At 34.8% G+C, this 108,281-nt stretch overlaps 4 protein-coding genes, 1 long non-coding RNA gene and 3 pseudogenes across 8 annotated transcripts; 5 read left to right on the forward strand and 3 right to left on the reverse strand.

Annotated features, from left to right (window-relative positions):
• Positions 1-413, forward strand: part of LOC143618972 (L-type lectin-domain containing receptor kinase VIII.1 pseudogene) — a 2,762-nt pseudogene extending 2,349 nt beyond the window's left edge.
• Positions 414-42,192: 41,779 nt separating this feature from the next.
• Positions 42,193-45,775, reverse strand: LOC143618901 (cell number regulator 8-like). The gene is made up of 3 exons (XM_077090953.1): positions 45,446-45,775; positions 43,217-43,419; positions 42,193-42,597 (listed from the first exon to the last, which is right to left on the reverse strand). Exons 1-3 carry the CDS (start codon positions 45,723-45,725, stop codon positions 42,364-42,366), a joined length of 717 nt encoding a protein of 238 aa, XP_076947068.1. The 5' UTR covers positions 45,726-45,775; the 3' UTR covers positions 42,193-42,363.
• Positions 45,776-49,790: 4,015 nt separating this feature from the next.
• LOC143618902 (uncharacterized) lies at positions 49,791-50,986 on the reverse strand. The gene is made up of 3 exons (XR_013151104.1): positions 50,743-50,986; positions 50,036-50,169; positions 49,791-49,950 (listed from the first exon to the last, which is right to left on the reverse strand). It is a non-coding gene; the product is annotated as an uncharacterized LOC143618902 (long non-coding RNA).
• A 2,309-nt stretch (positions 50,987-53,295) lies between these two features.
• Positions 53,296-55,266, forward strand: LOC143618838 (lipid phosphate phosphatase gamma pseudogene; annotated as a pseudogene). The gene is made up of 2 exons (XR_013151081.1): positions 53,296-53,994; positions 55,075-55,266. The product of XR_013151081.1 is annotated as a lipid phosphate phosphatase gamma pseudogene (transcript).
• Positions 55,267-70,825: 15,559 nt separating this feature from the next.
• Positions 70,826-76,156, forward strand: LOC143618839 (importin subunit alpha-9-like). The gene is made up of 10 exons (XM_077090919.1): positions 70,826-71,113; positions 71,189-71,336; positions 71,699-71,801; positions 72,424-72,608; positions 72,876-72,955; positions 73,581-73,731; positions 73,820-73,901; positions 73,985-74,043; positions 74,823-75,128; positions 75,968-76,156. Exons 4-10 carry the CDS (start codon positions 72,543-72,545, stop codon positions 76,154-76,156), a joined length of 933 nt encoding a protein of 310 aa, XP_076947034.1. The 5' UTR covers positions 70,826-71,113; positions 71,189-71,336; positions 71,699-71,801; positions 72,424-72,542.
• A 2,363-nt stretch (positions 76,157-78,519) lies between these two features.
• LOC143618840 (uncharacterized) lies at positions 78,520-81,784 on the reverse strand. The gene is made up of 4 exons (XM_077090920.1): positions 81,731-81,784; positions 80,648-81,659; positions 79,569-79,803; positions 78,520-79,504 (listed from the first exon to the last, which is right to left on the reverse strand). The coding sequence occupies exons 1-4, from the start codon at positions 81,782-81,784 to the stop codon at positions 78,520-78,522; spliced, it is 2,286 nt and encodes a 761-aa protein (XP_076947035.1).
• An 877-nt stretch (positions 81,785-82,661) lies between these two features.
• LOC143618903 (protein IQ-DOMAIN 2-like) lies at positions 82,662-86,396 on the forward strand. Of its 2 annotated transcripts, none has more exons than XM_077090954.1 (6): positions 82,662-82,754; positions 83,855-83,952; positions 84,040-84,303; positions 84,397-84,612; positions 85,537-85,656; positions 85,727-86,396. In XM_077090954.1, exons 2-6 carry the CDS (start codon positions 83,878-83,880, stop codon positions 86,225-86,227), a joined length of 1,176 nt encoding a protein of 391 aa, XP_076947069.1. In that variant the 5' UTR covers positions 82,662-82,754; positions 83,855-83,877; the 3' UTR covers positions 86,228-86,396. The 2 variants fall into 2 exon arrangements, with proteins under 2 accessions (XP_076947069.1, XP_076947070.1); XM_077090955.1 differs by having other exon boundaries at positions 84,052-84,303.
• Positions 86,397-93,538: 7,142 nt separating this feature from the next.
• On the forward strand, positions 93,539-103,653 carry LOC143618842 (3-oxoacyl-[acyl-carrier-protein] synthase I, chloroplastic-like; annotated as a pseudogene). Its single transcript, XR_013151082.1, has 8 exons — positions 93,539-93,660; positions 99,974-100,313; positions 100,898-101,319; positions 102,899-102,913; positions 102,986-103,087; positions 103,179-103,245; positions 103,333-103,512; positions 103,548-103,653. The product of XR_013151082.1 is annotated as a 3-oxoacyl-[acyl-carrier-protein] synthase I, chloroplastic-like (transcript).
• The last annotated feature ends 4,628 nt before the right edge of the window (positions 103,654-108,281 follow it).

Raw genomic sequence — 108,281 nt, forward strand, 5'->3', positions numbered from 1 at the left:
GTGTCATTTCATGGGGGGAGATGCTTTGTGAAGCAACTCTCAAAAAGGTCAAAAGAGCAGTAACAACATGGGAGTTTGAGTAGATGTTTGGTCAAGTATACATGATTTTTAATTTTTTATTAATCATTAGTCCTTTATGTTTTGTCTTTCTTCATGTACAACTTTCTTTATGTGGGTTGGGACCGGTCCCAAGGTGGTTGGGTTGGCCGAGTGGTCGTGTTTGTGGGTCCGGCTCGAGTCATGGTGTGGTTAGGTTAGTTGGAATGTGGCCCATAAGAGAAAGATGTGAAGAAAGAAAATGTATGAAAGAGCTAAGTTGATTGATTGCAACACAAGTTTGCCTTTAGCTACACTAATTTAGTTGATACTACAAAGTTTCTTTTTGAAATATGTAACTTGTAGATAAAGTATAAAGAAAACTTTTCTTGTTGTCCACTCAAGAAAATAAAATAATGAAATCTTACATTTTTAAGACGAAAGTTCAAGAAGAATATGATTTAATTAAGAAATCCCATGCATCGTTTGATCTTGTTCTCATATCAATGAGCATCAACAATCTGTAAACGATTCCCAATTTAAATGGTTGAGGTAACACGTCCAAAATTTCATTTTAAAATAGAAGATTTTAAGTTTAAATCCTACTTGTGATAAAATAAGGGTTTCAGGTTAAGCTATTGGGTTTTCTCATATATGTAGGGTTTTCTCATGAGAGTGGATTCTATTACTCATGAAATGAAGATGATCAGATAAACCAGTAGTTGATTAATGATCTAAGTAACCGTTAAAAAAATACATCAATAATATAAGCTTCCTAGAACATAAAAACCTATAAAGATCTTGAAAATAAAATAAACAAATAAAAGTAATATTTTGATTGGCTAGATTGTTAAGGTAGCATTAAAACTATCATTTCTTAAAATCATGGCACTATCCTCTTTTATTAGCATAAACATCAATTAATGCTATTAATATAGATAGGAACTAGTTTGAGGCATGTGTATTACACGAATAATTGGTAAAAAAATTTAAACTTTAATCATTCACTGAAATACATTTAACAAATTGATCATATATTGTTAATACAATTATAATTAACATTAAAATTATGAAAACTAAGATTACACAAATATGTTACAAATAAGTAAAAACTTACTTTTACACTACATTTGTGATTATATTAGTAGGTATACATTGTTTATCAAATATCAAAATCTTTAGTCCATGTCTGTTTGTAACTCTTAATAAGGTAACATATAGGTCTGCTTATAGCTCTTGATATAGCCACGTATAGCTGTCCGTGTGACAAAAAAAGTTCTCCAAATACATACCAACTCTTGATAAGTGATAATATATCTATGAAACTATTAAAAAATATTCATACACATACAATATCGTAGCTTTTAATCAATTAATATGATATCATTTGAGAACATCTGCTCATGTTTATAAAAAAAATGATTATCCCAAAAATCATATTACCTACACATTGAGGTTATAATTATCCTTAGAATATTTAGAATTTGAAATTGATTGGTCATGATAAATTTGTTATCATTAATATTTTGTGTATGACAAATTTTTAATTGACTTTATATTTTACAACTAAAAACATAAAAACCGAAAATTAAACTACAGCAAAATGATTTGTTTCATTTCATATGAATATAATTGCCAGAAAAATGACAAATACATACTAACCTTATAACCATGTTCAAATCGTGATTATTCTTTGTCAGAAGACTTCTAGAAGATTTAAAGTTGCATAAAGTGAAGGTAGTGATTCTTATATATAATAATTGGAAGTAGGACTGTCACTTTTACCCATAACCTGAAACCCAATCCAAGAAAACTTGTACACGAACCCAAACTAACCCGACTCGAGAAACTTGAATCCAAGAAAATAATAACCCGAACCTGAACCGAGGTAATTCGGGTTGGTTCTTGGGTCAGAATTCTAGGTTTCGGGTCAACAAAAATGAACTTTTAGTTTTTAAATCATATATATTTTAGGTATTAAAGGCTAAGCCTTAGTCGCTGGCGTGATGAGGATTTAGTCCAAGTCGATTGTTCTCATTCCACATATAATGAATCAATGTTTATTTTTTATTATTTTGAATATAAACCATAATAAACACTTTAATTATGTACTAACCAACATGTAACACTAACATAACCTCAATTCATTGTATTTGTATAAAAATAAAATTAATAAGTTAATATAATATAGGAATTTTGTAAATAACTAATGAAAACGATGTTCTAGGATTCAATATCCTAAATGAGTTTTGAAAAACGAAAATAATGGAATGAGATTGAAACAAATTTTTTGGTTTAAAATATCAAATGCTTTTAATTAAGTAATTTATCTTATAAGACATATTAAATTAAATATATTTGAATGTATAGAAAAAGTATAAATCAAGTCAAAAAACATATGTTTATGAAGTATTTTGGTTTGAGTTATGAAAGAAAATATTGAAAACTACATATGGATCTTCTTATTGTTAAAACCCTTTATACTACAAAAAAAATCATATAAATAGATGGCAGATAGTTAATAGAGTAAATATTTATGCATATAAATTAGGAAAATTGGATTTTAATAATCCCAACTTAATACAGTTAGCCGATAATAATCCCAACTTTGAAAATAGCTGTCACTGGTCCCAACTTTCACACTATTTATTTTCATTGAACCTCCGTTAAAAATAACTTAACGACGTTAAGTTTTTTCCAAATTTCAAATTGATTTTTTATGGCTATTGATCGGAATGAGAATGTGAATCGATTGATGTAAAACTTAACTTGAAATGGCGCTTCAAACAGCTTGATTTTTGTTAATTAAAAGTTTAAACACCGGAATTGAAGCATCATTTAGTCGTTTGGACCACCGTTTGGAGGTAAGTTTTACATTAATCGTCTCGTATCTCATTCCGATCAAAAGCCCTAAAATATCAATTTGAAATTTCGAAAAAACTTAACGTCGTTAAGTTTTTTTTAAAGGTGGTCCAATGAAAACAAATAGGGTGAAAGTTGGGACCAGTGACAGCTATTTTCAAAGTTGGGATTATTATCGGCCAAATGCATTAAGTTGGGATTATTAAAATCCAATTTTCCTATAAATTATAATTATACTATTCAACTTCAATGATTTAATGCTAAACATCAAGATATATATATATATATATATATATATATATATATATATATATATATATATATATTCTCAATGTTTGTAATATTTATACAAAATATTTGTAGAAAATTAAGAAAATACACATTTCATGAGTTCAAATGCATATGAGAAAATTTAAAACCAATCTTATATAAAAAAATTATGCACTGCTGTTTGAATCTCCGCTTAAAAACAATTTGTAGTTTATCATACAAATCCAAATTCTTCGACGATAATGCAACTTTATTTTTTTAATTTGCAATTACTTGTGACTTTCAAATTTTATTCTATAGGTATGCATTTCAATGTTGATATTTTCTTATGTCACCATTAATGTTAATAAATGAATCATTTAGTATTTACATTTAATAAACATAAACTTGGATTCATATATTGAAATAACTTAAAAATAAGGACCATATATGAAAATTTGTTGAGAAAAGATGAGAATGGCTATAAGCTTGACAAGTGGCAATAATTGCAGTTTTTTATTAGAATAGATAGATAGATGGACGACCTAGAATAAACTAAACACTTTCATATACAAATAAATTCAGATTTGTGATTATAAAAAAGTTGAGTTTTATTATATAACAAAAATAGCGTAGACTCGTGTACATCTTTGGATGAGAGGGTCACTCCTTTTCAATGTCCTTCGGCTGCCCTCGACTACCATGAGTTACGTTTATTGGTGGCCCCACTCATTTTAAGTACCTTAAACTAGGTTTAGCATAAACCAGGTAAGACTTGTTACACCCGGACCCATGACATCCGTTTATAGTTTTATAGGGTCAGCTTCATGGTATAGCATATGGAGTTAATCAGGTCTCGAGTCGTGTCTGTGTCCAACAACAGGTTTGAAGGAAGACCGTGAGCTTGTTTGTGTTTCATTTCAGTTATTGTTTGACTTTGTTATTTTCTTTACGACTTGATTTGTTTAATAAGTTTGAATTGGTTTGTTTAAGTCAAGTTTTATAAGAAATTATCATTTGTGACATGCTCTTGTATACGTATGATGAAAAGAAACTTTTATTTGCACAAATATCTTTTGGTTGATAATTTCTATAAATTGTTAGTTATGCTTGTGTTATTATTTTCTATAAATTGCAATGCAAGCCTAGTAATTTTCCCATTTAAAAACCATCTCATATCAAACAAATAGGTGCAATACTAACAATCGGTTCTAAGACTCAATAAACCCGCCTAGAACCCAAACCGATTATTAACATTATTTACCGGGTCAGGATCGGGTCTTGCAAGTAAGACCCGTTTGATTACCCTTACTGCAAATAATTTTTTAATTAAAAATTAATTATATTTTTAAATTACACATTTTCAAAAAACAAATAAAACTAAACTTTTATTAATATTAAAACATTATATAATTCAAATAAAAGCGTCAAAATATAAAAACATAAAAAAAAACATACATACATATAAAGTTAATGATATCAATCTCGTTCTCAGTCGGTTAAATTTTGTGAAATCAAATTCTAGGAAACCCAGTTAATTTATGAAGTCGAGATATATGCTCAAAAAGTGATGCCTGACAATGTTTTTTAATATATTAATTAATTTATACTTATATTTTAAACCGAGCATGTCCCATTGGTGACTTTTATAAGACAGTTCAACCCTCATGGCACATGACCAACCGACCCCATAGATGATAGATCTTTTAAGTTTGAAATTTGTATAATAAGACAGCTATTTAATTATTATCAATTAAACTAAAACTATTTATTTACATAAAACTAGTAGTTTTTAAAAACCACCAAACTCTTCGAACTAAAGAACCTTGCCAAACTTGTTGGCCAACCTTTTCAAGAAACTTGTGGGCTAATACAAAATTTTCCAAACTCATTCAAAACTTAGAACGATTCACCTATGAACGAAAATGAAATATTCATCGATAAACGAACCGAATTAACACGAACGATTCACTTACTATATTTGTATGTGATCACACTTAAACGAGCCTCCTTGTGTTTATATTTTATATAAATATAACGGTTTATGTATTTGTTAAAATATAAATGAACGTAAATAACAAACATAAATGAATATATATGAAAGAATATAAATGGATGCTCGCGAACATAAACTAACGAACAAAACGCGTGTTCATGTTCAACAAAATGAAAAAAAAAGTATTGTGTTCATGTTCTTCGTTTATTAAATAAACGAACTTTCCACCAAACTTTTTGTGTGCAATTCACGAATGTTTGATTCATTTACAGGTCTATTCTTCAACCTGAAGGATGTATCTAGTAGTATTACAAGACTGACCATAAAAACAAAAACCCATCTTTCATGTAGATATCTATTGTTTATTGAAACATCGGTTGATTTTACCAGTTGCAACAATTTCATCAGAATCTTACAAAAAAGCCATAAAATCACAAAACAATTTCAAAGGTTTTTAATGATATAAGTAAATTTAAAATAATTTTCATAAAAAAAAAATTAAAGTTATAACACTATGTGAGTAGGTTCATATGATAATATAGTTATATGACTTTATGTGTACTTTTTGCATAATATATCGTAACAATATAGTGTAGGTGAAATGTCTGACAAATTATTTTTATATGACCGACACTTTACACTAATCTTAATTGAAACAAAAGTAATCTAATCTAGGAATTAAAAATATACCACATACTACTCGAAAATTGTTAACAGTATATTTAAGGAAACAAATGCAGTTGGTTCGAAGAATGACACAAATACTTAACGTAAGTCCAACAATATATATTCCTTTTGTCTCCGATGCCAAGAAGACAAAAACAAATATTTAAAACCAAAGAAACAAATAAACCGCAATTCTGTTGTTGATATTATGATTATAATATGCACTCGTCTCATATTAAACTTGATCTAAATCTAGCAGTGAATATTTGTGTTGGGATTAAACTATTGCTTAGTACGAGTTTGATTTTGCTAATAAAAACGATACATGTTTAGCGTATATGTATGGGTTATAATGAAACAATATTTTCATTTAGAGAAACGTATTCCTCTATCGCTTTATACATAAAAATGAGTCCCATGAAATAACCAGCGTAAATCAACATTGGTTTGAGTAGGGTTATCAAATCATGAGTGAGCTTGATCAAGTACGAGTTTAAACTCATCTAATATAGGAGCATCAGAATTTAAATAATTTTTATTTTGATTATCTTTTTGTTAAATTTGTTTTGAGTTATTGGTTTGTTTGGTTTTATCTTTTTGTTGGTTAGTGTTTATATCTTAGTTACTTATCGTTGCCTCTAAGTTAGTTGAAATGTCTTATGAACACTTTCCATTTTGGAATGAAAGTGGAAGATTTTTATTTTTATTATTTGTTGACACACAAGTATTTATTCTATTCTCTTTATCGTCTCTAATGATCTAATTATCACGAGTATACCCGATTAGCATGGTTTGGTATTAGAGCTTATGATTACCAAATAGTCGCTCGTTCACTCGTTGAGAAGATTGATGAACCACATATCGAGACTTTAAGTTAGCTGTCAAGATCTCGGACTCGGTGACAGCTCAACAGATAAAGGTCTATAATCAATACACATATAATCGTATTTGTTTTGTTTTGATACAAAATAGAAGTTTCATTTCAAGCATAACATGAAAAATAATTATAAACATTCTCATCCTACACCCTATCTCTAAACCAAAAATCACATTAAAACTCATTACATTTTTCTCTCAATTTCAATTATATAATACTTTTTATACTTTTATCATTATCTTTTATCTTTCTCTCACTCACAAGTCACAACTACTTTTAAAAAATATGAAAACATTATACGGGTGAACAGTAGCTTTTTAAATGTATAAAAAGTCACTACGTAATTTAAAATATAAAAATTATTCACTCACAACACCTTAAGTCACTCTAAATTATAAAAACACCTCTCATATAAAATATAGGGTTGGATGAGAATGCTCTAACACCACATCACTAGAACTCGATAAACTTAATATATTACAAACTAACACATTTGCTTCTTATATTCGTTTAATACTACATTATTTGTCTTTCATTATTTTATTATAACTATTTATTAATAACCACACTCGTTAATATTGTATTTTTGTTTATGTGAATAGAGAATCAAACCTCAAATGAGCAACAACAATGTGGTTGATAATTTATTATGGTAGCTAGCACTTAAAAAACACCAATGTAAATCTAAGCACATGACTGAAGTGACTGAACTACACGCCGATGAACACATGAAGTGACCCACTATTTATATTACCTTCGCAACTTGCAACCTACAAACATCCTTCTTTTGTTTTGCCGACACTATCACGGATATATATGTAGGCAGTTTCCTTTGTTGACAAATATATGTATTTATGGTGAATTCTCTTTTCGTTTACCGACACAAAGCTAAACCACATGCTATCAGATGGAGACTTGTTGTCACATAACATCATGCGAATTTATTAAAACCAATTCAAGCCAAACGTACAAAAGAAACGCTAAACATAATTATAAATGTACGTTTACGAAATTGAAATTGGACCCTCTCTCTTAATCTAAGAATATGACTGTCAGAAATGGTTATCTCATCTTATTAATCTCAAATCATAAATGTTTTACCCAATAACTAATTCTCATACGTTAGGGTTATTAGAGAATATTATAGAATATATTATTAGAGTTTTAGTATTATAGTGTTACTATAATTAGGAGATTGTATTTGATTATGTTTTCTTGTATTTATCTACTTGTAATCCTATATATAGTTAATAAATAATACATTATACCCCATTATTTTACAAGGGTTTACTATTATCGCCAATGGGAGAGATTGTAGAGATGTAATGAGTAAATGAGCGGCTATAACACATCATTTGGTATATATATTAACAAACGCCGTCAAGTAAAAATGACCATCCAACCCTTCCGGTTCCAAACAATATCAGACATCTTTAAGTAGCCCAAACGAATAGAGCTAGCTTCCTTTTATCTCTTGCTCGGCTAGTTTGTTGTTCAAGAGTTCAAGTCCATCATCTATTAGACCAATTCCAAGCCTTCTTGTCAATTATCCAACCCTCATTAACAAAACAATAACAAAGAATTAGAACTAAAAAGCATATAATGTTGTGATCATATGAATTGAAGTTAGATATATTTCAATAGGGATGTTTGTTCGTTATTTCACCCAATTACAATGTACATTTTGTATTGACTTGTTTCTGTTTTACTTTACTTAAATCAAAATGTTTAAGTTATATGTTACAATGGATGTGTTAAAACAAGTTGCAACGATGTGTCTAATACATAATTTGTTGTTATTTTTAGTGTAATCAAGCAGCTAGATGTAGAGTACACGCTCGTTTATTCTTATTATAACTTCAGTATCAAGGAACCTTTACGTTAGCAAGGGGTTCTAGTGAGTCCAAGTGTCACATCCCCCGACCCCTATATCCCGGGAGGGAAGCCGCGAACATTGAGTGGTGGTATCGGTGTTTATTAAATTATTTTGCAGCGGAAAGTTTCATCAGAACCGTAGTTAGGAAAAATTATCAGAGTTATAAAAACACCACGATTGTTATTATGATAAACCGGGAATATAATCCCTTTTAATACAAACATAAGTTTTATAGGGTTAACCCCAAATTTACAAAACACGTTTCTTTATTCTGGTGATAAGCCACTTATTTAAGCTGGAAGCCCACATGCATCATTCCTTTGTCTCTAACAAGTCACCTGAAACATGTTTAAAATATTTGATCAGCAAGAACACTGGTGGGTACATTCATTTATAAATGACACATTTTACATTTACAACATTAAGATGTTTTTACATCTGCCTGCTCACAAATTACCGAAAGGTACTTGTCACTTGACCATATCTATGACCGTGGTCATATTACTTATTGGCTAACACTTGTCCAATAAGTAACGTGTAATATCCCAGTAGGCAAGCCTTGTATACAAAACCCCACAATACCAGTAGTAACCATTCCGTAAGTCTACAGAGACTTAATCACTGTAATGTATTTAAAATACTTTTAAAAATATATTTGAAACATTTAGACAATCTGCCATGAGTTTTTATAGGTTTTGAAATCATCATGACAGTGTCGGAAAAACCGTTGTCTCACGCAAATGTGAGTGGTACAAAAACTCGAATATCTCACCTTGCAAGTATACAATTAAAGAAAACGCCTCTTGGTATTAAGCACCTAGGATAAACACAATGTAGTATATCTAGATTAGTATACAACCAATAATCATAACGATAATCACGAGAGTATAAACTTTACATGATGACACAATGTCTTACCATAACAGGCAGAGCTTTTGGATTCGTGTATGTTTCTTTCGATCGGATCGGATAGGATATGGTGGAAGCTTCTCTTTTTCTTTCCTCCACCAATGTGGGATGGAATTTTCTCCTTTCATTTCCTTACTTTTTCCATTTATTTATTTTGTGGTTTGTTATAATCTCCCCTCCTTATTTTGAATCTCGTCCTCGAGATTTGGTTGGAATAAGTGTGGGTACTTCCGTTTCATTTCGGATTCCAATTCCCAAGTATATTCTGGTCCACGTTTTGAATCTCACTTCACTTTGACCAGAACTATTCTTTTATGCTTTAGATTCTTGATCTTTCTATCTTCAATTTGCAAAGGTTTCTCAACGAATTTCAACTTTTCATTTACCTTTATATCTTGAAGGGGTACTTCTAGTGTTTTATCAGCTAAACATTTCCTTAAGTTACTTACATGAAATACATCATGTATACCTGACATTTCTTCTGGTAATTCTAGCTGATAAGCTACTGGTCCAATTCGTTTGAGAATTTGAAATGGTCCAAGAAATCTTGGACTTAACTTTCCTCTCTTACCGAATCGGATTACTCCTTTCCCTGGAGATACTTTTAGTAGTACTTTGTCTCCAACTTGAAATTCCAATGGTTTGCGTCGATGATCCGCATAACTTTTCTGACGATCTCGTGTGGTCTTTAATCTTTCCTTAACTTGATTTATCTTATAAGTACTTTCTTGTATGATTTCAGGACCTGATAATTGTTTTTCTCCTATTTCTTCCCAACACACTGGAGTTCTGCACCTTCGTCCATAAAAGGCTTCAAATGGGGCAGCATTAATACTTGTATGATAACTGTTATTATAGTAGAATTCTATTAGTGGTAAATTGTCATCCCAATTTCCACCAAAATCTATTACACATGCTCTTAGCATGTCTTCCAGTGTTTGTATGGTCCTTTCACTTTGACCATCAGTCTGTGGATGGTATGCTGTGCTCAAGTTAAATTTTGTTCCCATAGCTACTTGGAAACTTTTCCAAAAATGAGAAGTAAAACGGCTATCCCGATTCGATACAATGGATAATGGAACTCCATGTAATGAGACAACTTTTTCCACATACAACTTAGCTAATTGTTCCATTTTGGAAGTTTCCTTCATTGGTATGAAATGAGCTGATTTTGTTAATCTATCCACAATCACCCAGATTGTGTCATTACCTCTTCTTGTGGTAGGTAATTTGGTAACAAAATACATTGTTATTAATTCTTATTTCCATTATGGCATTTCTGATTGTTGGAGTATTCCTGATGGCTTTTGATATTCTGCTTTAACTTGTGAACAAGTTAAACATTTTGAAACATAACTGGTTATGTCCTTTTTCATTCCTATCCACCAATAGATTTTTTTCAAATCTTGATACATTTTATCTCTTCCAGGATGCATTGTGTATTTGGAGTTATGGGATTCTTCGAGAATCTTTTATCGTAATCCTCCTATGATTGGTATCCAGATCCTGTTCTCCATTCGGAGAATTTCATCATTTCCTTTAACAAGTAGATCAATGGTACCATTTCTTTTCTCATCAGCAATATTATTTTCTTCTATTGCTTGTTTCTGAGCATTCTTTACTTCATCAATTAAATTGATTTGAAGTTCTAACCTTAAGGCTCGCACTCATTTAGGTTTCTCATGCCCTTTTCTGCTTAATGCATCAGCTACTATATTTATCTTACCTTCACGGTATAGGATTTCACAATCATAGTCGCTAAGAATTTCCATCCAACGTCTTTGCCTCATGTTAAGCTCCTTTTGCCTAAAGATATATTTTAAACTTTTATGATATGTGAATACAGTAAACTTACTATCATATAGATAGTGTCTCCAGATCTTTAGGGCAAAAATTATTGCTCCCAATTCTAAGTCATGTGTTGTATAATTCTCTTCATGCTTCTTTAATTGTCTAGATGCGTAAGAAATTACTTTTTCACGTTGCATTAGTACGCATCCCAATCCTGATTTAGAAGCATCACAACAAACTGTGAAATCTTCAGTTCCTTCTGGTAGCGCAAGTATTGGGGCATTTGTTAACTTTTGCTTCAAAGTTATAAAAGCTTCTTCTTGCTTAGGTCCACATTCAAACTTGACATTCTTACACGTTAACTTGGTTAACGGAACTGCTATTCGGGAGAAATTTTGAATGAAGCATCTATAATATCCTGCTAATCCTAAGAAACTTTGAATTTCTGTAGGAGTTTTAGGAATTTTCCAATTAATAATAACTTCTATTTTGGAAGGGTCCACATGAATACCTTCATGGTTAATCAAGTGTCCTAGAAACTGTACTTCTTGTAACCAAAATTCACACTTTGAGAATTTAGCGTAAAGCTTCTCTTTTCTCAATAGTGTCAAAAGTGCATGAAGATGTTTAACATGTTCTTCACTGGTTTTGGAATAAATGAGTATATCGTCTATTAAAACGATTACAAATTTATCCAAATATGGTTTACATATTCGGTTCATCATGTCCATGAATGCAGCTAGTGCATTGGTTAAACCAAATGGCCTGACTGTAAACTCATAATGACCATATCTTGTCCTAAAAGCTGTTTTAGGAACATTTTCTTCTTGCACTTTTAATTGATGGTATTCTGAGCATAAATCGATTTTAGAAAAATATCGAGCTCCTTGGAGTTGATCGAATAAATCATCAATTCTCGGTAAAAGATACCGATTCTTAATTGTGACTTTATTCAATTCTCTATAATCGATACACATACGCATCAACCCATCTTTCTTTTTGACAAACAGTACCGGTGCTCCCCAGGGTGATGAACTAGGTCGTATAAAACCTTATTTTTAGTAATTCATCTAATTGCTTCTTTAATTCTAACATCTCTGTTGACGCTAATCGATATGGTGCTTTAGAAACTAGCGCTATTCCTGGTATTATATGGATTCTAAATTCAACTTCACGATTAGGCGATTGTCCAGGTAAATCTTCTGGAAAAACATCAGGATATTCCGATACTACCGGAATTTCTTTTAACTCTTTTCCTTTGGCGCTAATGATTACAAAAATCATATATGTTACGCCTTGTTTCCTTAGATAGCTTGCCGCTTTCGTTAATGATATGAACTTTCTAGGCTTTAGCATCTTATCTCCTTAAATTGTAATAATTTCTCCTGTTTGCGAGCGAATTTCAATAAAATTTGTATTACATAGGATTTGAGCATGATTGACTGCTAACCAGTCCATTCCTAATATGACATCGAATCCAGCCACATTCATTGGGAGTAAATTTGCTTTAAACAGGTGGCCTAGTAAGTTTATGTTTTCTTCTTGGAGTACTTCATGAATATGAATGGAATTTCCATCTGTCATCTCTACTGTGCAGACTTGATGGAGTTTGGTTAATGGTTGATTTAGGGCTTGGCAAAAATTTGTGTTTATAAAACTTTGGTTTGCTCCGGAATAAAACAATACTTTAGCGTAAACGTTATTAACAAGTAACGTACCCGCAATGACGTCTGGGATCATTGTTGCCTCTTGTGCAGTAAGCTAGAAAGCTCGTGCATTCTTCTTAGGCCCATTTGTATTCTTTGCTTTGTTGTCAGGTACCTTTATCAGTTTTGGACATTCTGGACAGATGTGGCCAGGTTCTCCGCAGTTGTCGAAAACACGACTTTCCTTTCTTCTACATTCTTCATCCGTATGTCCAGCCATTTTGCAATAATTGCAATACTTAGTTTTCTTAAAAGCGCATCTCCCTGAGTGCCTCTTTCTGCAAGTTCTACAGAAAGGATGAGCATAGGATTGCCATGTTCCTTTCTTCTGAAACTGTTGGGTAATCTTCTGGGCTAGATCTTTCTTTTTGTTTTCTTCCTGAGTTCGGACTAATCCGTCTGTCATGGTATTAGCTAGCTCAACTGTTTCTTCAATAGTCTGAGATCTAGCTGACTTAACCAGATCGCGAATTTCACTTACTAATCCCCAAATATAACGAGAAATTAGTACTGATTCCGGCGAAGCCAAAGCCGGTACCATTCTCGCATATTTGAAGAATTTTGTCGTATACTCACGACACTTCACACCTTCCATCTTGTGGTTTAAGAACATAGTAGCAATATTTTCTCTTTCATGAGGAGGACAAAATTTCCTTTCTACTATTTCTTTAAACTCTTCCCAGATCATAGTATAAACTATGTGACTTTCTTTTGACTGAAGGACTGTGTTCCACCATTCCATTGCTTCATTAATGAAGTGGTTAGAAGCATATAATATTTTATCTTCTTCAGCACATTTACTGATTCTTATAATGGCTTCTGTCTTTTCTAACCAACATAGTGCTGAAATAGGTCCTTCTTTTCCAGAGAATTCGGTTGGTTTACAGGCCAAGAAATCTTTATAAGTACAACCGTGAACTTTTGACTTTTTGGGTATTGGTTTGCTATTTCCTCCATTTACACTATTACTAGCTTCAGTGTTGACTTTCGTTTATTACTCCCTGTCTTATGCCTAATTATAGACACGGGTTGCTTAATGGCATCAACAATTAAAGGAATTGCTTCAGTGATTTTCTGAGCTATCATATTTTCAATTGCATTCATATTCAGACGATTTTCTTAATTATGAATTTCATGATTATGCTCGTTTTCGTGATTGTGCTCATTTTCGCGATTGCGCTCATTTTCGTGATTATGCTCATTTTCGTGATTGTGCTCATTCGACATCTGAATTACATATGAGAAAGGAATTATTAATATCGTAATCAAATAATAAGGTAAGCAAAATATTAGTAACACATAAATGTAACACCCTTGGCAAACACAATATCGTCCCACTCTTAGGCAAATCCCACATCGGCCGTGGACAAGAGAGATCCTTGGTTCATAAGTAAATGTCCTGCCTCTTCAATCACCAACGCGTTTTGGGCTTAGTTGGTTGTGGAGCACATGAAAACTCCACGGTTAAGCACGCTTAGGTGGAAGTAGTACTAGGATGGGTGACCAGAATATGTCAAAATTGTCGATCTTTGCGATATTTACTCTTTATATATATATATATATGCATCACTATATTTTACATCTACACACTTTATATATATATGCGTTACTACATTTTTTTACACAAAAACAATTACGATAATGAACATATAAATATTATATATATATATATAGCTTTATATATAAGGCTCTCGGTCATAGTACTTCCAGAGTAGGGTCTCCCTAACATCCCTCAGTCTATTGGCGGTATCCACCAATTCTTCCCCATAGTGACGGAGCTCTGTCGTCATCTCCGGTGTCATGGTGGGGTAGTTTGTGGTTTCAGCCTGGAACGGTGGAAGCTTCTCCTTTTCTTTCCTCCACCAATGTGAGATGGAATTTTCTCTTTTCATTTCCTTACTTTTTCCTTTTATTTATTTTGTGGTTTGTTATACTAGTGTAACGTTGTTGTAGAGTCAAGGGAATAACCTCTTGTGGGGTCACAGGGGCTACACCCAAAAGGTGCATAGAGCTAATCTTCAAAATTATTAGATTTAATGAAGTAGTAAGTTGCTACTACTTGGTATTGAAGGTCAATAATGACTTGTATTCGATAGCAACTTTGAATCTTGATAGGATTTCTTAATTTGGTAGAATATTAAAATTTTGTTAGCTACTAAGTTTGATTTATAAGATATCGAGTTTTCACATATAGAACTTCCAGCATTTTGTTAGAAACTTTTGGTCTTATTCAATTATTGATTTCGTGTATACGAGAAATACTTTAATATAAAAGTGATATTCCATGATTCATAAAGCTATCTAGGATACTTGAAAATACAAATCCTTACAAATTGTGCCTCCATGTTGTTAAGTTTTGAAGCATGGATGTGCTCCAAAACTTTTCAAGAGTTCGTCTAAAATTACTGTAGCCTTAAAATACACGTGTCACAATATTCGCAATATTCTCATGGTTAGATACTTTTTCTAACATCATTGAAATGTAAAAACATATATGCAAAAGCAATGATAGATAATTAACATTGAAAAATAAAGATATATCTTGAACTTTCTCGTGATCTATTAATCCATAAACTATATATAATAACGTTCTATTCTATAATGTTCGTGAAGGTGATATTGTCGTTGACTCGTTGCTAAGTGCTGGGATGCCGAATATATATATTTTATAGTTTTTAAAATCATTTGGGGCCGAAGTCATATCTTAAAGTTTTCTTTTTCTTAAGTGGGCCGGCGCCAACAAGCAAGTAAGCAACTGCAGTTTGTACTTTGTGATGATAATTCCATGCAACAAAAAGAAACGTATTAGGACGGAGTCTTTATGAGCACGTTTTGTGTCATGTGACGTTTTGTGTCATGTGACGTAACATTGTTATAGGAGGTTTTTGTAAAAAAAACATGCAGTAGATGGAGCCACTTCCAATCATTACCGTATTATTTTTTTTGAGAAAATTCCCAAAATAACCCTTTTAGGAGAGAGAAAGTGCAAAATAGTCCTAAATTTCAACATATTCTCAAAATAGTCCATCTAATTTGGACTGAGCAGACGGGATCTGAAAAAATCCTCCGGCCAATAAAATTTAGACAAGTGTCAAAATCCGACGAGATTTTTAAAAATATTGGGGGACCAGCCCATATTTCCTATTAAAAGTTCTTGAAATTAAACAGTCTTGCCAGACGGTCTTTTAATGTTTCCTAACGTGTCCCCACAACTTCCAAAAACATGGGAAATGTGTCTTTAAATTTAGTCTTTCAAGACGCATTTAGGGTGAATTTGTACCAAGAAGACGAGTTTGTAGTTTATTTCTTAGGTGTTTAAATTTAGTCTAGACCTTCAAAATTTATTTATATTCCGTCTATACCGACAATATAGTATGAGATTCCGTCTTTTCCGACATGATCATCCAAATAATATACATGAGTTATCTTCATCATCTTCCACTTCATACCACCCTAAACCATCCTCTCATACCACTCTAAACCTTATCTTCCATGGATTTTGATAATGTTGTTGTTTGTTATGGTGGTAATTGGCAAACCGTTAACGGAAGCTATGATTATGTTCCAATAAACTGTAAACGGGGAGGTGTTAGTCTTGGTTCAAACATCCAACGAACCCGGGACACATATCCATAACCTCAACTTGATCACCCCTCTTAAACTTCATGATTTGAAGAGTTAGAATTTTATGAAAATATTGAATGAATGAGGATTGATGAAGATAGATATAATGTAAATATGGACGGACAAGTATGAATATACTAAATATCCGTCTTCTTCGTACAAATTTCAAAGATTCGTGTCTTAAAAGAAAAAATTTTTATGCACATTTTTCCATGTTTCAAAATATATAGGGTCGAGATAAGAAACTTAAAAATCCCGTCTGGAAATACAACTTTTTAATATAAAGATTTTGTAAAGAAATGGACAGGTACCACAATATTTTCAAAAATATAATCCCCTTAGTTCAAATTTTTCAAGTAAGTGTCTTGAAAGACAAAGTTGAATGGCACATTTTTCCATGAGTTTAAAATATATAGGGCCGAGATAAGAAACTTAAAAATCCCGTCTGACAAGACAACTTTTTAATATAAAGATTTATGAAGAAATGGACGGGTACCACAATATTTTCAAAAATATGATCCCGTAGTTCAATTTTTTCAAGTAAGTGTCTTGAAAGACAAAGTTAAATGACACATTTTTCTATGAGTTTAAAATATATAAGGTCGAGATAAGAAACTTATATAACCCGTATGGCAAGACAACTTTTTAATATAAAGATTTTGTGAAGAATATGAACGGGTACCACAATATTTTTAAAAATATGATCCGCTTCGTTCAAATTTTTCACGTAAGTGTCTTGAAAGACAAAGTTTAATGACACATTTTTCCATTAGTTTAAAATATATAGGGTCGAGATAAGAAACTTATATAACCCGTCTGGCCAGAACGCTTTGGAATATAAATTTTAGTTCAAAAATATGGATGGATCCCTTAATATTTATAAATTTATGATCTTATTGGTACAAATTCACCCTAAATGCGTCTTGAAAGACTAAATTAAATGCACATTTCCCATGTTATAGGAAGTTCTGGGGACACGTTAGGAAACATTAAAAGACCGTCTGGCAAGACTGTATAATTTCAAGAACTTTTAATAGGAAATATGGACTGCTCCCCCAATTTTTTTAAAAATCTCGTCGGATTTTGACACTTGCCTAAATATTATTGGCCGGAGGATTTTTTTCAGATCTCGTCTGCTCAGTCCAAATTAGATGAGCTATTTTGGGAATATGTTGAAATTTAAAGCTATTTTGTACTTTCTCTCTCTAAAAAAGGGCTATTTTGGGAATTTTTCCCTTTTTTTTCTATTTTTCTAATTTCTATTGTTTATATATATTTTTCATCATTTTTAAACCTAAAATGTGGTGATACACCAAAAATACAATTATCCAAGCTTTGCATACAAGAAATATTAAAACTTAAAATTGTAAAAAACTAGATTTTTCTACCCCACGCGTTGCGGCGGGATTAAACCGTGAAAAGAAACAATAGCATTCGGGCACGCGTGCGTTGCGGCAGCCCCGTAATAATATTAAAATAAAATTTTCAACCGGAGGGTCAACACAATGTCATAGCCGCAATACTCGTAATGCAACAAAAAACTTAACGCGAAAAAAGCTACAATGAAAATAGACGCATATCAAAATGTCAACCTGAGGTTTAGATCGATATCATGGCTGCAACATACGTTTCATGCCAAAAATCAAAGCGTCGTCATAGCCATAAACTGATCTCAAGAGGTGAAATAGCAATAGGCTTGGGTCCGCCACATGGATTAATAAAAGGCATTTAGTGTTTTTGTGATAGTATGCAATTATTTGTGGTGTATTATTTGATGAACAAAAGCTGTACAATAATGGTAGAAATTGAAATACTTGCTGCTGGAATAAGCTATCCAAAAGCTGCAAGGAGATGAGTAATCGATTTGCATGATGATATGTGCAATCGCATGAACGTAAACGCTATTACGACACTTAAACTCAGAAGCGTTAGTCTCCAAAGATGTTAAAACCCCTCTATATGTATTATATGTATTGATGGTTGACGGTCGTCAAGCAGCAGCAACCATCACCGTCAACGTAAACAAATAATGTCTGCCGGAAAAAGGGGGAGGGTTACAACGTATGAGTGAGTGGCAACACGGTCGCTACCATAAATCGCGACCGTAATCGGAAAAACCCACCACCCCATCGTTGCCTAAGGTTCAAAAATAAGTGTCCTTGAAAGACCGAAACGAAACCTCGCAACACAGCATTGGGTCGAAGGAGAAGCTCGTCAGGCAGGGAAATGGGACTATGAAAGTCAAAGACTCAACGTACAACTTACCATGCAGTGTACAGCCAGTTATGCAACACAATTGTATATATATATAATAGGTAAAGTTTTAAATAAAAGTTACAAATCTAAAGCAAATGTTGTTAGTTGTTACTCTTCCCCTCCTAGATGCCCCTTCTCTATGGATACAACCCTCGATTAAACATGTGTAAGATTTTATTATGAAAATGGTTAAGGGAATGGTGCTAAAACCTTTGAAATTGGTGAAGGGATGGTGAGCAATGAAGTCAAAACCACCCATGGCATCGGGTGGGCTAAAACGACCCATTACATTTGAACATTTGGTCTTATGTGGGGCATGCTTATATATATATTTGAACATTTTAATAATTTGTCTAGTGTTGTTTTAACACCATCTGATTTCCTATTATTTGCAATATTTGTCACGATCCTTAATTGAATTAGTGATCGAGATCAATGACCTAGATCATTTTGTGAGTTTGTAAGAACTAAACTCTCTGTCTCTCACATATATTTGTGTGTAATGCAGAAGTATAGAATCGTTTTTTAGAAAAGAAAAAACAATAAAAATATCTTTCACTTATTTAATTTAAAAATACAATAAATGGGTTATAATATAATGTCTATTCATCGATTTAACATTCAAAAAAATACATAAACAAATCAAACTTATACATGTGTAGGCTATATTTCTTACACATACCAATACATGTGTTTTGATAAGGCAAATTCTAAAGACACACCATCTACACCTATTAACTAGGTATATTTGCACACCATTCAGTATACGTTTCGTATGCTCAGGATACGTTGCGTATGCTGTAATACTTTTTCAGATATCATACGATTCGTATGTAATGTTATACGGTTCATATAGCTTTTGTATAAACAATACGAATAATATGAAAAGCATACGATTCATATGAACAATTTTTAAGTAAAATTAATAAACGCTTCGTATGTAATGTTATACGGTTTATATGGCTTTTGTATAAACAATACGAATAATATGAAAAAGCATACGATTCATATGAACAACTTTTAAGTAAAATTAATAAACGCTTCGTATAAAAAGGATACATTTCGTATAGCTTAAATACGAATCATCTAAAATGTATAACGTTCGTATTTGAATGTGTAACAAAATAAGTTTTACTTGTAACCATCTAAAACAAAGGCGTAAGCTTTGTCTCCAACAATAGTGATTGCATGTGAGCTTCTTGCACCAGGACATCCTTTTTGGTTCAACTGCAAATAATAATATTTGCAGTTAGTAAATATGGTTTATTTGGTAAAATCAGAAATCATGAACCAGTGATCAATTATTGACATAACTAACATCTAAAGATGAATAAACCGGACAATAATTATGGTTTAAATGAATTTGATAATGATTTAGCTTAAATTCAAGAACAGTGGAACACTAATTCAATTATCCCTTTAAATAATTACTTTCATGTCAATGAATTTTGCAGCCTGCTTCTACTGGAGAACAAAGTGTAACCTAACTTGGGCTGTAAATGAACCGAATGTTTGACGAACTGTTTGGCTGTCCATTCGATGATGTCTGCTCGTTTAATATATGACGAACATGAGCAAGGATTTCATTCCATTAACTAAATGAATGAACACGAACATAGGCCATGTTCATTCAATTGTGAAGACTTTGGGTCGGTTTTGGGTTTGACCTAAAAAAGATGAAACCATGAACATTTCTAAATACTAAACTCACATAGTTGTATAACAAATACATAAAAATAAAAACATTAGCATTCATCAAACCCCAACATAGTTTGAAAAAGAAATTACTACTACATCCATCCAAATTACTAGAATCCACACATACAACAAAAAAAGATAACGTTTACGTGCATCATCATACTAGGCATAATAAAGATAAACCATAATAGCTAAATTGTGCATTTATCATACTAGGCATCATCATAAACCATGATCCTCGTCACTACTATCACCAAAATCATCATCATCATCGTCAACTCTATCATTATCAACACCAACACCACTAGCATCATCATCACCTACATCATCACTACCGTCATCACTAGCATCATCACCAACTTCATGAAAGCCCGACTCCTCCTGCGGCCGCGACTCCTTTGGCGGTGGCACATCATCAATGGGACCGTTCCTGTCTCTAACCAACCACTCTATCATCCTCTCCATCCTTATCATACGCTACTCCATATTAATTAATCGCATATCCTGATTCACCGTCCCGGCATTGCCATGCGACTGCCCCTCATCGACACGTGGCTCCTGAACAAGTACATAAACGTTGGGATGGCAATGTAAGTAGGGATGGCAGTGAAACTCGAACCCGATGGGAAAACCCGAAAAATAACTTTTGAACAATATTATATCACACACATATTTAAATGTAAAACAGATAAATAACCTTTTTATTTAAATGTAAGAAAGTTTTGAACAACAATTTGAACAATATTATAAATTAGCTTTATAAAATTTAAAGTAAACCTTAAATAGTAACTTGGTTTGGTTTTATTTGGTTTGCATCTAAATTTTAACAATTTATGTTTGATCATATACCTGTCCATGTCCCTGCATATGCCCCTGCACAAGCGACTTCTCCTGACCGGCATTTGACCCATGAACCTGTACATAAAAAAAGGTTTATTTTCAACCATTAGTATTAAAATATAATTAAATACTGCCTCACGATATACCTGACCGCTCCCCAACCCCTGATTTTCAGCCGCCAACGTGTCTGACAGTTGCCTTCCCTTTGTATACACCACCACGATCACATCTAAGAAACACCTTGTTCTTGTCGCCAGCAACATTTGTCTTAGACCTTTGGGTAACTATCACGTAACCATTGTTAAGTCCGATGTTGTACGCCCATTGCTTCAACTCATCGAAACACATAAACACCTAAAATAAGATTCATTTTTGTTAATAACAAGATAACGTAATACAAACATGAATAGAAAACCTATACCTGTTCGGTTGTGAAAAAACGACCAGATTCCACAAAAAAGGTGGCGAAAGATTCATCGGATTCCTCAAAACTTTCTTCAAAATTATGCATTTCATCAACGAAATTTATCAATGTGGTTGGAAAAAGAAATTTAGGTTGGTAATATTTTTAACAACATTTGGAAGGGATGAAAGGGAAGAAAGAAGCGAGTAAAATATACACACACTTCATTGTTAGATGGATATCGTTCAAAGAAGTAAGTGGGTAAAAAACCCTATGAGATCACACAATTTATATGGTTGAAAGATTCCTTTTATTCCTAATATTCGTCTTACAGTCTTACAATATGGTTAAAGAATCAATGAGGCCTAAATATATGTGAGAGATTGATGGATTAAATACGTTTCACGCTTCCTGCAAAAGTAATTGTACAATTTTAAAGATTCTTCGTCATACGTTTCGTATTATTTCCTATACAGTTCGTATAGATTACTTCTCATGAGTTTTCAAACACCTGCATGCATACGATTTGTATTCTTTCATATACGGTGTTTTGGATAAAAATCAGCTAATGATAATGTATCCAAATCTGTAAATGTGAGGTATAGTGCTATGATATTAACAACGATTGTATGAACGAAATAATGAAGAACACCGTGATTTGTTACGAGGAAAAGCCCTTGATCTTGGTTGGATCCCCGGCATAAAAATCCCGGGTGATGACAAATCGTCTATCACCACTTTATTAATCAAAAATCGGGTTACAATGGTGGAGATTATGATCAGTGATACAATATTTTCTAAGTGTGTGTGTATTGCTGGCCTAGCTTGTTCTCTGGATGATTATGAACGTGTACTATGTATAGGGTGTATGCCTTAACTGATCATAACTCAATGGAGTTATAAATAATAATGACAATTAACTATTTTTCCTAAAAATCCGTCTTTATCTTGAATGTAAACGTAACAGCCACTTTGACCACGTGCTCCATCACTTTTACTGCGAAATAGGGGGTAGACCAAGTCTCTTAGCCGTTACATCTGTCAAATATATTGTTATACACATGAAGCAATCGTTAGTACATAATAATTACTGAGGATCCTTGATCCCGACGGGATCTGACTAAGGATCACTGATCCAAGAACTTATGCCAGGATAACTTATCCACAGTGTCAAATTTCTATGCACTAACATATGGTTCATATGTTTATGTTAGATTTACATGTTTCGTATGAAATCTTATACGTCTCGTCTTCCATATAATACGAACTGTATACAAAAGCATATGACTCGTATAGTTTCTGAAGCATATGACTCGTATGGTTTTCCATATGACTCGTATGGCTTCCTTGATTTGACTAACTTAAGTTATTATTCTATACGTTGCGTATGCCAGCATACGTTGCGTATGAGGCCTATGATTAGATGGGGGAATGGTGTGTAAATAAGCTAAGTGGTGTATCTCTAGCAAACCCCTTTGATAAAAGGTTTATAACATGGTGTTGTGTCACAGTGTGTCATACTGTTATAAGGTGAGGACCACGACATTGGTTAGAAACAAATGGCAGAACTGTAGGTGGTGGTACAACCGTACAAAGATGCATGAGCTATGAGCAAGGGAAGGAAAGACATGTTGAGAACCAAATGCCACTTCACACTTGACTTTGGCCCTTGGGCTGTTCCATTGAACCTGTGTGTTTATCTCTTAACATTTTTTTTCCTAAAAGACTAACATTAAGTTAACATCATATATATGCAACTTGTAATGCTTAGGCTATCCGTTGTTGATCACAAAAGCCAGCGTTATGGCTAATGAGGCAGCTCCTTAACGCCGGCTACACGTGTTAACGAGCTCTCTAACGGATGGAAGGTGGGCCCACCCACTAACAACCAATCATAACTTCTTTTTTTTCGCTAGTTAAAGCTAGTTAATCCCAAGTTAACGGGTAAGCTAGTCAAAACCTCTCTGCATATGTGACACTTTAACTAGTCATTGTTAGTTAAACGACAACACATGGTCTTAATACACATCTATAGCAATTTGTACAAATCATTGAAGTGTTATTGGATGATATTTTTAGGGTTTTTTTTAATCTTTTTATTTGAGCATCGTTTAATACTAAGCTAGAGCATATTTGATATTATACAACCAAGATCCAGGAAAATATGATAAAGCAATGGTCATTACAAAAGATTGTACTACTTGTAAGTTGTAATTATGCACACTCATTTCTATATTAACTTGTTTTAATCTTTTAATATAATATAAAAATGCTATGATAGAATTATGGAAATGAATTTGACCCTCAAAGCAATAACAATGCACTCTTTGATATGTCAATGTCATACCCACCTCGATTTCAATATCTATGCATTAAAGCAAAAAACTATGTGCTTGAATAATCTCGAAGTCATCATACAGTAAAAAGGTAAAATAGTGTTTTACACGGCGCTCATTCTTTTCTCGAAAAAGAGGAAGAATTAAGAAAAGAAGGTATGCAAAATTTGTAAATAGTAACTCAAGATGGCATGCACAAGTGTAAATAGTACATACAGTGGCGGATCCAGAAAATTTAGCCAGTGGGTGCAAATAAAAGTTCAACCTGGAACTCGTTAATTCAAACTAAAACAACTCAAACCAAAATGGGTCGGGTTAAACCGAAACGGGTTGATTAAAAAATTTACATTAAACAAACTACGTATAGAAATGTAATCAATAAATTTCATTAATGATAAACAAAATAAATATTACAATTGACCTCTACGTGATTTCATATTTTAAAAACGGTTAATTACAGCTTCATTCGTAACAATTAAAAGTTTTTTTTCAACACTACAAATTACACAAGCATTCAAAAAATCTTCACCAATTCGATTACGTAAATTTGTCTTTATGATCTTCATTACCGAAAAACATCTCTCAACCGTTGCGGTTTCAATAGACAAAACTAATGTTAACTTTAATAATCGATAAACCAAATGAAAAGATATATGTTTCCTTGTTTTCACCACAACTCTAGCAAGATCCACAATACCTTTTAGATTAAAAAATCTTTCATCTTTTCGCACACCATAAATGTACAAACCAAGTTAAGAAGCAAGAACAATTTTTTCCCCATTATCAAAATCATATGGATAAAACTCACACAATCTCATTAATTTTGATGCATCAAACTTGAAAAATGAATCATATGGATTGAAAGCCAACATGTTTTGAAGTAAATCCGTGTTAATCTCATTAAAGAGATCACCAAATTCTTAAATTTTCATATCGACAACACTGCTGAAACAATCAGAACTATAATAATATAATAATGTTGATTGGTGATTATGTACATTTGTCTTTTGGGTTGATAACCAGTGTCATCAACAACATGTGAAGCCGTCATCACCCTTATCTGTTCGCGTCCCACTAACTCTAAGTTTTCAATTAAAGTGGTTGAGCAATTAACTAATATGGGTTAATTGTTATTGTTCATAACAAAATTAAATTTGGTCTTAAAAATTTTGGCTTAAAATTTAAAAAGTTAAGTTTGGGGCCCTAAAAAAATTATGAATGGGTCACGAAATTTTTTTTGGATGGGTCATTTGGGTATTTGGACCTAATATATTACAAAATTATAAAGGAAATTATGGACTTGAGTGGGTGCAAACGCTCCCCCTGGCCGAACACTAGATCCGCCCTTGAGTAGGTGCAAAAAATAAGTTCAACATAGAACACGTCAATTCAAACTAAAACAAGTCCCCAAAATGGTCAGGTCAAACCGAAACGGGTTGAGTTAAAAATTTACATTAAACAAACTACGTATAGAAATGTAACCATAAATTTCATTAAAAATAAACAAAATACATATTACAGTTGACCTCTACGTGATTTCATCTTTTGAAAACGGTCAATTACAGTTTCATTCGTAACAATTAAAAGTGTTTCTTTTTCAACACTACAAATTACACAAGCATTCAAAAAAATCTTCACCAATTCGATTACGTAAATTTGTCTTTATGATCTTCATTGCCGAAAAACATCTCTCAGTCGTTACGGTCACAATAGGCAAAACTAATGTTAGCTTTAATAATCGATAAACAAAATGAAAGAGATATGTTTCCTTGTTTTCGCCATAACTTTAGCAAGATCCGCAATACCTTTCACATTAGCAAATCTTTCATCTTTTCGCACACTATCAATGTACAAACCAAGTTGAGATGCAAGAACAATTTTGTCTCCATTATCAAAATCATATGGATAAAACTCAAACAATCTCATTAACTTTAATGCATCAAACTTGGAAAATGAATCATACGGATGGAAAGCCAACATGTTTTGAAGTAAACCCGTGTTAATCTCATTATAGCGATAACCAAATTCTTGAATTTCCAATTACAACACTGTTGAAACAATCAAAATTATAATAATGTTGATTGATGATTGTGTACATTTGTCTTTTGGGTCTATAACCAGTGTCATCGACAACATATGAAGCCGCCATCACCTTAATCTGTTCGCCCCCCACGAATTCCAAATTTTCAATTAAAGTGGTTGAGCAATTAACTAATAAGGGCTTAATTATTATTATTCATAACAAAATTAAATTTGAGCTTAAAAATTTTGGCTTAAAATTTAAAAAGTATAAGTTTGGGGCACTAAAAGAGTTAAGAATGAGTCACTAAATTTTTTTTTGATGAGTCACTTGGGTTTTTGGACCTAATATATTACATATTTTTAAAGAAAACTATGGACTTGAGTGAGTGCAAACGCTACCCCTGACCGAACACTAGATCCGCCCCTGAATACATAGTAAACTTGTGTTTTACACGACTCATTCTTTATTGAGAAAGAGGGATAGTGAGTCGCCTAAAATAGAAATATATCTATTTTTAGAATGATCATAAACTTTTGAAAATGTGTAATCATCTCACATGTTAGATGCACCCACATATTTTAGTATTTTACCATTTGGTCCATTTCTAATCATTCTCTATTTATTTTCTATAGTTAATTTATAAAAAAAACAAATAAATAAGAAGTTAATTAATTTACTAACTAAAACGAGTAATAAAAAAAATTAAGAATATAGAAATAATAATTATGAAAAAGAATTAAAGTTACAAGGATTTTACAAATTGTTTCTTTCCCTTCTTTTTGCATTCTTTCTTTACCTATTTCCCTTTTTCCGGCAATATACCATTGAAATTGTAACTCCACTCCAATCACAAATTCGAGCGAAACTAAGAGGAGTCAACATTGCTCGTCAATGGTCATTGATCCCCGCACATATGTCGGTGAAAAATGGTCACAAGTAGACCTACATAATAGGTTCGTTGATGGCACATTCATGTCAATGCGAACATCATCCCGAGTCTCCAAAAACCCAATATAGATAATCTAGTATACACACATTCCTTTTTAATCTCATCACGTACAACAAAATCTAAAATGTACATGTATAAAACAATTTTGATGATTTTCTATATTTTGTAGTTTCAAAATCTAATATCTTACACACATTTTTCATATCAAATTACATACTGTTTTGTTATATACTTGTGTACTTATTATATTTTTTTTATAAGTTTGAATTTACCTTCCAAATTACATTAGTTTCTTTGATTTCTATTCATAAAACTTACCCATCGTTCTTTATTTTCAAAATATATACCATAAAAATAACCAAAAACTAAACATTTTTCTTTCAACAAAAGAGTCTACACTTGAATTAACAAAAATTTAGCTGACGGAGTGTTTGGTTATGGTTTATTTAAAGCTCGGGAAACCTAGAACCCGGGTTTAAATCCCCCTTGGTTTGTTTCATTGTCAGTATGGAGCTATCCCATTTGATAGAGACAAACACCTTTTAGACAAGAGGTCCAATCCCGAGTAAGAAGAGTACTTTATAATTATTGGTGTATTTTACATTATTCATTTCTAATATTTATATATATGTTTTGGATTTAGTTTTATTAATTGTAAGAAAGTTAATATTATATTTAGGGTTTAATGATGAAAACATTTCACAAATAAATGAGATTTTGGGTTTGGTGAGACTTATGACCCGTTTAATTTTTTAATATAAAATTGTTTATTAATTTGTTTCTTAATTATAAATAACCCTTTTTAAAAAAATCGAATATTAATTTTTATCATATCCCTATTTTATAATATTTTCATATCAAATATTTGGCGAGGTTAATTTTAAATTTAACGAGATGTTATAATACGTTTAAGGGCTATCTGAGTTTAGTGAGACACATATCCGTGAATTCAGGTCAAATTCATGAGAAACCTACATTTATAAATAAAACAATCTGATGGCTTGAAAGAAGATAAAGAACACAAAAAAGTTTTTAAATGTTTCGTCTATATATATTTAAGATAAGGAACGTTTGTCGTTAAAGAATACCATAAGAAGAATTGGGTGTAATTGATAATTACATAAACCCCAAGGGTCAACAAGCAAACAAACCACAAACGCACTCACCCAAACCATATAACTCATCTACAAGTCTCCGTGACACGCTTTCAAACTCAAAACACAAACCAATGGACTCGTCCTTCGATAAATCGGTTAGTTCGTTTTTATTACAGATCTCATAATTATATTAACAAATCTCTTTAGATCTATATTGATTATTATGTTTCTCGTGCTTTAATTTAATCTAGGGTTCTTATTCTCTTTCAATCGATTATTACATTCATGTTTTCTGTGCTGTGTAATTGCTTACAATTGAGCTAATTTATATGTCACAAGTGTGTGATTGTGGTGTAAAATTTGTTTACTATTGAGAAATTGAGCTGAATTAGTTTATTAGTTTAATTTGATTTTGCAATATATTATGTGTTTAAGCAAATTTAAAGCTGCAACATACATGATCCACATTGTACCTGGAAATTAATTGTTGCGTTCCAATTAGGTCACTCATGCAAATATTTCTAAAATCGGATCACTAAATCTTCAAATCGAGTCTCAACGGTTTTTTTGTGCGTCAAGAAAGAAATTAATGATAAGATGTGGGGAGCAGAATTTGCAATATATGTAGTTAAATTAAAAAAACAAAAAAAAAACGTTAATTATATTAAAATTTAAAAGGATTTTCTATGCGAAACAAAAAAGAAAAAGGCTAAAAAGTCATGTTAAAACCTTTAATTTAATAAACTATGAAAGTTGAGTGACTTTATTAGAACACTTTTTAAACTTGAGTGACCTAATTGGAACACTTTTAAAATTTGTTACTGTTCTATGAAATTGCGCCTTATGTTTATTTGTACGAAACATTATAGTTATTGAATTAATAATTGATAGGGGTGTGCATGGTTTGGTTTGGGTCGGTTTTGGGCTAAAACCGAACAAAATACCGAGATTTATTTTCGGTTTTTGAATTTTGAAAACCGTTCGGTTTCGGTTTTTGCGGTTTTCAGTATGGATTCGGGTTGGTTTCGGTTTTGCATTTGAGCTTGAAAATTTTGGATTCGATTCTGTTTCGGTCGATTATTGTTCATGTTTTCTATGTTGTGAAATTGTTTACAATTGAGAAATTGAGCTGAATTAGTTTAATTTGGTTTTGCAATGTATGTGTTTAAGGAAATGTAAAGCTTCAATATGCATGATTGATGATCCACATTGTACTTGTAAACTGATGAGTGTGTTCTTGTTTATGTATATGAAATAATTTAATTGTAAACTTTTAATCACAATATTTGATTAGGGTGTGCATGGTTCGGTTTGGGCGGTTTTGGCGAACCAGAAACCGAGACTTTGTGATAGAAACCGGAAATCTAAATTACTGAAATTAACATAACTAGCCAAATTCGAGATAGGCTTGATCTCCGATTAGCCAATTCGAGATGGCAATTCTCCAAATACAAGGTTAAGAAACCCTAATTTTATAATAATAACATCAACCTTGATTACAAGGAAAAGTGAAACTATTAATACTTATTTTCTATAGTTACTAAAATAAATGACCCACTATTCTACTTCCTACAAATTAGCCTCAACTAAAAGGACAGGTTTGTATATACAAACCTGTCTGTCGAGCCTCAACTAAAAGGATAGGTTCGTATATACGAACCTGTCCTTTTAGTTGAGGCTAATTTGTAGGAAGTAGAATAGTGGGTCATTTATTTTAGTAACGGTGACGCCCTGCTTGCGGTGCGCGCATATAATGTATATATGTGTGAACCCTCGGGTGGGCAAAAGTAAAATTGCACTAATTTTAACGTTATTTTACTAATCTCGTGAAAATAACGTTAAAAGTGGCAGAAGGTTAATCAGGCATCATGTGGTGGCGTTGATAGCCGAAAGACAATGGTACATGCACCAATCAGCCGGTGTCCCGATGATTGAGTGCTATGTGCCTTATGTCCAAGGCTTGATGCAAAACTACTATCGAGCCGGGGGTCTCATCGGAAGCAGCCTCTCTATCCCTATGGGGTAGGGGTAAGGCTGTCTACATCTTACCCTCCTCAGACCCTACCATAGCTTGGCTATTGGTGGGATATACTGAGTACGATGATGATGATGATGATTATTTTAGTAACGGTAGAAAATAAGTATTAATAGTTTCACTCTTTCTTGTAATCAAGGTCGATGTTATTATTATAAAATTAGGGTTTCTTAACCTTGTATTTAGAGAATTGCCATATCGAATTGGCTAATCGGATATCAAGCCTATCTCGAATTTGGCTAGTTATGTTAATTTCAGTAATTTAGATTTCCGGTTTCTATCACTTTGGTTTTTGAGTTTTGAAAACTGTTTGATTGTGGTTTTTTTGGTTTTCAGTTTGGATTTGGTTCGGTTTTGCATTTGAGCTTGAAAATTTTGGGCTGGAAATATTTTTGGTCAAAACTAATGAATTTGGGATTAAATCGTTTTGTTAATATTCGTTAAACATTTGGGCTTAAATAATTGAGTTGCATTTTTTTATTAAATTCATGTAAATTACTTTAAATAATGAAAAAAATAAATAATGAAAAGCTATAAACCCGCTTCGGTTTTTGTTACATGCAAAATCGAACCGTAAGATCGGTTTTTATAAAAAACATAAAACAAACCCTCGGTTTTAGTGTTGGTTCAGTATTTTCGATTTCATGCACACTCCTTGTTGGGTTCGTAGGCCTTGTTGGCCCGGTTTATTATATGAAGTCAAAAGAGGAGACGGGTGTGGGCGGTCGGGCCCAAGCCCGGCCCGGTTTAGATTTCTTGCATAATAATTTACTAACCCTAGTTCAGTCTCTATATAAACAACATTATGTACTTGTAATATTGGTCACTCAATAAAGATATACCTAGTTGCCACCCGTGGACGTAGGTCAGTTTAGACCGAACCACGTTAAATCCTCGTGTTCGTTTATTGCTTTCGTGTGTGTGTTCAGTTTCGTGTGTGCGTTTAATCCTAACAAGTGGTATCTAGAGCTTAGGTTCGGATCACACGAAGAACACGGTGAACCAGTTCCGCGTGTCGCTGCCGCACCAGTGATCGGGGCTAGGGTTCCGCCGCGTTACCGCTAACTACTGCTAGGGTTTCGCTGCCACCAGTTGCCACAGGTCAGATTCAGGTTGTCGATCTAGGTTTTCGGTGTTGGCAGCTAGCCGACGTATCCAGCGATCGACCGGAAGGTTGAAAAGAAGGCAGAAGTTTTGCGAGTCGAGATCCTACTTTGCAAAGTACGAGTCAATAACAACGAATCAAGATCCTATTTTCGTTGAAGAACAGTTTCAAGTCAGAAGAAATTTAAAGAAACTTAGAACCAGTGCCAACCGCGTTTGTCAGATTTATCGTTTCAGTTTAAAGTTTCGGTTTCTGATTTACAGTTCGTTATTCCGCTGCACGTTAAATAGGTTGATTGTTTAACAGAGTTCAGTAGAACAATCGTTAAGTTCAGGCTCGTGTTGCTGTGTCTGTCTCTGTTTTTTTTATCCAGTTTTTCGTTTTAGTCATTGTTATGGCAGAAGACGGAAAGGTTTCGATACAGAAGTTTGACGGACAGAAGTTCGGTTGGTGGAAGATGCAGATTGAGGCACTACTTTGTCAGAAAGACTTGGATGTAGTGCTTGAGGATGAAAAACCAGAAAAGTTGTCAGAAGCAGATTGGAAGAAGTTAGACAAGAAAGCTAGGGCTTGTATTACATTGTCGTTGTCGGAAGATGTGGCATTTAACGTCATGAAAGAAACCACAGCACGTGGTATGATGGAGGCGCTATCCAACATGTATGAGAAGCCTTCGGCAGCGAATAAAGTCTATCTTATCCGAGAGCTAGTGACAACAAGAATGAAAGAGGGTGGGTCAGTTACAACTCATATCAATAATCTTAATTCGATCTTGTCCCGCTTAGTGTCAGTTGACATTAAGTTTGATGATGAAGTTCAAGGCCTCTTGTTATTATCCTCTTTGCCCGACAGTTGGTCGCAAACAGTGACTGCAGTTTGTAGTTCGTCTACAAATATTACTTTCGATAGGATTCGAGATCTGATTCTGGGAAAAGATTCAAGACGCAGAAGTTCAGGTGAATCATCAGGCAATATGCTAGTCACAGAAGGTAGAGGTAGGGGAAAACAGCGAGGCAGTGGGAGCAGGAAGAGGAGTCAGTCTAAGATTCGTAAGGATATTGAATGTTGGGGTTGTAAAGAGAAAGGACACTTCAGGAATCAGTGTCTGAATGGTAAGAAAGAGTTGAACGTTACAGAAGACGACACAGATGACGGGGTCAGTAGTGATAAGGCTTTGGTTTGTAGTGTTGAGAGTAGCGTTGATGCTTGGGTGATGGATTCTGGTGCATTGTTTCATGCCACTTACTGTAGTGAAACGATGAAGAATCTTATATTTGGGGATTTTGGAAAGGTTCGACTAGCGAATGATGATATTTTAGAGGTTACGGGTATGGGAGACGTTGATTTGATAACTTCAGCCGGTACTTCTTGGACTTTGAAAGACGTGAGGGTTATTTCAAGTTTGAAGAAACGTTTGATTTCAGTTGGGCAGTTGGATGACCAGGGGCACGATGTTAAGTTCGGGAATGGGCAGTGGAAAGTAGTCAAAGGGAATCTCGTTGTTGCTCGTGGCAAGAAAATGGGTTCGTTGTATATGGTCGATATGTCACCGAAAGGAGTGGATCCAGTTTTGGTGAAAGACAAAGTCCGGTTCACAGAATCTCGTGGGCAGAAGAAGGTTCGTTTTGCAAGTAACAAACCCAGAGCCAAAGTGAAGATTCAGGATGAACGAGCTAGGAAGGTTAAATCAGTTGGGGGACATCGTGACAGTGGGAGCACAGGTCGTGTTTCAGTTACAGTTCCAGGTCGACAGTGGATTAAGAAAACCAGTATTCCAGCTGTAAAAGTCTCTCCAATGAATTACTTGCTGAATATGGAGAGTGTTTGTTCTCAGGTTACCTCAGGATCCGGTAGTTCGTTACAGTGGGAGCCGGTAGGGACAGAGAACGGGTCAGGGGCAGTTTCAGCCATGACTGACGTGTTGGAGCTCCGGGGAGCTTCAACGGGCCTTCAGGTTAATTGATGAGAAGGCGGTGGCAACTAGAAGAAGTTTAATGTTCAGATTACAGAAGTACAATCAGGAGTGCAGACGAGAGTACTCAAGGCCTCCGAGTGGGAGATTGTTGGGTTCGTAGGCCTTGTTGGCCCGGTTTATTATATGAAGTCAAAAGAGGAGACGGGTGTGGGCGGTCGGGTGGGAGATTGTTGGGTTCGTAGGCCTTGTTGGCCCGGTTTATTATATGAAGTCAAAAGAGGAAACGGGTGTGGGCGGTCGGGCCCAAGCCCGGCCCGGTTTAGATTTCTTGCATAATAATTTACTAACCCTAGTTCAGTCTCTATATAAACAACATTATGTACTTGTAATATTGGTCACTCAATAAAGATATACCTAGTTGCCACCCGTGGACGTAGGTCAGTTTAGACCGAACCACGTTAAATCCTCGTGTTCGTTTATTGCTTTCGTGTGTGTGTTCAGTTTCGTGTGTGCGTTTAATCCTAACACTCCTAAATTGTTTGATGTAATTTCTGCATCCTCAAATTCAACTAAACTCTGCTATGGTAAATAGTGTCTAATTTAAACTTTAATCTTGTTAAACTGTTAATAACAAAGATTTTTCTTAAAACTAATCATTTTGGTGCATTGGAACTTGGAAGTTGTATATATGTATCTACTTGCTGCCCGTTTGGTTAAAAAGACGCGCATCATGTAGTTCTTGGTAAAAATTGGTCAAATATAGGGCCAGTAGGAGGTTTATATGTCAAAACAACCTAAGGTTTGAAGAAATTATGTAACGTTTACTTGATAATTAGCTTTATATGTAAAACAGATGAGAAATATGCAGCTTTTGGACCAGTGTGTAATAATTGGTTCCAAGCGGCAATTAATCGCCAATTACTCGCTAATCGCTGGGCTGCCGGTGCGATTTAAACGAATTGTCTCCCCTAGAACAGGCAATCGGTCAAATTTCAGTCAATGCTGGCTAAAATCTTTGAAGTATTTGAAAAGTTATACTTATTAATCTAATCTGATTAATAAGTTTGAAAAACTATATATAGAATTTTGAAATTTTTTGTATATATGGTCAATATCTTTGAAGTATTTGAAAAACTATACTTAATAATCCAATCTGATTACTAAGTTTAAAAAACTATATATAAAATTCTGAAATTTTTTGTATATATAAAAATGTAAAAAATTACGTATAAAATTCCAATCCGATTAATTGTTTGTCTGTACCCCACCGTCCAACTAGCGCCTAGCGAGTTTTACAACCGGAAGTTCTGGCTGAATAAAAAGCTTATTTGGTTGTACATTGGCGCGTGTGGTTCGTTTTGTTTTTACTTAAACGTATAATATAACAAAGTCTTTCAACTAGTGATCAAATATCTAAAACCTGCATATTGTTTTCTATGCTAATTATTTTAATTGAGCTCTAATTCATGCAACATCTGCAGCAATTTGTGAACGAGAATGTTGAAGCCACAGGATTGAACCCGGGATTGATTGTGCTGCTGGTTGTTGGCGGACTGCTGATAACATTCCTCGTTGGCAACTATGCACTGTACATGTATGCCCAGAAGACCCTGCCACCGCGAAAAAAGAAGCCGGTTTCCAAGAAGAAGTTGAAGAGGGAGAAATTGAAGCAAGGTGTTGCCGTACCCGGAGAATAAACGAGACATCATTAAAAAGATTGAGGTTAAGTTTCTGTTAGTGTTTTAATACCTACCTGTCTTGTTGTGAGATGTTTGCACTGTTAGTTTTTTTATGTTTATCTAATGGTGAGATATTTAATTTTGTTAGTTTGCTTAATGAACTGTTTTTGTTTGTTTTGTTACTCATTCTCAGTTATAAACTTGGGTTTATATATTTAGGAAAATTTAAATATCAGAATACTTAACTTTATTTAAGAATTTTTTATCTTTGAAGTTTTAAGTACAAACCTTTTACAAAACTCTTAAGCAGGTTGATAGGTTAACACGTTTATTAAACGGGTTTTGATGTCGTGTTCAAGTTGACATGTTTAATAAAACGGGTTGTGTTAGTGGACCTAAATATGTTTTTTTTTGAAGTCGTGTTTGAGTCGTGTTAGGAATTGTCACTTGTAGCGGTTACTAGTTCACGAGGGTTTGGGATAGTATATTGTCATCATTTTACTGGAATGTGATTCGTTTAACTGTTTGTGTACATGAACTCGCTCCTAATCCACATACCCAGACATGAAACGTGTCACATGTTTGTTCAAATGAGTCAAGCAGGTTGACGGGTTGGTCTGTTCGTCAACAACTTAAAGTCAATGGGTAGACAAATAAACTCGTTACTTTACGTCATGACCTTCTGATATGTGTCCGTGTGGTTGAATTGTTTTTATTATCAAGTTTTATTAAATAAATTTCAAAACTTTTATACCGTTAGATTTGTTTTCGGAAATTCAAAAATAAATTTAAAATTTTCAATTTTTACACCGTATAAACCAATAATAATTTTAATCATTTTCTATCACACCAAAAATGAACCCAACTCTATATTCCTACATCTCTTGCAATCATGAACCTTAACAACCAAAACATCTCCGCGATGAACGCTTTTGACCCAAACTACCCGTTTTACGCAAACATACGTGACGCGAATGATCCCAACAACACATACTATTCAACGCAAGCACAAACAAAATTGTGTATATACCTTTACCCCTAGCTCCACAACTAAGACATATACTCGTAACCCCATAACCAAGACCAGACTTTTTACATTTCAAATTATTATGTTTATTGAAAAATAAATTATTAAGTAAATAAAAAAAATGGATGAGTAACAATTGTAATTAGTTAAAACCACTACACTTGATTTAAATGGGCTTTAGTGAATTCAATTTTTGTCTACATGGCACATATGTGGCATTTTAACTAAACAATTAGTTAAAACCACTACACATTATCAAGAATCATGAACAATGCAAAACATAATTGATGTTACAAACACACAAACTTATACATATCAAGAATCATGAACAATGCAAAACATACTGCAATTAATGTTACAAACACACAACAAACCATTTTATTGAACATGAATGTACACAAACTTATACATTCTGCTAAATATTACATATAGAGATGCTAGGTGTAAGATTATATATAGAGTAAAGTGTCATTTTCGTCCTTGTGGTTTGGCAAAAAATACGAACTTAGTCCAAAAAGTTTATTTTTTGTATATGGACCATCCACGTTTCCCAGTTCTTGACAATTGCATCCAAATCACTAACCCCGTTAAATTTAATCGTTAAGTCAGGGGTAGACATGTCTTTTCGCTCTTTCTTTATTATAATACTTATTTCAGTGAACTGCACTTTTCGTCCATGTGGTTACGTCCATGCGCTTTTCGTTTAGTGAACTTATTTTGGTAACCGTACATTGGACATACATGCTTTTTTTTACAGAATATACAAGTCACTTTTCACTTTGAACCTTTCCAACTCCCTCGTGCGAGATTTTTGTTTTTCAACCAATTGACCAGTCGTGCTTATCAATTCTAACTTCGGTTTCCTACAACGTTTTCGCACTAGAGTGTCACTGACAGAAAGATGATTTCTCGCAGGCATCATAGGGAAAATAATATTTGGTTCCCTAAAAACCAGTAAAACAAGCCATCATCAACTTAGGCATTAGATCAAACACTACAGAAATAAATTGTCACACTTACATGCATCCTAGAACACACAACTCCATTGCCTCTTAAAATCCCACCCATCCATTGAAATAGCACCATCAGTTATGCATGAGATTGCACGATTTATGTGTTGCCTGCTTTATTAAACTTGAGTCTCACCAAAGAGACGATAAAATAAAGTTTCCTGTATGCATCAAATAACTGTAACAAGATATTCAAGATTACATCAGCGGGTAACATGTATAGAAAATTTTCACAAGACCAAACACTTGAAACTATATATACAGGGCATTTATTTTGAAACTATAACACAAAATATATAATATAAAAATTATAGAAACAATACCTCCAAATTTAACTCTTTAATCACATTGCCTGAAATCAATAGCTTCTCAAAGTTTTATTGTTCGACCGAGAGGCGCTGTATTGTTCCGGAAGAACTACAGAAAATAGAAAAGAACGAAAAATAAGCTAAGAAATGAAGTCCTACAATAACCAACAATAAAATATATAATCATGTAACTGAGTAAATGGCAGACATATGCACACCTTTGACGGGGATATCTAATCTGTGTGAGTCAGGCAGAAATAATACCATAGTGGCATCATAGCCTGGTCGAATGTTGTCCAAACTAGATCTCTTAATAACCAAATCCTACAGCAATGTGTCACTTTTTAAAATACCTTCTTATTAGTGACATCAAAATAATGTAGGTAAACCGTACCTCGATTACTAGGCAGAACTTATCTGTTGATATATCTAGGCTAAAACTAATAGTAGATTTCGGGCAGTTGATCCATGACGACATTCCTGCAACTTCCAAGAACGGAATTTATCATCAAGTAGTTGCTCAGTGTGACTATAATTAATTCCAAATTTCACATTGCTATTGGACTGCTTGCCGAGTAGCATTTGGAAACCCTTACTAGATTCAATGCATTTCTTGACAACTGACTTGAGTATTTTCTAATGTTTGTTTGCATTCCCTGTATTTGCTTAACACATTCTCAGCATTAGCCTTTTTATCAGACAAATCATGTTTTAATTTCAAGATATTGTTATCAATTTCACTTTATTTGAGATCTAAATCAGACTTTGATTTTGAAACAACTGATTCAAGTTCTGCAACTTGTTTTAACAGTTTCATGTTTGCTAATTTTATGTTAGCAAATGCAATGATACACTCATTAGAACACAACTTTATGAACCGGTGGCTTTATGTTACCACAAAGAGAGTAAGTATTACATGATACAAGTACAAGTGTGAGAACTTGTGTGAATGTTTGAATGAGTTTCAGATGAGGCAACCACCTCCTTTTCTATACTTATCCCTGGTGTTTCTGATAATCTGGACACAACTTTACAGAATTTGATATAGAAATCTAGAAGGCTCTTGTTTTATAGAATTTGGCATGATATTTCCAACATTTCTAGAACAGATCTTTGATCCTTCTTGATTACAACATTGGGACGTATCAGAATTTGTGATACGTATGCATTACTTGGTCATTATTATAAAACGAAGCATCCATCTCCAAGACAACCATTTGATCCATCCCCACCTCAACCTTCTTCTTAGATTTCTCTCTACCTTCTTGGTCTTATCTTAATTATCTATGCCTATTTGTCTAGGACCCTTTACCTTATCGAACTAGGGAAGGCCAAACCTTATTCCACCTTCTAGCTAGTGGCTTGACCCAACTCATACGTAGGGAAGGCCTATATACCTCTATAACTCCCACTCTCTATATACATTTTATAAAATAGATACTTTTTTGTGTTTTATATGTGTTGTAGTTTGGTACGTGTCATATGTTTATCAACTGCATAATGTTTATGGCATAACCTATAAATTAATCCAAACAACAAACTTCTAATAACCCATATATGATTTCATTTAAGTTTGAAAAAGAAACTAATAATAAAACAGTAAACCAATGCAACACATTATGGGCACCCATATATGATTGTACTTCTAACCGAGTCATAATATCTCAAATGTCATATTTTTCATGTGACATAAACTTTAAAAAAGAGTGCAAAAATTAACTCAAATCATGGGCACCCAAGTTAGGGTATTCCATAAAATACATAATAAAACTTAATCTTCAATTGAAATTGTATCACCAAATATGAACATGAAACATACCAATACAAACTTATTGAAAGTTTTATTATATTGTTGTTATTTGATATTTAATGAGTTTCTTGCAAGCTAGTTGCAATGCTTGTTAACTACAATAACAAAAATGCTTAAAGACAATAACAAAAAAAAAGTAGACAATGACAATAAAAGTAGTGTTTCTTGAAACAAGCATACCGATATTGTTTTTGATTTGTGAGATGATCAATGGAAGTCAAACTGCTTATTATGAAGTCTAGGGGGGTTATCTGTCATTTACAATAGTTGGTTTAATAAGTTTGGATCAAAGTTTATATATTGAGCTTGTTACAGCTTGAGTTATGGTTTCAAACGGTTAGTTTTATTCTCCCAGTTCTCTCAATAGTTTTTTTTTGTAATTCTTGTTTCTTTTGGTTCGTTTCTGTGGGGAAAAACGACAACCTAGCCACGAACGGTAAACAAAAATTGCGGAATTAATCTTCGTTTGGCTAAAATTTTCCCCGACCCGAACGAACCAATGAGGATTTAAATAAATAGGGTATTCTAAAAGTAAATAGGACACAATAATTTTAGCGTAGAAAACCTCTCAAGTTCAAATTCATTATCACCAATAATAGAGCAATACAAAATCTCCTCTAGGTAAAACTAGAGGCATACACAAATCATCATATACTTGAAACAAACAATCAAAGTATATGGAATCAATTACAAAAGAGTAAACAAGTAAGATGTATCACACGAGAGAATAAACCAATCTCTGGAACGTCTCTTAGCTCCTCCAAAACACCAAAAACCTTGGAGCACTAGAATCTTCTCTTCATCAATGTGTTTCTTCGACGGCAGTAGAGGTATTCTCCAAAAGTTATTTTGTTGTGGTTATGCGTATATATATATTCACCACAATAATCCTTTTAACTTGTGTTTCACGTAAAACTCCCAAAGCCCATAAGAACTCTTCCTGCGACGGCCCAACTGAAAAATACCATTTTTTGGTTTTGCCATGCTATTCTACGTATGAGAATGAGAAGTAGCAAAAATAAATAAATAATACATATATTTTCTTCTTTTTCTTTTTCTCAATTAAAGAAAAATAATAATAGTAATAATACATAATATTTGTTGGGCTTACCTCACCAGTCTCTTGTAACAGAATAATTAAAACCCAAATCATTTGGCTATTAGTTGATGTATTTTGTTTCAATCTTGGTTCAATAGATTTATCAAGTTTTTGTTGATTGTTCTTAACTCAATTGTATAATTCCGCTTTAACTGATAACAACTCCTAGCTCCCCATATGTCATCGTCACGTCCTTCGATGGTGGGCTTGTATAGAAACTTTTTTTATGGTAGTTCAGGCATTCAAAAATGGCAATGCCTGAGGTGAGATCTTGAACATTTTAACACTTTGATTCCATCTTGGCCCATATTTTCAAGCCATTAAGGAAATAAAATATAGATTCCTCATCCGACAAGTAAAGGATTTCAAGGTCAAGCGACGTTGATCTGTGGCATGATCATTGACTATTTTGGGTTGAGTTAATAAAATATTCTTTTGAACTCTTAACGAATTTAGATCAATAGTGGGCATATCTTACTGACATCCAATTTCTGACGTATTCACCATAATCTTGTTGTGTCTTTCCGATAATTGGTAATTGTGGAAAGGAAATGTCTACTTGGCTCCCAACTCGATAATAGAGTTGTTTTTCCGAAGTTTATATCCTTGGACACCCTTTTTTGAACCTTTCAAGTATCATTTTAACCACATTTCTCTTCCGTAATCGTAAAACCTTTGTTTTCTTTGATCCACATACCTAATAAATCGTTGGCTCTATTACCACTTGTCACAAACTAAACTTCCGACTCTCATGTGTCTTGGACACGTTCTAAGACAAGTCTTGACCGAATGTTAGTAACTATTATGACGACTATTATGGAATGTGCAAACTTTATGAACCAATGGCTTTATATTGCCACAAAGAGAGTATTACATGATACAAGTACAAGTGTGAGAACTTGTGTGAATGTTTGAATGAGTTTCAAATGAGGCAACCACCTCCTTTTCTATACTTGTCCCTAGTGTTTCTAATAATCTGGATACAACTTTACAGAATTTGATATAGATATCTATAAGGCTCTTATTTTATAGAATTTAGCATGATATTTCCAACATTTCTAAAACAGATCTTTGATCCTTCTTGACTACAACATTGGGATGTATCAGATTTTGTGAATAACGACTTTGTTTTAGGCGAACGAGACATTTAGCCCCTTTTAGGTTATAAGTCCATTTAAGAGCCATGAATTCACTTCTTACATGTCATCTGCAATGTAATGAATAACCAAATATAGATCCATGATTAATGCACTAGAATTAACACAAGACCCAATCGAAGTAGAGGAACTGAATATCATAAAATGAAGGTTGTAATTGAAAAAAGAGGGATTGAAGATACAATACGAGTAGATGGCCTTCTTAGTTTTACAGGAACAAAACTGGCCACGGATTTATGAAACGTCGGGTTATGTGTGGAGGCTCGATTGGAATTGTATTAGTGGCCTTTGATCAAAGGGAACGGAAAACTCGGTTTTAATTTTATTGTAGTCCATTTATGTTTTTTTCCGTGGGAACAAAATTTGTAACCCTAATATGCAATTATAAACAAGCGTCTTGTACTTGTAATTATCATCACAAGTAGGGAGGGGTATAAAGCAACAAATTCACGGTTGCAACCTGTGGACGTAGGTTTCTCGTTCAAATTGAACCATGTAAAATCCTTGTGTTCTCGCGCTCGTTTATTTATGTTTTGTGTTTGATCATTGATTGTGTTGTTGCTTCCACGCGCATATACCCTAACACGAAATCCACTTCAATGGCCGCCACATGCATTAGTTAAACATATGTTAAACTGGTTAGATGCAGTTATATTGGTTATGCTACACATCAAAACCAAAACCGAACCACAATATTCATTTAAGGCTTAACCGAACTATCGGTTAATTGTTCAGTTCGGTTAAGCTGGTTATTTCCATCACCACTCAGTTACCGCAGTCATTTGCTCACCCCTAAGCAGACCTTTTTTTTTCGAAAAAAAAAACTTATTTAGTTCTCATGCATATAATCAGCTAAAGATAATAGAACATATTCATCACACAGAAAATAAACATCTCCACAACATAACACAAATCAGCAAGTCACATCCTGGTTCATATTATTTACGCACATGTTATCATATAAAGTATGTTTCACGAAACATTATAACATTCCTTCACACTCGACTCCAACACACTTTCAAACTCAATTACGGCCCATGGTCTGACTACCAGGCGCGACCATGACCGCCACAGCCTGGACCCCAAACCCAGGATGAGGAATCCTACGACGCACCTCACGACCTTCTTGGCAAAGTGCACACGGGTGGCAGCAAACATGAGTTGCAAAATCACACGCCAACTCAGCCTGTTCCAGTTGTTCTTCTTCCTCCATATCACAACATCCACCACATGATTTGCTCATTCCTTCCCAGTTACCCTGTCAAATTCAATCCATTATCAAATTTTTGTAAACAATGATTTAAAATAATAATTATATAATAATATATAGGTGTATTGGTTTTTATGTGATTTTTTCGGCCAAAAACGTTTTTCCGGCGACCTGCAACTAACAGCGTTAGGATTCTGTTAGTCACGGACCGTTGGGAACAAATAAGTTAAAAGTTGGAACCGTCAGAAGCCAATACATTAGTTGGGACCAACAACGACCAAAAGATAATAGTTGGAACTGATAAAAACCAATATACCTAATAAATATTTAACTTGAGTTGCTGAAGTCTAGATTTTTGTTTCACGTTTCTCTCGCCTATTAAATACTAACGATTTTAAAAAAATTAAAAATCTATAATTTATTATAATAATTTATTAAAACTTACTAAATCATAAAATGATTTTAACATGTTATCTTAAAAAACAAGTATATAGTTTATAAATCCTCATCTGTTATCTATAATTCTTAAATCTTCATTATTGGCATCCAACATACATATAGAAACTGCTGGTTTTCAACAGGTTGGATTTATGCAACCCGTGCAATACATTGATTTCTAACTTAGTTAATAATATATTTAATTGTTGCACTAATGAAGAAAACATGCCTGAAGGTTGAACTTCTTGCGGATTGCTGTTCGGGTCGGATATGAAAACCAAGGGGCCATGCAGTTCCATCCAAACAAGGAGTTTCCGATAAGATACAAACCAGTGTAAGGTAAGCAATGATTTGCAAAGGTTCCAGGTGCAGATCCAAGCCTTTCGACATTGCTTCCATACACCACACAAGGAGCCACGCTTCCAAGAAAACCTGTTTAATTTCATGATTATTATATTTGTATTATCATAGGTATTAATGACTGTTAATCAGTTTATAATCTAGGTTGCAGTTGTTGGTAGTTTTAAGATATGCTACCGTTATACGGTTTACATAACTACCTGTGTATGTATATTTAAATATCTGTTTGTATCCGTTTTTATTCACCATGTTATAAGAAATCTTTGTCTGGCCATTATATCGTTGTTCACACTTGTTCTATCAGACCATTGAAATCGTTTTTCCTCTTGATATCCCAACAGTTTACACCCATAACATAGTCAGATCGGAATAGTTTTGAAAGCATTATATGAATTTAACTCACAAAGTTTCCGAGCAATATCACTGTGTTTCCTTATCCAGATTAGGGATTTCACATTTAGTAATCCTGGTAAACTTTCTAGAATTATTTTGCGTTTCATTTGATTTCATCATCATCATCATCATCATCATCATCATCATCATCATCGTACTCAGTATATCCCACCAATAGCAATGCTATGGTAGGGTCTGAGGAGGGTAAGATGTAGACAGCCTTACCTCTATCCCATAGGGATAGAGAGGCTGCTTCCGGTGAGACCCCCGGCTCGATGGTAGTTTTGCATCAAGCCTTGGACATAAGGCACATAGCACTCAATCATCGGGACACCGACTGATTGGTGCATGTGCCCTTGTCTTTCGGCTATCAGCGCCACCACATGATGCCTGATTAACCTTCCACCACTTTTAACGTTATTTTCACGAGATTAGTAAAATAACGTCAAAATTAGTGCAATTTTACTTTTGCCCACCCGAGGGTACACACATATATACATTATATACATATATACATTATATGCGCGCACCCGAGGGTTTCATTTGATTTCATGATGATTATTATTACCAATGCAACTTAAATCGATTAAGTAGAAGCCGATTGACAAAAACAGTCAAAGAACCAATCAAAGTTATGCAGTTTTGAATCAAACGAAACACGAATAAATTCAAGATTGTTTACCATGATAACTAATTGTGAAATCCTTAATCTGGATACGGAAAACACAATGATATCGCTATAGAATTCTTGCGAGTTAAATTCTTATAATCCTTTCGAAACTACTCTGAACTAACTGTGCTATGGGTGTAAACTGTTGGAATAATAAAAGAAAAAAGGATCTCAATTGTCTGATAGAACTTGTGAACAACGATATAATGGTTAAACAAAGATTTCTAATAACATGGTAAATAAAATGAATACAAACACATATTTAGATACACATACAAAGGTAGTTATGTAAACAAGGGTAACATAACTAATAACTACCAACAATTGTAACCTCGGTTCAAACCGATTAAGTTGCTAATACTTATGATAATTACCTAAATAATACAACTAATGCCTTAATGTTACATAATACAAATAACATAATTAAGTTTAAATATCAATATAAAGGAGCCCCGAGCTTGAGCTCATCCCAAGCTCGACTAGCTTATTATTTATTAATAGATTATTACACATTTTTAATTATATTTACATATTCCTATATTTCGATTAAAACCATAACAAGCCTATGCTGGGCTCGTGCTCGTGTGCAGTACCTTAAACAAGCCAAAGCTCAGCTCGGCTAAGTAGTGTGAAATTAATACATAAAAGTACAAAAGATTACAAAACATAGGCTCAATAACTAAACGAGCCTTATTTAACGCTCAACTCCCTCAAGTGGCTCGTAAGTAACTTAAACGAGCCAAAGCTCGAGCTCTGTACTGTGAAATTAATACATAACAAGCCTAAGCTCAGGCTCGATAACTAAATCAGCTTTATTTGAGGCTCGGGCTCGATAAGATCTCGATATCAACATCCTAATTAAACCCAAGACTTCTAGATCAAAATTAATTAATCTACCTATAAAAACCCCTAATTGCCAAATTAACCCAGATCTAGACAATAAATCATTTCATTTCAAACAAATAATAACACTACTACTACTACTACTACTACTAATAATAATAATAATAATAATAATAATAATAATAAACTTACAAACTTCAATATCACTGCTGCAAAACTCATCGTTATGACCGAGACAAGCGAACAACCCGGATTCCCATTGAGCCCTGGGTACCGGTTCACCCATCACCGGTAATCCATCAGCAGTCCAGCCGTACACTGGTTGATGATGAAACACTCCTGGTGTAATTGGGGATGGAGATTGCTTTGTGTCATCAGGTGAATTGGGGATCTGGGTTTTGGTGTTGGTGGTGGATTCAGTTTGATTTGATAACAGAGGGCTTGATTCCTCACAATTATTATTATTGGCCATTATTTGATTTTATTTGATTTGATTGATTTCTGACTGAGTAATTTGGGGAGAATGAGATGAGATAGAGATGAAGCTTCAGCTGCAGGTCACAAGATTTTGTTGTTAACTTTTTCTCTTTTTCCTGTTTTTGGATTCTGTGAGACCTTTATTATATTTTTTAGAACCGCGTCCGTAAAGAAATCGAACGTTTAGTGAATTGTTCGGAAATTTTTTTTATGTTTGTTTATTTAATAAATTAGCTTTTAAATCCGTGTATTACATGGGATTTGTCAAAAAATAAAAATAAAAAGATTTATTATATAAAAGAAATGGACAAAATTATAGGTAAAAAGAAGATTAAATATATAGTACAAATAATATGAAATCTGGAATCTCAAATTTACAAATTTGATTTTTTTTATATACAACATTTGCAAAAATTGTTTTGATCAATTACCTGTTGAAAACTATGATAAATGAGATGGGAGATTAGAGAATTAGAAGATAAATTACAACCTATTTCTCAAAATAGTTTTGTCCCATTACCCATGAATAGGTATGATAAATAAGATGAGAAATTAGAGAATTAGAAATGAAATTATAACTCATTTGCCAAAATTAATTTGACCCATGACAAATGGATAGTTAGGATGAATAAAGATGATAGATTAGAAAATTAAAAGGGAAATTATAACCCACTTACCAATATGGTTTTGCTTCATAACCCATGGATAGGTAGGATGAATGAGAAGAGAGATTACGCCAAGAATAAACGTGAGATTGTCACATCATCCTCATTATTTTCTTTTATTAGTATAGTTAGATACTAGCTTTTGCACCCGTGTATTACACGGGATTTGTCAAATGATAAAAATAAATAAGTTCTGTTATTTTAAAAAAAAATAAATTAAAAAATCAGGTTTGATATTTTAATTGTGATTCTTAAAATAGTTTTCATGATTGAAATTGCATGTGACATACCATATTAATTTTTATTGAAGTTGTTTTGAAATGAACCAAAGTCACGATTTTTTTAAATGATCCATACGTATTCGATAATTGCCTCATGTCAAATCAGAACAAAACATGTGATACAATTGTAGTTTGAAATGTGACAAACACAATTTGGTAATAGCATTGCATGTTCAAAAGGTGTCTTCACATTAAGCGCGACATGTGATACAAATTTTGTATACAAAGAAGTATTTTCAAATTTGTAAACATCATTTAAAGGTCTCATTTACCATGTAAATTAATGTATTAGACAAAGTTAACGATTTATGAATTATAAATTTTTCACGTCTCACGACTTATAAAATGTATCTTCATGTTTCACTATGTGTACTACACATGGTGGATAATATGAACTTAATGTAATTTTTCGTGTTACAATGTTTAAAAGATGATAATCAATGTGCATATAGACAATAATTTACAGTATATGTCATCAGATTACATATATGCACACCTAAATATATACTTTATGCAATTTGGAAAAACCACAACTAACTCAATAATTGATTATATTTAGCATCAATTCTTCTTGAATGGTGATTATAAACGTGGCATTATACACCTTTAAATAGTTAATAAAATCCATATAATTATGCTATAACCCAACTGATAAAATGGTTTTGACTAATGAATAGTTATGATGAATAAGATGATATATTAGAAATTATGATGAAAAATTAGGCTATGAGTGATTGTAGGCTTGACATTTAAGCATCAACACTTTGTTTTATTAGTAGAGTAACATAAGATTTGTTTTGTTGAAATTGATCATGTAATAAATGCTTATGAGATAGAAAACGAAATATTACAGTTTCCAAAAAACAAAGAATTCAGTTTTATAACTTTTTAGAAAAAATCTAAATTACATGACTCCAAATTTCTTTAGGTATAACTGATCATTGTTTCAATGCTTAAAAGTTTTTTTAGAATGACTACATTTATAATTTTAAATAAAAGATACAAAATTAATAATCACATTAATTGAAAATTTAAATTAAATAACATTATTAAAAATTTATATATATGAAGTGAGAAGTCTCGCATAATTCAAACTGAAATCATGAGTCCTTATTGTTAAAACACGTGTTGATATCTTTAATAAAAAGTAATGTATACATTGAGCAAAATTATGTTTTAGGTTTTATATTATTGTAAATAGTCATTAATGTATGTATTATATCTTGAGATGTAACTTATGAGTCAAACCATTTTCACCAATGACCCATGGATAGCATGGATTAAGGAGAAGAGATATTAGAATATTAGTATGGAATTTTAGTCTAGGAATGAATGTGGTTAGGACACCTAGGCATCATTATTTTTGTTTATTAGTATTGTAAGATGAACGAACATGAGTACATGTTTTGTTTATTTGTTTATGTTCGTGAACATTCGTTTATGTTTGATTACATATTAATAGAAAATAATTAAATATTATCTGGACGGGTAATCTAATTAATGGTTTTATATTTGTTAATTGGTGTTCATTTTAAGTAGTTCTATTTATGTTTGTTTGTATTCATTTATGTTTGTTTATCTTCAGTTATGTTTATTTAAGTTCGTGAACTGTTAGTTTGCATTTTAAACTAACGAACATGGACACAAAATCTATGTTCAACTAAGTGTTCGTGTTCGTTTAAAATTAAACGAATGAACACGAGCACGCCCTTGTCCATTCGGTTCGTTTACAATCATATGTGATAGTCTACGGTATGACTTGGTGGTCGTAGGTTGGCTTGCGGCCAACCGAAAGTTTCTTCAAAAAGGCATAACCCCTGGTTCCTTGGTTCTCCCCTCGTCCTCGGAGGAACCTTCTCCCCTGATGTCACTTAACATTATTCGCGCCGTCACATAAGTCGAAACCATCTGGCTTAAAGTAGACAGGATAAAACCCCTGTTTTAGCTCGGATTCAAACTGGTACGAGATCCCAATAATTGATTCTTTATAATTTCTTTGTTTTTTTAAATAGTGTTTAGAACAACTTTAGTTACTAAGTGAGTTTTTTTAATATAAGATGCCAACCATGTATATTAATTTTGATGCTTCAAATCACAACAAATTTAAAAACATCATAAAAGAAAGCAAAAAAAAGAACCCATCAATGTAGGAAAATACATTTGAGTCAAATGAAACAGCGACAAAACTTTGGTTGTCATTAAATAACATAATTTATGTTTCGTGATAATCGTTAGGCAATTTAGAACTTAACTATCTTTGAGTGACGCTTAGAAAAGAACCTTTTAGCAACCTTTATATTTTAAAGAGTTGAATACTCTCATTAGATATATATATATATATATATATATATATATATATATATATATGTATTCTTCTAAAGTCTTTAGCTTTGATATCCATAGTTTTATTTTGTAACAATTTTAGAGTTTAATGTTAATTTTCGTTAAAAGAAAGAAAGAAAGACTGACTTTATGATACTAAGCACAAATCGAAAATTCATCTCATCTCCATCTAGAATGTTTTCAGGATTTTATGATTCCATTACACCCAAAAAAATCTATAATTTCAATACTTGATAGGTTATTTAAACAAATCGTTAATTTAACACTGGAAACCTTAAACAAAGAAAAACAAATGGGTGACGGCACAAATCCTTGCTTAACATATAGATTCAGTCTTTTTTTTAACAACAATTTTTTTTATATAAAATCTTTTAACCTTGTATCTGTAATGATTTGAATCGACCATCTAATTTTTAAAGGAACAAACACCCTATCACGGCATGGGTATATAGATTCGGTGGTAGACATGTAAATCGTAAAATACATTAGACCTTATAAGAACGAGACATCTTTTTATTATAATTCTGAATTGAAAAGAAAAACAAAAAAGAAAAAAAAAATCATTTTGTCGGTGATAAACTTGAGGTTTGAGTTGTGCTTTCAATTGGTCGGTGATAAAACTTTTGAGATGCAACTTATAAACAAACTTAAAATAATTAATAATATTACAAAATAGTATAATAGATGATGAACTCGATAAGTAGTTGTAAAGTTGGTTTATTTTTCAATACATAAGTATTTTAAAAACATTAATCGATAAATATTATTTTAGTAAACCATATTTTAAAACAAATATTATAATTATACTCATCAATGCATACATAACAATTACAAAACCAATTTAGACCCAAACAAGTGTAAATAAACCTTGTGATCCAAATCAATCTAATTGTACATCGTTGGATTTTTGTCATCCATGAACCTTGTTTACCTAATCATCAATAACCATCCATTAGATTAATGCACAAGGCGTTACACTACACTCTAATAATTGTATGTTGCTTAATGAATCTTACCTTCTTTCTTGCATTTTCAAATGATGGTCTTGTGGGTTTGTTTGGCGGAGGCCTGTAAAAGTGAGTTTCTGGTCCCTTGTAATTGATCTCGTAAATCTCAGTATTCGGTTTTGCAGTTTTCAGTTTCATTCGACCTACACACACTCGATTCAACCATCAAAACAATCAAAACATGCTTTCCGGTATAATTGATCAGTGATGGAACTTGAAATTTTAAATCAGGGCCTAAATTATTAGAAAAAATTCTTACACCTAAAAAAACATTTTTTAACCAAATAATTACCATAAATCGTAAAAAAAATAATAACTGGTTCATTTAGTTGGGCTATCAAAAATCATATATTACCATTTCAAAGCCCATGTTATTACTGTAAATATATAAGTTATATTTGCCGAAAATATATAGACTATATTTAGAAGTTATGAAGAAATAAATTGTGTGTGTGTGTGTGGTGTGTGGTGGGGGGAGGGGGGGGAGATAAATTGTATCCGGCACCTAAAGAGTTCTGGACTTCCACCCATGTAAATAATCATTTTATTTTTTGAACGACAAATTAGCTTACTCCTATAAACCACCTATACCTGCATATACAATTATGGTTTATTTTTTTGAACGACAAAACTTACTTATATAAACCACTTGTACCTGCATATACAACTAACTATGCAAAATGTTTGTGCATGAAGTTTCAAGAAACCGAAAAAACCTGTGGATAGAGCGGGCACAGCGAGGAGAATGAAGATGATGAAGAGAGTTGTGAAGTAATTCTTTAGCTCCATCTCCTGAATATGAGTGACTAAGGCAATGGGTTTTAAATGTATAGGGATGGTGACGGTGGTTTAGCATATGAAACCATCCACATCTACACAGCTTTTTGGGTGGTGAGATGTATTTCATTGCAAAAGTGGTCCAGCCACCCAAACTTGATCAACAATGTTGGAATTTTGGAAGACACTTTAAATGTTGTATACTTGTATACATTTTCTCTTTTATTTTATTTTATCTATATATATATTTTTTTTTTGAGTAAATAGCTATTTTGGACACTCGTGTTTGATTCGTTTTCCTTGTTTCGTTTTTTCACTTGTTGGGGCTCTTGCTTCTTCACTTCTTGTGTCTTCTTTTTTTTCTTAATGTATTGACCTTTTTAAAAAAAACTCAATTAGCTCAAAATATAATTTTTTTGCAAATCAGAGCTACTGGCGTTTAATTTTATTTGCGGTTTGGCCTATGAGGCTATAAGTGGTAAGTTGGTAAACATCTATGATTGTTTATTTGAATAAATATAAAATTATGAATTTATGGGTAAAGTAATTTTACGTGATTAATATTTGGGGTTTTTTTTGTAATCAGAATAAATTTGATGAATAGAAATTTATGAGAATTGTAGGTTCACTATTTAACAATTTAACGTACTTGCTAGTAAATTTATTAGGTGTATAAGATTAGAATATCACATTTTAGACATAAAAATTTGTATGAGCGTTTAAAATATAGTATTGTAAAACATAAAATTACAAAATATAGTGAAATCATATAGTATAATGGAAGTTATTGGTCGTGTAATACATGAAATTGCATTTTATAAAAAACATATGAAAGCCATTATGTTTGATAATCTTTTGTGAAGAAGCTTGAAATTGGAGAAATAACTTATCAATGTCGTATATGGTGAATTGACTTTTGATTTTCTATTTCTGCTATTTAGTACTATAAGTTAGTAAGTTATAAGTAATTAAAAATAAAGATTACATCTTTGTTATTAGCGGCTAATTATAGAGGGAATGACAAACAAATAAACATATTAAAACATATTTAATTTAATTATAATTTAAATTACTTAATTAAATAATTGTTGTAATTAGTAAGAGTTTATGTGGCATTCTATGTGGACATACTAGAATGGTGTCATGTATACACATTGTTTTGCTTTAATATTATAGTAAAATAAAATTTTCTCCACTCCACCCTAAATCATAGACGACAGAGAGTTAATTCCAGACCCAACTCATAGGCCAGCCAAATAAGACGGTGGCTTTGGGCCTCCATTATTTATAGGCCTCAAAATTAATATAGGTAATGTATTATATCTTTTAAAACTGAACATTTTTTTTATTAAGAGCTTGTTGATGGGGTACGAAGAGTGAGGCCGATGTCGCTAATGATTCATCCTTGTATTATGGTACAAAAAATAAAATAAAAATAAGGACATAAGATAGCGGCGACCCGATAGTTAGAATCTTAGATTATTTATAGTTAGATGTTTTATAATGTCAAATAGAATTTGTAAGTTTGAATCGGGTCATTCTAAAAGGTTAAAAAACAGAAAAAAAATATAACTCCGCCAACTATAAACTTATTAGTTTATTATTGTCGGTCCCATGCCCGAGAAAAGGAAGATGGTTTATATCAAATAGATTTAAAAAAAAACACCTCAACATTTTAATTTGCTTTAAGCCTTCATAAACATTGAGACAACCCTAGGTAGTTCATATTTAGTTTTTTTCTAATGTCACATGTATTAAATTATACAACTTATGATCAATTCAGTTCAAAAATGTTATATAAATATGATAAAAGATACAATACATTAATCCATAACGCACAAAAATACTTATATTCACGAAATTAATCCTTAAAATCACATCACAAGATCTCGGAATTATCAATACATACCCAATTAATCATCAATTCACCGAAAAACAGTTTGGATCGCTAATCGATCAATTACTTTTCTTCACGAAACCCGCTTTGAGCGTATTATGATTTTCTTGAGCGTTTTTTGTATGTTGGCTTTGAACGTTTTTGTATTTTTGGCTTTGAGCGTTTGTTTTTGCCTTGAACGTCATTCGCTTACGTTTTTGTACGTCAACCTAACTCTCTATGTGTGTGTGTGTGTTTGTGAGAGATGGAAAGAGAGAAAAACATATGACCCCACCACTTCCCTTGTGCCACCCGTCTTCACCATACTGCCCAACCCCTATACCGACCCTTGGTAGTGTTCGCCGTCCATACCACCACTATGTCGCGCATAGCGAAAGGTCTAATAAACAAAAGATAAATAAATTTATACACCTTTTATAATAATAAACAAAACAAAAAGGATAAAATTTAAAATGGATTTATTACTACTTCAGTACTTTGTAACATCCCTTAGATTCATGGTAAAGGTAAAGAGTAAAGACACCACTCCTCATAACAAACAGATCCGATCACAACACACCAAACCAAACCAAACCAAACCAAACCCTTGTCCTGAACAACAACAATTGACCATCTTCAGCCCCAATTCACCACCCAACTGCGAGCTGTAACCTTAACCCACGTCCGTTACTCCAACGGCGACCACCTCGGCCACTTCCTAGCCTGGGTCTCCTTACTCCCTGTCTTCCTAACCCTCAGCGGCTTCGTTTCACACTTCATCTTCCGTCGTGAGCTTCAAACCATCTTTTTCGCCTTCCGGTTAACCATTTCCCAATTCATCAACCAAATAATCAAATCCAACGTCCAACAAGCCCGCCCCAAAACCTGCATTATCCTCGAAACATGCGATTCGCATTGCTGGCCCTCCAGCCACTCCCAATACATGTTCTTTTTCACTACGTACTTAACTTTACTTACGCACAACATGGTGGGCGTTTTGTTTAGGACCCAGCTTTGGCTTGTGGTGTTTGTTGTTTGGCCATTGACATTGTTGACAATGTACTCCAGGGTTTACCTGGGGTACCATACTATTGATCAAGTGTTTGCGGGAGCCGGGTTAGGAGTTGTTTTGGGTGGTGAATTCGGTGTTATGTGGCTTGTTTCCCGTGATTGAGGAGAGCTTTTTTGGGAGGTGGTTTTATGTTATGGATACGTCGCATATACCGAATTTGTTGAAGTTTGAGTATGATAATGCTAGGGCTGCGAGGAGGCACTCGAGTTATAGGCGGGCTGAGTGATTTGAAGGTAGCATTTGGTATGTGATTCTGTTTTTTGTTAATGTTGTTTTTATGCATGTTATATTTTAATTTGAACTAGAATTTGTAGTATGGTGTTCTATCACTGAATTAAGATCGTTAAATCTTTGTTTGTTTGAGAGTTGATAGGATTATATTGGTTAGCGGTGTTGGACTTAATTTCCGTCCTCGAGTCAATGAGGCGGGTTGGGCGGACTCATCGAGCCTATGATGAGTTGGTGTCTTGTTTATCAAGTTGAGCACGTAACTTGGTTTACACGGAATAAATTACTTGGTGAACAATTCGAGCCAATGACTTGGACAACAAGGAATTTATTCATTAATTATTATTTAAATATGTTTTTACTAATTAGTATTTGAGTATGATAAGGAGTTTGTATTCTAGTCTAATTAGGTTTTCATGTTTAAACTAGTAGATATACCCGAGCTTGTGAGTTATATCATGAAGAGTTTAGGCATTGTAATTTTCGAGCTAATGAGAATTACAAAGATCGAGCTTATGATCTAAAACTTCGTTTTTGTGTTTATCGATCCTAGTCACCAAACTTCAAGCAGTGTTGTAGAACTCGTTAGGCACTAGTCAGTCTCGGTACGGTACATGCTAGTGGTTAATTGGATTGGGATTTTATATGTAATTTTTCAAAACTATAAATGCACATTCAAAATTTTTCAAAATTTTATATATAACTTTTCAAACTTAATAATCGGATTGGATTAAAAAGTATAAATTTTCAAATTCTTCAAAGATTTTGACCAATTTTAACAGATTTTGACCAAAATTTTACCAATTTTGACTGTGTTTTGAATGATTTGGACTGGCTTTGACCGATTGGTGATTAATGGGTCAGATTCTGAAATCGAACCGGTCACTCACCAATTTCCGATGCCTGCCCGACTAATCACTGACTAATTCCAATTTTTACAACACTGTTGGTTAGTATGAAAAGCCTTCTTGAAAGAACACGTAGTAATTGTCAAGTTTATAAAACTTTTTAGAAGATATTATGAGATCATAAGTTAGTATACAACAGAATTGTAAGTAATAACTATGATTTGTTTTCTTGTTCCTGTGCCTGCAGGTAGTCATGTTGCAGTTTGCTGTTGTTCTGCAAGGATTAAATATCTATATATATCATGCTTACAGTTGATAAAGACTTATATAGTTACATGTATGCTTACCATTAAAACCAGGTGATCCTATTATGGTTTAACAGGAACTTATTGTTGTCTTTTACATATAAACATTCAGGCAATTGATAAATATAATATAACAGTTAATACCCTCTTTTTATTTTGCTACATTTTTGTGTGTTTGTGATGATAAGAAGAGTATACCACCTTGGGTTTTTATACCTTCTTATTTTATTTTATTTAATTATTTAATATAAAACTTCAGCTTGATTAAAACTTGTCCACTTAGGTGAGGAAATAGTGTGGTGGTTTATAACAGGGATGAGAACGGTACCGACAATCCCGATTCAAAAAAATTCAAATTCTTGGTACCGGTTTCGAAGTTTTCGGTTCGGTACTGGTACCGGGACGTTACCTAATTTTAAGGTAAAATTCGGGAAATACCGATATCGTACCGATACCGATACCGGAACTCAAAATTTGGTACCGATTCGGTATTGACAGTACCAAATCGGTACCAATTTCGATAATGGTATCGAATTTGCTCATCCCTAGTCTATAACAAGAACCTTTCTTGGATATTACTACCTTACTCAAGGGAGAAGGTGAGGACCAGGGCCGTATTCGAGAATTGTGTAAAAAAAAATTATCCAAGCTTCGTCACTGTACATGTTCTCTCAAAAAGGCTTTCCATACTAACCAATAGTGTTGTAAGAATTGGTATTAGTCGGCAGTTATTTGGAAGTCAATGAGTGAGCGATTCGATTTCAGATAATTTGGACCCATAAATCACCAATCAGTGGAAGTCGGTCAAAGGCGGTACAAATCGGCACAAATTGTTCAAAATCGATCAAATTAAAGTCATAATCAGCCAAATTTATGCAAAAAATGGTAAAATTTCAGTCAAATTTAGTCAAAATCTTTGAAGTTTTTGAAAAAATAGACTTACTAATCCAATCCGATTAATAAGTTTGAAAGTTTATATATAAAGTTTTGATAAATTTTGTATATATATAATTTTGAAAAAAATACTTATAAAATTCCAATCCAATTAATCACTAGTGAGTACCCTATCACCCCGACTAGCGCCTAGCGAGTTCTACAACACTTCTAACCAATATTTTCCACTTCACCCATGATGCCTATTACATGTGCAAAAAGTCCAGTTTTGTTTATAAAAAAAATATTTACACAAAATAAAATCACATACCAAGTTTCGTCTTTAAATCACCCAGCCTGCTTATAACTCGAATGCCTCCTCGCAACCCTGCCATTATCATACTCAAACTTCAACAAATTCTGCATATGCGGCGTATCCTTAACATAAAACCACCCCCAGAAAGACTCGTTTAGTTATCGAGCTTGAGCTCGAGCCTTGTATGGAAAGCTTGTTTAGGCTCGTCGAGCTTTAACGAGTTGCATGTAATTTTAATCTTTACCTCTTTTGGACTTCTATGGATTATTTACCTCTTTTGGACTTCTATGGATTAATCGGTTTGGAACCTGATGACGGGGGTAGCCCAATGAAATAATAAAATGGCTGGAACACATTAACGCTAAAAGGGTTAAAAGGTTAAAAGCTTCGTTTCCCGCCCAAACTTATGTAAACAAGTACTCACGTGCTACAGTACGATGTCACATCACTGTTCACATCCTTGTCCCCTCTGACCAAAGGACATGCTCAGATAAAGTATTATTATTTAGTTATGGACCAGCGGTCCAAACCTTCCCGCCCATAAAGGTCAACTCTCTATGCAAACTAGAGGCTAACTAGTTTAGTTAACTGGACTAAAAGGCTTACATCTCTTCACCTATATAAGAGATGCTTAGTCATAAACAAGAGGACAACAGATTTGGACAGATAACACCATCTCCCTAATCTTCTCTTCTTCCTTGAGAAATATGCTCTTAGCTTATTTCTTTCTTACTTCAATAACTTCATATCTTCACCAAGAACATCATTCTAAAACCGATTCTAAACATCACGGTTCTTGATCTTCGGTGAGCTATAACAACAAATAACTAACTAGTGAACCTCCTTCTACGTTTTGCAAACGTAGAGGGACACCACGACCTGCGTTAGGTTAACCTGAACCCTTGAAGCTTGTTAGCCTAACCAATCTATTCACTATCATTGGTCTTATCTTTGTTGTAGCAACAAGTTGGCGCCCACTGTGGGGCTACGCCGCTTACTTTATCACAAAGACCAGTAGTGTAGCTCCATCACCATGTCCAAAGGTGGATCTCCCGGAGAAGTCAACCAAGTGTCAAGAACACCGACACCAAGTGCCGGCCAAGAAACTCCAGCGACAACTTCGATTTTTTCCACTCTGGGAGGAACTCGAACGGAACCCTTGTTCCTTGATTTTTCACCTTTCCGAACTCCAACCCCTTCACGATCCGGAGTTCCTTCTCCCCATGCAGGAGTCACGAACACCCCGGAACGTGTTGACATGACGCTGGAAGGGGTATCACGAAATTTCTTGCAACTAAGACATCTTCTTAACCAACACGTGAGCCTAGAAAGAGAAAAGGGGATAAGAATAAGGCTAGATTATGACGAATCGGAGCCCTCGTTGTCGCTCGGACGTCCGCCTTCCCCTCCAACCAGCTCACGGCCGGCTGCTTCTCTTTTTGAAGCTGGTCCAACTGTAACCTGCCAACCTTTTAACCCGTCTCCTTACACCTATGGGAGGCCAAGCCTAACGGCTTTCCCTTTGTTCACTTCACAACCCCTTGGACACGAGACCACTCTCTACCAAATATGGCAGTCACCAGCTTCAAGTGTTCCTCCTACAGCCACTACATGGGAGCAGGCCATGTCGGTCTTGCCCTTGGCTCGAAGTGCTGTAATGAGCACTCCCATAGGAACAAGTCAAACAGCAGCAACCCAGAGAGCCTTCAAGGCTTTAACCTGATGCCTCAGATGATGGCTCAAATGATGGCACACTTCCCTTGGACCCAGCTCATCAACCAAACAGTGGGTACTCACCAAGGAACAACAAGTCATAATCCTGCTGTAAGGATGGATGAAGATTTGGCAAAACCTTACCAGCCCGGTAACCTATCTTGTTTCTCTCAACAAATCGCCGATTATGACTTTCAAACAAAAATCAAGATGCCACCCCATATAAGAACGTATGATGGGACTGAAGATCCCGAAGACCACCTCCAGGTCTTCACTGGGGCGGCCAGGATTGAAAAATGGTCCCACCCTGAATGTTGTTTGATGTTCATGCAAACGTAAGTTGGGTCAGCTAGGATATGGTTCAATGACCTCCCCGCTCAAAGCGTTCGAAGCTTCGATGATCTGAGCAAAGGCTTCTTGGCCCACTTCTCACAACAAAGAAGGTACGTCAAGGACGCCACGGTCATTTTTCAGATAAAACAAAAAGATGATGAGAGCCTTCGGGACTTCATCAAAAGGTACAAGAAAGAAGGGTTACAATATGTGGGGCTGACGAAAAAATGAGGGTGGCAGGCTTCATGAACGCCATCACCTCCAAGCACCTCACAAGGGACTTTAACTAGTGTCTGCCTAAAACCCTTGAAGAAGCTCTTGAACGAGCTGAGGCTCATATTCGAGGCGAGGAGGCCGTTGATTTCAAAGAACAACGAAAAAGAACTCCTAGTTGGCAAGGCAACAGCCCCAACCGAAATAGAGGGAACTACAATCCCTATGATAAATATCCAAAGAGCTCAGATCAACGAAGGCCTGAAGGCCGGAACCCTCCAAGTAGGGAGAAGACTGTGAACTTCACAGCCTTAACCAAAACCCCTCAGGAGATCCTTGCCACCGAAGAAGTGAAACATAACTTCCGACCTCCTCGACCCTTACCCAAGAGCAAGAAGAACGAAGGCTCCACCCAATTCTGTGAGTTTCACGAAGAAAAAGGTCACCACACAAACGATTGCTTTCAACTCAAGAGAAGAATTGAGGAAGCTGTCAAGTCTGGAGAATTGGCTCATTTGGTGAAAGGGGTCAAAGACAAAATGGCTGAAAGAAAAAGCAAAGAAGTGAATATGGTGAATATAGACCAAGGTGTTCCCCACAAACGACAACGCTTGGAAGCTTGGGAGCTTCAATGCATCTGCTTCCCACCGCCTCAAGATAACTTACTCTCAAACCCTCTAACGGTGGAAGCGAATGTGGGAACACTCCAAACAAACAAAGCCTACATCGACATAGGGGCGGCCACAGAGATCATGTATGAAAGATTCTTCAACCGGCTGAGCAAGGAAGAACGTTCAAGGCTTCAACCCTCCGAGTCATCTATAAAAGCTATGCCGATGTACCCTTGAATCCTTTAGGCCAACTAACCCTTGATGTCTTTTTTAGTGAAGGCAGGATGAAGAAAACCAAACCACTCACTTTTGTGGTTATCAATACACCTTCCAACTATGATGTAATCATAGGAAGGCCAGGGCTATGTGTGTTCAACATGGCTATTTCGATTAGTCAAGGTGCTGTGAAGTTTCCCACCGACAGGGGAATTGCAACCCTTCAACCTACCCAAGAGGTTCACACGGTTGAAGGGGAGAGCTCAAAAAGCAAAGACGAAGAGCAAGGCTTAATCATAAACCCCAAGTACCCTGATCAAAAGGTACGGGTAAACACAAGCCTTTCCAAAGAAACACTTTCACACCTTGAAAAGCTGTTGATAAACTACATCGATGTCTTTGCTTGGTGCCCGGAAGACATGACAGGCATCCCTCGAAGCATTGCAGAACATGAGCTGAAAATACCTCCCGATGTCAAGCCTGTTGTCCAAAAGAAATGGAGCCTAGCTCCCGAAAGAAGCTTGGCAGCATGTCAAGAGGTTGAAAAGCTTGTACAAGCTGAGATCCTACGTGAGGTCAAGTACCAATCTTGGGTAGCTAATCCAGTCATGGTTCGAAAGCCTGACAAGTCTTGGAGGATGTGCATCGACTTCAAAGACTTAAACAAAGCATGTCCAAACCTCAAGGTTGACTCTTAAACCGGCCATCCCTTTAAGTGTTTTCTTGACGCTTACAAGGGTTACTATCAGATTCTCATGAAAGTGGAAGACGAAGAAAAAACCGCTTTCCACACGGACAAGGGTATTTTCTGTTACCAAAAAATGCTCTTTGGCCTACGAAACGCCGGTGAAACCTACCAACGTTTAATCAACAAAGCATTTGCTGGCCAAAATTAGCAGAAACTTGGAAGCTTATGTTGACGATCTAGTAGTCAAGAGCAAAACCGAGCATCAAATGCTTGAAGACGTACAAGAAACCTTCCAAAACTTAAGAAAGATCAACATGAAGCTCAACCCTGGTAAATGCTCGTTCGGGTTCAAAGAAGGCAAGTTCTTGGGGCACATTATGGGAAAACAAAGCATAAAAGCTAATCCCAACAAAGTCAGGGTTGTTCTCGAAACCAAATCCCCACAAAGCAAAAAAGAAGTGGAAAGCCTGGATGGAAGGCTTGCAGCCTTGAAGCGTTTTACCTCCAAGCTTGCTGAGAAGTCCCTACCCTTTTTCAAAACACTAAAGGGTTGCACCAACAAAAAAGATTTCAGGTGGAAGGAAGAAGCAGAAGAAGCCTTCAACCAAATGAAGCAACACCTGGCTTCACTTCCAGCTATTGCAGCCCCTGAAATGGGAGAATTGATCTCTGTCTATCTCTCAGTTGCTGAAGAAGCATTAAGCGCGGTTCTAACCATCGAACGAGACAAAGTTCAGGTATCCGTTTATTTCTTTAGTAAAAAACTAAAACTGGCAGAGGTCAAATACCCTCATTTGGAAAAACTTGCCCTGGCCTTAATCCAAACGGCCAGGAGGCTTCGAAGGTACTTTCAAGCACATCCTATACAAGTGGTCACTGACCAACCCATTAAAAGTGTGCTTGAAAAACCAGAAAATTCAGGCCGATTGGCCAAATGGGCTGTGGAACTAGGTGAGCATAACATCACCTATGTCCCAAGAAAAGCTATCAAAGCCCAAGTCTTGGCTGACTTTATTGTAGAAATTCCAAAGCAAGTCATTCCTGAAATACATACAACTGCCACCGAACCTTCTGACCCTGAAGCCTGGAAGCTTTTACCGATGGAGCTTCCAGCATCGAAGGGTCAGGAGCTAGGCTCGTTTTAATCAACCCCGAAGGGTTAGAATTTACATATGCTCTTCGACTTGAATTTGACCACCAACAACGAAGCTGAATACGAAGCATTGATAGCTGGTCTGAAGATCGCTAAAGAGATGAAGATCCCAAAGCTGCAAGTCTTCACAGACTCGTTGCTTGTTTCAAGTCAAGTCAATGATAGCTATGCAGCCAAAGAGCCCAACATGAAGAAATACCGTGAAAAGGCAAAAGGGTTGATGACCACGTTTCAAGAGTGCACCATCAAACAAGTCCCAATATCACAAAACAAGAGAGCCGATGCCCTGAGCAAACTAGCATCCCTCACTTTTGCACACCTTACCAAGAAAGTACTGGTGGAAGTGCTGAAAACTCCTTCAATTCAAGAATTGGATGTTCAAGATGTAATCACTGAAGAAGGTCCCAATTGGATGACTCACATAGAAAGGTTCCTCAAAAATGGTGAGTTACCTTTGGACCAGACTGAGACTGAAAGGGTTCGAATCAAATCCAGACAGTATGTGTTGCAAGGAGAAACGCTTTATAAAAGGGCTACCTTGCACCACTACTGAGATGTGTAGGCCTTGAACAAAGTCAATATCTGATCAAAGAGGTTCATGAGGGGATATGTGGAGCTCATTTTGGGCCAAGAACGGTGGTTGCAAAATTAATGAACCTCGGATACTTCTGGCCCACCATGCACCGAGATGCAACGGAACAACTCAAGAAATGCGAAGCTTGTCAAATTCATGCACCGGTTCCCAAAAGCCCTAAACACGATCTAGTCCCCATCTCTTCGGCTTGGCCCTTTCACAAGTGGGGAATGGATATTGTTGGTCCATTCCCACTAGCCAAGGATGGGGTAAAATTTTTGCTAGTAGCTGTTGACTACTTTACCAAATGGCCTGAAGTCAAACCACTTGCAAAAATAACGGGCAAACAAGTCATCGACTTCGTATGGGAAACCATCATTTGCCGTTATGGGCTGCCAGGAGTGTTGGTCACGGATAATGGGAAGCAATTTGCTGAGAAGCCTTTTAGCACATGGTGCAAAGAATTCAGAATCACTCAAGTGTTCAGCTCAGTTGCATACCCACAATCCAATAGCCAAGTTGAAAGAACAAACAGAACCATCGTTGAAGGAATCAAAATAAGGCTGGGAAGGCACAACAACAATTGGCTTGAAGAGCTCCCAAACGTTCTATGGGCAATAAGAACAACCAAAAAGACAAGCCACAAACGAACGCCTTACAGCCTAGTGTTCGGATCGGAAGCCGTAATCCCAGCCGAAGTCGGAGTTGTGACTCAAAGAACACTCAACATGGACCTCGAATCAAACAACAATGAGACCATGTTGAATTTGCAACTCCTCGAAGAAATTCGTGATCAAGCCGCAATACAAGAGTCTAAATACAAGCAAAAAATGGAAGCATATTACAATGCTAGAGTAAAGCATGAACGCTTCAAGCCTGGAGACCTTGTACTCCGAAACAACGAGGTCAGCAAGAAAGAAAATCAAGGAAAACTTGGCCCAAAGTGGGAAGGACCATACACAATCCTCGAAGCCCACAAGGGTGGATCCTACAAGCTGGCCGACGCAGAAGGCAAAAGGCTTCCAAGACACTGGAACGGCAAAACTCTTAAAAGGTTCCATGCCTAGTCAAAATGTAAAAATGAATTTCAAGAGACGTACAATTCTCCTTTTTGTGAAACAACAACCTCTTGAATGAATGATAAACTTTTCATAACTTGTCTTTACTATCCTATAATCAGGTTGAGAACCTAGCAAGAAACTCCATGGCAAGGGCCATGTAAGGGGATGAGCTCCCAGGCCACATCGCTCAATAGGTTCAAGGGTTAAATGGACCTATATAAGGGGTGAGTACCTATATCAATTCAACTTCATGAGACTTAGAAAAAAAATTTTCAGCTAAAACTTGTCTCATGGACAGGTCTGAACAGCCTACACCAATTCGTTCATTGAACTTCAAAATGTTTACGAAAACAAAAAACATACACTAAGTAGTGATATAAAGGATAGCCAACATGTGCTTTTTATCTAATGAAGCCTTTAAGCTAAAGTGACTGCAGCACTAAAACTTCTTAAGGAAAGTTAGCTAAAATCACATCAAACTAGCAAGACAAGCAACAAACACACAAATACATAGAACATCATAGTTCATAAACAAGGCCATTCCAAAGCCATAGCTAAATAGCATTCATACATAATAAGCCAATCAAGGCTAAAACAAGGAAATCACAAGGATTCCCAAGAAAATGTTCAAAGGGCCGTAAAGGCCAACCACAACCACAAGGTAGAAACTTTAAGAGTTACATGCCAAACCTACATTGTTTAAGATTACATAACATTGTTTTAAAAGTTCTAAGAAAGCTACGAATCAGGTACTTAAACATCATAAACAGACTTTGAGGTACTAGCCTTACCACCCTTAGCCTTCTTGGACTTCTTGACTTGTGGGACAACATCAGCAACAACAGAGCCTTCGAGGCTTGCCACATGAGATCCGTCGCTTCCCCCAGATAAAGTCTCCTCACTATCACAAGAACGGGAACGTTTTTTCAACCAGGACTCAAGCACTTCTTTTGCAACCTTCTCGTCAAGGCCGACTGGTTTCAAGCCCTGCAAAACTGAAAGAGGCTTACCATAGCATGATGAAACTTCACCCACATAAGGGTAAGTGAGCCTTTCCATCGCATGAACTGAACCGGTGAAAAACTTGTAAGCTTCAGGGTTGAACAATGGGGACTGTTCCATAGTCTGACCAGTTTCGTGATGATGAAAGCCTGCAATGAAACCCAAATGCTTCCCATGGCCTAACAGCTTCGTGTAAACATCGCCCAGCACCGAGTTAAACTCTTTAGAATGAAGCAAGTAAGATACAACCTGCTGAAACCCATGCTCAATCAACCACTTGTTGTCATTAGAAGTTTGGGTAACCGAAGCCTTTATGCCTTCCTTCTCCATCTCGAAGGCTCTCCTCTGCACCTCAAAGGCTTCACGGTCAGCATCCAACCTAGCCCTTTCAGCTTCCATAGCTTTCTTCAACCCTGCCATCTCAACCTCATGGCCACGAGACAACTCTTCAATCTTTTTGACATACACTTTCTCCTTCTCTGAATAACCTTCAACTTCTTTCTTCATGGCCGCCATAGAGGCCTTCATCTTATCATTCGTCTTCATAAACCCATCATACTCCTCCATCCCCTTCCGAAACCGAATAACACCTTCTGCCAAAAGGGCAGAAAAATTACAAGAATTCAAGATCAACCTGGACAACAGGGAATCACCCTCCATCTTGGAAATAGTATCACGAACCCCCGGAGGAGCAAAATGAGCCAATGCATCGACACAAACTTCGGGATCTTTGAAACTATCCCCAACCTTGACACTCCACTCTAGTACATAAACTGCATTCCCATCCAACCCTTGAACGACTGGCATCTCAACCTTCTTGCCAGTCGACTTCTTCTCCTTGGAAACCACCAACCCCTGCTCCTTCTCAATCTCTATAGTTGGACCTTAGTCTTCAGAAACCTGAATTTCATCACTAACCTCAACGGGTTCATGAGAAGATGAGGTGCCAACAGACTTCAGCAAACGTCGTGTGGAGCAACGAGCGGAAGACTTTGGAACAACAGTTTTGGTGAACCCTTTAACGTCTGGCACTCCCACATAATCACCACTCTCAAAACGACCCTCCTTCCCTCGAACAACCGAATCTTCCCCAACAACGGCCGCAGCATCAGTAAAACCAACGTCAGAAGTATCATCGCTCTTTAAAAAGTCCAAAGCCGACATGACTGCAAACACAAAAGGAACCCATTAACAAACACATCAACAAGATAAAGCAAAAACGGGATAAACAAATGCATACCCTTATTATCCCTCATAAGCACGGGATCCCGATTAGGCTTATCCCAAAGTTTTCTAATTCCTAACAAAACAAGAAGATGTTCGGGAAAAGGGCGAAGACGTGACGGACACTTCCTAATCGATTTCAAAAAAGCCTCATTTAACTCGGATTCGGCCGGCTCTGGTTCATTAAGAACAGTCTCGGGTTGTCTCCAAACGGGTTTAAAAGGAAGGATTGAATCGGAAACAAAGAAAAAACGGTCATTCCAAGAACCAAGGGTTGTAACCGCCGAGGAAACCAAACACACATCGACCTTAGTATGTTCAAACGTGTACCAATCACCATTCTTCGCTAAGCGAAAGAAATGGCGAAAACTCGACAATGAAGGATCATAACCTAGGGCTCTACACAAAACCTCAAAATGCAAAACCCTAGCAAGCCCTAAAGGATGGATTTGACCAAATGATATGCGGTAATATTCCAAAACATTGAGAACAAAAACCGAAAAAGGGTGCCGGAGATTGGAAAATTCAAAATGACGGCAGTATAAAGCAATGAAGCCCGCCGGACAACGATCAATCGAAGAATCGACCGGCGGAGCAACCGGTTTGTACTTTAACCTATCCCCCATTCAATACAGAACGATTCAACCTCTTCTTGGGTTAATCGAGAAAAGCTGACCGACAAATCCTTTTTAGCAACCATAATTTTGAAAGAAAGGGGAAGGATTTTAACTAACCTGCTGAAAGATTGAAGAAAACTCGATGGATGTTTCAGAGAAAATGTGGAACTATAAAAGAAAAATGAAAAACAATGAACAGTTATATTCATTATTGAAAAGCAGTTATTGGGAACCACAATATGACAGTTACAATCACATCAACTGTCTTGTCAACATTTCAAAAAAAATAACCAAATCTGAACGAAGCCTCGAAGCCTACAAGCCTCGAAGCCTTTAAGCAATAAACAAAATGTGTGAAAAAGTCAGAAGCCCTTGAGCTAACCTCTCAAATCCCTCTGACTTGGGGGGCTGATGACGGGGGTAACCCAAGGAAATAATAAAATGACTGGAACACATTAACGCTAAAATGGTTAAAAGGTTAAAAGCTTCGTTTCCCGCCCAAAAATATGTAAACAAGTACCCACGTGCTACAGTACGATGTCACATCACTGTTCACATCCTTGTCCCTCTGACCAAAGGACATGCTCAGATAAAGTATTATTATTTTAGTTATGGACCAGCGGTCCAAACCTTCCCGCCCATAAAGGTCAACTCTCTATGCAAACTAGAGGCTAACTAGTTTAGTTAACTGGACTAAAAGGCTTACATCTCTTCACCTATATAAGAGATGCTTAATCATAAACAAGAGGACAACAGATTTGGACAGATAACACCATCTCCCTAATCTTCTCTTCTTCCTTGAGAAATATGCTCTTAGCTTATTTCTTTCTTACTTCAATAACTTCATATCTTCACCAAGAACATCATTCTAAAACCGATTCTAAACATCACGGTTCTTGATCTTCGGTGAGCTATAACAACAAATAACTAACTAGTGAACCTCCTTCTACGTTTTGCAAACGTAGAGGGACACCACGACCTGCATTAGGTTAACATGAACCCTTGAAGCTTGTTAGTCTAACCAATCCATTCACTATCATTGGTCTTATCTTTGTTGTAGCAACAGAACCGATTAAACTGTAGGTTTGGAACCGATTTGTAATTCTTTCCACCAAAACTGATCAAAACTCGAACAGAAACCGATCGTAGCCTGGTCAAGGAATCGGTTTCTACTCGAACCGAGACCAATCATAAACCGGTTTTAACCTTTATTAACCAACCTAAACTGGGTTCAACCCAAACCTGATTTTGAATTTTAAACTGATTTGTGAACCTCTGGGGGGTGGTGTCTTTAACATGAATTAAGGCATGTTACAAAGTAATAAATTTATTTTTTTTCTTTTTGTTTATTATAAAAGGTGTATAAATCCTTGTTTTTTTATTTGGTGGTGTTAAATTGGGGTTTTGGTGGAGAATGGAGTTGAAGATGGTCAATTGTTGTTGGTGTTCTACAAAGTAATAAATTTATTTTTGTAAAAGGTGTATAAATCTATATCTTTTATTATAATAAGAGGAGATAAAGGTGATGGGCTTTCTTTCGATTAAGAGCATGTCGCCTAGATTCGGTTTGCCTTGGGAAGATTGGTGTGGCTTCCGGGTGTATAGTGTTGGTTAGTATTTGGCATGAGCAGTTTCTTACATTTTTTTTGCCCTGCTTGCACGGCCTTTCTATTTCCGGTGCTTGTTTGTTTGCAATTGTGGTAGTGCGTCTAGCTTCTTGCTAGTGTTTTTTTATATAAGTTGTTTTGTTGGTCGTTTCATAAAATAATAAATTAAAGGTGTATTAATCTTTTTTTTTAAAATTTATTACAAAAGTAACATTTCAAAATATTAGAAGAAATGAGGAGTTTGAAAATTTTGTTTATTAACTTTTTACTTCTTATTTTTGTGTGTGATCAGTGAAGGCTCATGATATTTTTTAAAGGTACATTGTTTTCAGATTCTTGAATATCATAGTATTGGACATAAAAATTTATGACAAATATTTATATAACTAACAGAGATCACTATAGGATTATCTAATTGGTTAGCTAGTATATTGTAAGGTTTTCATATTTAAAATCTGTTATTAGTTTTAAAATTTGGATTTTAGGCCTCAGATTTTCGAAATAGTAAACACATGAATGTCTTACTTTTAAATCTCTTACATGATAGGTGTGTTCACACAGTTAGACGGGCCATGTACTTGCTATGAGTTATGATGACCGGTATAAAGCTTGATTTGGTCAAAGTTTTCTTAGACATTTAACAGACCATCTAAAACACAAAGGATACTTGTGACGGTCCGTTTAAAAGCAAAAATGAATATTTATATGGTTTTGAATTCCTGTTAATGAACCCAACATTTTACAAGGCTTAACCTTTAAAAATAAATAATGTAAAGGTCTAAAGCTAGATCTTATGATGATCTAGATAATTAACACAAACATATGGTTTTACTAAATGTTAAAAGAACATATTCATTTACAAAGACCTGATTTTCAATATCATTTACAAAGGTAAACACGTTTACTCACTTTCAAAAGGCTGAAAATGTCTTTCATATTTCAAAATGGTTTAAATAATCTTTAAATCACTTGATACATAGGATATATAGTTTAACGAGACATTACCCGGACTATGAGTAGACGTATAGTTGGATCCGATCTATACACGTGTCACATATGGGATGCTATAACCATGCTAAAAATAATTTTGTTGTAGGCATACGTAAAAATAGTGATGGATTGCTCAGAGTATACAACCGGTTGTACATTTAGGGCGTTGTGGTCCTATTGTGTGTTGAACTATCACTCGTATATGTCCAAATGTTTGATTACTTATTCATACCAGTCATAACACTATTTTGAGTATGTTAGCGTTTGTTATCCATTATGGTGTCTTTATCCTTCTTTATAGGGATGACCGGTAATGATCTTGTGTGAACATGTATTTATGTATACTCTAAAATAACCGTTTGTTAAATGAACTCAAGTCTACTAACAAATTGGAGTGTTTACAAGTTCACAAGTAAGAAGCCATTACGCTTTATAACCTTATAAACCAAGTTTTGAATCTTCTAACCAATATGGAGTGTTATACACTTATACCGGTAAAAGCCAACACTCATGATTATTAATAGTAACCCTTTGAACTAGGTTTATAGCTTATGAATCTGGTTTTAATACGCTAACTCATAATTCTCTCATTCTGATTCCTCAAAGTTCATCGACTTTTAAATTTAGCTCGCCCGTTATCAATTCTCAGAGTATAGAGGTTTCCAATTTGCCAGTTAAAAGTCCATGAACTCTTTAGAGGTTCTCGGAGTCTATGGACTTCTACATTGGTTATACTCACACCTCTTTCCATTGGCGTCATTACCGGTTAGCGCCCAGTGAGATAAATCCTTGTTTGGATGCCACATTACATCAAGTGTAATGGTTTTTTATATAAAAGATGGAAAAAATGGCAGGGTGTGACGACTTAGAGGTGGGCAAGTAAGCCGGTTAATTAAACCGACCTGAAAATCAAACTGGTTTGAAACCGATTCTGTAGAAACCAGTTTGGAACCAATTGAAAACGCAGGTTTGGAACCGGTTTGTTATTTCCTCCACCAAAACCGATTAACCGAGCCGAAACCGGGTAAAAACCGGTCAAAACCCAAACCGAAGCCGATCATAACCTGACTAAGAAACTGGTTAATCGAATCGAAATTGAACCGATTCGAAACCGATTATGTAGAAACCAATTGAAATCGTAGGTCTGGAACCTGTATGTAATTTGCTCCACAAAAACAGGTTAACCGAATCGAAACTGACCAAAACTAGGTAAAAAACCAGTCAAAACTGAGCCGAAACTGATCATAACCTGATCAAGAAACCGGTTTAAACCGAAACCAATCATAAACCGATTTCAACTCAAATGGGTTTGTACACCTCCATGACAGCCCAACCCTCCAGAAGACCAGAACACTAACACTTGCCACTTGGTCTAAGATTTATGAACACAAGTGGTAAAATATAATTCTCCCAACAATGATGACGTCATATTTATTAGCTCATAAAAAAAAAGTCATATTTTTATAATCTCAAAGGGGGCTATTATTGACCATCCATCAAACCCACTACCCAATAACATAACTTATAATAATAATAATAAGGTTAAATCCATTTCAAAAACTCATACTTTCTCTCTCTTTTCCATCCTGGACAACAACAAAATCAGGGGCGCCTGTAATATTAATAATATTAATAATAATAATAATTATTATTAATCCTTAATCATTCAACTACTGTAGAGTTGGCTTCTTTTGAAATAGTCTCTCTGTGGGGTTTGAGTAGTCGGAGTTATGGCCGGTGAATCACCAGCTTCTCATCGCAGAGAACCTATCAAACATTCAGACATCTTTTCTCTTATTATTATTATTATTAATACTTCCATTTTTAATTTCTTATTTGAATCATTTTTAGGTTTTTTTTTGTCTTTATTTGAATATTTGAAAGTTTAAATTTGGGGAAATTAATTTCTGGCGGACTTATTACTGAATCTGGTCATATTATAATTCTAAGGGTGTAAACGGCTGAGCCCGAACCAGCTCGTTTTGACTTATGAGAGCTCTGCTGGTTTCGAGCTCTTTTTCTGAAGCTCGAGCTCAGCTCGTTTTAAGCGTGGGTTCGGCTCGTTTATTATTTATTAGTTAATAATTAATTTATATAATTTTTATAGTTATTTTTATACTATTATGAGAGCTACAGCTCAGCACGCGAGTCGTTTTCTCAAGCTTGGGTTTGGCTCGTTTATTATTTATTAATTAATTTATTTACATTTTTGATTATTTTTATATATTTTGAGAAAAACTTTAAATGAGCCTAATATGTTAAACGAGCCTAAAGCTCGGCTCAAGCTCAGTTGTGCAGTGTGAAATCTATACATAAAAGTCCAAAAGAGGTAAAACTTAAAATTACACATGGCTCGTTAAGGCCCGACAAAGCCTAAACGAGCTTCTCATACAAGGCTCAAGAACTAAACGAGCTTTATTTGAGGCTCGGATCGTTTCAAGCTTTTTATCGATCCGATTTTGAGTAGCTCACGAGCGGCTCGGCTCATTTGCATTTCTATTTATGATGCAATTAACAAATATTTGATTAGTAATCTTATGCTAGTTTGATTAATTTCGACATTATAGTTGGGAATGCTGCTGTGCAACGGAGACGACAGCTGGCGGTTTCGGTGGCGAAGAAACGAAGAGAAGCAATGTTTCGATCCAAACGGTTGTGCAGAGAGGGGTTTAATATTAACAATCTCGATGAACAAACGGATAATGAAATGTTGATTGATGAAGAACCACCGGTTTTGGAATCTCAAACTGTTAAAGCTGTCGAAGAATTAAAGCTTGCAGTTTTCTTCAAGTAATTATAATTTTTTAAACATGTGATACGCGTTCAAGTTCTTTGCTTTAATCATTAATGGGTAATGTTCTTTAGGGGGGTAGATGCGGGCCAAAAGAAAGTGAACGCGCTTCGTCAGTTAAGACGGTTGTTATCTAGATCCGGTTTTCCTTTTGTTTAAGTTGCTCTTAAAGCAGGAGCTATACCTTTACTTGCTCAATCTTTTGGCTCTGAAGACGAACAGGTTATTATAATCTTTATCTCGTGTTATTTCATTAATTATAACCGAAAAGAGTGTTTTATTTACAGGAAACTTGTAACAAAATAGTTTCGTGGAATTCTGATTGTGTTCTGATTTCGGTATAAGTGACATTCAACAACCTGAACCGAAAAACTACCATTTTTTAAAACTATTAGGCACAATATTTTATTAGTTTTAACCGAAAAGAGTGATTTATTCACAAGAAATGTGTAAAGAAATAATTTTATGGAATTCTGTATGTGTAAAGAAATAATTTTTTAAACTATAAGTGACACGTCAGCTAAACCCTAATAATAACTAGTAATAGTTATAATTAACAAATACAATTTATGTTCATAATGCAGGTGCTTGAAGCCGCTTGGTGTCTTACAAACATAGCTGCTGGCGAGCCAGAACAAACCAAAGCTTTATTACCAACATTGCCATTACTTATTGCTCATCTTGGAGGTTAGTGACCAGGCCTGCAAACTAACCGAACGCTCAGTGAACTGTTTGATGGGATATTCGCTTTTTATAAACAAATGAATATGAACCTTTTCTTTTTTTCATGTTTGTGAATGTTCGTTCATTTATGCTCGTTTATGTTTTTTAAGTTCATTTCCTTATATTTTATTTATTATAACTTTTGAGGGGGTATTTTTAGTAAAAGTCTCATTTGATATGGATTTCATACGCTCCACTTGACTTTTTCCGTCTTTTACTCTTTGCAAATGACACAATTATCAAAAAACATCAAAAATTGTTGTAACATTTCAATATTAGCTTTACCTTTTTTGCTTTTGGATATGATATGTGTATCTAGCATGCTTCGTTAAGTAACGCGGGACCATGATAATGATAAGCATCTTTATTTGCTCATTATCACCGGCTAATTTCAGAAAGTGGGGAGAGAATCTTTTCATACTAAGAAAAACCAAAACTTGATGTGGGATGCCTTAAAAAGGAAAAGACACATTATTGTAGGACATATTATGCACTTTAGCTTAATCATTACCGACACCTGATGTTTTTCACATGTACTTGTAACTCTTTACTAACATTATTATTATATTAATTTATTTACTTTCAGAAAAAAGCTCTTTATCTGTTAACGAACAATGCGCGTGGGCGTTAGGAAACGTTGCAGGCGAAAGTGATGAACTAAGAGATCTTCTTATTTCACAAGGAGCTTTGAAACCGCTTGCAAAAATGATGCTTCTAGATAACGGGTCAACTGTCAGAACCGCTGCGTGGGCATTATCGAATTTAATCAAGGTTTTTATATTTATGGTTTTAGATAAAAATAGCATTGAGTAAATGGGACCCACAGTCACATCAACTGGTTACTGGAGCAATGGTTATTACTGAATAACTGAATATTCTTGATGGTCAAAAAAGATTCAGACATTAGTCTTTTGCAGTTTTCAGTCACATGTCTGTAAATAAAGGAGAACTTTCTGTAAAGAAACAGTTTTTCTGAAATTATATTTATCTTTTTTTTTTTAAAAAAAAATCACAATTTTTTTTTGTTTGGGGGTGCAGGGACCGGACCCGGATGCTGCTACAGAACTTATAAAGATTGATGGGGTGGTAGATGCCATTCTTCGACATCTGAAGAAATCGTAAGTTGTTGCATAGAAAAAGAACATTTATTTTTGGAATATCTGTAGACTAAAGTTATCTTTTTATAGAAAACGTAACAGACCCTATTTGTATTGGTTTAGACAATACTAAAGGCAACTAAGTCAAGAAACGTGTTTAATAAACCGAATGTTTAATGAACCGTTCGGCGAGACTTTTGTTTATGCTCATTAATTTAATAAACGAACATGAACACGTTCGTTTGTTTATGTTTGTTCGCGTTCGATCATTAGTTCATGTTCGTTTGTTTATGTATTCATGTAAATTTTTAGGCCCGTTACAGTTTAGTTTTATCAAACTAACATATCACACGTTTACTTTTAATTTTTCTCAGTCATATTTATTTATATTCGTTCATCTATGTTCAGTTATATTCATCCGTTTATGTTCATGAACCGTTTGCTTATACTGTTAGCTAACGAAAATTAATGAACATTACCACATTCATTTTCTTAGTGAACAAACAATAACAAGAAAATCGTTTAGCTGTTTGTGTAGATCTTTTGTTCAGATAACTTAAACGAATGAACATGAACATGCCACGTTTGTGTTCGTTCAGTTCTGTGAATGTATTTCTAAAAATTAACACATTATGATATTGAACAGGGACGTTGAATTAGCAATTGAAGTATCGTGGGTTGTTGTGTATTTGTCAGCTCTTTCAGATGTTGCTACAAGTGTGCTAATGAAGACCGATATTGTTCAAATTCTCGTGGACCGATTAGCCGCGTCAAATAATTTGCAATCAACAATTCCGGTAATATAAATGAAAAAGAACCCGTTTTTTATAAAAAAACGACACGTTTTCTGCCACTTTAGATATCTTATTGATTTATGATATGCAGCTGCTAAGGAGCTTAGGTAATTTATTGTCCGGTGATGCTTACACTACAAATGTTGTTCTTGATCCTCAACATGAAATTACAGGTGAGTTCGCTACGTATACAAAAATTTGTCTTATTTATTTATTTAAGGGAACTTCACTTATTTGTTTTGTGATATATTTGTAGAAAGTATAATACGTTCGTTGAGTAAATGTTTAAAGAGTGAGCATCGTTTCTTGAAAAAGGTATACTTTCTTTTAACTTGTCAAATTTTGACGTTTTTTACTTTTGAACTGTCGGTTCTGGTTATTTTTGTATCTCAAACGGGTCGAATGGGTAAAAAAGGTAGTTAAAAAGGCTAACTGGTCACATGAGTCGAAGATCACCAACATTAAAGGCATAAAAGTTAAAACCTCTTAAGTTATTTAGTTCAAATATTAAACTGTTACTAAAGTAGCATGTTTTTCAAAGGCATAAAACCTTCTTAAACTGTTTATTTAAAAATTTATACTAAAGGTGCCATGGGTCAACCTCACCTGACTATTTTGTCTCGCATGAATATATGTTTTATCTCTAATGAGTCATATATATAAAACAAATTTTTTAGCTAAAACTATAAAGGATACGGGCCAAATGAGTCGAAAATTGACTAAAGTGTAATTTAAAGCCGTATAACCTTTTAAATCATTTTATTAAAAGAGTTATGAGTTACATGAACGGTCTCTGTGGCACGTTCAGATTTCACTTTTGGTCCTCAAGTATGAGAAACGTGACACGAATGGTCCCTAACATGGATGAACTGTTTCTGTTTAGAGGTGTAAAATGACGAAAATACCCCTTAATCTAAAAAAAGCAAATTATTGTTATTATTTGAGGACCAAAATGAAATTTGAAATCTGAACACATCGATGTTACTAAAATAATATACTTCTAAAGGCATAACCCAGCCCGTTTCGGCCCAGATAAAATTCATACACTTTTCCACATTTGCCATTTTACATGTTGAATAAAATTTGTTTTGTAGGAAGCGGCTTGGGTGCTATCAAACATAGCTGCAGGCTCGGTTGCACACAAGCAACTGATATTTAAAAGTGAAGCAGTCTCATTATTATTGCAGCTTCTCGCTGGTGCATCATTTGACATTAAAAAAGAGGTGGCTTATGTTTTGGGCAACCTTTGCGTGGCTCCATCCGATGGCTTGGGCATGCCCACCTTATTGTTGAACCATTTGGTCTCGTTCGTTAGAAACGGGTGTCTTTGTGGTTTCATTGATCTCGTCAGGCCAGTTGACCTTGAAGCTGCCCGAACTGGACTTCACTTCATCGAGCTGGTAACGTTCAAAACAAGTTGTTAATGGTTATAAGTCATAACATTAAAAAAGTTGAATGATTTTGCGAAAAGGGTATCCAAATTTGGTCTGATTTTTAAATAAAGTCACCAACTTTTCATCTAAAAATCGATAATTTTACCGAAATTTGGTCTGATTTGTATCGAAATAACCAATTTTTTATCTAAAAAATAGTAAAAATCGATCTTTATACCCGAATTTGGTCTGATTTTTAATTGGTCTCATAGATTTCGACTGTTAAGCTGGTCTTTTGACTTAAAACTCGATCTTTTTCAAAGTTTGACTTTTGATCGAAGTTGGTTAGTTTTAGGGGTGCAAATGTGCCAAGCTGCTCGCGAGCTACTCGGGATCAGCTCGTTAAAATGCTCGATCGAGCCGAGCTTAATCGAGCCTGAGCCCGAGCCCGAGCTTCACTTATCGAGCTCGAGCCAGCTCGCGAGCCTAAACGAGCCTACATTTATATAATTTTTTAAAAATATATATTTAAATTATTATTATTTTTTTAATTAATTAATTATTAATTAATATATATAATGTAATAAAAAATAAATAAAAATAACTAAATAATATATATATAATTTTATGCATAAAATTATAATAGAAAAATATATATAAAATAATTATAATTATATAAAAATAATTGATAAATAGTAAACGAGCCGAGCCAGAGCCAAACTCGAGCTTCAAAATCCATTCACGAGCCAAGCTCGAGCCTAGTCGAGCTCGGGCTCGGCTCGTCTCGTCTGCACCTTTATGCAGTTAGGGTGTTTGAATGAATATTAATCAATTTGATAAACGATAATGATATCATTAATGTGTAGGTGTTAAGAGGGATGCCAAATGGTGAGGGTCAGAAGCTTGTTGAAAAAGCAGGTGGAATCGATGCACTAGAACGGTTTCAGTTTCACGAAAATGATGAACTTAGAATGATGGCCGGTTTGTTAGTTGACAATTATTTTGGAAAAACGTATGGTGTCGAGAGTGAGTGTTGTTTGTGTACTAACTCATAGGTTAACCATTGGTGGTTGAATACAACATTTGGTATATATGTTCTATTTTGATCATTAATCCGAAATGGTTAAACTACCTTTAATTCGAAAGTTGTGTTAGTATCTAAACAAAGGATGCGCATAAAACTAAACAATGATAACTAAATGCTGCAATTGTTTCATATGGACATAGGAGTCACTATATGTTTAAGCGAGTATGTCTTCTCGTATATGTTGACGTTTGTCGTAGTCACTATCGTATTACATTATTTACGAGTCCTAGTCTTTGTGCTTCAAGTTCACCGGAACATCCATCGGCATCAAGATGAATATTTGCATGTTTCTTCTTTACAACATGTCCAACTTTCTCTTAGCAAGTAATTTATTATTAATATATAAAGTGATAATAATGTATGAAAAATAAAGATATGTGAATGATGAAGATTATGCTCATATTTCACATGACATTGAAGTATGAGTTATGCATTACATATTTTCATATACTTTATAACAGAACTTGCTGGAAGTGAATTTTATGTAGTTTAATTAAAAGATACATATATTAAAGTTAAAATATTATTTACATATTGATAAATATGCTGTTTTAGGAAAAAAGTAATCATATCATATGAAACGAAATTCTATAATCGGAACAAAAAGTTGTTTATCCTAGCATCCCACATGCAATCATTCATTATTAGGTATTTAATTCTTCTTAATTATCTTTACAAAAGTAGCCAATCAAATTGAATTAATAATTCAATATCATTTGAATTAAAAAAAAATTGCAAATACTTAAAATTATAAGCAATGTGAGATTTAAATCATATAATTTAATCATATGGCATTAGACCCAATGATAATTGAAGGATTAATATGTGCTCTCTTTTTCAAAGGCCAAGAGTTTAAATCCTGTAGTAGACAGGTAAATATTAATAAATCGATAATAACTGAGTTATATAATTATGTTATTGTTACATCTATATAAATAATTTAAATAACATAACTGAATTGTCATCAAAATCTAACCATGTATTATTATTATTATTATTATTAATAAATAATGTATTATAGATAGAAAAGTTTTGTTACATTTGTTTAGAAGTACATATCAATGGGCCCATCCTAACATCCTTGTCTTACATCAAATAATGGTATTGTTGTTTTTTGTATTCTATTGACAACCGACAGTTAATCAAAACTAACAAATGGTTTTACCTTATTAAATACCAAATCTATGTATAACCTCAGTTTTGTGAAATCACAGTATTGATCATATGTTTCATTTTCCCTATATTAATTTGCAACATTTACTCTATTCACACTTTTACCATTCTTTTTGGCTTTGTTTTAATTGGTTCATAACATATCCAAGCTTTATGTCCCACCTTCATTATATTACATTTTCCTAGCTATTAGTTTTATCAGTTATTTGATTCATTATTTAGATTAATTATATAGATAATCTGACATCAATTAACTATTAATATTAATAATGGTCGCTTTTTAATATAAGAAAAAAGTTATACCAAGTAAATGGTGCTTTATAGAAAAACATTTAAATAAATCAATAGAGTTTTATAAAAGTATTAGTTACGTAGTATAATAATACCGGGTGGACGATGGTTTTACACAGTTTTTTTTTTTGTGAAGGGATTTTTTAAAGTTTGATTTCGTTTTTATGAACATACAATGTGACTTTTACGTGAACTCTGAATATACCATCACGATGTGTTTTCTTTCTTTACTCTTTAATATTAATAAACTGAGCTTCTGGAACACACAGATAGATATAGGTTTGCTAGTTTCAAACCGGCCCATCTTTGCCCAATTATATTAGAGAAAATTTCCAAAATGTCAATTTTAGAGAGAGAGAGATGTAACCAAATTTCAAAACTCCTAAAAATGTCCACTCCATACATGTCAGCGTGTTTTTTAGGCGGGGGGGGGGGGGGCAAGTTTTTTCAAGTCTGAACTAGAAGACGACATCTGTCATCAGAAAAGTCGGCTTGCCAAAAATTTAGTCGGGACCGTATATATATTTGTCTTCTCATATTTGGTAGTGACGCAAAGATTTTTCAAATTTCAGTTGGATGTATAGATTTTTCAAATTTCCCGTTAGGATAGACTAATTTTTCAAATTTCCCGTCGAATTGGGCTACCCTTTTTTTATGACACATGTCATCTTCTTGTTGTACCTTGTTAGGGTTAGAGAAGACTTTAGGAGAAGCAGACTAATAATAATTTCTGGATGGTTCATTCATACGTAAGATTAGGGTTATATAGCCCCATAACCATAAATAGTTCCATACATAAAAGGAAATAACAATCAATTCAAATATTAAATAAAAATAATAAATACGGAACGTATCAAGACTCTCTCCTTAGCCACTTTTGCCCTCAATAAGTGGGTCAAAGTCTGGAAAACGCAGCTTAAGATCTTCTAAGAACTCCCATGTTGCGTCTTGAGTTGCCTGACCCTGCCAATGTACCAACACTTTCATAGCAGCCCTGTGACCCCTCTTAACCAATTTTCGCTCCAAAGAAGAATGGGATCTGGTATTATACCACCATTCAGCTAACACCACCCACTTGACCCATGTGTGCGGCCTTTCCATTACCATACACCGTAAGTACCCCTCCAAACACCGATTCACTACCTCCGTTTGGCCGTCGGTTTGAGGGTGGTAAGCCGTAGACAACTTAGCTTCCACTCCTTGAAGGTGTAAGAACTCGGTCCAAAAAGAGCTTAGAAACACTGGGTCCCGGTCCGAGATGATCGAATTTGGGCACCCATGCAGCTTATATACGTTGTCTAAAAAAACTTGAGCGACATCCTTAGCAGAAAACGGATGTCCCAAAGTCATAAAGTGACCATATTTTGTGAGCCGATCAACCACTACAAAGATGGTATCATTTCCTTTAACATTCGGTAACCCACCAATAAAATCCATTGATATGTCAGAAAAAACCATATCCGAAATCGGTAACGGTTGTAGCAACCCCGGTAGTGCCCTCTTGAGTCGCTCAAATGCATCTTGGGTCTCAGGACTCCACCTAAATGCGTCCTTTTTCAACAGATCCGTTAGAGGTTTTGCAATCATTCCGAAGGACCGAATAAACCGTTGGTAGTACCCGGCCATCCCAAAAAAACCCCGTAGCTGTTTAATTGTTTTAGGACTTGGCCACTGTTGCACCGCTTCGACCTTTCCCGGGTCTGTCTTCACCCCTTCTTTTGAAATAATATGGCCCAAATACTCCACTGCCCGGCCCCCAAACACGCATTTAGATTCTTTAGCAAACAACTTGTTCTCTTGCATTATGGAAAGGACTCGTTCCAAGTGTTGAATGTGATCTTGTCGAGTGCGACTGTATACGAGAATGTCATAAAAAAATACCAATACTCCTCTCCTTCAAGTGTTTGTTCACATACTCCACCATTTTCTCAACTGAGAATAAGTTGTTTTGGAGACCTTTAAGCTCATATTGTTTTCCCTCTATTGCGAATTTCATTGTCATCCTCTGGAGATTCCACAGGATGTCATGCAAGGGTAGGAGCCATTGCACTCCCAATATCATGTCGTAACTCTCAAGCGGTAATAAAAGTTTTGAACCAATTACCTTGCATATTTCACTGGAAATCGTGACATGCCTCGGCACTTGTGAGTCTTTTACCATCAGCAACACCCACATTGAGTGGTGTTACTGGCTGTATATCACACTGCAATTTCTTTGCTACTTTAATCTTAAGGAAATTGTGGGTTGACCCGGAATCAACGAGTATGTGAAGTTGCCAATTAGGCTGAGGGGTGTGGGGGGCGCGAGAGGGGGCGCGAGTGGGGGCGCCAGCCAATAATATTGTGATGTGTGGCAGAGAGAGAAACTTGATAAGATGGGTGTTGGTTGTGGTGCTCGCGCCCCGGGCCATGGTGTGGAGGGGCGCGAGAGGGGGCGCGAGCGGTTTTATATATATATATATATATATATATATATATATATATATATATAATACCACACCTCCATAATTGCTTGCATCAGTCTCCAAGATCACCGGCGACGCTCGACCCAAGCCATCTCCGGCGACGCTCTAACCATCTCCGGCGACGCTCGACCCAAGCCTTCTCCGGCGACGCTCTAACCATCTCCGACTAATTACTTAAAACATAGAACCGACACCATGCTAATAATCTCCATTCCGCCGTAGCCACCTCCAGACAACCTCTATCCCACTGAAATAGACGGCACAGTGCACCCGATCTTTTCCGACACCATGAAAAAAATTTTCATAAAGAGCCAACGGCTCAATTTATAAGGCCCCAACGGTCATGCACGCATTCCGAAGCCCACTTTACGCCCAGTCCCAGCCGCTACTGGCCTGGCGCCTGCCTCTTTTTCCGCACTCGCGCCCCTCTCGCCCCCCTCTCGCGCCTCGGTGGTGTGGTGCTCGCGCCCCGGGGCGCGAGCGGCTGTCCTCTTGCGCCCTTCCTAGCGCTCCACACCCCTCAGCCTTACCTATGGACCCGAGGACTCGCATGGTTGAATACGATGGAATACCAGTCAATGCATGAATTGATATTTGGGGATCTTCCTCCTCCTCGTCTTCAATCACCCCTTCTGGCCCCTCCCCATCATCTTCCTCCGCTTCAGTGATGTACAACTGTTTGCGAGGGCGTGCACACGTGTGGCCTGGTACAAATTTCTCCGTGCACCAAAAACATTCGCCCTTCGCGCGCTTTTGTTCCAACTCCTTACTTGTAAGGCGACGGGGACCGTTCACCGGTTTCGTCGCTAGGCCGGCTGGTTGGTTGGGAGTGGGTAAAAGTGGTAGTTTGGTGGCATTGGTGGGTGGTGTGTTACGCGAATTGTTGTTGATCTTTGTGTTTCCTGCATTCCACTTTCCTTTATTAAGTTGTTCCTCCAAATTTTCGTTGTTTAATGCTTGGGTCTTAGCCAACCTATATGCCTCATGCAACGTGCGTGGTTTAAACATCTTAACCGGTCCCTTAATTTCTGGTTTTAGAGCCTTAAGATAGAGACTCACGGCTTGTGTTTCACTCAACGTAACCTTGTTCAATAATGAATCAAAAGCAGTGTTGAGATCCTGTAACGAACCCGTTTGATTGAGGGAAGCTATTTCTTCCAATGGATCCTCAAACAAGGCGGAGGAAAAACGGGATGAAATAGATCTTACATAATCGTCCCATGGAACTTCAGAGACAGTAGCATTCCATGTTTTCAGGAAGGCCCTGTGCCATTGGAGTGCATCCCCCTCTAAGTGGATAACCGCACACCTGAGTTTAGTCTCATCCGGAGTTTCATCCAACGTGAAAAAGTGCTCGCAACGGTAGACCCAACCCTCCACGTCTTCACCCGAGAACTTAGGAAATTCGACCTTTCCTATTCGCAAGGGCTTGGCACCCCGTGATTCCATTCCACCACCCGGAAACGACGAACTGAATCTTGACTGGCTCGAGTTATCCCGTACCGCCTTTAAGATTTCCTCTTGTTGTTTGGATGATTGTTCCTGTTTTGTTTGGATGATTGTTCATGTTGCTTCATTATGGCTGATAAGATCGCTTGGATGTCGGTGATTGCCTTCTCATGAGTCTTGAGAGTGTTGTCAATATCTTGGTTGCGTGTGTTTGTCATGATAGTGAGATATTCCGACAGGAGATCGGAACGACTCTGATACCAATGTTACAAGCCAACACAGAAGAACTCAACCAAAAAGACTAGTCTGATAGGTGAGGGAACCCATTTGACTTATAAACCCCACATCAATTGCCCATACAACCGATGTGGGACAAGTCTCATACCTTGCAATGGTTTTAGTCCGTAACATACCTAAAAGGCTAAAACTCGTCATGACGACTAAACAACACGTCGCCAGTGTTAGGTGGAGACAAAGCTAAGATTCGATTTTTGATAAGACAAAACAAGAACCTCTATATTTAGGTTATGCGTACTACAAAATGCGTCGTTTTGCACCATGTGGCGTCCAGTCAGCAGATTGTGAGTTTTTGTTTTAGAGATGTAGTGGTGTAGTAGCCCAATATATATATATATATTACACTCACATAGTATTATAATAATAATATAAAGTCAGTGAAATCGGGTGACAAAAATCCCCCCTCCCCCCCTTCTCGCCCCAAATATCGCCTGGGGGGTGTTGTAGCCACTTCTCGCCCTTTTCCCCGTCCATTACACTCGGCCTTTTGACGTTTTGTGAAATTTTCCATAACATTGGCACATGTAGTTGTATCAACGTTATATCAATATTACCATGTCAGTTTCTGTGACATGTAAGATCTGAAAGTAGTTAGTTGTACTTTAACAACATTATAAAGTCTTTAAAAAAACATATGTGTGAACAAGTGCACCGACAGACAGCCAAGCCAATCCACGAGATTTATGCTACTAATTGACTTCTTCTTCTTTTTTATTTAGCAAAAAAAAGATATTCACAGATTGATGCTTGTGGGGTCCACTTCATATTTGTCGTTCATTTGAACCTCCTCCTCCTTAATTCATTCACCATTTCCTCCACAAGATCTGGTTTTCATCCCAAAAATATACCAATATTTCAATAAGTCTTTCAACATCAAAATCATATCCATAGGTAAATTTTTCATTGTTATAAGTTTTTTTGTTTTTTGTTTTTTGTAACTTCAAAAGCATAATTTTAGTTATGCAATTTAAGTGAATTTATTGAAATTTATATGAGTTCTATATCCACTGGCATCCGAGTGTAACAAGAATTTATTGGATCCTGTTACCTTATTTTTTTACTAACAATAAAATATTTATCTGAATTTTTAGTGTTATCTGTTTAATTTCTTGAAGTTTTTTTTTATTGATTAGCTTGTGGGTATGAAATTATGAATTGTTTATTAGATCCTGCTAAAGTGCTAATTATTTTGAGTGTTAAAATTCTTGACTTTTTGATTTACCAGTGTATTTGGGAATTGTGCAATTTCTTGAATTTTGGGTATTATACTGTTATTTAGGCCGGACAAACGGGTCGGGTAGGCTTGGGTTACGGGTGGGGAAGGCTCCGGTTATGGGTCAAAATGGGTCGATTCAAAAAATGATTATTTTGGTTATATGGTAGAATGGGTTTCGGGTTAGAACTGGTTGGTTTTAACAATTAGCAAAAAGTTCATAACCGGAGAAAATTCAAATTAATTTTACTAAAATTCCTTCGTTTAAGGATTTCAAAAATCCTTCCAAAATGTTTGGTTTGGAATGGGGAACGTAACCAGCGTCGCCGTGACACATGGCACTGGACGCTCATTACCCAGTGCCGGTGCTCACGTAACCCGGCCCTGCTATGCACTCAACTCCACACTCGACGTTTAACCATTTTTACACGAGTACCCAGCACCGGGTTGCCTACTATTATTTATTGATTCATGGGTTTATACATTATTTAGGTTCCTTTTTTATATATATAAATTTCAGGTTTTTACAGTAATTTAACAATTTTCATTTTCACCGACAAATCGACTAACTTGCATGAAATATTTGAATTTTTAAGGATCTTGATAAGCCCAGAATAAGTTCTGGAGTTTAGGAATAATGTTGGTCCCAGTTTCATGATGCACATTAATTTTTTGAATCTTGAATTGTTATACATGTTTGAGTGTTGACCTTGAATGTCAACGTTTAGTTGCTGTTATGAAACTGAAAAAATAATGAATTTATGTTAAAAAAAAACAGGCTAATTGGCGAATGATTCAGTAATGGTGAAGAAAGGAAATTGGTTTTCTTCAATCAAGAAGACATTGAGTCCAAGCTCTAAACAAAAGAAAAGCCAGGTCCTTTCACAACTCGTTACAATTGCATACCTTACCAAAAAAAAAATATTTTTTTAGTTAACGATGATTTTGTTATGTAAACGACAGAAGTCAGAGAAGAAAGAGGAACATCCTTCGGCACCTAGTACATCGGTTGTAGAAAATGCTGGCGGTTCTGGTGGCTCCCGCTCGTTTCCTCCACCAGAAGAGGTGACACCGCTTGTGGTGGAGGCTGAGCCGCCACAAGCAGTCAGTCGTGCCCCTGCTGCTGTCAGTGCAGCAGCAGGGGCAGCCGCCAAGTCTCAGTATTCAGGAATATCAAGGGAGGAAGTTGCAGCCGTTAGGATTCAAACAGTTTTTCGTGGTTACTTGGTATTTGTTTTTTAACCATCATTTAAATCAAGAACTACATGGTAACATAAAATGCATAATATTTAGAGTTTTTTTTTTTTTTTTGGGTAATAGGCTCGAAGGGCGTTATGGGGTTTGCGAGGGCTCGTTAGGTTGAAAACGGTGGTTGACGGGCCAAGTGTCAAGCGACAAACGGCTAACACTCTCAAATATACAAGAAGTTTATCTCACTTGCAGTACCAAATAAGCTCCCGAAGGATTCGGATGTTAGAGGAGAATCAAGCTCGTCAGAAACAACTCCAACTGGCTAAAGAAATGGCCAGCTTGCAGGTTAGTTTTTGTATCAAAAGTCAACAAAAGTAAAAAACCGGGTCGGGTCAACAAAAGTCAAAATCGGGTCGGGTTGGAACTTGTTGCTAGCCAAAATCAGTTTAGGTTTGACCATTTTGAAACAGGGTTTTATTGGGTCGGGTTTGACTGAGCGCAAACCAGTTTCAGAGTATAGGTTTACAACCCGACTTTTATCCTATGAGTCGGGTCGGTTCCTGTGCACCTCTACGTATGAAGATAGAGGTGTCAATTTCGACCCATTTACTTATAAATGAGTTGTTTTTCGTTATATTCTGTCTTTAACATGTCAAATGCTAAATAGTTACTTTAATAAATATTTTTTGTGCACCTCTATGTTTGAAATGTTAAAAGTAAACATGCCAAACAGGTGGAAAATTGTCCACAGTGCAAACGAGCCGAGCCGAGCCGAGCCCAACTAGGCTCGAGTTCGGCTCGTTTAACTTACATAGAGCTCGAGCTCGGCTCGTAAGTAAATTTTCAAGCTCTAGCTTAGCTCGTTTACTATTTATCATTTATTTTTTATATAAATATAATTATTTTTATATATTTTTTTCTTGTATAGAACAACATATATTATTTAGTTAATTTTATTTATTTTTCCATAACATTATATATATACTAATTAATAATTGTTAAAAATATATTTTAAAAAATTATGATAGGCTCGTTTAGGCTCACGAGCCGGCTCGAGCTCAATAAGTGAAGCTCGGGCTCGTTTATTAAACGAGCTTACTTTTATGCTCGAGCTTGGGCTCATGATAGGCTCGTTTGCACACTTAGTACTATTGCATACAAGCTACTTTATATTATCTACCAAAAATATTCCGAAGGTGTCAGATCAACCCAAACCCGTTTTGACCCATTTCACAATCGTGAGTTTTTCTAATACATATTTTGTAACAGAATGGGGATGATTGGAATGATAGCGTGCAGTCTAAAGAAGAGGTAGAAGCAAAGCTTCTTAGCAAGCATGAAGCTACTATGCGTAGAGAACGGGCCATGGCGTATTCTTTTTCTCATCAGGTAAACAAATATCAACAATATTATTATTAATATCACAGCCTTAAAGCCGAATATGTAAACATCGTAACAGCGACCGTGGAAGAAAGCATCCGGGACCACACACATGCTGTTCATGGACCCCGCGAATCCTCAATGGGGATGGAGCTGGTCAGAGAGATATTATAAAGAACCCGTAACCGACCATGCATCAGTCAAGACCGGTATCAACATTACTAGAAGTGAAATTGCTAAATCGTATGCGCGCCACCAACTTAATTCCGCCCCAACGACTCCTCGGTCAAAACCAAAACCCAAGCCTGGGCCGAGCCCACGGGCTTTCGGTTCTGGGCTCGAGGCTAACGTGGATGATGATGTGAAAAGTGTGACAAGTGTTAAATCCGAGAGGAATGATTATAGGAGGCGTAGTGTGGGGTCTATGGTGGCTGCCAAGTCAGCAAAGGCGAAGACGCAGACGGAGAATGGTGGGGCGAAGAAACAGCTTTCGTTTCCAGCTAAACCGAGGCGGCATTCGGGGCCGCCGAAGGTTGAGACCAGTGTTTTTAATGGGTTGGAGCATACAAGTGCTGAGTGATTTGTTTGGTTATTTATCTACAGTTAATGGTGCAATTTGGAGGTGAAGTTACTTTATATATGTGTATTGTAAAACATCAATTTTTTTTAAATTATTGTATTAAAGTATGTAATTATTGTTTATAATACTGCACTTCTTTTGGGCATAGTTGTTTTGGCTTTTGTTGGTTTGGACTAGAGATGTTCAACGAAACCGGTTCCTGGAACCGAACCGGTGGACCCGAACCGGACCCGAACCGATTCCTACCCGTTTTTTGCAGGAACCGGACCCTATCTGATTCAACCCGATGATCCGTGACCGGTTCTTGCATTTCTGAGTGGGGGCGGGTAGGAACCGGAACCGGTTCTGGAACCGAACCATCCGGAACCGGTTCCTAACCGGTTCTAGAAGATATTGCAAACAGAATGCACAAAGACCTAACATATCTTCTAATCTTCTAATATGAAAGATGATTTAGATCACTTAAAGACGACTTGACCATCTTAAGGTTAATTATGAACATGCATCACCTATCCTTTAATACACGTGCCTTGTATACTGAAATTCATATAAGCTCTTTATTGACTTAAGAATTTTCTACTAGTTTAGTTTAATTAGACATGGTATGCTCAAATGATCGACGATTGAGCTCGAATGACGATGAACCGCCCATCGGCCATGGTTCTTCTGCTACTTGGCTATTCAAATTTCAATAAAATCCTTGTTAGATACATCGACTTGTATGACATTGCATCGACTACATATGTTCTTTTTATGAAATTCTTCAATTTTTGATGTTTGTTTGAGTTGATTTTATCTTTACAAGCTATTAATGATGGACTATGCATTAGCCATCCCTCTGGTTCTATATATCATGATTTTCTTTTCACTTGTTTGATCTTTTGAATACTTATTGTGATGATTTAAGAATATAGAATATGAATATAAATTTAATTATTTGTATCTATGGATATTTAGTAAAAAATTATAATCTCTCTAACAAATCAACTGATGCATGGAACATATTCCACTAAAATTGTTTCTAGTTTTAGATTTGAATAATTGTCACTATGAAACAATTAGCTAGTGACTCTGGGAACGATCACTAATGGTGGCATTTTAGCCTTAGGAACAAACATATATTGCAATTCTGTATTCTAGATAAATCAATGTAACACTTCTAAAGGTTAATATTACACCTATACATAAACTTTTCAATAAAATGTTTTAATGACATTATTTCACTAAGATTTCCACTATAACTTTTTCAGCATAAAAAACCCTGACGTTTTCACGCTAATCTACGAAATCATCTAAATCGCAGATTGTGATGATGGATGAACAAATTATCTTGAAAAGGTTATAATGGGAAACCATAAAAACAAGATTTTAACATGATACCACTTACCACCACATAAAGATTTTATTTGACGAATTTCTATAAAGTACACCCTAAAAGCATTGTACTTTTAAGACTATAAATCGCAAACGAAAAACGAAAAAAAAAAAAAAATTTTACACTGTAACCGGTTGGAACCGGTTACGGTACAGGAACCGGGTTAGGAACCGGTAAGAACCGGTTAGATAGGTTAGGGGTCCGAGGGTGGGAGAACCGGTTCGGTTCCCTAACCGGTTCAAGCCTGGAACCGGTTTAAAAGGGGGTTTTGAATATAAGAACCGGTTAGGAACCGGTTCCGGTTCCTAGTCCCAAACCGTTTTGAACATGCCTAGTTTGGACTGGCCTATGGTTTGAAGCATTTTGTTAACAATGAGTTACTGAATAGGCAGTGTTAAATAAATATCAATTTGTTTCGGGTTAAAACGAGTTTTGACCATTAAAATGAGGTCACCTGATTTATTTGCTTTTCTGGCGTCGGGTGGCGATAGAATACAACGTTGGTGGAGGGCACGAAACCAACGCTTTGGGTGTGTCTGAGACAGTGGTGGAGGTTTATGCGGCGATAATGATGGCGGCGACTAGGGCTATAAACGAACCAAACGTTCCGCGAAGAATTCGTGAACAGTTTGGCGGGAAGTTTGTTTATGTTTGTTTGTTTAATAAATGAATGAACATGAGCAAGAAATTTCGTTTGATTAGTTAAACAAACAAACAGGAACAGAGCCCCGTTCGTTCAATTATGTTCGTGAGTGTTCGGTAATGTGTTCAAGAACGTTCGTTCATGGTCATTTGTATATGTTGTTCATGAAAGTTTTTTTGTACATTTATTTATTTTATCTAAACATTTTATATTCTTTAATTTATCACCTCTAACTTAAAATAAGAAATCATGTTCTCACATTCGTTTTTAGTACACATGACATCAACCTATCTTGATAGATATTATTTTTAATGGGAAAACTTAATAGAATAGTAACAAACTTTAACCATTGTATCAATTAGGTTACTCTAACTTTATTTGTTTCAATTAGGTTGCTTACAAACTTTTTTTGTCTCAGTTAGGTTACTCACAATAGTTTATTTATTTATTTATTCTGTCTAAGTTAGATTATATTATGAATTACTTGTTATCTTTTTTGAATTATTATATCGTTTTTTTAACAGCTAATTATTATACCATTTGACTAAATTAATGTTAGATGAATTTAATTTTCCTTTTTAAATTTAACCGCACGTTTAAGCTTAAATGATAAAAAGTTAATTTTTGTGTGAAATTTAAAACTAAAAATATTTTAATAAAATAAAGTATTTCTAATAATAACAAAATTGAAATATGGTGCTTTTCGAGAACAAGCAAGCGTAATTTTTTATAATTTAATAATTAAAAAACATGTTCTTTTTTTAATTTGTCAATTTCTTTAATTAATAAACTCCATGTCACAAATTTTAAATTCCATATCATCGGTCCACATCACTGTTTAGAAAATATTTTAAATGAAAAGTATGGCACGGCAACATAATTATCTACTTAAATGATAAAAAAACTATAATTAGTACATAGGTGAAACTTGAGTGATCTAAATCTGAATTATTTTTTTTGTGGGTAACCTAAATGAGACAAAAAAAAGTTTGAGAGTGATAGAATTGAAACAAAAAAAATTAGTAACTTAATTGGTGCAGTGATGAAAGTTTAATATTAAAATGTAGGATGAGGTTACTGTACAATAATTGCTTAACGTACGATAGGTACGTGAGACGCTCAAAGGCAAAAATAAAAACGCTCAAAGGCAAAAAATTCTAAAACACTCAGCCAAAACTAAAACGCTCAGCCAAAAAACTAAAACGCTCAAAAACAGTTTTCATGAAAAAAAAGTAAAAATTGATTGATTAACGATCCAAAACTGTTTTTTTGTGAACCAATGATTAATTGGATATGTATTGACCAATGTTTTTAAAAACCGGTATTTTACTTGTACCATATTAGGCTAAAAAATGGTACAACCGGTTGAACCGGGTTATACCGGGAGGTTCAAGCGGTTGAATAGTTTACCTTATAATTTCCTATATATATATATAACTTCAATTCAAAAATAACCGAAAACTAAATGATTTCCATAACCAAAAAAAACCCAAAAGTTAATCCATAATAAAAAGATAATGCAAAAGCACTCAATTTTATAAAAATAGTACTAAAGTTTACACGTTTGAATGTTTATTGTTGGGTTAAAAGTAATTTTGAAAAAAATATGGGCAACAAATATCAAAAAAATTTCGAGCTTAAAACCGGTTTGCCGATAAAAACCGGTATTTTAGACAAAAACCGCCGGTACGATGTTCTAGCAAACCGGTCAAAAGTACCGGACTTAAAATACCGGTCTATTATGCAAAATCCGGTTTAACCGGCCGATCTGAACCGGTTTTTAAAACACTGGTATTGACGATTCCGAGATGTTTGGATGTGATTTCATGGATCGATTTCATTAATATATAGGGTATTCACGTACCTATTGTACGTTAAGGTATTATTGTATTATATCTTTTCTTTTAAAATGTAATACCATAACATAATAATAACTTATCATGCAAGTATCCAACCCTCCGTTCATAAATTTCGTATTAGTGCCAAACGGCAAAAAGATATTGTGATTACACGACTAATTTAGGTTTTGTTTATATTGGTGAACAATAAATCCTGTACTCGAGAACCTACAAGTCGTTCGATATCAAGAGATAACATAACAAATGGTTAGCCTGAACCATTCTTGATCATATATATATGCATGCATGTTACGATACTTAATTCATTTATATATATATGCGTTCATGCTTTTGCTATTATCGATTCTAGTTTCGGTTCTGTTAGTGCATATAAAACACACAAAGTGTTGTTAGTAGTATTCATTATAGGATAGGTTATATATACACACAGGGGAAAATTAACGTACAAACTAACAAAACGTGTTAATTGTTATGATCAAGTAGTGTAATTATGTAATTACATCATAGTATAATTACACTATGTTGTAAATATAAATTACACTTACTTAATTCGCACAGTTATCACGTTAATTTAATTTGTATTTAATCCAAACCCTATATATGATATGAGTTGTGAATACAAAAAGCGATAGATTATTACGCAGTTTATGGATTTTATTAGTTGTTCTTGCACTTATGCTTTTTTTCTTCTTTACATAGTGCTACATTTAGCAGCATTAATAAGCTTATAACATTTATTATGACATTACAATCATAATCAGGATACTCCATTTATGCCTATTTTTCTAGCATTTGCTGCGGGTGTTGTTTGCACTTTTCGACTTTGCTTCAAAATTGTTACCAGACCTCCTGGGGTGAAGAAACACTAAATGACCCCGGCAGATTACGGATAATCTTAGGGTTAAGTAGATGTTTCCCACGAGGGTTAGGTCCGGCAAAGATGGTTATTCTTCTTGACCTGCAAAACAGACACCGTGAGCTCGTCACTGAGAAGGGGGGGTTCCTCCTTGTGACCACCCTCTGGCGTGAGAATCAGACTAGATTGCTTTGAATATAAGTGTATATTGAGAGAAATAGCTAGAGAGAAGATAAGATAATATGAGATGATGATACCGTTCCAAGGTGTTGGAGTATTTATAGCCGAAGGTAGGTTTCCAAGCAGGTACGGCCAGCTGTATAATATTCCTTTTCCACCAACTACGGGCTATGTACGTGCCACGATGGGAGTTGGTGGGTAGGCAGCGGCTGATAGTGACATTTTGTACTGGAGCGTGCTCCTCCTCGTACTATTGTCGGTGAGCTGTCACCCTGTGATTGATTCATGGGCTGCTTTGGTCAGATCTTGTCTATTTTGTCCATACCTTGGCAGGTATAGTACAAAAGATCTTCCAGAAGCGTACGGACTGGCTCTTTTGCGCGGGAATATTCCCGCCTTGCTCATTCCTTCTTCAAGTGACATTACTGAAGTATGAGTTAGTGCCTTATGCGTGTAGCCTTACTGTTAGTGCGGGTAGCCTTCCTTCTTGGCTTGTACCCATAGCTGCGGGAACAGGCAGGGTACTGTACCAAGGGAGGCTTTCCTGCGGGAACAGCTGGCTTACTGCGTGTAAGATCTTCTCTCTGAGCATAGTGGGTCCTGCAGAACCAACTGGTCTATGCGCAGACGTACCTCTTCAAGGTGTGTCTTGCGGGTCCAACTGGGCTTTGCGGGGACCTACCTCTTCATAGGGCTACAACCGCATCCTCATCAGCATCAGCATCAGCATCCGCATCCTGCAAAGGCTATCCTGGGGGTTTCAAAACTCAAATGACTAAACAAGAAGCTGCTCTTATTCTTGGAATCAGGTAACTTTGTGATTATGATTATGATATTTACAATTCTTTTTATTTTTTCTTTTGCAAAAATAACATTGTTATTACGCAACAAACTACGCTGCCACCCCCTTTTGAATGGCAAATCTGATCCTACTAAAAACAAAGTTATCGTTCGCTGAACAATTTCATTATTAAATGTTAAACACAATTTCCTACATTTTGTTTCATTACAAGTGTTCATATGATTATGAATAGTCATCTGGTTTAATAATGAGTTTTGTGCACAGGGAAAATGATGCAAAAGATAAGGTAAAGGATGCTTATCGAAGGCAGATAACTAGAAACCATCCGGATACTGGTGGCAGTGCCTATATTGTCGCCAAGATCAACAACGCGAAAGATATTATGATGAATAAGAACCAAGACTGAAAGACACTATGTTCATTAGTTGCTAAGATAGAGGTTATTGTTAACAGAAATTTGAATAGTAATTACCTTCACTTGTCATTGGCCTATATGTTTAACATTGCTAGGCTTGGTGATTTGAGTTTTTGAACAACACAATGAATATTCACCACACTGAATCTAAAAAAAAAAGAATCAAATCTTTTACATCACATCTATTATTATACACCATAATCTCTTTGAAGAAACACGGATCTAATCTCCTTGACGGGTCTTATATCCAATGAGTCTACAGTGTAATATACGGATAACAACCAACTACGATATGAGCACAACTTTCCAAAGTCCAGTGACCGGAACCTGCAAAATAGACACTGTGAGCTCGTTACGGGAAGGACAAGAGGGGGGGGGGGGTCTTCCCGTAACCACCCTCCGACGTGAGAATAAGTACAATTCTGATGAAGATAAAGTACTTAAGTATATTGAGAGTATATTGGGGAGTGAATGAATACCTCATGCAGATGAAGGGCGTATTTATAGCCGAAGAGTGGGGGGAATATGACTGGGCCAGCTTTCCTTTAAGAAGATGCTCTCGTAACCGCCTAGACACGTGTCCTCGAATGATAGGTTTAGCTATACGTCGCATGTGCATGTATAACAACCGGGACACGTGCCCTTATGCGATAGGTTGGTGAATAACCCTGGCCATGTGCACGGTTATAACGGCCTTGCGAGGTGTCCTTTATTCATTAGCTGAGAGATCATGTATAGCCCAAGAAAGCATCTTAATAAATCTTCTAGAAAGTAATTAGTTAACTACAGTTGTCTCATAACGTCACCTCCTGACTCTTTCCGCGGATGATTATGCTATCATGCGGATGACTCTTGAGGACGTCCGGATCCTTCCGCTGGTATTCTCTAAGGATGCATCATTGCTCTCCCTTTGATAGTTTAAGCGGGTGATCCGTATGTACCGCGGGTGTCCCGTGAGGAGCTCTTACTTGACCCGCGGATTGCACTTAAGGGTATTTGGGTCTTTTTAGTATCCTACCTCTATATTCTTAAAGGCCATTGGCCAAACACAAAAGGTGTAGTTTACTGATCCCATAGATGAGCAGGGTATTGATGGAGTTTCATGAGTTTCCACTAGCAAGTTCTCTTGGTTTTAGAAACATATGATTGGTTTGTTTTAAAGGAAAAAACTAGTTTTAAAGATGGAGATGGTTGTATGTAAGCACGAGATGGATCTTGGGATCTGGAGAGGAGATTGGAATGATCGGCCATGTAGGCAAAGACCAGGACACGCGGGCATGGCAATCAAGAGGAAATTCTACAGGTCAAGAGATTGAAATGATAAAATTCATCATTTTTGAAACCCGTTGAGTTGTGGAGACGGGGGTTTGTATAGTTAGGTGCATTACGATAACGACCTAAACCCAAAAAATAAACTAATAAACACCCAGAATGGTATTGACAAACTTACGATACAAAAAAAACATTTAAAAGGATGTGTATTCGGTTGGTAGTTGACACAAATTCAGTCGGTATCAGTTAGGTTTGTGACGGTACCAAAACTAAACCCAAACATAATTTCAACATTGTTGATATAAAGTTCAAAGAAATGAATCAGGTGGCTCTAGAATAGGGCGTAATAGGATGTTATCTGTAATTTGTAAGATATACATAAATGGAGGATCTTGCAAGTGGAAAGCTTTGCAAATGATCTTCTATTTTTATAAATAAAATTTGGCAGCTAACTCGTTAATTTTGTTCATCAATGTTAAGCAAAGGCGTAAATGGACCACCTAACTCTTTTATTTTATATTGTCAAGTCGAAATACAAAATATAGCAACGCCAAGAAAGTTAGACGGTCAAATTAACAGATGATTTTCAAAAAATTGTGTTTAGAAATATTAGATAAATTGTGTGTGAACAAAACCGCTATAAAATGTTAAACAAAATACAATGGTCCTTTGAAACGTTATAGGAGACATGTTTAATAAATTTTGTTTGTATATTAACTGCTATGAAATGTTGGACGTAACTTCGGACTCCAAGTCATAAATCGGTGAACGGTGAACTTAAGGGACCAATAATGACAAATTGATCAAAGTTAGTTATGATTTCCCTTCCTAATTACATTATGTTTTCTAATTGTATTGTAATTATAACCGGTAATGTCTTGGCTAACAATATGGTTAGTCTATATAAATCGAGTTATGGTTAGACATTAGAACATGTGAGATGCAACAGAGTTATGATTCATCTAGAGACAAACGCAAGATGTAACTGAGTTATGTTTCATCTAGACGCAACCAAGTTAGGGTTCATTTAGAGTCAAACCGAGTTAGGGTTTGAGAGATTGTAATAAGCTTTTGAGTTATATTTTCTGATTAAAGAGTTAGTCGTTTAGTACTTTAGTTCGTGTTTGTTTATCGATCTGGACTTAATGAAAGCTAAAAGTGTTTTATTCAAACAACTATAAATGAAAATTATTTACATTAGATCAGATTTAACCGCTTTAAATTACGTTATTTACACCGATCATTGGCGTGATGCACATATTATTTGAAGTGCGTTCTCTTTTTTTTCTAAACGGTTTTATGCATAAATGCTTTAATATAAAATTTAAACAGATTCTATAAAGAACTTTTTTTGTACTATTCCTAATAATTACTATTGCTTTTAAATAATAATATATTGTTATTGTTCATAAGCTTGATAAATAAAGGAAGCGTTATATGTGATCGTATATTAACAGACTAGGGTATATGCCCGCGTGACACGCGGGTGGAATAAATTGTCACTAAACATAATCAACTTAAACATCAATTTAAACAAACATAATATTTCTTTAACTACTAAAACTTGATAGATTTACATTGTCACTTAACACATCAACATACCAACCAAAAAGTAATAGATTTACGTTGTCTTAATATTAAAACTTCCAAATTACAGGAAGTTAATTTGAACAACAAACATAATAAATTTAAACAACAAATTCAAACAACACAATACTTCTTCAAACTTTCGGACCAAAACGTTAACTACATTGTCTAGATCTTAAAAGTTAAAAGTTACAATAAGTTAATGTACATCGAACAACCAAAAAACATCAACAAAACACATAAACATGTACTTTCATATTAAACCACCATCAACTTTTCAAACATTCTACCAAAAGAAATTCATTTTGTTTCACCACTTGATAATATAATAAAACAATAACATCCAAATTAAATATACCATAATAACATATTTAATAATGAGTAACATTTGAACATTTATAAAGTTGTTTTTATTAAATTTTTGTTTTTATTAAAACAAAATAACATACAACAACAAACAAAGTAAAATGACAACATAAAATATGTTTAACTTAAACCATTAAACCAAAAAGATATATCAATAAAAACATTTTATGGTCGTCATTTTATACCTAACAAATTTGATACTCTTCTAAAACAACCTGTTTTGAAATATTTTCAAAATAGTTACAAATTGGAATTAGTAAACTTTAAAAAACTATGAATTTTTTTATTTTTGACCAATCTTGCAACAAACTTTTAAATCACTGACATTAATATTTTGTTAAACTTGAAAACATTTTACAATAAATGAATTTTCAAATAACTTTGGAAAGATTACAAAATTTTATGTTGACTTTGAAAATAATTAAAGGTGAAAAAATATGATGCAAAATCAATGAAAACATATATAATCGTATAGGAAATAAATTATCAAATATTTTAATATTCTTTGAACACAAATTAAAAAAAAAAGATTTATATTATGTTTAAAAAACTTTTTAAGTTAAAATGGATAAAAATATAATACGTGTTTATTATATATTATTGAGAAATTTAATGACATTAATATTTTGTGAACACAAATTCAAAAAAAAAATAATTTGAACATACATAACCAAATTTAAAATGGTGAATATAAAAAGAAACTTATGTTTTGGGTGTGGAATCTCATAATAAATTGAATCTGCTATAAGTAATAACAATAAGAAATTAATATGTGATTAATTTAATTTTTGAAATAGAAAGTGACATTCAAATTTTATGAAAAATTGTCATTTTTAATAATATTCACTAAATCATATGTGCCGAATAATATTTATAAATGATGATAAAACAGTTATTTAATTTATGATATATTAAGTATTGATTATTAGAAATTATGTCAATTTGAATATTGTGTTCTAAAATAACGCGATTATTATTTTAGTATTAGTTAATAATTAATATTCACGTAAATTAAAGTAAGATTACATTACAATTATGGTAAGTCTTTTTAGTTTGACAATCAGTTTTTTTAATATTAAAATGATAACTTATTCTAGTTAATGTCAAATAATAAAAATTAAAATCAAATCGGTTTTAATTTTACTAATATGACTAATTAATTTAGAAATAATTACAAAAATGAAAATTAAATTGTTTAATTTGAAAACTTCAAAAAGTTATGGAAATATTTTGAAATGAGTTTAAAATTATGGAGAGTATTAAAACCTTTAAAATTTTGTTGCAAGATTGGTCAATTTCCGAATTGAAAAGGAGTTTAAATTTGTAGTTTTAAGTTTGAATTTGGCCTTCTATGTAAAGATATAAATAATTTGAAATATTTTGATTCATGGGAACAATAATATTAATAAATTATGAAAAGCTGTCATGTTTAATAATATTCACTAAATCATATGTGACGAATAATATTTATAAATGATGATAAAACGGTTATTTAATTTATGATATATTAAGTATTGATTATTAGAAATTATGTCAATTTGAATATTGTGTTCTAAAATAACACGCTTATTATTAATTAATAATTAATATTCACGTAAATTAAAGTAAGATTACATTACAATTATGGCAAGTATTTTTAGTTTGACAATCAGTTTTTTGAATATTAAAATGATAACTTATTCTAGTTAATGCCAAATCACAAAAATTAAAATCAAATATGTTTTAATTTTACTAATATGACTAATTAATTTAGAAATAACTACAAATATGCAAATCAAATCGGTTACTTTGAAAACCTAAAAAAATTATGAAAATATTTTGATATAAGTTTAAAATTATGGAGAGTATTAAAACCTTTAAAAATTTGTTAAAAGATTGGTCAATTTCCGAATTTAAAGAAGTTTAAATATCTTGTAATTAAAATCATGAAAACTTTATAACTTATTTATTGGTTTTCCATATATAACGTAATTGGTTATATACAGAAAATATAATGTATCTTACAATATAATAAGCATAATAATGTTTTAAGTCAAATATATTGAAATATAAAAATGGTAAGGTGTAAATTTTATTATTTCTGTCAAAATAAGATGTAACAACTACTTAGAAAAGGTAATGAATTAATAATAACAAAATTACAAAAAAATTATAATAATTATTATAAATTATAGAGATTATCATTAATAAATAGATAAATATAAGATACAAAAATAAAATTTTTCTTTAATACATCGGTTCTGATTAAAGTATATTAAATGGACAAAACCAACAACTATATTTGATTGATTATATAAAAATTAAATAAATTACACGAATTGTGAAAAATACATAAATACATGAATAATAACAAAAATATACATCAATATTAAACAAAAAATAAGATATCTTATCAAAAAAATCTTCAACCCATGAAATTAGCTATATCAAGTTGGGAACATAACCTGAAATGAGAAAATTAAATATTAATATTCGTTTTACAAATAATAAATTTTAATCGTGGTAATGTTACATGTTATGAAATACTTACCTAGTAATTCATAAAATTCAACTTTTAAATTTGTAAATTTATAAACTTTAAATTACATCGTTTTATAAATAATAAATTTTAGTGATGGTAATTTTAGAAATTATGAATGTTTGTTTAATCAGCCATTTAAAAAGTTCAACTTAAAGTTAAAATCAACTTTAATGTTTGACCATGCAATTTAAAAATGTTTAACCAACTTAAACGTTTGACCAACAATTAAATAAAAAAATCAACTTTAATTTAAATTTGAAAATTTAAACTTTTTAAATCAAATAGTTTTAGAACATAATAAATTGTAATGATGGTAAGTTTAGAAGTTAAGGAATATTGACCAACCATTTATAAATTTCAACTTTAACTTAAATTTGAAATTTAAAATTTGAAATTGTAATCGTTTTAGAAATAAAAAAATTAGCCGCGGTAATTCTATATGTTATGGAATGTTAAACCACTGATTTACAATTTATTATAGGCCTTACCGGAAAAATAATAATGATAATGTCCATGGATGAAACTTTTTATTTAGAACCTAGAAGAACAACATGTGAAAGAAAAAAACAGGAAAAATATAAAACTTCAAATAAATATAAAACAACCATTGTTATAGGTATAACACATGAACGGAAAAACTTATCGGAAAAACGTAAAAACGTAGAAATATTAGCTTCATCGCCGTTTTTGATTTAGAACCTAAACTGATTTTAAAAAAATCAGTTAACAATGAAAACAAAGATAAAAAGGTTAGATCTACAATAACCGGAAGAAAATATGATGTTGCTGGAAAAATATATAACATTGCCGGAAAATCATATAACATTGTTGGCCATTAGAGTATAATATATAACCTTACCGGAAAACGATTAATCTCGATCTACATTACCGGAATATAGAAGATGGTGGATGGTTGAGTTAGTAAGCCGAGAGAGATAGGGAGAGACAGATAGAGATTAAATACAAACAAAAATGGAAAACAAAAATCTTACCGGAAAACAGTAATAACTTCAAAAAATCAATTCAATCTTGGATTTTGATATACAACCTAAAGAGATTATTACAAAATCATATAATAATTAAAATAAATATAAAACCATATCGGAAAACCTTACCGGAAAAAGATATTACCTTGCCGGAAAATCAAATAACATTGTTGGCCATTAGATTATAATATATAACCTTACCGGAAAACGATTAATCCTGATCTACATTACCGGAATATAGAAGATGGTGGATTTAGTAAGCCGAGAGAGAGAGAGAGAGAGAGAGAGAGATTAAAATGATTTTGGTGAAAAATATTAAGGTTTAAATAAGTTTTTTAGTGTTTGGTAAACATGACACATGACAGAATATTAGAGCACATGAGAATGGAAACATGGTGACTGGATTGCACATGTGAACAGTCTAAAAGAGGGCCATGTGTCCACATTGTATTGCTTTAATAGTATTTAAAGATATTTTATTTCAGAGATAAATATATGAGCCCACATCTTAGTTCAAATAAGCGTCTGAACTAAAAACAGTGTATATTTGAACTAACAACAGTGTATATATGGGGGCAGCCTAGCTATAAAAATGCAACAGCCCATAATTACATATTAAATAAACTTGGCGATAAAAATTTAAAACACAACAAATTAGGCATGAAATTTTAATAGGTTGATAAGACATAGTACTAACTTTCCTTAATGGAAAAAGAATACTTATTTATTTATTTATTTATAACAATACCATAATAAGTAGTAACAATCGAGCATCTTCATACTACTCATGACAAACATGGGAACTCAAACTCATTTGGCTACTACACTTAACCCACTATACAAAAATAGTTTGCCCATAAGTGTTAAATCACCACCACCACAAGCCGCCGCGTATTACATTCTCACGTTTATGCCCGTAAACGAGAAAACAATGCCAAAAAGCGGGTTGTTGTAACCGGTATGGGAGTTGTGTCCGTGTTTGGAAATGACGTTGATACCTTCTACCAAAGACTCTTAGCAGGAGAAAGCGGGGTTGGGTTGATAGATCGATTCAATGTTTCAAATTTATCAACGCGAATCGCAGGTCAAATTCGTGACTTTGAATCAAGTGGATATATTAATCCCAAAGATGACCGAAGGTTAGATGATTGTCAAAGGTATTGCATTGTTGCTGGGAAAAAGGCCCTTGAATATGCTAATCTTGGTGCTGGTGAATTTTCCAAGGTATGTCATTTGTTACTTGTTTCATGTGTAGGGTTGTAAACGAATCAAACTTTCAGCGAATAGTTTGAGAAATGTTTGGCGGAAATTAAGTTGTTTATGTCCATTTAATAAGTGAACGAACATGAACAAAAATTTCGTTTAATTAGTTAAACAGATAAACATGAACAGAGTTCTCGTTCGTTCAATTGTGTTCGTGAACGCTCAATAACATGTTCATGAACGTTCATTCATGTTCATTTGTATATGTTGTTCATGAAAGTGTTTTTGTACATTTAGTTATTTTATCTGAATATTTTATATTCTTTAATTTATTACCCCTAACAAAAAATAGGAAATCATATTCTCGCATTATTTTGCATTGTTCTCATTTCATTTCTCATTATTCACATTGATAAATACATCGATCGTCCTCAATCTCTAGGCTTTGCCAATTTTTTTGTGATTGTTTGTGTTCGTGAACCGTTCATGTTCATTTCTTTAATGAACAAACGCAAACAAAGCCTTGTTCGTGTTCGTTTGGTTAGTTTGCAGCCCTATTCATGTGTCTAGAAATGTATGTAAGATTCCATTAAGTTTGTGTGCAGATCAATAAATCGCGTGCCGGTGTACTCGTTGGAACATCAATGGGGTGCGTAACGGTATTTGGTAATGGTCTGGAAACTTTAATGGAGAGAGGTTGCAATAAAATCACACCATTTTTCACACCATATGTTCTATCAAGTATGGGTCCGGCCTCTCTCGCTATAGATCTTGGGTTTACGGAACCAACGTACTCCATTTCAGCTGCTTGTGCGACATCCAATTATTGCTTCTATGCTGCAGCAAATCATATCCGTGAAGGGGTGGCTGATCTAATGATTGCTGGAGGTGTGGAAGCTCCTTTAACACCACTTACATTGGCAGGTTTTGGCGCATGTAATGAATTGTCTCGGCGAAACAGACTGCTTGCAGACCATGGGACCAAAATAGAGATGGCTTTGTCATTAGTGAAGGGGCTGGTGTTTTGGTAGATTAGACAATATAAACATAACATAGATATTTTTGATAGATTAGGTGGTTTTACATAAAAAAAATGGCTTTAAGTGGCTGACTAAATTTTAAGTGCTTTTAGGTAATTTGCTATCTCGGATAAAAGATTATGAGACATCAGCTAACTTTTCTAAGTGGCAGTCCAAGTCAGCCAATCCCGAACTCCCACTAACTCCAAGAAATCCTTGAGCTCGTCCTCGGTTATCTTCGTGTCTTCTTTATTACAAATTTATAAACTAACAACAAATTGCCCTATTACAAATTTGAACCATCTTTATGGCCAAAAGAAAACCGAAAAATAAATAATAACCGTTTACAACTTTTGAACCATCTATATGGCAAAAAACAAGCTCAATAACCAAATACAACCAAACAAACACATAGGTCGGGGCCGGATTTACATATTCAAAATAAATAAAATTTCGGGTCGTTTTGACTTGGTCAAACAAAATAAACAAAACTTTGACCAAATCTAAAATTACCCGAAAACTAATCTAGATCTACAAACTTTAAACGATTTAAAGTTTGAGATGTAGATCTGGTTTAAACGAACCGGGATCGACTCGTACGTTGTAACCGCGACTCTGATACCACTGTTGGGTTTCAACGGTGGTTCGGAACGAAAACGGATAAACCTTTTAAACCCGTTTTAGTAATTATTTCGTTTCAATAGTTATTAATCAATATTAATAAACATGGATATATAAACGAACTATAAAAACACAGCGGATGATTAAATGAGTAACACGAACCAAAAACCAAAACCCGGATCCGATTACAACGTTAAACGAGTACGATTAAAAACAATAAAACAACCATAGATTAGTTTATCGATATACCTCGGTTATCGAAACCGGGAAGACACCGAGGGCTTAACGAAATGCGCTAGAAAAGACACAATCAATCGGACCTCAACAAGTTCTGGTGGCGACAGTAGTACGCGGCGGCGGACAACTCCGGCGACGGCGTGACACGGTGGCAGCGGATATAATGCAGCGGACAGCAGCCGAACAGAAGCTGAACAATAACGGAACAGCAACAGAACAGTAGACGGGCTGCAGTAGCAGCTGCCGGAAAACCGGGACTGCCGGAATAGCAGGTCGCCGGAAAACCGGGGCTGCCGGAATAGCAGCTGTTGAAGGCGCGTCTAGGGGTTGCTCGGTGGTGCAGGTGCAAACGAGGTGCAGCAGCAGCAGCAAAGGCAAACAATATCGGTTGATTTGGGTGCCGGAACTAGGTCGCCGAAAAACCGGTTTGGCCGGAATAAAGGTGGCTGCTAGGGTTTGTTGTCTTAAGGTGTTAACTTTAATAATATCAAGTTATACTATATACAGGAACATAGTTAGGGTTTAATCAAGTTAAACCAATTGGGCTTGAGCCCAATTAACCAAACAAAGCCTTTAACCATCATCCGGTCCATCTAATTGATTTTGTGTCGGGCCCAATTAACATTTAAGTGGGTTTTGTATTTCGTTACCCCCGGTGTAACTCATACTGGGTCACATTCGGGTCGGTCTGCGTTGACTTGACCCGAACCGACCATTAAATCCAACAAAATCAACGCCACCAAGGTGAAGAGTACCGTACGTGTATAGCCAAATATGAACCCCATGTTGACAATATTCGCCTTGTGTTATTTTCAGTCTATGATCGGACACTCGCTTGCAGCTTCTGGAGGTATGGAAGCCATTGCTACAATTAAAGCAATTCAGACAGGATGGTTGCACCCAACCATTAATCAATTTGTGTGTCATATCTGCATTCGTATTATTCATATTATTTCTCGTTCCTCCTCTCATACTCTAATTAAGTTTCATGTTTTTATGGAAATTGTAGCAACTTGATCCTGAAGTTGAGTTTGACACGATTGCAAATCATAAACAACAACATGATATCAACGTTGGTGAGTTTTTTTCCATTTCGATCTCATTTATCCAATGTTAGTATTTGTTAAGCTCACTTATTCAATTTCAAAAAAATTTGTACGTAGCGATTTCAAATTCATTTGGTATGGGTGGACACAACTCTGTTGTAGCATTCTCTGCTTTCAAGCCATAATGGCAAAAGTGAATAAAGATATTATCTTTCAACCGATGAAACATATGATATCATTCTTATTGTAACAAAATTACTACGAAATGTAAAATATATATTACAATCGTATGTAATCGTATGTAATGTACATGAACTTAAGAGAATGTTAAGTTCCCTTAAGATGGCATTCACGATTATATGAAACTATAGCATATGCTATACAACTGGAAATGAACTTGAGAGTATGATATTTCATCATGCTTTTTGGTGTTTTTTTAAACGGCCAACCAAAACATATTTCATTATAACAAACAATCGTTACAAGCAAGTTACTAGCAACGACAACACCACCCCTAGCCACCCAATAACATACACCATTTGTGCACTAGACTAAGAGAACAGTCCCATCCCAACCACCCGATTACATAGTGAAGTTAAACCCACTCCATTATTCCTAAGTAGGATGACTGTGTATCACACATCTACCTTCCGTCTAGATAGTGTCATGCACCTATGTAATCCCTATAAAAGCATAAATAGATGGCACCTTGCACCAAGTCGTAATAACACTCCAACCTGTTTTTGTAAACCGGCATGAAATCATCAAGTGCCCTGCTGACTCCACCTCTACCTCACATATCGATTAAACAACCAACGCAACCGGAATACCTCTCTTAGCCAACGAAAATAAAACCAGGATTCTATTCATTTCAAATCTCCAAGCATGGATTCCAACTCTTTTAGGAACATAATTGTTCCACTCCATAACTAAGTTACCAGTCAAATCACCATCAACTTTCAAACCGTCCTTCAAGCTTCTAACCGAAAACCCACTCCCCACATCCAAATTCGAAACTAATTAGTCATCTCCTTCACCAACCTAACATGTTGACAAACCATCACCATACCCCTAAGTTCCTCCACCTCTTCCGCCCCGAAAGGCGCATGGTTCCGAGCCCACCTACAACAAATCTCTCCATACATCAGTAATCGGTCGGATACTCGACGCCCTTTACTTGATTCAAGTGCGAGCAGTAATGGAAATCTCAAATGATAGGCAACATCTCCCCATCAACAATCAAACCAAAATAAGGTGGTGTTTGGGATTGCTTATTTGACACTCCTGATGTCTTATTAACTTTTCAAAAAGTTAACAAGTTATGTAAGTTGTTTGGCAAACAAAAAGGACTTTTGGATTTTAACTTATTAATAAAGAAAAATAATGAGGTTTTGATAAGTTGGGGAAGGCATGAGTATAACTTGTTAACTTATTGTGTTTGATTTACCCCTCAAACCTTCAAAGCTCATTACACTATTAAAAAAAAGTGTCATTTATGGTAATTTTGGCCTTTCCACCACATAAGTTGATAAGCTAATCTAAACATTTTTTAAAATACTTCTTTAAAGAAAATTCATAAGTTAATAAGTCCTTACAAAAAGTCCTTTTTTATTTGAATAAGCAATCCCAAACACACCCTAAGGTGTTGTTCCCATATTTTATTTCTTTCCTTATCACATTTTTCAAGTCAATTCCATGCTCAGCAAGTCCCTTGACCCTCCGACTAACAAAAACTTATCTTAGGGTGGACGAAGTGTCCATAAGATAGGTATGGTGCCGCCTCAGTCCTAGCGGGAACACATCATTGTGGGCATCGGTAGGGAGCAAAAATCATCTCGGGCGGCATGGCTATCCCAATGATCCCGAAGCCAAATGGCTATATATCAACAGTAATAATATTGTTTCAAAAAAAAAATTAACCTATAATATAAATAAATAAACAAATTTACCCATTTTTCACACGAAAAAAATCTCTACTCAACTTCTCGAATCTCTACCCATCTTCTCAAAAATGGATCTTTTTAAAATTTTATCGTCTAGCTCGGAACCTGGTAGCGATGATGATGATCAAGAAGCCATGCAATTACTTGATCTAGTCTCGCAAGCGACAAGTCGTTGTCCAAAAGAATTAAGAGTTGCGTAAAGAGAGACCTCGAAACCACACATGAACAACTACTGAGAGATTATTTTGTTGGAGATTCCAAATTTAAGAAATATCATTTTAGGTGTAGGTTTCGGGTTTTGCGGGAACTATTTGTACGTAGGTTCAAAGTAGAGGTGTACAAAAAAACCAGGTTGGGACCGGTTTAGGCAAACCGAACCGAACCTGTTTGGGTTTAAAGCCAGTTTCACCCAAACCGCCAGTTTCAAGGTCGCTTCCCCTTAAGATATACCAAACCGGTTTGAGGAAGACCGGTTTATATACCAAACCGAACCGACGTGACCATGCCGGCCTATCTTGCTTCTAAACCGAAACGGTTTGAGTCAAACCGATTTTGACCAGCCGTTGACCAAACCTGTTCGGTTTATAAACCGGTTCAGTTTGGGTTTAAACCCGGTTTTGTACACCTTTACTTAAAATTTAAGAAATGTCGGGCCTAACTGGTTAAAAGGCCACATCGGTGGGAGCCTTTACATATCTGAGCCTTAAGCCCATTTATGAATCTTTGTCAAGCCCATCATTGTACCACCTTTTAAGAGAGAAAAACTAAACACCTATCATGGTAGATTGGTAGGTTTAAGTCTATTGTCCAACTCAATGAACGAATCTTGTTAGGTTTTGAAGCTGATATTGTTGGATTTATATTTTTATTTCCTCTTGTATATAACTATCATTATTCATTTAGTTAGTTAGTTAGATAGATTTTTGTTATTAGTTCAGCTATGTGTATAAATATTAGGGCTTGTATCTCTTCCTTAATCAATGAGAATTAGTCCTTTATGAGCAAATTTACATGGTGATATCGGTCTGATTTTGCAATTGACTTTACGTTCAAATATATGCATTTTTTCCTCGTTTTACATGAAAGTCGCATTTGAAAATTAGCATTTTGTCTTGGAGTATTGATTGTTTTCAACTTGGAACAAATTAATATATATTTGGAACATGGGTTATTATTAAACTAAATATAAAATTCTTGCAATCTAATAATATCACAAGAATTGTGTATGATGGTAAAAACCGTAAAATCAAATAAATACGTGTAACTGTCTGGTGTAATTCAAAAGGATTGGTTTTGCAATTCAAAAAAGAGATAGCGACATAACGTGTTGCATGTTTGTCTTCAGTTTCAACGTAATCATTAAAAAATGAGATAAAATACATAATAAACATGTGTGGTTGTTCACTTCTACATGTAAGAGTTCTATAAGTCCAACGCCAACCTAATTTTTTCGATTCTTTTACATCACCTCTTCGTAATATGTAAACTTGCAACCTACAAAATCAAAGAAACAATTGTTTTATTTAGTATTTCATCTATTTAACTCATGTAATACACACGTTCTAACATAATCCATGTATATTTAAGCATAAAGATATAAGAATTGAGTTCATATATAAGCATACGGATATTAGAACTTTTTAACGATTGAGGATTTAAGTCTTATTTTGTATGTCGTCATATGCGGTAGATGTGTTATGTTTGTCATAATTATACCTTTTCATTTTGTTGCATTATGATTCAAACTAAAACGTTAAAAAAAACTGTAGAATAGTCAAAAGAATTCATCTCTAGTTAAAATTATAAACAAAGACTATAGTAACAGCTATGTAATGAGATCTGCAAGGAAGGACGTGCGGAAGAAATGTTTTCAATTGATAATTTATTGGAAGTGGCTGGGAGAAAAGGATGGTCTTCTTACGGTGAGTTCGGTAAAAATATCTTTAAATTAAAACAAAGATTGTAGTAACAACTATGTAATGAGACGGAACAAATGGGTTCCAGTGGAGTGTAATATTCATGGTTGGAGAGCATAAATACAGAGAATTCCTAGGCAGGGCGTGCTTGAAAAAAGGAATATCCAAGTCTAGAATAAATAGTGTACTTTATGTGACACGGGCATTGCATCGGCGGATCATATTTCTACCGGTTGTATGGTAGTAGCGGTGGTGGGGGCCACATTAGTCATTGGTGTAAAGCTTCTCATATCTTTGGTTTCTCGATTAGAGATATGTTGGAACTTTTTAAAGTCATTAAGATAGGAGATATCGAGAAGGAGGTGCTTCATGGGGTTATTATAATTGTTTGTTGGAGAATAAAGAAGGCAATGAATGAAAAATTATTTGAAGGAAAAGAGGTGAAAATTAAAGAGATAACAGGGGACATCAAGTCTTTTGGCTTCTATTGGTTCAAACATAGGTCAAAATATATATATACAGAATGATTAAATTGGTGTAAATTCTTGTTCATGTAGTTTTTCTTGTTGCTTTTTTTAGTGACTTCTCTTCGGGCTATGGAGGTTTGCTTGTGGATGTTTGGTTGGTTATTTTATAAATGTTTACACTTTGGAAGGGAAAAAAAAAAGAAACGAGTTAAGTGCCATTTTAGTACATGTGGTTTTATCAACTACGCAACTTTAGTACCTTTTTTGAATTTTTCGCAACTGGCTACCTCACTTTTCAAAAACTGGCCGTTTTAGTACTTTTTTCTAACTCCGTCTATGTTTGTCCGTTAAGTCAGGGACACTTTAGTAACTTTGTTATTTTTTTATTGTACATAAAATTCCACCTTAACGGGTTTCTTTCAAAAAGTCAAAATCTTGAAGCTTGGGTCAAACCCTAAACCTAAATCACAGTCAATCCAATCCTTGTAAATCCCCCAAATTCATCAACAACCATCCACCCTTTGCCCATTAACTACCGTTAACGACCATCCCTGCATGCTCCATTGCTCTCCAGCCACCATTGGACCCTGTTGTAAACGGAGCACTAGAAGAAATACACTTACAACTTAGTCGGAATTTACAACATTGAAGACGGTAACGACAGCAGGCGAAGATGGTGGCTGGTGGCGGTTCAGGACGGAGATGGGGATGAAAATGGTGGCCGGTGGTGGTACAGAGAG

Source organism: Bidens hawaiensis, unplaced genomic scaffold, assembly GCF_021521415.1.
Source record: "Bidens hawaiensis isolate Kalapana, Puna unplaced genomic scaffold, B.hawaiensis_p1.1 tig00002343_1, whole genome shotgun sequence".
Lineage (NCBI taxonomy): Eukaryota > Viridiplantae > Streptophyta > Magnoliopsida > Asterales > Asteraceae > Bidens > Bidens hawaiensis.

Excerpts from the sequence above, each read along its gene's own strand:
- LOC143618839 (XM_077090919.1), top strand. The coding sequence starts at position 72,543 with ATGATGCTTCTAGATAACGGGTCAACTGTCAGAACCGCTGCGTGGGCA. Across the intron at positions 73,902-73,984 it reads TCCTCAACATGAAATTACAG|AAAGTATAATACGTTCGTTG; the intron begins GTGAGTTCGCTA and ends ATATATTTGTAG. Across the intron at positions 74,044-74,822 it reads AGCATCGTTTCTTGAAAAAG|GAAGCGGCTTGGGTGCTATC; the intron begins GTATACTTTCTT and ends TTTGTTTTGTAG.
- LOC143618903 (XM_077090954.1), top strand. The coding sequence starts at position 83,878 with ATGGTGAAGAAAGGAAATTGGTTTTCTTCAATCAAGAAGACATTGAGT. Across the intron at positions 84,304-84,396 it reads CAGTTTTTCGTGGTTACTTG|GCTCGAAGGGCGTTATGGGG; the intron begins GTATTTGTTTTT and ends TTTGGGTAATAG. Across the intron at positions 84,613-85,536 it reads AAGAAATGGCCAGCTTGCAG|AATGGGGATGATTGGAATGA; the intron begins GTTAGTTTTTGT and ends ATTTTGTAACAG.
- LOC143618901 (XM_077090953.1), bottom strand. The coding sequence starts at position 45,725 with ATGGCCAATAATAATAATTGTGAGGAATCAAGCCCTCTGTTATCAAAT. Across the intron at positions 43,420-45,445 it reads CAGCAGTGATATTGAAGTTT|GTTTTCTTGGAAGCGTGGCT; the intron begins GTAAGTTTATTA and ends GAAATTAAACAG. Across the intron at positions 42,598-43,216 it reads GCAAGAAGTTCAACCTTCAG|GGTAACTGGGAAGGAATGAG; the intron begins GCATGTTTTCTT and ends TGAATTTGACAG.
- LOC143618840 (XM_077090920.1), bottom strand. The coding sequence starts at position 81,784 with ATGACAAACACACGCAACCAAGATATTGACAACACTCTCAAGACTCAT. Across the intron at positions 81,660-81,730 it reads CTCTCAAGACTCATGAGAAG|GAACAATCATCCAAACAACA; the intron begins GCAATCACCGAC and ends CAAACAAAACAG. Across the intron at positions 79,505-79,568 it reads TCAGTTGAGAAAATGGTGGA|TCGCACTCGACAAGATCACA; the intron begins GTATGTGAACAA and ends TCTCGTATACAG.